General features: G+C 39.3%; 2 protein-coding genes across 3 annotated transcripts; both read left to right on the top strand.

Moving 5' to 3' along the window:
• Positions 1–1,307: 1,307 nt before the first annotated feature.
• Positions 1,308–17,365, top strand: TMEM244 (transmembrane protein 244). Its single transcript, XM_074896292.1, has 6 exons — positions 1,308–1,484; positions 6,397–6,482; positions 7,047–7,120; positions 9,899–10,024; positions 11,682–11,726; positions 12,478–17,365. Exons 1-6 carry the CDS (start codon positions 1,452–1,454, stop codon positions 12,570–12,572), a joined length of 459 nt encoding a protein of 152 aa, XP_074752393.1. The 5' UTR covers positions 1,308–1,451; the 3' UTR covers positions 12,573–17,365.
• Positions 17,366–22,640: 5,275 nt separating this feature from the next.
• On the top strand, positions 22,641–120,537 carry ARHGAP18 (Rho GTPase activating protein 18). 2 transcript variants are annotated; one of them, XM_074896291.1, is made up of 15 exons: positions 22,641–22,882; positions 81,587–81,786; positions 84,067–84,302; positions 87,133–87,205; positions 92,783–92,934; positions 95,137–95,302; positions 98,097–98,188; positions 100,814–100,891; positions 103,623–103,782; positions 106,308–106,390; positions 107,609–107,815; positions 108,623–108,769; positions 114,488–114,612; positions 115,746–115,807; positions 118,155–120,537. In XM_074896291.1, exons 1-15 carry the CDS (start codon positions 22,839–22,841, stop codon positions 118,244–118,246), a joined length of 1,917 nt encoding a protein of 638 aa, XP_074752392.1. In that variant the 5' UTR covers positions 22,641–22,838; the 3' UTR covers positions 118,247–120,537. The 2 variants fall into 2 exon arrangements, with proteins under 2 accessions (XP_074752392.1, XP_074752391.1); XM_074896290.1 differs by lacking the exon at positions 22,641–22,882 and adding an exon at positions 52,731–52,912.
• The last annotated feature ends 23,642 nt before the right edge of the window (positions 120,538–144,179 follow it).

Genomic DNA, 144,179 nt, shown 5'->3' with positions numbered 1-144,179 from the left:
GGAATGGGAGGAACCTCTTAGTCTCCCCAACAAATCCATGACTACAGCTTCCATTACATTTCAGTCAGACTCAGTGACTTTGGTTCTACCTTCAGTCTTTGTCTGGTTAAATGGACTCTTTCTGAAGAAGTAAGTCAGTGAATATGAACTCTTGCTATGTTTAATAACGGTCTTAGATTAATGCAATCCATTATTCCTTCAGTTATTTTGCTAGAGTTACCGAAAAAAGTTGTGCAAATTCATTTTAGGTCATGGCTGTTTTCAGCTGATACTTTGGGGTAGATAGGATGCTTTTTGAAACCTTTTGTTTCTTTTGAAATATATTTAATTACTAAAGCCAATATTTCTTCATTAATTCCCTACTTGTGACGATTGCAACTTTTTAAGCAAATCAATTTGTTTTTAAAATTTTGTTTCAGTCTATTCCTTAGACATCACTTCGGCCCTCAAAATAGAACTTGACTGATGCACAGATTTTTGTGCTAGCATTTTGCACAGGAAGGAATTTCATACAATACTACCAGTAATTTCCCTGACAGTATTCACAATCTGGAGCTATCAAATCGATGAGTGAAAGCTCTTGTTTACTGAGTGCAGACTATGTTTTTAAGCAGATAACACTTATTTTGTATGATTAAAAAGGCATAAAAACCCTAATGAAACTTGCACATATTATATTAGTGCTAGCAAAAAAAGACAAAATCTTCATTCGCTTGCAGAAGCGTTCCCTTTTATGATCTCCGTTTTCCAAATAACAAAGCATACTGAATCATAATGCATCTGTAAAAAGTCAAATCCAAATCCATTAAGGAACTGCTCAGTAGAAGTTGGATCTACTCTAAAGCACACTAAATTTCACTCTGCTGAAGGAACAAAATATGGTTCAGGAAAAGGAGAAGAGTCATAACATAAGTCTGGTATTTCTTAACCTAATTATACCTAATTTAATGTGAATTATACTTGATGTAGTAGAGTGATAGTCAGAACAAAAATGTTTGCAAAGAACTTTGTGAAGAATGTACCACACCACATCTGTATTCAATAGAATTAATGTTAGAAATTTTAGAACTAATTAAAAGTAGGAAGGTATAATAACCCCAAGGAACTGTGATCAAATGAATGCTGAAAAAAGCAAATAGAAGGTAGAAAATAATATTAATAATGTCTCTAAATAGACAAGTTATACCTATAATGGTATGCTTTGGCTGACTGTAGCTATGGAAGTATGAACTTTAAATGAGCCAGTAGGATATTCTCTTTGCTCTTCAGCAGCTTACAGATAGCTCACAGATGGCTTCTGTCTCAATTCAGTTTAATCCAATCAACTCACCTCACTCTGTCCTATATTCACCCATGAGAATGTTTTTTTGGGTGAAAAACAGCTGCTTCTTCCTGCTGATATTGGCATATGGAATATAGCAACAGCACTTCCTTTCACTCATCATGTGTCCATGGCTCTCAAGGTCAAAACTGCTGAAACCAAGGTAAAGGAAATTGAGATTGTATAGTATTGTATGTCACCGGGTAGTATTTAGAGAATTAGACAGCTACTGCGGATCTTGAAAAAGCAGTTGCTTTCATTCTTACAGTAAGAGTGTTCTTCAATGTTCTCTTACTAAATAGCTAAATGAAAAGGACACCTTGTACTATACTGCTGATAGTAAGTACTGCAAAATACATCTTACAAAAAGGATTTCAAAATATGTGACGTAGTTCCATTTATGAGATATACTTCTTGGAAGTGTCTAATAAAATCCTACAGTTAATGACATCATTGTATTCCTAAAATCCTTTAAGTTGTTTTAACATATAATAAATGACCCTGTGTTTTTCAACTTGTGGTTTTCGCTTGGAAATATTTGAGGGGTTAGAAAGGGAAAAAAATAGTTTGAAAATAAAATGTATTCTGAGATTTAAAAAATATTTAAGTTTAAATTTCAGTGGAAAGTCCAAATAAAAAATGAAGCAGAAAATGATAAAACTGAAAAATTTTCAAAGGGTTTTTGTTTTCATGTTATTCTTCTAAGAATATATTCTTAGCACTGAGCTGCATTTATTTTCTTAGCTTACTCAACTGAGTAAAGCATGCTATACCTAATACATTGCTACATCCCTAAGAGAGAAACTAAGAATATTCTGGGTACAAAGAGAAAAATTCAAGGCCTTTGATGCCAAGAGAAGTTTGTCACTGACTTCAAGAGAGGCTAGGAATTCACCTACTGTAATTAGAGGTCAACAGGTCATCGGCTCACAGCCGTCCTTCAGCTCTGTGATTTTCACTTCATTCCTGTCTCACCATTTTTATTACAGTATGGATCTACATATAGAGCAGATACAGCTTCAAGGAGGCAGCAGATAAAGGACAGTTACAGGAAACGTGTGTCTGCTCAGAGCAATGGAATGAAAATTATTCTCACCAATAATGTGTCAAAGATTAAACTGCTTAGAAATACTTTCAGGGGGGTGGTTGGTAGCATGGCTGCCAAACTTGCATAGGACATTGTAGTCAATTAACATTACAGTGACCATGGGGTACACTGTGGAAAAGAATGGATCAAATGAGTTATTTGGCCAATTTTCATTTAGAGTAGGACTAAAGACAGTGGAAATGGGAAACCTGTATTTACCCTCAGATCAACCTGGCTGAAGAGATTAATCATTCTCAGTTTTTGCTTGGCTTTGTTTTGATGTGGTGGAAAAAGGAAAGGAGTAAGAGTGTCCTGGACGTTTACTTATTCACATATATCAGTTTGTACAGGCATGATGTATTTCTCTCCTATTGCATTAGAAACTAAAGCTCCTTGATCTCTCTCCTTGCAAGAGATAGATGTGCTATTCAATATTTAGCACTTTACAATATTTATCAATATAAAAATAAGTAGTCTGATAAATTCACAGTATCCACACTTCTGTCAATGTGGGATGGTTCTGTAAATACATTATCTACCACGCAACCAGTCAAAGAACCAAGACCAGAAGTAAACTAACGTTAGAGATGTTTGAGTGAAGCTTCATCCAAAAGGCATCTGGTTTTGCCTTGAAAGATCTATTATTTTCAAACGCAGTTTGTTCCTTTGGCTAATTGCCTTTATAGTTAAAAATGTCCTTTACACATCTTTTGAATTTGTCTAGCTATAACTTGCAGCTGTTTACTTCTTGTGGCTTTTCTGATAGATTAAAGAGCCCTTAAGTACCTGGTATTTTCTGCCTGGGAAGGTACTTATCCATCATAATCAAATCAGCCCTCAGAGCTAAACAGATTGACCTCTTTAGAGCTGTAGTCCTAATGAAAAAAAAAAAACACAAAAAACAAAAAACCCAACCAAAACATTTCTAGCCATCAGCTCCCTTTTGTTCCTCTTCTCTGCACCTTCTTAATTGCTTAACTTACTTTAAAAATTACTGGCACCAAATTGTATGCCACTTTGTCTTCCCAGTGCTGTGTTTAGAGGTAATACTTCTTCCTTATTTCGATTCATATTCTTCCACCTTAAAACCCCAAGCCTTAAGGGCTTGTTTTGTTTCACAATATTGCAAGAGAAGCTCATAAAAATGAGCTAGTATGAGCTAATGCTCATCCACAGCCCTTTTCAGAGTCTTCCTTGAATAAGGGCTCCTTTTACCAGATTATAACAAACTAAATCAAAATGGAAATTTTACTTTAGACCTGACTTGTTTTACATTTTTCACTGCAATTATACCTGCCAACTGACTTTAATTTAAAAATGGGGACTTAAAAAATATTCTACATATTTTCTTTTCTTTTTTTTTTTCTTTATTAATTCGAATCACTTGTCAAAAACATTGTCCAACTTTATCCTCAAAATCCACAGGAGTGATAAGGGCACTCAATAACCAGTTTTGATAAAAATTCTTGAATTAAACCAAATAAATAAAATGAGCAAGTCTCTTTCAAACTTTGCAAAATGGGTAAGATTTTTGAAACTTTGCAGTATCTTATGCATTTGCGTTTTGGTTTCATTCCTTTAGTCTAAGTTGTTCTCCAGGTCTCATTCATTTAGCCTTAGTTGTTCTCCAAATAAATCCTCTTCCCTTTTCATATGAATATGCAATTATTATTTCCCCTGCCTCAGTCCTTGTAACCAACACACACACACACGTGATTCTTTTTACCTTTCTTCAGAATTTACTCCTATTCCTCTATTAGTTATTACCTATTTTTTCTAAAATTAATTCCCATTGTAAATATGGTGTCACCTTTCAAAGAGATAAGCACTAGCTTCTTTTGCATTGATATAATGCTTCACTATATGCAGTCCATACTCTTTGCTTCCCATTCTGATACACTGAAAAATTGAATCCAGTCCTCTATTTTTTACTACTTTATTTATGCAGGGCCACTTTTCATGGATTTACTTCTGAATGAATACCTGTATTTGAAATATTTCATCATCTTAGTCTTCATTTTTTTTCCATTTTAAATTTATTTTTGATCAACATAGACAAGAAGTCTTGTAAAACGTCAAAACTTCCAAACTCACCTGCTGTTAGCTCAATTCCATTGATGTCAGGGGAAATTCAACATGGGATCTTGCAGGGCACACAAAAACATGCAGGCTTAGGGCCCATATTTACATGTCCAAGTGTATTTACTTAATAATGCAATCACTATAGTAATTATGTGCCTCTTGGATCATTATTGCATAGTGGATCATAGACTGGAGATCTATAGAGGTCTTACCACGGAAGTCAGGTAAACACACATTGCTAGTCTCAAATATTTGATAGACAGACTGGAGGAAGGGCAAAAAATTCTTAACTCATTACATGTGTAGTAATGGACTAAGAATTTATACAACAGTCTACTCCTAAAACAGAAACTGTAATGCTTTAATAGCAAAAAGCAGAATGTAGCCACAGATTCTTCCATTCTAAAGCACCATTCAGCACAAAATTAAAGATGGGCAGTACGAAACTGGTGACAATTCTCTCTACAGTCCTGTCTTTCTCATGACCTTTTTCTATCTACATTGTTTTGGAGGAAAGTAAAAAGCAGAAGATGTGGAGTGGAGAGGATAGACAAAGAAAAGTAAATAATTGAGTTGGGAGTTTAGAAAATGGTCATGAAAGAGGAAAGCTACAAAAAAGTTAAGAAGAGGAAAGGAGAAATATGACTTGATAAAGCACTAGCTAGAGTGAGAAAATCTAAGACATTCTGGGGTCTACAGAAAAGAAAAACTGACTTTACTGACCACTCTACCAACTGTAGTAAACATTTCCAGTTTCATGTTCTTCAGCAAGCACACAATATTGCCAAAGCAGTTGCTCAAGTTCAATGCATAGAGATGTCTATTCCTGTGTCCCACATTTCCCTTTAAAAAAAATAAAACCCCAAATAAACATCTGGAATGTCATTACATCACCACAGAAAAACAGAAATTAAAGCTTTCTGCTTAAGCAAGACTATTATTATTACCGAAATGTATTAACCTTCAAAACATAATTTTACATTATACCTGTACGAGTGACTACAAGTCCTAGGGCCTGCACAATTCAGGATGCCAGTTTAGAAGATCAGAGTTATGTGATCAGACATATGTTCACTTGAAAGGCTCTCAAGGCATTCTATGAACTTTATCAGGTGAAAGTTAGCAGGTTTTTCTCTGGCTGCGTTGCTTCTGAAACTTTAGTTTAGAAATGAAGACACTGAAATGAAATGAAAGAAATAAGGATAACAAGGTATCTTAGATAACATACCTTCTTTGTGTAATTCTGTATATAGTGCTCCTCTTTTCTTAAAGACACAGTATTTGATCATAAGATAGTGTTTGCTTTATGAAACTGGGATTTTTAGGGGTATTTTTTTCAGTTTGGAGGTGGAATTAATTTAGAATTAATTCACAAACAATTGAATTTTTGAAAATATTTCAAGTTGTCTACACCCTTACCTTTGGAAGTAAGCACTAGGGTGACAAGTTTTCTAGAGGCTGGGAAACTTAACAGATACTGCTTTACAGTTTTCTACAGTTTATTTGTATAGAGTTTCAACATACTTACAAGGATGGCATTTCTTTTAAGTTAAAAACTAGGCTAACAACTAGTTAAGCACCTGGATGATCTTAAACTCTCAAGGTGTCCTTAATAACTGTCAAGAAATATGCTTCTCATTTTCCGAGCACTTAAAATTCAATAAATAGTTGGTATACAATAATATATGATAAAAAACCCCCCATGCATTATAACCACACATTAGTAGCAACTTTAGCAACTTCTATGTAATTTGCAACAGGAAAAATTCTGTCTAAATATTTTATTTTCTAAGGTTGTTTTTTTTTTTTCACATTGTGGGTGATAGAAATCTGGAATTATTTTCTACCAATTATGTACCTAATGTAGACATAGCATTAGGTTTTATTTTCTTTTTCCCTTTTGCAGGTTGTTCTGGTGAACCTGTTGATATGCATGGTAGTTTTCTACACTGTGTACTATGTGGTCCTATCTGTATGCTTTGCAGTATTCAAGTAAGATTTCCTTGTCTTTATTCTAATATGATAGCATACTATAACTGGATATAATGGGTAAAGCTATGACCCTGTAGAGGAGTCATCCAGACTGGAGGCATTCAGTTCCAGTTATCCTCTGAACATATTTTTCAAATTCAGTTGAATTGTTGCACCTGAACCTTTGTTCAAGTACACAAATTTGGAAATGGAGACTAAAAACTAATATAAAATATTAGTTCTAATCTACTTCCTTGCACTTGCGCCATGTAAATAAATGAATGTAAGAGCAAAGATGATATTAAAAAAGGAAAAGAAAGATTTTATAGTCCATAAAAAAGACAAATTATATTCTCTTAGGAAGTTGATTAGCATGTATAGTGCCAGACTTGTCTTAAATAAAAATGGAGATCATGGACACTGTTGCAAGGGCAAGACCACAACATGCAATGGGATGTAGAGAGCTTGTAAAAGCCCAGAGTATTCCATTTGAAATGATATTTAAAAGCACCCATAATGTGCCATATATATCACGAAGGCATTACTGGAAATGTCTGGTTAAATTTATTAATTCTATTTCCACAGGATTAAAATGTTGGATGGTTGGGCACCTTTTGATTTTAAGACAAATCCCTCATGGATTAACCCACATTATTTAGGTAACTGAAGTCTGTTTCTCTTTTATTTCTCAGTCAAGAAAATAGATTGTATCTGTATGTAAACTTGTCTTCCTTATGGACAGTATTTTAAAGCTGTTTTAGTAATATTAGTGATTTCTGTATTTTAACTACACCCAATTTTAAACACTTATTCATCTTGCCAGCACTTCTCATTTCTGTATTGCTACTTACCATTCAAGTGTTAGGTTGTTCCTCGAGTTGTTCTTCTGATTTTGTATCATCTGAAGAAAATGTGCTGCTTTGCCAGGATGCTTCATTTTCATTGTGGAACAATTATCTGCTCTCTGTAAAGTTGTTAAATTTAATTTTCATACTGCAGCAAATTTCTTATGAATCATTGGATCCAGATCTGAATAATGGGTCACATTCAACTTATAGACATTCTGCTTTGGTAACGTCTGAATACAGAGGTCATTAAAATTTCAGGGTTTGATTGTAGCTCAATCCCTAAACATATCTGTATATACCCTAATACAAATTTCTGCACTTTTGTCTGAAGCTCTCAAAATACATTCTTTATCCTAAACTGTCATTCCCCAAAAATTACATGCAAAAAATTACATTTCATTACATGAAATTTTACCATATTTGTAACCTATTTTACAAAGGCAAACCATGTCATCTGTCAGTAGAGTAAGTAAAGCTCAAAATTAAATTGGTTAATTCATCAGGTTAAAAAGAGTAATAAAAATGCATGGATATTTGTACAGTGTCAATACTGATTTCAGATTAAAAAAGAACATTTCAGTTGTAGCAGTGGAAAAAAAAAATCATATTCCATTAGAATTACTTTTCAGGGCCCTAATGTCTTAATATGATTTTTTTTCCCCAAAAAAATTATCATTTACTTTGATGCAATATGTTTATATGCCAAAGACAGCAACTATGCCTTGCAACTGGTTAGTATTCCACCCTCCTTTCTGTTCACCCTATGAAATAACATGGAGTAGCAAAATATAACAAGATCTGTTTAAAGTCTGTGGGCACAGAGACAGAACGAAGGTCTCTGAATGATGTTGCAAATGAGAATTAGTTTATTCAAGAGTCTCACCAGAGCCTGTTAAAAACAGAATTATGTCTTTAAAAGCTAACCTCAAACGAAAAATGGAGGTCAGCTCAGAACTGAGCTATCATTACTGGAACAGTCTGGTAAAAAAGTTTACAAAGCATCTGTCCACACCAAGCATACTTTCTAAATTATAATTAAATTATTGGCATAATTTAAAAGGATACTATCAACATGAAATATAATAAGCTACAAATACTAAAATGCATTGTCAAACATTAAATTTTTTGAAGTGTTATTTCCCACTTTCCTAACTACATGTGGTTTTTCCGGTTATTGTTTTCACATTTTTTTAAAAACTGCTGGGTGAAATATCCATAATATAGTAGGAACTAATTGACCCTATAAAAAAAATAATAAAATTGAAAGGCACAAAATGCTGCCAAATGTATAAATTAAATACAGTGAAAAAATAACAATGATCACTCTCAGCTACAGTAATCTTAGATATTACACTACTGCAACAGTAAAAAAAAATAAATTTAATTCCATTAAAATGTTACTTTTGTATGCCTGTGTACTTAAAAAGAACAAAATGCATCTAGATGGAAAATTATGTGAATTACAAATGCACAGTTATGGCCTGTTGTATGGGAACTCAGGACTACACCCAGAAGAGGCATCATGCATTTTCCATTCAACCCCCTGCTATCCCAGGTAGCCACCCAGCCAAAAGCCAGACTCTGTCCTAAAAGTGATTACTTTCGATCCCATTACCTGTAATAGCAAGTAAATAAGCTGAGAGCTAAGCACCACTCCGTTGCTGTGTCAGAAAATACAGCTCATCAAATGATGCTGGTGGCACGGCATGGCTTGGCACGCTCCAGAGAACGCACCAGGGGACAGAAATGCACCATTTTGTCACCAAGAGAAGGAATTTTCTTGATCACATAACTTTAATAGTCTCTTTTGGCAGCAAAATTTATTTATTATCACTTTGCTGGTAATCCCTATTTATATTTTAACAAAACACAGAGCTAGCTGCTGAACGTCAGGCGCAGTGACAGCATGGTAGTTGTGGCAGCCTTGCTATCAGCACTGAGAAAAGCCAGGCTCCTAGTAGTACGTACCATGAGATCCATATGGATGGATGGCCTCTGTCAGCTTGTAGGCTCTCTGCTCTATCTCCCCTTGTATATCTTGTCTTTAAATTGTTCTGATACATATATATATTTTGGTATATATTTCATATATATATATATATATATATATGTGATTCAATGAATTCGAGAGGGAGAAAGCTATGAAGTTTCTTAGCAAGTAAAACCTTAACCACACAATTCTGGTTTGGATGAGAAAAATTTGGTCTGTGTCAGTATCAACCAAATCTATTTGGCACCATGTGCAAAGATTTTGGATGGTGTCTAAGTAAAGTTTTCATGCCATTTCTCCTCTGGGCATATATAAACTGGTCACAATTCTGTTGCTGGTCATAATCCTGTTAATCCTCATGTTTTTGTATAAAATATACAACATTCTACAGTCCATAGGCAAATCAGGATACAACCCATGCAGATGTCTGTGACAAAATTAGAAATTAACATTATAATGAAAACATTAATTAATATTTGAACTTGTAAAAAATTTTGCACAGCTATTTCAGACATTTTAACTTTTTATTGCTATCATTTTGAATATGAGAAAAAGCCTTTCAAAACTGTTTTGCATAAATAACCTATTTTCACTTACAGTTCTTGTGATCTCATTGGAAACAACTTTCTTCATTTGTGGTCTGCTATTTGCCCTGGTTGTGGAAGAATGGGTTTGGGATTATGCTGTAACAGTTACTATTATTCATATCATCATAACTTCAGTTGGTAAGTAGGTTTACTGCTAAATACATGCATGGTATCACAAATTGAAGCACCAATCAACTATGATTCATCCACTGTATCACTGGACTAACGTAATTTTTCCTTAAAGCTAAAAAATACATATTTTCCACCCATTGACTCATGGATGTATTTAAAACTTGCCATTTAAAAGTCAATTCTGGTTTTGTCGTAGAATTTTAAAACACTATTTTCTTATAAAAAACCCAGAGTTTTGGTTCACAATCTAACGGTTCCTATGAAACAGATCCTGCCTAGATACAATTTCAGCATCTGGAAGGTGTTTTCCTCTGAAACAAATTAATAACTGTCCATGTCCTGACACTTTAAGATCTACTCATTAACAATTCAGCTCCAGTTCAGAGTAAAAATGAGGCTTGCTCCAGCAAAGCCAATTCAAAGTTCTAAAGTTAGATAATTTGAACTAAAACTCATTGAGGAAAATAAAGCATTTTACCATTGACGCATCTTTTGTCCCTGAAACTCTTCCCCTCAAAGAAAAGAAAAGGAAAATAATCAGCTGCTGTAAATGAGACTCATCAAGACTTTTTGCCAGCACCTGGTAACCTACTCCCTCTTCTCATGCTGTTTAGCAGAATACTGCTATGGCTGATTAGGAAATATATTTTAACCCCATCTTGCCAGAGCCTCCTTACTACCTAATAATTCATCTTCCATTTTCCAATGCTTTGTCCACTTGTCTGTTAGCACTTTATACACACAGGGATTCCCCAGTTCCCATGACAAATTAAGCCAGACAACAACAGACACTTCATCTTAAAAAATTAAACATAATTTCTCATCTACGGAACTTGATTTCCTGGAATTTAAATTACTGTATTCTTTATTAATAACATAAGTATTTAAATCAAGGAATTTACAAAAACTACCACAAAAACTGCTTTATATTATTTATACAGGAAGGTATCTTCTCTCATTATATTGGATGATGCATTCTGATGTTTAAACAACCCCAGATTTGTTATTGTTTCATTCAGATGGCCAACCAAAGCTCTGCTGGTTGAGTCTGAGCTGCCAGCATACGCAGCGTGCCTCTCAGCTCACTTTACTACCTCCACAGTCTCATCAGCCTTTTTTTGGGGGGGTGGCAAAATCGGGTCATATCATGGCCCTGCAGTTGATCATACAGTGGAGATGTGGGTCAGCTTGCGTGAGGCAAGAGCAAGTGCCCGACACAGGACAGAGCACCCTGTGCAATAGTGCTAACTCGCCGCGTGCAGCCCCAGCCTGTCTGTCATGCACCGCATCACCCATTAAACTGAAAATGTCAGGCAGCTTAATTTGGATTGCAGCAATATGTAGGCACTCTACCAGGGGATCGGTGTCTCTGTTGTGCTAAACCATGTCCAGGTAAGTAATAAAAAAGGCATTTCTTCCACAGAGAGCCTAAGAGCTCCATTTAGCACACACTTATTAGGTTTAAGATTTGCCTTCCAGTGGGATCGCTCACCAAGCTAAGCTTAATGGTATAGCCAAGTATCTTGAGTGATCAGGATTTAAATATGCCTTTGCAATTTCAATAAATATAACTAAGCAGACTGTTGATAACATAATGTAATGTTTGCATGTCCCCATCCTTATTGTTTAAAAATTTACATTTCTCCTTTTCTTCTCCTTGCAGTTATGTCTGAATTTCCCCTGATGTTACACTGGTGGCTGGCATTAGGTATAATTATATTCCTTAAAGTTTAAATTATTAGACTCTGTGTAGAAAATTAGTATTTATAGGGTTTTTTTTTCTATTAAAAGCCTGTTGTCTCACTAATTTGAGAACTGTTCACATCTAAAGAAGAAATATATGCTTTTCATTTATACTTTGTTTAATGACACAAGCAAGTAACACTGGGCTAACAATTACCTTGCTTTAAAGAATCCTCTGTTTTAAGACCAGAATGGACTCAGTTTATGTTAATCTTGCTAACAAACAACAGATACACTCATGTTCTTGAAATAAATCATGATTAAGTCCTGACTAATCAAACTATCTCACTGGGATAAATCCCAGTCAACACATTTCCTTAGAGTGAATGGCAAACCTACATTTGTGAATGTTTAATTTTCTGTAAAATTAAAGGTATAGCTTTGTAATAGAATGCATTAACTTGAAAAATAGTTAAGGGAAAAGGATTGGCTTCTGTTCTTTGTTCTTATATGATGGATAACAAGGATTGACAGCCGCAGTAAATTCCTAAATGATGAGGACAGGCAAATAAATTCCCTGTCCTGCAACTGGTTTTGCATCAGTAGCTGCTGGGGTTGATATCTTTGTAGGTGGTTAAAGTATTGGGCAAAATGTTTAAGCTGTCAGGCCATTTTTTAAAAATTGAAGATAAAGAGAGTATCTGCTTAAAGTTTTATCATAACATTTGTATTCCACTATAAAAATAAATATAAAACAGTCATATATTTTCTTTCAGGATCTGGAGTAATTTCAATGACTTGTGGAGGACAGATTTTGGCATACTGCTTGTTCAAAGACAACTTCATTTACCCAATTCTAGATGATTTTTGAAAAGGAAAATTAGAAATTGCCTTCATATGGCTTCTATGGATTTATTAACAACATAATTAAAATGAAGGTAGCAACTGTCTAATTGTAAGCCTAATATTTGGCTTACTAGACCTCTTGTATCTTACATTTGTTCACAATGCCAATGTAATCACTTTTAGCTGTTGTATGTAATCGCTTTTAGCTTCTGTATGTACATTTTCCATTAAGCAAATAATAGGATACACTGTCTCTTTTTTAAAAAAACTAATAAAGCATAAAAGCAATGATGCAACGCTCTTGCAAAATCCTACAAGAAAAAGGAAGAAAACAGATTTGAATTTAATGTTTTCAGGGTACTTGTTATCTCTTGTATTTTATGAAATGCTGACTCTAATTTAGCCTGGAGTCTGTCCTTTCAAAAGCGCTACAAAACTTTAAAGTCACCCCATCTAGCATAAATTGCTGTGGGTTTAAAGCAGTCTTTACTGGCAAGCCCCTGGGAAAGAGGAATCCTTGAACAATATATAGCTCTGCATCTCTTCCCATCTTAAAGCTCTCACCTAGAAGCTGCCCAAGACAACAGCAGGCAGATATACAATTTCCAATGTTTAGTTGACCCCCTTGCTTCTAGAGATGCTACAGACAAATGTTTTCTACAATAGCTTCAGGCTATTTGCTCTTTCACTAATAATCCATTTATGGTCTGGCTGTGCTGGAAGGAGGAAAGGCAAATGCTACTGGACAGCCACTATTATACATATCCCTTTCTCTCTCCCCCAGCTGCAAGTGGCCAATGCCAAAGTGTGAGGGTAGTGGTAATTAAAAACAACAAATAAATCACAGTGGCGGCTTCAAGTAAATTTAACTCTTTAACAATAATAAAGTTGTAATGCAAAAATTGCTAGAAGGCAACTTCATCTTAAATACAATACCAGTGATTAGATTTCAACTGTAGTTTGCTTAGAAGAGCAAGGCTGGATTGCTGTTTGCACGGGAGTGCTAAATGTTGCATTTGCCTTAATCTTACTCAACAGATAATGCCTCTGAAGAATCTCTCCCCTGTTGATCTAATCAAACATCCTAAAATTTTTTCAAGTTTTACAATTTTCAATTAAGTTAATACTGGAAGTACATATGCAGTGAGAAGCATGCTTCAGAAAACACTGAAAGGAGTAAGTTTCTCTCCCGTGAATGATAGATATGTAAGTCATTTTAGAGACAAACCAGGTATGTAAATCCATAGCATTGAATAGACATAGACTTTACAAGTTGTTCGGTGTAATATGCTGCGTACCAAAGTCAGCAGAGATAATTCTGGAGAGTGAACTAACTGACCCGCACTTATCACTGGTCTGAACCACGGACTGTTTACAGTTTGATGGATCTGTATCTCCAGAAACATTAGTGTGCAGATAACTGGATAGTATTATGTGTTTGAAAAACAGTTGCAGTTTTCTTCCAGATTTGTTTCAGTTCAGAACTATAAAAATGGATGGGAAGGAAGTACCATCTAATGTAAATTCATACCTCTGTCCTCACCCTCACACAGTCTGTGTGTGTAGGTAGTGTGCCATGTGCCAGAGCATGAGTGGATTAGATATAAAGCTAATCCACGGGTGGAACAAGTTTCTATTTTTAACCTGAAAGGATTTTCCTCTACATGTGCCAGCCCAGCTGCAGCTTGTAGGAGCTCTGTCGCCCAGTTCTGTCATTTTAAACTTTTGTTTTATATTTAAAACCTTAAATCACCAGCAAGAAATACCTTCATTCTAATATGAAGAGCTCTTTAGTCCTAGAATTTCTCCAAAGCATGTAGTACTAGGCCAATGCTAAAAACACAACCACAGCAAGAACTCTATTGAGGATTAAAAGCCCATGTGCAGCTATTAAAGGGTCATTAACTTTTTGCATTACTTTTAGATATGGAATGGTGAACCATTTTCAACATTATCTATTTCACCTTTTCCATCAATTCTATGTTTAGAATATATAAATATTACACATAATATAGTTTAATATATAGTTTATAGTTTGTAGACAAAGTTCATATTATACAAATGAATATTCATCATGTAAGCAATACGAGCTATATCTGTGTAGGCATTACTTGGTTAGAAGCCTTCAGAGATAATATCTAACACTGTATGATTTCTATGTGATACACCAAAACGGTGCTGTAGAATATGACAAACCTGGCTGTTTCTGGAACAATAATAAAGTGATCCACTTGAGCAATCTGTATGTGACTAATTGCTAACAGTCAAGACAGGTGGAAAAGAAGAACTGCTGGAGGAAAAGAAAGGTTGCTACAGAAAGCAAAAGGAAAACAGAGAAAACGCCATCAGGAACGTGTTTGAAAAAAGGCACAATGAAAGCAAGAAATGAGAAGGGATAAATGGACAAGATCAGTGAAAGAAGAAAAAATCTGCAGACTGTAGCACTGCAGTCTCACAACATGAGACTTGTATGCCACTTGTATGCCACCATCTGTTTTTCTGCTGATCTATACATGACTCTAGGAAAAGTGGTCTCCACTTCCCATAGTTATGACTGTAATCTGTGATGTTATACCTGTACCTCCTGATCCAGGATTTTCAGAATTCATTGTTCTCTGACAGCCAGGCACAGGAATATTGTCCAATTTAGTTGGTGTGGGCTTGGTGTTAAGGTATTTAACCCCTTGTGATACAGTCTAGGAGTCACAAGTTTGCACAGGTATCGTTGGGGGTGTAGACAGTCTAAAAAACATTACAAGCAGATTGAGACTTTATCCACTTCCAGGCAGAGTTTGCGGGGAAGGTTAGAAGTTGCAAATATCAGGTACAGAAATCTATGAAACAGTACAAAAATGGCATACCTTAATAATACCATACTTAAGTAATTCTAAGGGGTTTTTTTGAGAGACAAGAAACTCCTTTGCATTATGTCCAACCACACTACTGACAGATAATAGTTCTCCTCAATTCAGCCATCTCTCTAAATGGCTCTGCATTAATTCTTGTTCCAAATGGTGAAGTGTCTTAGTCATAAAAAAGAACATGAGTGAAATGCATTTTTTTGGAGCCTCTAAGCATATATTCCTATGTTAATAGCACTGCCTTCAATGTAATGTCAGAGTGTAAACCCATTCAAAAAGTTGTTCTGAGACCAACAAACTAACTCAAATGTGTAAAACCAGCCAAATATCAGACTATGGGGTACAGACAATGTAATAATTTTTAGCTGGCATTTTTGTAAAAATACAGGTTTAAATACTTAGCATTTCCTGGTGAAGTAAAGAGCTGGTTACTCAACCTAAGCCTGTCATTTTTCCACCTCTGTAAATTGCTTGATCAACATTTCCATCTCTTCTGTATTCTAACTTTAAAAAGCAAGCAAAACAAAACCTTACAGTATTCATTATTTCTGTATTCCTAAAAATACCAACAACTGCTACATGAATAAATACAGAAAACACAGTATGAATAATACTAGATCACTAGCAATGGGTACATGAGTCACCTGACCGCAGTCTCCTACGTTAGATATTTATGCACAGGATTCCTATGGCCCACAGTCTTTTGACTAGAAATACCCATCGTGACAGAGTGAGCTTCACAAAACTGAGAAAAGATGTGAAAGCCTTACACATTCTTCATTCCATCATCTGATAATGTACGTTGTCACACCATAAAGTTAGATCCTTGCTAATCTCCACAGGTATTTAAAGCTTTATTTATATATATTTTTTAATCTTTCAAATGTGACTGTCTTAGAATATTTATTTCTTGGCTTAAGATTCTGTGTAATGATCCATCTGCCCAGTAATGGCTAAGACTCTAATCTCTCCTTTTTGTGAGCTAATCATGGCCCCAGACAGCCTGCACTCTCTCATTAGATGTCAGGGAGGATAAAGGTCTTAGGAATGGTTATAAAATTTGATGGTGTAATTAATACCTTTATTATTGGCTTTAAACCTTTTAGTGTGAGGCTGTGATTTTAAGACGCAGACCCGTGTCCCAACCTCTCCTCTGCTCAGGAGAATGATAGGGATCCCTCTAGAGTCCCCCTTCAGAGATACCAGGATAATTATGCCTGTGTTGTAGAAAAGGCACGCTCTGTGATGGACTTACAGCCTACTCCACCCATTTTCCGGTTCAGGGCACCAAATTAATACCTTGCAGTCATCTCCCAGTTAACATACATTCAGGTTTCCTCTGCCAACAAGGGTGAAAGAAGGGAAAGACATGTGCCTGGATGTCATCCTGATGTGTAGTTGTAGCATGGCATTGCCTTGGACTGAGGATTTGGGAAGCGACACTAGGACATCAACTATGGACAACCAAAATCTGAGGAAAGGCCTTGTCCTCATCTTTTCAGGTTGCCTACTCCTAGAAACTGGAGCCTGTAAGAGATATGCAAGGTACTTTCAGTCTCTTTCTGTCATTGTCCTAAATCAAAGATAGTCACAGCCTGGTCATTACTGTTACATATTTTCCAATGAAAATAAATCTTAATAGGAGATTATTTGTTGTGGATTTGCAAATTGATTTGCAAACAAAGGGTCCACTTCTGCTTCTAACAGTAAAGAGCCTGTTGTCTCTATTGGAGCAATACTTTATCAAAGGACCACTCACACGTACCCAGCCTTTCTCTCAGAGTGATCTTGTGACCAGATTTTCAGCATCAAAATGCTCAAATACATTCAGAATTAGCAATTTCTTAGGAGCCTTCAGACACCTTTGCACTGAAATTACATCTGCATCAGCAGCTTTCAAACTACACTGAAAAAGTGCTTTGATTCACTTCATAAACCCTGATGAAGGCCCACACAAAGATGTACCATTAAAAATGACAAAAAATATCAATGTGTTTGATATCGCATATGAAAGAAACTGTAGATATTAGCCAGATTACATGAGCAAATTCAACAGCAAATTATAGTTATATTAATTTGAATTTAGTATTTTAAATTAATCTGAATTCTAAGGGATTGTTTTAACACTACTTCACTGGAAAATTATAGCGAATCCTACAAAAGTGGGGAGTATTCCTTAGTACATTCCCAGGAGAGAGAAGGGCAGGCAGTGAGTGGCAAAGGCAGAGGGATGAGGGTGTTTCATGCATGTAGCTGCTTCAATACCCAGAAAAAATGAAAAAGAACTTACTGGTTATGAACCAACTTACCTAGCTGGGAGCAAGTTTCCATACTAATGGGAGATGTGCTGGTAACTCAGTCCTGGCAAAATTTTTCAGTAAATCATCAATATACAAAAATTTGTTTTAAGAGAGCCAAAACCATCTGTGAACACAGTTAATCAAGTTTTGCTTGAAAAAGAAAAAAGGTGAACAGTGTCAATACGTGATCAGTCCTGCTAGATCTCAGATGCTCAGGTTAGACTCACAAGGGTACAAACAAGAAGAGAACGAGAGGGCTACAATGACAGTGGATACGTTCAAATCTAAAGCATTAAACTCTCTAGATTTAATTAATCAGTCAGTTATTTGGTGTGCCATACTTTCCGGAAGCTTTTTAAGAATGCTTCAGATATAAATTTTAATTCCTTAACATTTGCCATTGAATTGTTTAAGGAAAAATACAACTTGTAATTGAAAAGCAACTACTGTTTTCCATTGTCAGGCAATGAAACAACATCACATCTTCAGGCTTTGAGTTAATAAAATCAGTTTTGATGAAAAACAAAGTTACATTAAACTGAAATTTTCTCAAAAAAATCTGCTTAGACCAGAAGGTATTTTTATTGAAAAAAATGTTTTTTCCCAAATGATAATGTTTCATACCTTATTTGTTGTATGTATTTTTAGAATGTGTTATGTATCACTACATAACATTTGCAGACTGTTCCAGTTGCCGAGGTAACTATGTTATTTTAATGATCAGCAGAGAGGATCATTATGTAAAACATTATGTTAATTTCAAACACAGAAAATTGATGTCTTGCTGTTACCTTGAAGCTGCACCTTTTTTTTTTTTTTTTTTTTTTTTTTCCCCACAAAGTGCCTTTTTCCATGAAGATTAATGTTATGGCTAAGTGCTAGGGTATCCTTTTCATACTGATTCAGGTTGGCTTTGGAGGCAGATAAGGCAAAAATGATACCTGACAACCAGCTAATGGCAGATCAACAAATTTCAAACCACCATAGATTGTACAGAACTAGAATAGGAAAAGTTGTTTCATAAATTCTTAACTAATATACAAGGTCAGTTGGTTGGAATCTTAGGAAGGCATGTATCTTAGTTTCATTTTTAACTTTGAAATGTATTATTGCTTAGTTAAGGAAAGCAAATTACAAAGCACATGTAAGACTTGTTTAAGTGTGCTTAAACATTGTCCATGATACAGACCAACTGATGAAGAGATTAAAAAAATGACATTAAACTTTTGCTTTTATTAGATCATATATCTACTAGATTACTAGATTACACCAGCAGTACAAATGCTGTGCATTTATGATTTTATTGCAACCATGAATGCTCTTTCTGAGGCTACAGCGAGAACTTTGCTGATGTTATTTGTTCATGGTGCATATCTGTTCTCAAACTTGCTTTTTCCATAAAAAAAAAAAAAAAAATCTGCACATCTCAAAATTATCAAAATCATGTCTCACGAATTCTAGGGCTCAGAATGACAATTGCTGCTATAGTACACCAGCCTCACAAATGAAAATTGTCTCAGGCTACCAAATGCAACTCAATTTTGTCACCAGAATCTTCTTTTGCCTCTTTTCTGGAGTTCAGCCTACAGATCGTATTAAATTATGAACGCTTCATTCTCTAGGTGGAACTGGATGCTTTCATGTATTAGAACATGATATGCTCAAGACATCTGAGAACTCCTATATCCTCCTGACACTTCATCATAACCACCTGATCCATTTTAGAGTCGGTGAACTCTTCTGACAACACTCAAAGTGCATTTTGATGGAGACTGTATTTATATGGACTGTACATCTTCACTCTGCAGAGCTTACTCGGATCCTTTCTCAAGGATTTCCTCTGCAGGCAAAGCTCTGACTTCAAAAGGCAGTAGCTCTTTCTCAAATTCTTTACCCATAATTACACCTATTACATTGTCTTCTATTTCAACCTTGCTCCTCCAACATGCTTTTCTGACACACTGAGGTTTGCCGATTTGTATACATCCCAGTGAGGACTGCAAGCCAAAAATGTAAGAATGTGAAAAAAACAGAATTGTATTACATCAACTAGATACTGTAAAGAGAACACACGATGATATACCTGGGAATAAGTCATCCATTAACTAAGAGGATTAGGAATTAATTTCCTCCTTCCAACAGCTTGTCCACTATGTGTGACCAAATCCTGAAAAGCTTTGCTTTCATCCTTAGCATGATGAAAATAGTGGGCTAAGTTTTCAGTCCTTAGAATGATTTAAAACTTTCTGATGGGTAGCTTTCTGCTAGAAAATGCTGATTATACAAAATCTAAAAGTTTCAAGGAAAAATATTTTTTTTTAGAAATTTCTTGACAGAATATAGCCAAAACACATATGTTATCATTTTGACTACTGAATTATGCCAGAGCATGAAAATTAAAGTAAAAAAATGGAATAAAGTGAAGCAATAATGAAACAAACCTCCTAAAGTGTATGTTTTATTTCAAACATTTTGATAGGTCCTTTTAGAAACTGTAAAACAGACTTTTCAGAAATTTTGTTTCATAGAAAGTATACATTCTTGCAGAGAAAAAAGAAAAAGAAGAATATGTCAGATCAATTTTTAGTCTAGTAAAAGACGATTCATATGTTTTTGGGAACAAGCACTTTGAATTATAGCAGCGTTAGATCACAGCTACATCCTTTTTTAATCTTTTTGCTAACAATTTTGTTGTATGAATAAATACAAGCATAGAATTAGCAAGTAAAGATTAGTTAGGGAATGCTAGTGAGAAATAACAAATTTTAAGAAGACATATGAAAAGGGAGATCATTAAGAACAAAAAGGAAGCCAGCTGTGTTAAACCTGGTAGAGATAAAACACTCTACCTCTGCTCTGCTGATGGAGCAGAGCTGTAAATGGTGTAGAGAGCAGCCCAGAGCACGAGAACAGGTTAGTAAGTGAAGGGCATGTACTTAGGAGCTCTAATTGGCATGAGCTGAGAAGTACAGGAAGTATAGAAAGAATTTATAGAGTAAAATAATGACATTAATGAAAACTAGCTCGAGGATATGGGATATAAAACCATATGTAGAATGGGCCAAAAACATTCACATCGCATCCATCTTAACTACTTACATAATCTCCTATATGTTTACAGCACCTCTGTATTCTGATTCAACAAAAACTAAACACGCTTTTCTTACAAGACTGATACTGTCAAGAACGTGCAGATAGAAGGGATAAGAGACCACAGCAAACCACAGACTGAGTGAAAATTCTTACTGTCTATGGGGATTTCCAGTCAGTTTTTTCTAGAAACACTGAAATAAAATTTACAGTAGCCAGCTTACTTCAAGAGGGTACAGTAACAGAATAGAAACTTGCAGCTACAACCTTCTAATTTATACCAAGTATTTAAGATGTATCTTTGTGGCACTACTTACTTTTAAGCTATCCATAGTCCCCAAATACTTCTTGGTGAACTGGAAACGCTTCATGTACTGTGACTTCTTTTTGCTTCTAAATTTCAGTAATTTGAATGTTATCAACACAATAAGACGCTTCATTAGCCATTAATCAAGCATTTTGAGTCAGAAAATACAGAATACATTTTTGTTTGCAACCTTTCCTCATACAAGTTAATGTGTGCATTATGATCATTTCTGAATTACATTTAGTACATACTACTTTTTCGAGAGTCTTGCCTGGTCCACCCTGTCCAGGGTGGATGCAAAAAGGCTGAAGGGATATTCTCAATTTGGAGTGCACCAGAAATTAAGTAATTATTATTCACAGATTTGAAAACCTGGAGTTACTGTTCTGATCATCTGCTCTGTGATACCTAGGCTGATCTCCACAGTAAAAACGACCACAGGATTTTCTTTGTAACCCCAATCAATCAGAGATTATTTTATATGTGGTTTGTAGGAGGAAATCATCCACTGTAGAGCTAAAATTTCAGGAGATCCAAGATCCAGTAGTGCTTTTTATATATTGTTTCACTGTTTCAGTACCCTTACAGTAACACCAAAGGTGTTTCATTGTTTCCAGCCTGAATTTGTCTACCTTCTGCCTCAGTCCTTTGGTTCTTCTCATGTCTTTGGTAGATTAAAGAAGAGCTCTCTGCTATGACAAATCCTCCTGCGTGGGTGCTTACGCGCAGCGTCAAATCACCTCTTCTTGCCCTGTCCTCTGCTGAGCCGAACGGGTGAAGACATCAGTTTCGTCGGGCGAGGCAGGTTGTCCCCACCTGCAGTCCTTCCCCTTGCTCCTCGCTGAGCTCGCCCCGCTGAGCGGCCTTTGGAAGAGCGCACAGGCCCCGCGCGGGTCTCGGCCGTCCCAGGCGCAGGGATGGGACCGTGTTCCTGCTCCCGTGGTGCTCCTGCTCCCGTGGTGCTCCTGCTCCCGTGGGGCTCCTGCTCCCGTGGGGCTCCTGCTCCCTCACACCCGGGCTCTCCCGCGCCGCGCACCCTGCGCGCACCCCCCAGCCCCTGCCCAGCTCTCGGGAGAGAGCCGCGCCCACCTCGGAAGAAAGCCGCGACCCTGCCGGCCTGCCCGGGCCTCCGCCTCGTCCCGAGGCGCGGTCGTGGCGGGGAGGCCGCCCCAGGGCCGCCCTGCCGAAGCGGGTCCCCTCGGGGAGGCCGCAGGGCCCGACCCCATCCCGTGACACGATGGCACCGCCGCAGGCCAGAGCGGAGCGGAGGGAAGCGGGCGGGCGGGGCGCGCCCCGACGGCGCCAGGCGGAGCGGGGCTCGGCGCCCCCCGGCCGGGCTCCCCGCGGTCTTCCCCTCAGGACGGGGCGGCGGGAAGGCGGCCCAGCCGCCTTCGGCCCCGCAGTGACTCAGCGGCCGCCCCGGGCCGCCGCCGGGCGCTGCCTCTCCGGAGCGGGCGGCGGGGCGGGAGGGGGGGGGGGTCGAGGTCGGGCGGCCCCGCGGGAGGGCGCCGGCCCCGCCCTCTGCCCGGGCGGGCCTCTCGGCGGCGGGGCCGGGTCCCCGCCGGCAGGTGAGCGTCCGAGAGGCGAAGCCGCTGACGCCCTGAGGGGACCGCGGACGGCGAAGCAGCGGGCAAGAGCCGCGGCGGGAGGAGAGAGGCCCCGGGCAGCGTCGCCCTCCCCGCCGTGTGTCCCTGCCGCCCCGCAGGCAGCGGCGGGGAAGGTGACCCGGGAAGATGGTGACGGTGGTGACGAAGCTGGTGCACTACCTGCACCTGAGGTAAGGGCGGGCGGGCGGGCGGGCGCAGTCACCGTCCCGCTCCTCCCGGCGGGCCGCCACACCCGGCCGCCCGCCGCCCCGCGCCGTCCCGCCGGGCCCACGCTGCCCGCACACGCCTGCGCCGCGACGCCGCCTCCGCCGCCCGCCGCGCCGGGCTGCGCCCGAACCGCCGGCAGCGACCGCCAGGGGAACGGCGGCGGCCGCCGGGTGCGTTGCGGTGTGGCACGGCCACGCGTGGCCGCGACGGGCAGCCGGCGCCGCGGCCGGTACCGCGCCCGTGTGCGCTGCCGCGGCGTCGGGCCTCCTCCAGCCCTTCCCCGGAGCGCGTCTGGCAGCGCAGCAGGAGAGCAAAGGCGCTTTGTGGAAAATGCCGGGTATTAGTTACAGCCTAAAAAGTTGTTGTCCCTGCAGTACCCGTGTACTCTAACAGCATGGATCAGACAATTTGTGTATTTCTTCTTTTTTTTTTTTTTTTTATATGACTTCTGGCAGGGTACATTACTAAGCCGTTTTCCCCAGTATCATCTCTTAGAATTTAGCAGATTAAGTACAAATATCTTTGCATTGAGCGGAGAGAAAGCAAAAAACCGCGCAGTCCTGGTGATGTTCCACATGTATGTTGCAGAATCACAGTTTTTCTCCCGTGTATAAACACTTAACGTGCATCAAAAAGATTTGATCGAAAACATAAATAGAATGTATCAGGAGGGAGCATACATTGAGCCAGAAATTTGAGAAAGCAGTGGTATATAAGTGCATCATTTTCACGTAAGGCACGCCAACTCTGGGAACTGATTTCATTAGCTACATTTTGCCAAGTTAGCCATAGCAGTGAGTGGAAAAAAGGACACTCAGTTGTACTGCAACTTTTTATTGGTGTGGTTTAAGCCTTGGTTCCTAGGATATCTGCAGTCTGAAGATATTCTTTTAACCGTTACTAAAATAATAATATTTTGGCATGAATGATATGAGAGAAACATGTCACCAGTTTTTAACTTGCTTTTTACAATAGGATGTTTGTAACTGCTAGAACTGTTTAATCTATTCCACACACCTAATCAGAATCGCAGCTCTAATTTTATAAATTTGTGTGGTTTTATGCTGCTGTTCCTTTGCTGGGCAAATAAAGAAGGCAATCAAGAAGGAAAAATCGCTGCCAGTTCCTTACGCCTGCCTCTCTTGTCCTCCTCTGAACAGTGGTTATTTGTTTGCTGCATATTACTGCTGGTTTTGAACCAGAGCTTCATGGCTCTATTTGTTTTATAAACATCAGACAAAAAAAATAAATCTCAGCCTCAAGGATTTTATAGTATAAAGGGAATTAGGAAATAGCAAATAATGCAGACAAATGGGGGAATTCAGCAAAGTGATGACATTATGTTCTTAAAACAGCAGCAGCCTGATCACTGTCAAGTGTTTTAAGTTTACTAAACTTAAAGAAAGCTCTTATGCTGGATTACCACCAAAGTATCAAAAAGTGTGATGAGTGTATCTGAAAATTTAATAAATGCGTGACCAGTGACCTGGCTGAAGGCAGAATTTGATAATTCTAGTACCGAGTGAAAAGTCAGTAAAATTAGGGGAGATGTTAAAAAGTGCAGCAATTTTGCTTTTGTGGGAGGAGAGCTATTGGAGATGTGGCTGCAAGGGGACTCAGTACATGCAACAGGCAAAGAACTGAATGTTATTAGTCCTGAATGAACATGAGTTAAGATAGGTTTCTGTTTGTCAAAGCTAAATAAGAGGATATGCGGCGGGCGGAGGAAGCAAGCAGCCGATTCAATGTGAATGATAGAGCAAGCTTCAACTTTATTGAAAGAAATCACACCTTATATAAGCACTCTACAATAATCATGCATACTACTCACAGATCTATTGGATACATGTAAAAGGCTACATTATAATGTCCCAGCCCCCTGTGGCATCTCAGACATGTCACAACATCTTCCCTCTTCTGGCCTGCCTCCTTTCCCAAGGTTGTTTTTACCATCAAGGCCATTGTGTACCTCAGTTTCTCTCTTTGTTAACATAACAGTCTGTTGTTTGGCATAACTGTACCCTGGGTTTTTTCCTTTGTTTACCTCAGATGGCTGCAATCAGCTTCTGCAGGGACCCATGGCCTTGCTCTCTGCAAGCCGTTCTCCAACAAGGATAGATACTTCACTGAGTATTGCTGGAGTAGTAAATAGTGGCAGTATCTGTCAGGACATAAATGAACAAGAGGTGTTCCCTGAACCAGTACACATCAGCGACACAGAGCATATTTGTATGCAGAAGAGATCAGGGAAAGGTACTCGGTCATCTTTAGTGAGTCTGCAGGCTTAAAGTGCAGCTTGATTTTAGCAAAATCACATAATACTTTTGTCCATTCACATCACAAAATCATGATAGATAGGTGATCTTTAATCCATGCCAGTCGGGCATGAACAGCTACTATTAGGCATTACCGTGTGCTTATTCTGTGCTTCCATTAGCAAGTGACCAGCAATATAACAATGCATCCAGAAAACAGTAAAGTAGGAAAGAGAGTGCATACACTGAAATTATCTGACATATCCTTGAAATGCTGTTATTTCTGACTAAAACATTTTAGTAGGCTCTGGCTAGTCATGCAATATTTTCTTCTATATGTGAGGGTGGAAACACTTAAAAACCAGTTAACAGCAAGAAAACTGAAAAATAATCTGTATGACTGGTTAAGAATAGTTAGGTAGCTGGTGTGCTGGGAAAAATATTATCAGCACTGTCCCTTTTTCTTCTCTGAATGCAGCATCCGCAGAAATGCCAAGTGTCAGCTGTCATCTTCGTATTCCCTGTAAGTTCTTTACCAGCGAGGAGGCCTTGTTCATGAATAGGATTTTAAAGTTCAGCCACAGTTAATAAATGAATAAATATTATGTTAATATGTCATAAGAAAAAGATACCTGAACATGAAAAACTGTACTTAATAAGTTTGTAAGAATACAGTTTGTGACAAGATGAGACTATGCCAGTAAAATAGTACACTGGGAAGCCCAAGCAGTTACTATAATCAGATCCTTAGAGAATCATAATTATGCCCTTAATTCAGTACTTACTGAGAAACAGATAATTAATTCAAATCACTGCAGTACTTGCACAGTTAGCGGAAATATGGACATCAGAGGAATCTTTCTTACCTTTGAATTTGACACCTTGCAAAACATAGGATCCCGAAGCGACAGGAATAATATTACAATCTTGGGCACTATAAAACTATTCTAAGAAATGCCCTTTCTGAAAATCAGAAGTAAATACATTGAAATACAGTACTCATACTTGCTAGAAGAAATCATGTAGCAGTGCTTGTTCTCTTACACTTACCTCAACTAATTAGCCCTTATAGAGGATGGTTCTGTACCCATTTAAGTCCCATTCAGCTCACTCCTAAACTTCTGATTAGTCTGTAAGACAAAAGCAGTCTCACCGAATGGGAATAGATCAGCCAAGAAAATAATTGTAAAAACACTAAATTATGTTCTCAGCAAGGTGAGATGCTTTCATATTAATATACTTTATGCAATTATCTCTATGTAAACAAAAGATTTCACACCAAGTGAAAGCAGAGCATCATACAAAAAATGAGATGACCAGTGATTCTTGAGAACAAAAGACAAAGGAGATGGCGGCAGATGGAGCAGCTCCAAAGGACACCACCAGGCAACACAAGCAAACTGAAGACAAAGATGTAGAATTATGAATGTAAGACATTCATGGGAGGAGTGAGTGTTCAATGGGACCAAGAAGATTTCCGCAGTAAATTGTATTGCAGAAATTTGAACTGAAGCATGGCTGTGGTAATTCCTCATTTTAGGAAATTAAAATGATTAAACTACATAGGTGGAAAAGAGCAGTCCCAGGCTTGAAGTGGTTTTCTGGAAGTTCAGTATTTGTTATGAATTATCTGTTTCTATAACCCGCCTCTGAAAGTGGTCAAATGAAACGCAGCAAGATTGTTTATTGAAGCAGCAACTAATAAAGCCATTTTGGAGCGGTCATGAGATCCCTGCTTTTATATGTGAAACTTTTATACCTTTAAAAAGTTGGCCAGCAAATAAAAAGACTTCTGCTAATACTGTCAGTCACATCTTCCTTCACCCTTCTGATTCCAACATCTTTACACTCACCAAGAGGTTTTTAGGTTGTGCAGGCTTTGGTATAAGCATGGACTAAAGAATCTGCTTCTTATAAATCCATGATCTGGCTCTGTGTGGTTCAGGGTGTGGCCAATGAACTGAATCCTGCCTGAGGAATCTTTCTAGCTGCCCTGGCACATTTTTCTCAAAGGAGCTCAGGACCAAGAAGTTTGGACAAGACACTGTACTGCTATTCCAACACCTCAGCATGTGGCTGTGCATGGGTAGCTTGAGGAAGGGGCAGAGAGGAGAGGGAGAATGAGGAAGCAGAGGAAGGAACATGACTTCCTCCTGCTTAGAGGTCCAGCAGAGGTTGAAGCTGCTGAGGTTGCTGTTACAAAAACACAGACTGGACCTGTAGATTCAGCATCCCTGGCTACATACTTGGACAAAGTATTTCCCTGGGAAACTTCTTTTTCAGAAGTTTCGTGTCCCTCTTAGAGCACTGCCGGGAACTGTCATGATTCCCGAGTCCCACTGGGTGTCCTTGCCTCTGCTCGTCTGGGGGCTTGGTACCAGCGTGGCGGTCTCCAATGGACAAGTAAAGAATACAGGGTTCTGCTGAGTGCTGTAGGTGAGGTTATGCATCACAGGTATTATTTTGTCGTTCCTTATGCTCTTGCACTAACATACAAATTGTCTGCATGGACCACTGCCTGGTCTTTGATTCTTACCAACCCCTCCTCCCCCTTCAAAGTCAAAGGTATACTTGTACATAATTTTGTTTCATTTGTAAAATTATAGATTAAAGCAATTAACATACTGATACACATTAGACCTGAAGCGATGTTGACTTCTGAAGTTCTTGAGTTAATTTTCTTTTAGAAGCTTAATCTATCTTTAACATAAGTTTTTCTAAATATTTAATGGAGCTACTTTCTGTTGCTTCTGCCCTAGTGTAGGAACATAGTACAGGAGGGTGCCAGGTTGAAAAGAACTTCCTAGCTCACTGAGTGTTACCTTGCAGCTTATAAAAATGCTACCATCTCTAATCCATTTCATAAACATACTTGGCTTTTTTTAAAGATTAGGTTGTTTGTCCTTCTTGATGGGTGTACTGGAACCTTGCTCCTCTTGATTTTTACAAATGGATTTCTAATTTTCAGCCTACGGTTGCAATGTAAAATTTCTACACATTTCTTTTGTATTAGCATTGTCAATTAACTATGTGTTGGGTTTGTGTGTGTGTGTGTGGTGGGGATTTGGTAGCAGGGGAGGGGGTTACAGCGGTGGCCCCTGTGAGAAGCTTCTTGAAGCTCCCCCAGCTCCAAGTGGGACCTGCCTCTGTGCCGAGGTCAAGCCAGTTAGTGATGGTGGCTGCACCTCTGAGCTAATATATTTAAGAAGGAGAACCTGGAAGAAGGAGTTGGAGTTGTGAAGAGGAGTTGTGAGGGAGACACCTCTGCAAATGCAAAGGTCAGCTTAAGAAAGGAGGAGGAAGGAGGGGAGGTGCACTGCAGCAGAGACTCCCCTGCAGCCCATGGTGAGAGGGAAGGCTGTGCCCCTGCAGCCCATGGAGGTCCATGGTGGATCAGATACCCATTTGTAGCCCATGGAGCACCCCATGCCAGAGCAGCTGGCTGCGCTCAGAGAAGGCTGGGACTTGTAGGAAGGCCACGCTAGAGCAATTCCTCTCTGGGAGGGCTGAGACCTGTGTGAGGGACCCACGCTGGAGCAGTTCATGAAGAGCTGCAGCCCACGGGAAGGACGCATGTTGGAGAACATTCGTGGAGAACTGTCTGCCATGAGAGGACCCCATGCTGGGGCAGGGGAGGAGTGTGAGGAGTCCTCCCCCTGAGGAGGAAGGAGCAGCAGAAACAATGGGTGATAGACTGACTGCAACCCCCATCCCCCATCTTCCCTGTGCTGCTGGAGGGGAGGAGGTAGAGAAATCGAGATCAAAGTTGAGCGTGGGAAGAAGGCAGGGGTCAGGGGGAAGATATTTTTAAGATGTGGTTATACTTCTTGCTGTCCTACTCTGTTTGATTGTTAAATTAAGTGGTAGTGGTTGAATTAGATTGATGTTCTTTTTCTTCCCCTAACGAGACTGTCTTTTTCCCATGACCTTAATGGGTGAGTCATCCCTCCCTGCCCTTATCTTGATTCCCAAATCTTTTATTTTTCTTCCCATTCCTGAGGGGGAAGAAATGAGCAAGCAGCTGCAAGGTGCTCAGTTTCCCTGTGGGCTCAAACTACTACAAACTTAAATGGATTTTCCCAGCCAAGATATCTATGTTTATGAGTACTTGCAAATAGCAGTTTTAGTGTCACTTCTTAGTCGCTCATGCCGAGTAGATTCTGCTCTTTCCCATGTGATTGTCCATGTCTGAATACATCTTTCTTGATTATAAGTGATCACATGTGACACTCTAATTTTAAATAATGTCTGATCAATGTCTGTGATGATATTCAAACTCTGCTATTTAGGCTGATATAGCTAGATATATGCAGGACTGCATATGCCTTTTTTATTGCTGTACCACACTGTGTCTGATGGTTGCCTTATGGCCAATTAATATCTGTCATTTCAAACTGATGAGTCTGCTGGCACTTGTGTCTCATTTTTATTTTTCCAGTTCTTTTATTAATCCATTTTTCCTGTATAACATCCTGGACTTTCTCTAAATTGATATCCCTAATTTTATACTATCAATAAATTTCACGTTTTTCTTTCTGTGTCAAAGTTATGAATGAAAAGATTAAATAATAAGATCATTAGTAAGAGGGAACCTTGAGAAATTTTAGTAGGAAGACTCCCTTTCCCCCAATTCATCAATTTACTTCTCGTTGTAATGTATTGCTGTCTCTTCTCAGCTAAGTCTACCTCCAGTTTACAGGCTTGCACTGTTCACAATCTCCTGTTTGTGTAATTGTGTTATGTAGTTATGCTCCTTATGTAGTGCAGTATCGAATACTGAAGGTCATGTAGGTTAGATCTTCTTCAGCCCCCTCATCTTTAATGCAGGTTATTTTATTACCAAAATCTGTATTTACATTGGTAAAGCCATGTTGTATTTTGTCCCAGGTTTCCACTTACCTCTGTGTCTCAAAATATCCTTGCCTTTGAAGTTCTTAAAAAGATTTGCACACCATCGAGCTCAGAGTAATAGGTGTAAAGTTGCCACTTTTTCTGGTTTTATCTTTCTGAATTATATTTGTTCTGCTGACATCTTCTGATAATGTGGCATCACTTGAGCTGATAGATTTTTTTAGTTACTTACTATTGAATTCATGGGTGAATTGTTTCAGTATTCTGGGCAGGAGGTAATTTAATTTGCCTTGCTTAATTTTACTAAACCTTAAAAACTTTGCTTCTATCTTGAATGCTATTTAATGTTATACAAACGTTTTCAGTAGACAGCTTTTGCTGTCATTCTTTTTACAGAAGATTGAGTTTTGAGGTGGCCATACCAACATTATCTTTGATCTCAACTCCATTCTTATGGTGTAACAACTTCACTGCTTGCAGAGTTTCATTTCTCTTTTTCTCTATACTGTCAAAGAATAGTATATATTTATTTTAATTTATATTTCTAGGTCTCAGGACCTGTCAACTGTCAGGACTCAGCTTGACTTTTGGCAATTCTCATTTTATCCATACACTTTCTGACTTCTAAGAGAGAGCTTTCTTGTCATCCTCTGCTGCTCACCCACCCCCCGTCCTTTCTTGTAGGCTTTTTGCTCATACCATGCATAGTGTTTAGATAAATCCATTTATTTTTTTCAACCAAAGATGATGCAGACTTGTCAGTTATCTTTATGAAGCTGCCAACTCTTCTTCTTCAGAGGATAGTGAACATCCAGGAAGCCCATGGCAAGGCTGCAGAACAGAGAATTCAAGGTCTTAGACTTGAGAATCATCTGTGTGTAAGCCTGAACTCTTATTTTTGTTTAAAAGTGACATAGGATGGAAATAAAGGCATGCACTCTGCAAAATGCTGTTGGTAACAACATACTACGTAAAGTCGTCAATGCAGCTCATTTTGATTAAAAAGGATTACTGAATGATTGTTTATCAGCTCTGCAAAGATGTCATCCTCTTCCATCAACACATTTGGCTTGAAAAGAGGATATTTGTTCATCGCTGCTTTGAAACAGCTTAGACCACTTTCTGACCAATCTATGATAAATGACGAAAAAATTCTCAGAGTGAATTAAGAGTGCCCATCCAGCAGTTTTTACTCAATTAAGCTTGGCTATCTCTTTGACTACAGAAGGCCATCACGGATGTTTTGTTAGCATTTCCTTTCTCACCATTCTGCTCTATGTGATACTTCCCGGAAGCCACACAAAGGTAGAAGCCTAGGAAACATGACACGAGACACTCACCATTTCAGCTTTTCACCGGGTGCAATAGAAAGGAAAAGACACATTTTACCATTTGGAGGTGGAGGGTGACCCTTGCCACCAAGGAGAAGGCCAGCTGGCAGACGTTCTAGACTGCGTCCTCTCTGATATTACCTGTCAAGCCAGATGCAGCCCCAGCTTGGTGGTCCATGTGGTTGCTTTTCAAGCATTTGAAAGGAGATGACTGCAATAGCTGTGCAGTCATTGACCCTGTTCGGTTAGGGAATACAACAATAATAACGCTGCGGCGTACACTTACACCTTCATTCCCTCACTCTTCTTGCTCAGATGCTTATTTCTTCCACTCCTTCCTGATGTATCCTCTCAACTGCAGTAAGTAATTGAGAAGCTTAATATTCCCATTTATTTTTTTGCTGCAGTAGTGGTCAGTAGAATCATTGGATACTTGATTCCTATCATGTAGTAAGTATAAATGTTTATCAGCCTATTCTTCCTTCTTACTTTCAAAACTGCCTTCATAATCTCTGGCCAAAAAATGAAGCCAGTGTGACCATCACAGTCCATCAGCTTGAAGGGAAGGGTTACATCACTTTAGTAATTTTTCTCTCTGCAGCACAAAGATCAAAATGAGAAACAGCGCTGCATAAGGTAAGCTTTGAGAGATCAGAAATTTAAAGCAGGAACTTGAAGTACAGTGAAAATTATTAGAAAATGCGCTCAAGAAAATAATACAGGCAAGCACATTTTGCTTACTAGAAGTCAGCAACCCAGAAAAGTTCTTAGCCACTGTGTGTCCCATTGAGCTGTGGGAATTTGAACAGTTATCAGATGGAGTAATTAGAAACTGAGTAATTTTGTGAAATTATTGATACGTAAGTCAAAAGCTGTGTAGTTGCAGTTGTAAAAAATATTCTTCCCAGTGAGTGTAGTAATGAATAGTGAGAGAAGAGAAATGCATGCTAATTAAAAATGTCCACATGTCCACCCAGGCCTAAGCATAGAATATGAGAAGAAAACACGTGGCAAGAATGACATTTGGAGGCAAGCTCAACACAAAGATATCCAGCAAAAATGAAGTAGTCATAGGTGTTCAATAAATTTAGCAGTTTTAAGAAGAGATGCCCTCATACTTCATGTCCTCCCATAAATAAGCTTAAAGTGGAAGCAAATCTTATTTATGGAATTAAAAATTCTGTTTGTTTCTTCCTTACAGCCAATCAAGCCTGGACAAAGATAATTTATCTCATTTAGTTTGATTCTGCTTTGTTTATATACTGTTTTCAAAGTTGGAATGTCTGTAGGTGGTGGAGTGGCAAATCTCCTCATGCTCAGGTCAGGGGCATGCACTGACATCATGGACTTTGCTATAATTCCTGAGGCAAAACCAAATGGCCTAGGGATTTACACAGAGTAATGATAATCAGACCTACTTACCCTTGCTTACATGTATTTTTCCTTCATTCTGGTTCTGCAGAAATTTCCTCTAGACATTTGCTCTAGACATATCTTCTAGCAGAAATGAGAGGACAGTTCCTCCCCCTCTTCACCGGTGCAAACCAACCCCTATAGTCCGTTCTGTAACGCTATCTAATTAATTTTTCTCCAAAACTCGAATTTCTGGAGATGGTTGATATGTGATTGAACCTGAGTGTGAGGAACTGCAAATAAACATTAAAGAAGCCAGGGACATATCTTCAGCATTGTCTGTATGTAATTTGCATTGCAGCTGTACAGAGCAACTCAGTGAAGGAGATGGATGTGGAAATGCTGAATCTAAGAACCATAGTAATATCTTGGTGGATGGCACTGCATCAGATACTTATAAAGGCAGGCATCCAAAAAACTCAGAAATTCCAATAAAAGCTTAATTTTGTAATGTAAGCAAGGAACATCTAGATAAAAATATTGTTCTTTTATCTCTCAGGTAGATTTTACATTGATGCTAAGAAGTGGTAGTCATATTCAACTTTAAACAAATACCGATTGCTAAAAATACAGCATAGCTGAATGAATCTGGCAAAAGAAGCATTTGTGGAAAAATGTCAGCTTCTGTGAAGGAACTCAGATTACTAGAACAATGGGGGTTTTTGGCACAGGAATTATGAATGCCAGAAATCAACGTTCAGCTGTGTGTCTGTGAGAATCAAGTATGAAGTTAAAAATACCCACCCCAGTCTGTACTCACTATTAAATAAAGCAGAAAACAATAATTCCGTTAAATGGTACAACTGACAGAGGGATTATGGAATCAGAACTCTGATTCTTGACAGATATTTTGCCAAATATCTGGCCAAATATCTGCCAAATTAGTAGGTGGAGTGATTTTATAGTCCTTGGATATCAGAAAACCACCATTTACTAATAAATTTATCGGAAGTTATTGATGTTCTTACTGTTTGAAATAAAACTATGAAACTCCTATGTACAATTTATTATGTTGGACCTAATGTGAAAAAAGCCTCAAGTATTTATGAAAAGTTGTGATAGGTGGATTCATTAGTTTCAGTCAAAATTTTTGATAAGAGACAATCTTCACATGCAGGAAAGTGAATTAGTGGTTCAGTTCATGCTTTGCAGAAGTGTCACACTGAACTAGTTAAATGCCTGGGATGATAACTCACCTGAAAGGGAATTGCTTCAGTTGAGAATTGGGATCCCTGCTGGAAGATTACCCTTATTCAAATGGTGACAAGGAAAGGTGGCACTCAGCCATCATAAGAGCATAGTGCTTCAATAATACCTCTGTAATACTTCTGTTTGGACACAAAAGTGAACAAATATTGGAAGTACTGAAATGCTGGGGTTTCAACCCGAAGCCCCAAATTAAGGTTGACATATGGGTGATTCCCACAGCCCTTCACAAAGGGGGGGTGAGTTTACCTTTAGGCTTCCCTCCAGGGTGCGGCTGGCCTTGCAGGGAGAGCCACTGGGCAAATGAGCCCAAGGGTGTCCTGCATTAAGTAAACAAAGGTCAGGTGTCCCACTGAGGGATAAAAGCTGGGACCACTTGCAGGGAGGGGCAGTGTCTGTCTGTGAGGTGGATGCACTTTGCAGAGTTTCCTGTTGGGGAAGGACCTCCCACATCCCTGGAACTGGGCTCCAGTCAGGTCGGGCTTTTGTAAATGTGGCCTGTGTAGAGATTCAGTATGTGTCTTCCTTGGTCTTATGTACTTGGCTTGTTGACTCAGATGTCTCCTGTCCCTTCTATGGGAAACTGCATTTCACCATTTATTCCACCCATTATTGGTTGCGTGGTGTCGTTGTTGGGGTCAGTGGGACTGATGTCAATTATGTATAAACTCACTGACTTGTTTGTACCCCCAGTGCTCACCCATGTGCTGACCCTTTTGTGTCAAATACGATTTGGTTATTGGTTTGTTTTTATGCTGGCTGTGTCCTTTATGCTAGGCCTGATAATTGGCAAAACAAGTATAAATAGTATCCAGTGGGAGGAAGGCTAGACCTCTTCTAAATAAGAATTGTAAACCAAATTATACCTGTTACGGTAGTATACTGTATGTCCTCTTTGCCTTGGACCTGGTGGATCAATATTTATTCTGAATGCTGTTATGTGATAGACATTTAACAGCAGTTAAGGAATAATAGAAGTGCAGCAGTCTTTAGTGTTTCTGATTGCTGTGAATAAGAAGTTAACTGTCTAAAGAGCAAATAATGTGCGCTGTTTTGTACTTCATGAGCCTTACTCTTTCTTCTGTGAAGAAAGGACTCTCTCTGAGCGTCTCACTCATAGAAGGGCCATTGACTCCTCTGGGTGGAGGCATCTGTTGCAGTCTATGCTGCTCAGATGTGCAGATGACCATGCATGCATAGAAAGACAATTACAGTTGTAACATCAGATAGATAGGAGAGGAATGTCCTTTAGAACCAGTTTTGGTCTATCTCAGATGATCAAATTGAGTCTTTGCCACAGAGGTGAGCTGTGGGACCTTCACCTCTGCACATTACTGGCATGGAATCACTACAATGAAGGGTGGATGCAAGAGGAGAACTGGTCTCCCATGTATTTTTCCTGTAGGAAATTTTAGTTTTGTTAAAACACTTTTGGTTCTCTGTGCTCTTCAAAGTAGAGAAGCATATGGTCCTTCATTTGGTGACAAGACCAGCAGCAGATGAACATCTTAGATAAATGCTACATTTTGCTATTATGACAATAAATGCAATTAAACTTGGGCATAATGAGACAAAAGATTCCATATCCATATAAAAGCACATGTTCTCTATGAATTAGAGACCCAGTATTGATTTGTAATTATATATATGAGATAGAATGGTTTAGATCTCCAATAATCTAAAGACTACCATCTGCCTCTAGATAAATTTAAGAAGGAAACTTAATTTGGATAAAAACCTGCTGTGGATAGTTAATTCAGTTAAAGGATCAATTTCTAATAAAATTTAAGGATTGGGCTGTGTGATAATCCTTTGAACTATCTGCAGCAGCAGATTTGTCCTTAGCTTTTGTTCTCCACAGTGGCACTCGACTTTATGTTAAGTGATATACCCAGTATGGTCAATAAAAACTGAGTGAAACAAAACTGAAAGAATTTTAAAATGACTGCTATCATAATAATAGTAGTAAAACTCCTCAAAATAAAGATGATAATATGAAAAGTACATTAAAATATATATTTGTTAAATGTAATAATGATATGAGGTAAGTAGACTTTTTAAGATTAATTTAAAAATAAGAATTATGAATGCATGCCCCTGTACATACACTTGCTACAAATAGGATCAACAAAGACCTTCAGTATTATGGAATAAGACGGATGTGAAATGAGGACAGAACAGAAATGTTTGAGTAAATGTCAGTTTGAAGTGTCTTCTCAGTCTTTCAGGACTTCATGTCTGCTCCTAAGTAAGAGCAGTTTGCATTCAATGAACAGCCTGGTATATGCTGACTCCCCCTGCACATTGTGTCCTTAGCAATTTCCTTTGAACTCTCTCACCCAGCAGAGTATAAGGTCCATTTCAATTTGATAAAGAGGAAATCATGGTGGCCTGTGTATAATAGATTTAAGTGCAGTACATGGTGTTATGTTTTCTTTCAAGATGTCTTTAGAGCTACTGCAGAGATACCATTTTAACGTTTTGGGCTTTGTGTTCCTATCCATTTAATGCTTTACATCAGACTTATAAATCCTTCATGACGTTTTTGCTAAAGGAAGTATTACTTCATCTGTTATACTGCTAACAGCAGCATATAGTTTTCTTAGGTAAGTCAGAAGTTCAGGCCTGTGTCAGAGGTTAGCTACATTAGTCATTTGTGATGAAATAAAAGTCTTTATTAATGCTTATGCACTAGGATTAAGATGACTTGAATGCTGTAATCCTTCCCATTTGACTGGTGGCATCATGCTGCCTTCTGACAGCAGCTGTTTCCTCCTTAATCTAACCGAAAAAAATTGTGGTAGGTTATTGCTTGCACCATTACAAACTCAGTTGTTCCAGTTTATGTTTTAGTAAATAAGTATATTTATCACAATAAAAACCTCTTAAATGTATACATGTATTATGTATAGTATAGTCTTGTTTATCTTTGGCATCTGGTTTCGTAAGTACCCAAAGAACAACCGACATTGTTCTTCACCAGCACTTCAGTGCTGTAGTTAAGAGTATGCTATGTGGGACACGTGATCCAAAACTTGTTATGAGGAAAAAACAGGCATTTGGGGCACATCAAAAAATGAATAAGAATTGTATGTCATGACACTCTGTAACTGCCACTCTTGGCAGAAGACCAGGCGTGAAGTTCGCAGAGTCTTTTGAAGCTACTGTCACTGGAGGATCCTCCCTTGGAACTGGACATCAGGTTGACATCTCTGTATTTCCTGCCAGCTGCTACTTTCAGGACATCAAATTACATTTGCCTCAAGTATTCCCTGAGCTTCAAATTGCTGGGGTAGTTAGGTGGAGCTTGGAGATCCAAAACTCATCCATGAGAACCTGATTTTGAACACTGCTGGTTCGTGGTCCCATCATAGGCACTGGTTTGGCAGACAGCTGCTGGTATGTTCACATATATTGAATACATTTGGTATTGGAGATGAAATAAAGGCTTGCTAAATGACTAAGTATTCCTTGAAAGCAGAAGACCGGACATTTGTAATTTTTTTTTAATCTTTTGAGCTGGTAATGCACAGAAGAGTGACCACTGTTGGTTGTGAGGTTTAGAGATTTAGACATGTTGGTTGAGAATTTAGCCTTAAGATCCTGTCCCTCTTTATGGATGTTTTCTGAGTTTAGCTTGGGAACACAATGAAATGTAGACATGGATAGAGGGGAGGGAAAAAAAGCATCATATTGAAAGTCAGGCACATGATTCTGTACCTTTCAAGAGTAGAAACTCAGAACTGAAGGATCCCATGAAACACTTTATTATAATTTCTGGTGAAGTCATCTGAACTGAAAATAGAGACATTCATATTTACAAGAACAGTGAAGGCTATAGAAGGCAAGTGGTTTGCACCCACTGTTACCCAGCACTGGGTGTGTGTTACAGATCATGCGAAGGAGACAGCTCTCTCTAATAAACAGGAAAGATATGTGTCAGTTAGAGAACTGTTCTGCTCTGATCCACACAATTATTATAAACAATCCTAATTATTGACAGCAGAAATACTCAAAGCCAGGTCTTAATGTCCAGCAGCAGAACTCCCAACTTACTCTGGTGGACATGGGCTCATGGTCAAGGTCTCCCAAAATCCACTACACCAGCCCGGTAACTGTTGAGGGAAGTGAAAACTGTTCTCTGTTTGCAAAACACAAAATATTCTTCATAGTAGGATAGAAAGGACAAATGGTCCTCCTCTGCTGTCTAATCTTCCTAGCAGATACTTACTATGGGAAACAGAATTCTTTACTTCATGTTTGAGGATGATAGTTTCAGAGGGTAGAACACACCATGGACTGGCTGCACAGAGACTCAGCTACTCATTCATTTCCAGAATCATGCTCTGGAGTTTGTGCAACCACTAATTTGTCATTAGTATAGAGGATCTTTGGACATACTCTTGTATTAGCGAAGATTCATGCTAAGATTGTTAGCTTATCACATCACTGTATTCTGCAATGCTCTTCTGTATTAGCTATTTCCAGTAATGAGAACTTGCATGCAAATATGAATAGTTGGGGCAAAATAAAAATATTGCAAGCCCTAATAGATAGAATGAAATATTGCAGGTATTTTTATGACACTGCAGAATGTATGAATAGCGATCAAATGTTTAGGGAATAAATGTAAGGAAACTAAATATGGAATACTCTGCTTATATTAAAGGCCTGTTGTGTAAACTGTATTTAATACCATCTTTAAACAGATGAGTTTGAGTATTCCTAAGGGATTTTCTTTTATTTGCACCATCTACCTTGATTTGGTCTGAAGTAAATACTGGGTATTTGAAATGCATTCTTAGGTTTCAGCTGTACTGCCTCAAACATACCACCACCAATCAATCAGTGGAATAGCCTGTGGACATCAGTATGAGCTGGATTATGAGCTCTGGGGATGCATGTGAATGTAATTTTTCATAGGACATAGGAGCTGATAATGTATACTGACATTTTATAGTGAGAACATATCTTTTTTTTTTAGGAAGTCTTCAATCCAGAGTTATTCTTAATATCTGTACTTTTTGCTACAGCAAAATGTATTTGACAGTTGTAATTCTTTAACTCAAAATATCCCTCAGAAATTTGGAGTGATGCAGAGAATGTCTTTCTGTTTGTCCATTGACATTTTTGATATTTACATTTCCAATCAGGGCATAAACGCAACAGTTTCGCCTGACTAAAATGCACCATTAAAATTTAAATTCATGTTTATTTTGCTAATACATAATTCACTGAATTAAGATAACACTAAACATCCACTATGAGCTAAAAACTTGGCTTGCAATTTAGAAAGGGGCCTGTGTTCTGCAGATAAGTACACTGTCAGTGTTATTCTGTGTTTAAAATGTTTCAGCTACAGGGGTTAGAATTGAAGAATTGCTTCTTTTCTGCAAAGCAAGAACAGGCCAATCTGTGCATCACAAGATCCAGGTTTAGGACTGAGTTCCTGAGAGCTGTTTGCAACCATGGCATGTTAAATGTGATCCAGATTTCCTCCAATGATGATGCTTTTAAATCTAATCAGAAAATTGTATCCTCGGAAAGTTCAAGAAATTCAATCATAAAGTTAACTGAAGTGTTACTTTTAAAAAATGTTATTTTTTAAAATAATGCAATATAATAAAAGTTTTTTGCTACTGTCCTATATACTGAATTATAATTTGTATTTTTTGTCATTCATGCACATTTACACTACTTTCACTGTTGTAAGGAACCAAAAGTATTTTAAATTATGGCCTATTTGAACATAAAAGTAGCTCTACTGGATTGGAACAAAAGTCCATCTATCTGGTATCCTACCCATATTTAAGATATCTGTATGAGAGTTTTAAAGCAGGGCTGACATTCCCAATGCTTTTGGCAGCTTGCAGCCATATGCTGCCAGGCAATTCCTGAGCCAGATGTTCTTTCTATATATTTAGTAATAGTAAATGGGTTTCTTCTTCATGAACATGTCCAGTCTTGCTGAGAATCTGTGTAAGCTTTCGGCTTCCCCAGCATCCTATGGCAAGCCATTCCACTGCATAATGACACATAATGATGTGAAATGCAACCACTTTCTGTTTATTTTGAATCAGTTTTTCATTGTAGTTCTGGTACTGGAAGAGACAGCAGTATAACTTTTTTTTCACCTTCGAGGTTTGTATCTTAGTAATCTAGGTCCTAGTCTTCACCCGCAGACCACCTTCTCTCCCCTCTTTGTTTTTTTTTTTTTTGTGATTACTTTTTCAATTGATCCTATAATTATAGCAGCTGGCAGTAAAATCGCTAGGGTTACTTGTATGAACAAGGTATACCCAGCTAAGCCCTGAATTAGAAATGGTACTTAAGATAGTTTAAATCTGATTATTATTTAATCATAAACACATCTTCCATTGTATTTTGTTTGGATGCTGGTGGCCATCATCCTCTTAACAGAAAACCTGATCTGACTGTACAATTTAGGCCAATACTTATCTTGTTATTGATGTGCATTGTTTACTGCAGTAGGAGGATGTTATGCCAGAAGAGCTTGCCGTGTACTTTTATGGCTTAAAAGGCTTTCTGACATACACCAAGTATAATACAGAAAATACTATTGGTAGGTTTGTAAGTATATTCCCAGTGTTCCTCTGTATTTTGCTATATGCCTATAATTTAGGAAAGGTACATAATCATCTATTCCAACACTTCTGTGCTTTCTGTCCCTACATGTGAATAATACAAAATGCAATACACATACTGGGTCCTTAAGCTTTGAAATTTGGGTCCTTGCAAAGCAACTGTGTTGAAGCTTTATTTTAAAATATTAGCCTTGCTTTTAATTAAAATACTTATCTGCAGTCAAAAGAATGAGAAATTACTAATTGACTAAAATAGTTATAATATTCTACTTAAACCTATGGAATCGTGACTAAAGCAGGATACTTGAAGCCCTTGGAGACTGGCATTCATGGTGGTGGTATATGGCAACATTCTTAAAGTTATTACTATTTCACAGCTTGTTGGCAGCTAAAAAATGATGTACTTGCTTCATGGGGAAAAACAACATTCCAGTTTTCTCCATGTAACAAGTACTTTAGGCAGCACTTAAGACATTTAAAACTATTTTGGTTACATATTGTAATATATATTTCTGCGTAACATTACAGCACACATTATACATTGTGCTGATTCCTTGTGAAAATATCTTCCTGTGATTACTGTAATGAAAAGCACTTTGCATAGATAATGTTGTAGAACCTGATGCTTCCAATAATAGATAACTCTCAAACTGAGGCTAGGAAAAAGAAAAATGTTCATCCTGAAATCTGCTCCTTTGAGCATCTGCCCTTATTGTAACAATAATATTTTATAGCAATTTTATCTTACTTTCTAGTGATGCCCCGAAGTGACTTAAGGGAAGAAACTAACAGGCTAAGAAGAGAAGAAAGAATTATTTTGGGAGGCATGCAGCTTTTCCCCCTTAACTGTTTATTCATGGCCAGGAGTCCCAGAAACAGCATACAGACACATGGTCTCTTTGCTGCTGCTTTGATAAAATAAAACTAATAGATATCTGAAGGTTCAATGGCTGAAGATTACCTAGTTTTTGTGAGTGGTTGGTGGGCTTCTGTACTCTTGAAAACCAGCCTATGTCAGTGAGTTTTTTTAAAAACAACAGCTGTACTAGTAAAAGCCTTACTGCAGCTGCAGTAGAAAAGCACTTCATACTGCTATAGCCACTTAAATACCTGAACAGGTATTAAATGTTATAAGTACTCTTGTATTGTTAACATTTGTCACTAGGACACTAGGATCTTTTTTCTTTACCCGTTCTGGAAGAGAACAGCTGACAAAGTGTAAAAGGCCCTAGTGAGAAAGCCCCCTTTTGATAATTCTTCTAATTCTTTTGGGAAGTGCTCCAGAATTGGGTACTGTTGACAAGTGCCCAGCCTGAACTGGGCTTAGTCTTACTTAAGAATGTTTTACTGAACGAGAAGGGGAGAGGGAGCTGACACCAAGTAAGCCCATCATTTCAGTGGAAGCACTGAGGGGAAGAATAGTACGTGAGTCCTTGTGGAGTTTCACATTGCTGTTCCCTTCTCCTGTCTATTTTGTTTTTACCCTATTGCTATTTCATAAAAGACCTGTGTAGTACAAAGTGATGTTGAAATAAATGAAATGGTGATATAAGCAAAAATCGCAAACAGAAAGCATAATAAGAAAATATTTGGTTGTCCTATAATTATCCCTAATGAAAAAAACCCACCACCCCACAAGATAAAACAATTTAAATATTACAGGTATTTTATGAATCCAAAACCCAGGGAGCAAACAATTCACGCATTTATTTATTTATTTATTCATCAGAAGATAATTTAGAAGCCCAAACAGGCTGGTGGACTGTGCAGCTCCAGCTGCACCAGGACAGCAGCAGAGCAAGAGGACTGAAGTGCTGGTGGGAGCCATGCTGGTGCCCGCCTCTCCCGCATTCCCTCAAGAGATGAGTGTAACAGAGCCCAAATGTGGCAGCTGATGCTGAGTTCACAGGACAGGAACTTGGCACTGAAACTGTAGTTCCAGGAAAATCAGCAGAGGCTTAGTCTCTGACTCCAGTGGGGTCAACATTTTACTTCATGTGCTCTGGCTGTAAAAAAGCTGCTGTGTTCTGTCCTGTCATTTATAACCCCATTTCCCAAAACTTTTTCATCCTTTGATGAAGTAAGGCTGCCTTCTTCACAAGCACTGATGATCCCAGCTATTGGAATCTGATAATTTCTTTCTTCTCCAATGTGGGCATTTACCATATCATTTAGCCTTTTATCTACTTACCAATATTTATCATCTCTGTCTCCATAAGAACAGAATTTAACACAATCTATGGTAATGTTAAATAGACAATTAAAAAATTTGGAGAAAAATGCTGGTCATTATATGTCTGCATGTGCAGGCAATGAGGGAGAAAAAAACATTTGGATAATATTCGAGGCTTGTGTGTTTGTTTGTGGCCTGTGTGCTGGTTTTGCCATGCATCCGATTTGTCCTTCAGATTGTAGTTTGTCCTCTTAAATCCAGATTACATGTGATAGCACAGAGAGAAGCAAAACACAAACAATATGATTTTCATATGACTACTACTTGATCGCCCCTAACCAGTGAAGCAAACAGAAATGTAATGTTATGTTATTTGTTAATATCATTGTTACAATTTTGGGAAAAACTGTAGGCTCTCCCAGAGCAGAGGTACTTGTGTTTAGCTGAAGATTTTGTACATCAGCCAGCAGGTGATGAAAGCTCCTACAGATGATTATCCCCACATGTACTTCTGTAACACTTTCCAAAACAAAGTTAAATTAAATAGGTGCTAAATTCCCTCAAGAGCAGCAGAGCTCATGGAATCAGAAGTATCTACTTTGTAATATTTTCTGCCAAATTTGTCATGCACTCTCACATACAAGATGAGTCTCTTTTCAGTGAGAAATTGTGAAATACTCAAATTACTGAAAGTGCTTACTTCTTATATTTCAGTTTTAAAGATGAGTTTGGAAAAAGAGGTAAAAACAGAAGTTTATCCAGCCTATTTACTACAGAGGGATTGTTAAAATGCATGATTACTGATAAAGAGATGATACTCTGGGTAGAAACGATGTGCCCCTTCAAAAATGTTACCTTTCATTAGTGCAAAATGTGGTCCTCATCTCTGTGCCTCTGTATCTCTCTTACATGAAAGTTCACAGTATGTAAAGTAATATAACGCTTTCTTTTGCGGTCAAGGAAGAGTAGAAAAGAGAAGCTGCTGATTCCTTCATATTTTAGATAATTTGTCACATGATAAGAAACGGTGGACTCACATAAATTCTGAGATGGAAACATTAGTGCCCAGATTGTAGTGCCTTCTGGCAATTTGATTTTGTATTTAGTAAAAATACATGAAAATATAGAAGGGGTGGTGTTCCCCAATCCTGGGAATTTCTTTCTGTCCCTGAGGAAAAGGCATGCTTCCACTGATGCAAGTTAGTAACACCATTTCCACTGACGAAATTTCAAGTGCCAAGATGTAACCCCTCTGGTTTGAGAGCACTAGCCAAGTGCTGCATATGACTCCTCATCAAAGACCAGACCCTGACACAACTGCACGGCATGACTGGTTGCTTGGAGCCCTGCTTTCCTGTGGCAGCCGTATGGCTTGGAGCCATTCTCTGAGTGCTCTTCCCTCTTGCTGGGTACATGTGTGCATCCTCCTCTGCAAACCACCACACTTCCCTCCTTGTTTTGTGCCATGCACTCTTGTTCTGATTTTGTTCATCATCATATTAATTTCTCCCAGTGAAGCTACAATTGCATTTCATAGATTGAAATTTCAGAAGACTTGATCATAGATACCCTCATAATATTTGTTATGTATATGTTTATATTTACATACATTTACATTGCTTTTCCCCGTATTATTTAAAAGATACTTCAGCTTTTCTTTTTTTTTTTTCCTCTGGACATACAGTGAACAATACTGTACATATCGTGAGTTATTAAATAGTAAGATACTATATTAAATCAAAGTAAATCTAACCACTATAACATAAATACCATTTTTTTTGGTGAACATTTTCCAAGCAAGCTGCAAAAGTTACGTTTTTCCTGCAGAAACAACACAGGTGATAGCCTGGTGTAGGCAAGTTTCAAGTTTAGCCTTCTGGAACACCAGCAATTGCTTCCAAAATACACAGCAGTGGTAGTATATTCTTGCCTTGTATTTCTGCAGCTCTGCCAGAACTTTGCTCTACAAACCTGTCTATCACAGTTTCTCTGCAGTCAGAGATGAGCAAATTAGCTGCAACAAGTGATTTGTAAATCTAGTCATTTGTGACTGTCAGAAATGTACCGTTCGAGGACTGAGGCCTTAGAGGCTACAGATTTGATGGTTTCTTTGAAATTATTTGGTGTGTGAAGCTATTAGTGTGTGTGGCTATGCATCAGTCCAGAAATACTTGTGAACTTTGTATTTATTGCTAGGTAGATGGTACTATAGTACAGCTATAATAGTGCTTTGAGTTTTTATTATTTGTGCTGTATGACTGGTATTTTGTATGACTGGTATTTTTTCATCTTTCTCACTGTTGCTTTCAATCACAAACAAAGAAAAGCTCAAATATTTATTTCTTGTACAGGTACTCATGTTAATTTTCCATGTAGCTGTGGCTCGCGAGAGTTACTTTTGAATAGCTATGAAAAGCAAATAAAAAGCATCAGAAGTACTACCAGAAACAAACATTTTGTTTTCCTGCAGTATGTGTTTGTGAATTTCTTTGTTCAAAATTTGGCCAATCCTTGTTGCCATAATGCTATTGGAAATTAGCTTCCAGTTCTAAATATCATACCACTTACATTCAAATTTAATTCAAAGTTAGAAGTGCTAAGTGTTGCTGTCAAAGCTAATTTATGCAAAAGATGTAGAAAAAAAATTGGTTGTGTTAATTGATGATTTTTTACAGAATGCAAGCTTAACAGAAACAAGCCTGATAAGCAGTTGAAAAAGGCAAGACAAGCAAGAATGTGGCGACTTCTATTCCTCCTTTATGATTTTTCTCTGATACTTATAGACACAGTTTTAAGCAATATCATCCCATTAATATATTTCTCAAACTGTAGTCAGGATTTCACATGTGATTAAAGTATGGTGTCCTTCTGGATTTTAGTTAAATTTCTGGGAAATGCAGTTCTGAGTTGATACGAACCATTTTTTTAGTTCATGTTGAATTCACAAGATTGTTTCAATTCAAAATAGAAAAAATATTGACAGCTTGAGATATTTCATATTAAGGGTGGCTGAATTTGAATGCATTGTGTAAGATGTGAGAGAAGGAAACATTTTTCTAAGATTTGTTTGGGATGAAAAAGAATGATGCAAAATGAATATTTTTGTCAATAAGAAAGAACTGAGGGTATTTTGCTTTGTGTTAACTTGAAGTTTTACTGGGTAATCTTCAGTTTCAAAGCACTTACAGAGAAGTGGTTTTCTTTCTTGCAGCCCATGACTCATGCAATTGTTCCTTTCTTTGTTCTGAAACATTTCTTCTCAGCTCATAGAGACATTTCTGGATAGCTCTGGCTTGCTCAGTTTAGGATTGTGTCACAATTTTCATGAGCTTTTCTGAGTTACTGAACTCAGAAGGAACTCTTCTCCTTTGTGGCTGCTGTATGTTTTACTTCACCAGATGTTTCTGTGCTGCAGATTCAGCTGTGATCAAATCTGCAGGCAACAACAAACTCAGAAAGATAATGAAGCTCCCAGTCAATGTGCAGACAGACTTAGTGAACATGTGTGAGAGAGGGCATGGTTTCAACTTCCTAGCCAGATGTAGACTGAAAAAACTATCCCAGCCCTGACTCAAACCTGATCTAAAGTCAGAGGTGGGGGTGGGGGGAAGTTGCTGACACAGACCATGAACCTGAGTTATGGATACAGCCTGTCTTTTAAAGCAGCAAATCATACATTTATTTTCAAGTATGTTCTCCACACTTGCTAGCACCATCTCCATCTCTGGTCAGTTCGTCCATGCAGTTACAGTGCAAATGCTGGATATAGCAAAGGATGACTCAAAGGAGAAGAGAGGTGGAGTTGTGAGTTACAGGAATCTTCTCCACTCCTTCCTCACCAGTGGGTTTGATGTTGGTTGCAATGTCCAAGAGAAGAGACAAACCAAGGATTTCTGGCATTCAACTGATAGCACCTTCACAACAACAAAGGGAATGCCCCCTACAACTCTGTCCTTATACCTCATAAGAAATTTCAGAATGAGCTATAACTGCATTATTTGCTGAATTTGCATAATTATTATGTTAACATGCAAACTTTATGCAGAAAATGTTAGCCTGCTTACTAGTAGCATGTCCTAAGAGACACATCACAGAACATCACAGCTGCCTTGTGCAAATGTAAACCAAGATTGAACAGGACCATGAAATATCATGTTCCAGAGTTTTACATTTTTCTTTATTTCATTTTCATACGCTAGTATGCATCTACCTACGCAGTGAATGCATTCAGTGTGCACCACATCTAGGTGACACCTTGGGAAAATTAAGAAGCACCAAGGCCATTATATTCTGCAAATACACCGTCTTTTCATAATTCATGGTGTATGCGAAGTCATGGTTTATAAAACCAAAATTGTATCAAAACTAGCTCAAGAGAAAGGGAGCATCCAGAGTCACCAGTGAAAATCCCTTAATCCCCAACATTCATGCTGATTTTCCACTTTCCAAAAGTGGCATAAAACATCAGTTGTGGTATTAAGTTTTCCCCAGAAGTTCTGTGCCTCATGGGGAGATATTGCAAAGTGTACTAGATTTATCACCTGTTGTGGATACCTGTCTTGTGCATACAGAAATCCATGCCATTTTATCCCTATTAAATCATGCACCAAAAGAAAGTAAACATAGTGATGTAACGGGAAGTAATAATGTGCTGCATTTTTTGGTACCTTTCAATATAATGGAACATATGGTGAATAATCCTCATAAATAGCTAGATATTATTGGCCCTGTTATATGGATAGGGAAAGTGAAACAGGAATTGATATGAGGGTTTGTGCAAGGTCACACCACAAATAAACATGGATAAATTGCTGCTACTGAAACTGATATACCTCTGGGTAAAATCCAGCAGCTGTCTGACCCTGAGCAAAACCATAAAGCAGATGAGATGAGAACCTCAACTACCCAACCCCCACTATGATTTATGTAAAGTAAGCAGATGGGCTGCAATGGGTGAGATCTGAATTTCTCCAGGGGGTGCATTCAAGAAAAATCAAACTGAATAAACTAGAATAAATCCATGTGCTCATTAGTCTTCGTATGGATAATCTCAAAACCAGCATCAGTAGTTATTGTTTCACCTTTTGCAAAGTCATCAAATTAAGAATTACCGAAGCAACCACCAGAGTGCACCAGATACATTGCAGAGCAACTCGCAAGAAAAGAGAGGAACGTAAGAAGTGTCCCTCCCTTTTCTTCTTCTTTTCTTTTTGGTGTGGGAAGCAAATCAGCTGCTTAAACATGTATATGGAGGGCAGTGAGGGAGAAGGAGAAGGGAAAGCCGCGAGGGTGTCAGTTCTCTTACCTGTGGCTATGTCCTTGCCGCTGCTTCTGTGCTAATGTGTCTTGCTTGCTAAATTACCCCGTGTATTGAGCTGCCTCCTTGTAGTATTGGACATTTTTTCCCCTAAAAAAATACAATGAAAATTTGAATACAGGATACACATTAGCTTGCAGGACCAGACCGTAAGAAATGTTCACCATGTGCTGGCTAGTTAACATGATACCAACTTTCTGCGTACAAGTCTGCTTTCTGTGTACACGTGTGTGACCGCATCCCCATCCTTGATATTCAGGGATATGTAAACTGATCTGAAACACCTCCTACATACTAGTACTGTACATTTCAGAGTACTGAGTACTCCACATTGTGCATGCCATATGGTGCACATTGTAACTGAATGTTGCATCTTCCATATTTATCTGACAGATGTGGACATCTGCATGTGACCTACTCATGTAGTCAGCCTTTCTAGTCGGTTGAAACAAATAGACAGTTCTAGAGCATGTTTCATCTTTGTGTCCTAAAGTGGATGTCTAACACAGGGCAGGGGATTTTACCCTCTAAAACTGCATTTCTTTCATGGACTTTCAGTGGAGCATAAAATCACTTGCATGGGTTTAGACATCAAGAGTTAAGTAACAGAAATCATACCCTGAGTATGTAACCTGTAATATTTTTTTTTTAGATTATTCCTAGTATTGGTTGTTAAGAGCTGCAGAACACTATTCACGTATGTAGTTCACTATATAGTAAAGTGCAGCAATATATGAAGTGTGAAACTTAATAAGGGTTAGATTTCATCTTACAATACACAAACAACTTTCCATTTCGTGCCTTTTCTGGCTCCTAGCTGGAACCCTGGAAACACAATTTGGACAGTGGAAATGCTGCCATTTTATTTGAATGTGAATTAGGTGAGTGATCTGATGAGACATTTTCTGCTCAGTTTAAAACCCATCTGAACAAAATTTATGGTAGATAATGCTAGGGAAAGGGTGAACCTCTCCTGCATTAAAAATATACTTTTAAAGTGCTGAAGTGCAATTGTACTTTCACTGCAGCACCGCACTAGTTGTCTAAACATTCCAGCATTGGTTTCAGAGGCATCTCTGGACCTCAGCAGTAATGAAATCTATCTGCTGCCACTGAAGTCAGCCTGTGAATTTGAATTTGTAAGCTTACCTGTTACTCTTTCCTCAAACCAGTGCTTCTTGGTGGATTGCATTTTTACTTGCCAATAATCGATACATCATGAGGAACACGGAATAGGAAAAATCAACCGTCACCTATATAAAATATATAACCATATATTTATACAAAATAAGAAAATTGGTGTGATTTATTTTATTTGGAAAAACTTTAAAAAGGAAAAAAAAATCACTCTGCAGTGAAGAGTCAAAAGCATATGTTGAACACATGCATACTCAAACCCTGTAAAGCAGTGCTGAAGGATGGTACTGCTGAGAAGTTCTCTTTTTATTATAGCAACTGCTTTGTAAAGAGAGCACTAAGCACGACAATGCTGCGTGATCTGCTTGGCTGTGGTGACTGATTATATTAAGTGTAAAGGCACTGTATGACATCTTAATCTGAATATTTAAACTCTTTGAAGGAGTTTTGGATTCTGTTAGCAAGACAGACCGATTTATAATCTCCTTTCTCAATGATATCTCCTTTTATCACATAAACCTATATGCCTCAAATGGTTCATTCTTATCTAGTTGATTATGAACAACCTGACTTTCCAAATAAGCGTGCCAGTACCTTGTTAAGAACATGAATATCAACTGCAAACTCAGCAGTTACTGACTTAAGTTGGTTTAGGCAGAAGATACACCAGTGAAAGAGAGTGGTGGTATTCATGTCAGTTTACAGCAATAATACATCTGTAGGTCAAAACTCTCTAGTTGGCTCCACTGTAAACCTGGAATAATTTAATCAAAGAAAACTATGCTGGTGTTGTGCTGTTGTAACAGGACAGTTTGATTCTATCAAGTTGTCAAACAGTAAAGAAAAAAGTGTGCCAAGAGTTAAGCTCCTAAATCCACTTCCATGTTTGAAGTGCGTGGTATTAAAGATGGCTTTAAGGAGGGAAACACTGCCTCTGGTGGTTTTATCAGTAATTTAATCCTTAATCTCATTTATTAATAGAACTGATTTCTTCCTATCTCCTTTTCTCACCCTCCATGTGATGTACTTACAGAAGCTTTTTCACTCTCCAGTTGACTGGTACAAACTCATTCCGGGTTTTGCCATTCTTAATCTGCCCCCCCCCCCCCCCCAAGAACAAGGCAGGTTCTTGCCCTTCTCCATTTGCGGTAAAATTTTCCTTGAACAGTCCTTGGTGATGCCACATTGACCGCATCTTGTTTCTGAATTCTTTTTACAGTGGCAGTGCAGCATGTTATGGTGTGCCTGAATTATAATGTGTTTTAAGATGCTTATCAAAGAAAAAGCAGTTTATATTTTTGTTCTTATAGCACCTGATACATGTTTAGTTTGGGCAAAGGGCTTTGCACAACACTCGTTAAGCATGGAGTGCTTTACATGTTTTTCTTTTTCTTTCTGTTACTTTTTAGCTATTCTTTAAAGGAAGTTTTATAATTAAGTGGGGTATTTTGCGTGCAACCAGTTAGCTGAAGTTTTAGAAATAGCCAGGTCCTAAGACCCCTGGTATTTCCATGTTTATTTTTTCTTGATTTAGTTTAAAAGGAAAAGATTGAGTCCTTCAAAATAATTTTGCATTCTGCATAGGCTGTTTGACAGTTAACCGCATGTGCATTTAAAGGAGGAGCCAAAGGCACCAGTGGATAGGTGTACTGATATACATTGACATTTCTCACCTCACACACTTTTGAAAACAGATGAGTCTTGTCTGTGTATTTATGTGAGACATTAGGCCAATTTTTGCCTTTTGGACACAGCCTGAAATGTGGAGAGAGTGCTGTACCTTTGCAGTGGGAGTACAAGGAAATCTTTTCACAGCCCTAAGTTTTGCAGTGGTTTCATGTCCTTGTTTCTGTGTGTATGCCTGTGAGTAGGTACACACAGATAATTTGTCCCAGTGTACTGCTCTTGGTGCATACTGCTAGTTAAGATGTTGTAGCAGTGCTACTAAGCTGCTGCTTAAGCAGAACTGCAGCTGTGCCTTCCCTGTTACCTATTCCCTTTGGAGACAGAGAACATCTGGAGAGGTGGGGCAGCACCAGCCTCTTTTCTGTGCACTGTAAATCTTAAAAAGTTAAAAAGTCCGCATAGTTCAAAATAAACCTGTTCTTTTTTTCTAATTTATATGCAAAGCTTAGCTGTTCGTACTTATGTCTAGTTTTTAATAATTTATATTTTAAAAAATTTAATATGGAAGTTTTGATTAAAAATTAACAAGACAAAAAATATTTTAGCCAAAATACCTTGGACAGCTGTCTACAGATAAAATATCTTACAGAAGCCATGGAAGAGGCAGACTTGCTTTATTAAAACCCGTCCCTACCCTCAATTTTTTATATGAACAAGTTCAATAGATTAACCATTACAGAGGTGTCTTTTCCCTTCTTACACCACAGAAAGTCAACTGCTGCCTTAAGGAAGTTCTTCAGACAAATCACATGTTTATGTGAATGAAGACACAAATTACAAACCTAAATAGTGTATGTTACTGTTGCCATGGGAAAAAAAAAAAAAAAAAAAAATCAACCACAACAAAACAGGTTTGAGTGTTGTGTTACAGATCCCACCTACCAACTCAAAACTAACACCAAGGCAGTGAGCCCATCTCCTCTGAGTTTGTGCGGCGGCACAGAGGAGGCTGCCTCTACCGAAAAGGCCACCCCATCGCTGCCCTGCTCCGGCTGTCACTGGTTGGCAGAGTGTGACCTTGGAGCTAATGGCAGCTGGTTTAAGGCCCAGCAGCTCTGAGGCAGCTTGGTCACCTTGTGTCCTCGCCTGGCGCTATCACCTGCTGTGATCTTTATAATGATAGCTTGTAATTTAAAAATAAACCATTATTGTGTGTGAAAAGTTAAACCAAGCACAGAATAACGTGGTGAAACGGGCGATGTGCAAAGCAAACACTGAACACGTTCCTTCTTTCCCGCATCGCCGTGCCGCATGTGTGATGCCACGGCCTCGCGAGCCACCTCTACGGGAGCAGCGATGCGCGTGTGGCACCGCTGACCCGCAGCTCTTCCATAACTGACCGATTCCTTCGCAGTGCCTTAAACCAAACCCCAGCCTGGCCCAAGAACGCTGTTCTTTAACGCGACGTACGTGGCGCACGGAAGCGCGCCGAAGGCTGGCGCGGGTGGGGTGGCTGCCGGTGCCCGGGGTGAGCTTCTTGTGCCCGGTGCTGGTGCCCGGGGCGAGCCGCCGACGCCTGGGCCGGTGACCGGGGCGAGACACGGGTGCCCGGGGCCGGTGCAAGGGGTGAGCCGCCCGTGCTTGGGGCCGGTGCCTGGGCCTGTCCCGGGGCGAGACACGGGTGCCCGGCGCGAGTGCCCAGGGCGAACCGCCGGTGCCCGGTGCCGGTCCCGGGCCGTCAGGCGCACGCCGCGGGTACCCGCGCCCGGAGAGCGCTCGGTGCCGTCGCGCCGCCGCCGGGTGCCCGAGCCGGGAGGAGGGAGGCGAGGGGAGGGGAGGGGCACGGCCCGGCGGAGGGCGGCGGCGGCCCCGTCGGGCCGCAGGAAGCGCTGCAGTCACCCGGCCCTCCGGGGGAGGCTGGGCCGCGCCGGGCCGGGGCCGGGCCCGGGCCGCCCCGCTCCGCCTCGGCGTCCCCAGAAGGGATGCGGCGGCGCACGCCATGAGCTGGCGGTCCGGCTCCCGCGGCGTGGTCCTCACCGCCTACCACCCCAGCGGCGGCGGCGGCGACGCCCCCGGAGGGTGAGTGGCGACGGGGCCAGGCCGGCGCGGCGCGGTGCGGGCGGCAGGTGTGCCCGGGGGCCGCGGGCCGAGCGGCGGCGGCGGCGGAGGAGCGGGGCCGGCTCAGCGGGAAGCCGTTGCGCGGGGCGAAGGTGCTTCCTCCGGCCCCCGGGGGCTGGCAGGCTTTCCCCATCTCTGCGCTTTGTCCCGCATCCTCCCGAACGGGTTTTCCTTTGTTGTTCTTCTTGGGTTTTTTGTTTGGTTTTGTTTTGGCTTTTTTTTTTTTTTTTCTCACACCTTTCTCTAATAACTCCTGCACGCCGTGGGAACCTCGGGCGTTTTGCTGGGCTGCTGAGAGCCGGGTGCCAAGAGCAGACGCCGGCTGTTGTCAAGGTGTTTGTAGCTGAAAACAGCCCCGTGGCCGCCCGGGTGCGTTGTCGGTGTTGAGAGCATGTCGTTTGTGGTCGGTGCGGTTTTAGGCCGGGCTCGTGGAGGGTTTGTAGGGTGCAGTGGTGGGTGCTGCCCCCCGGCTGCGGGCGGAGCTGGACCCCAGGGTCTTTGGTGTCAGCCTGTTTGTGGGATGAAACGCGTAGATTTTCATACAACCTCTTTGCTGCTTTGTATTTTCCATTATTATTATTATTATTTATTTTTTACTGTGGTAAACGTAAGGAAGGTGCAGGGTAAGGACGAGACAAACTTTTTAAAGCATTTGTCATTTTGCTTAAAAGGTGCAACTGATAACGAGCAAAGAAGCCAGCTGGGCTCCTATGAAGGCTGAGGACTTCCTAGTGCCTCACGGCATGTGTTTGATGCAGGCAGAAGCACTGCTGGCTTTTCCATGGCAATGACCAGAGAGACTGCTGTGCGGAAAGGAGAGTTTTGTCTTTATGGCCCGTTCAGTCTTGCCTTTTCCTTGCTGAAACTGTCAACAAAGATCCCATTGATAAAGATGGGACTTTCATTAATGCTGAGAAACCAGCTGCAACTGGGAAGGTATTGAAAATGTCACACTGTTTCCATACGTCCCTAGGAAGAGCACGTCTGATTAAAACAAGATAAAAGGACGTACAGTGTGTCACCCTGGACAAAAACAAAATAACTGATGCACCACGAGTCCATGGCAAAGGCAAGAACTGAGCTAGGAAATACAGACTATCCTGTGTTTGAACTGTAAAGCCATGCTTCTTTTTTTATTGAGGTACTTCCTTCTCCAGAAGTCATGTTAGTTATCAACCTCGCTATAAGACCTTAGCTACATATATAAGGGCACTGCAGATCTAGTTGATCACCATGGAGTGAAAAGTATGTGTGTTCCTGCAAGAAAATCACAAAATCTGCCACCTTCTGTACTTTTGCTTGTAGTGTTTTTACCCCTTCTCAAACTTCTCATGCAGGAGGGACAAGGAAAAAAAAAAAAAGTTTCCCTGCTCCTTGGGATAACTTCTGAATAAGGATCTGTATATCTGCAAACTGTCAAGATCGGTCCCCCCTTTTTAAATGTGGGGCTGCCTGGATACATGCCTCTAAGCTACAGTTACTCTTAGTCCCCAGAGGCACTGGACGCATAAGCACAGTCCTGGGGGGACCCTTCTGTATCCTAGACACTTGTCTCCTGTGCTGAAGCCACACTGTTAGGAGCAGCGATCTCATCAGATTCCCAATCCTCTGCAGCTGCTTCTGGGCACAGCCTCCAGTGTAAACTGAGACATTGCCATGCAAGTAATGGTGATCCTTCACAAACTGTTCTGATGTGGGATTAAGGGAGTGCAGGGGTGAATAAATGTGAAAAGCAGTCTCATTTCCTTAATTATAGCATATAAATGTGTGTGCTAAAGCTATGCAGAACAGGGGATTCCCACAGTTAGTTTGCTTGAGTTCCTCCCCTGATAGTGTTATGGCTTTCCAGGCCATGCTTGGATGCCATTTAACTCATTAAACTGAGATCCTAAAGAATACCTCTCTGCCTTTTCTGCTGTGCCACTCCCGTTTTCATTAACCAGGATTTCAACTCCATGGTCCCGATTCCTCTGCTCCCTCCTGCCCTGGATCCCCAGTGTCCTCCTACTTCTGAAGTGAGAGGTTGCGAATATTATTTTCATGGGGGCAGGGAGGGAGGGGAATGACCACTTGTTACTTTTTGGTCTTTTTAAAAACAAACAAAACTTCTCTGAAACATTGTGACATTTCTGAGGGATTTGTTTCCATTTCTCTACCTACTTTCCTTCTTCATCAATATTCCCAAGATGTGAAGAGCTGCATGATAATAATGCCCAAACCGGTACCATTCTGAAATATTTTGTTCCATTATGCTCTGCACAGTGTGTAAGTGCACCAGTTCTGCAGTCCAGAGTCTGCGTTTTATTACTGGTGTGAAGTTGAGCTTATTTTGCCTTTTAAAAAAACCCCCAAAATTACAACATTCAGTATCTAGGTTAGCTTCTTGCTGCTAATTGGAAAACTCTGTAATTTTTAACAGGGATCAGAATATTAGGAAACCAAAATAATACAGTGCCAGCTGTAATGAAGCAGCCCTTTTGGAGAGATGAATAAACTGTGTTGAATTGGTTTTTTCATAGTCATTCAAAATAGTGCCTGTTAGAGGTTGCTTTGTCTTTGGAGGGTTGGGGAAGCATGGCACTGGTACATACTGGAAAAAAATGATACACTGGCTGTGCTCCAAACAAAGGGGTGTCCTAGGAAAGGGCTATACTTCCTCACCATTTATTTTTTCCTTCAGGCATACAAGAAGTCTTGCTTCATAAACTTAAGAATTTTACTGATCTACTAGGTTATTGAACTACTTTTCTGTTTTTTTGGTTTTTTTGTTTTTTTTTTTTTGCCCTTTGAAGACACAATGAACCTGTGAAATATTCCTTTAGGAAAGGCTTACCTAACCATTGGTTCACTAGACTAAAGTCTAGAACAGTTTCGGTGTGATTACTTCCAAGTTTGACAATTTAGGAATATTGCCTTGACAGTGGTGATGCACAGAATAGCATCAGAGCTGTCATCTGTGCCATAGAGAAGTTTATTTTACATTTTACTTTAAAGTAACTGTTAAAAGAATATCTCCTTATAGTGTAGATATTGATTGTGGGTGACTTCTGTGGTATACCTAAGTATTTGTTTTAAGAACTTCCTTAGAGAAATCACAAAGGCAGATTACCAGTATCAAATTTGGTTTTAATAGCACTTTTTTTTTCCCAAATTGCTCCAGTTTTCTCACTTCCCAGTTTTAACCCTTTTAACCCATAGCTTTACTGGTTGTCATGCTACTTGCATTTTGGTGTCATCTCCTTTTCTTTATGATGTCTGCGCACAAGCTTTTAAATAATATCTTCTTTTTTTTTGCCATGAAACCATTTGTTGTTACACGGACTGTGGAAAGTAAGAGTGAATCAAATAGGTTCCAGTCCAAGACCCTGTTTCAATGACTGCTTGTAGGCATGTCGCCCTCATGCACATGAAATCTACACCCTTAAGCATAGACTTCCAGTGCCATTTAGGTTCCTTGCTGGGGATTTTTAACCCATCTGCTGTGGCAGAAAGGACGGCAGGTCCTGTGTCTTATTTGCCAGCCACATGTAGGTGTTTCAGATAACAAGAGTCTTCTCATGTGGCTGTGTGGGTTTACCCTCAGGCAATCAAATGCCATCCAGAGTCCTCTGCGGGCTGTTTCTGTCCTGTAGAGTGAGTGAATGTGTGTGTGTGTATGCATATATATGTGTATGTATGTATGTTAAATTGTTTTTTAAATGTGATTATAAGGCTAAGACCAAGTCTGTGGTATTCGATGGATGGGGAACAGGATACAGTAAAACTACAAGTGAATTCATGCAGAGTGCATGCAGAACTAAATGCGTACGTACCAGTGCATGGGGCAAATAAATTTCTGCTGCAGAGTGTTTTCAAGAGCCAAGTCTAAAATGCAACTGAGTGATAGATAAATAATTTTAACTGTGGTGGCTGCTGGAGGTTGGCTTTACCTGTGTCCTCTCTGGAAGGCTGCTGTTCTGTGGTGTCTCCCATGCTGCACCGGATTGTCACTCAAGTCTCAGCCTCCCTGTACCTGTTTCCAGGGAGTTGCTGCACTTGCTCACCAGCAGCCAGCACATGCACTTTTGCTGCCACTTCACATGCACTTCTTTAACTTACATCGAAAGACCCACTGGAGTTTTGAAGCTTGGCAAGCCATTGCCTGTTTAACATCATATGCTCCTGAAGGACTTATGAATCTTCATATTGCTAATGACTTGTTAAGGACTCCCAACATTTCATAGAGCCTAGAACACAGCTTCTCCCTGCTCAGAGGCCATGGAGTCACATGCACCCTCCCTTATTTGCCCTATTTAAATCTTGCAGTTGGTTTGCCAGCACTTACCTGCAAAATGAGAGTGATGTGTTGTTTCCCTGAGATGGAACTAAACTGCAGACCAGTTCTGGAAAGAGTGCTGTAACTCTCTCCGACTGTAAGAAGATTGCCGCCACCTCAGGTCTCCTCTTTTGAGTGACACCTGCTAGAGAGGGCCTGTGGTCTCCTCGATTCACTGTCCGGCTTCATTATTGAATCTGCGTGACTTTGGGAGATGCCAGCTGAAGCTTGGATCTGTGCGGCAGTGCAGCCAGGGGGTCTCCGTTGGATTTTGTTGTAGAGAAGTGCCATTTTTGTGGTTTACTGTATAAGTCTGAATAAAACAAAATATTTATTTTTATATGGTTTTGTAAATATGGGCTTTACTAACTTAGTAGTGGTAGCATCTGTGTTCACTGTGGTGATGGGTGACAAGTGAGGGGTATAAAATACTTGGTGTTTTCTACAGACAGCTGTGGTCTAAATTACTCACTGTTTGATCTCCCTGAGAAAGAAACCAGATGACAGATGTCCTGTGAGCTTGGAAAAATGGCAAAGACTTCTATGAATTTCCCACAATATATGATGTTTTCAAATGTTGACCATAATAGATATTAAAAATCACACGTACAAGAGGAGTTTATTCTTTCCTTACCAGAATAATCTGCCTCATTCATTGTTCAAATATTTGCTCAGTTTAATCTGAAGTCTTAATAGTTTGGATATTAAGCCAAGAAGAAATCTAGTAGTAAGCATGAATTCATGCTTTTTTTCAAGGGCAGTTTCCATCTCTATTCTTTCAGAGAGAAAAGCTCTCATTCCTTTCCCTCACTTTTCCCACCAGTGACTCACTCTTGGAATTGTAATCCAGTGAAATCCAGTATGAAGGACTGAAGTGCTGTGAGGAACGCATATAATGCTCAGTGTACAAGCAACAAACTCACAAGCTGATTACTCACTACTGATTTAAGTTAGTGGAGCCTTTTACAATTTCATTTACAATAGGCTAGTACAGCACAGATTTCAGATTCTCCATGTCATCACAGCATTTGTTGTTCCTAACCCCTGTAACCTGTCTTTCATGATGCCAGTATGGATGGCTCAGCACAGTATCTTTATTCTGCAAAGCAAAGATCTATCACACTACAGCTGACCTTCTGAAATCATACCAGTCTTTTTATCTGTTAACAGGCTCTACATGAGCACAGTCTTAATCTAAATGCATTAGAAACATCTTTCCTGCCTGGATTTGGATTTGCCTGCTCATTTGAACCGTGTTTATTGTCTGATGCTTACCAACATCTTCAGATAGATCCAACAGGCAACAGTACATTAACTTGCTTTATTTAGAATTGCTTTTGTGTCTTTGTACTCCACACATGTATAAATATGTACTGCAGACCCTTAATGTGTTGCTTAGTTACTGGTGTATTAATCTCAGTAACTTGATCTACTGACAACAAGACATGGTATCTCAACATTTCCTGCTTCCTTGATTCTGGATTCCTGCTTCATGGGGTTCCCCCTCCCCCTAGTTTCCCCCTTATTTCTTCTTTGAATTTATCTTGCTCCTGCCTTTGGTTGTTTCAATGTCTTTCCAATTGATTAAAAAGCCCTCCTAGTGCCTGTTACCTGTTATCAGGTTGCCCCTCTATTTTATCTTGGTAGATGGAGCAAATAATTCTCTTTGAGTCTCTTTATTTCTTCAGTCTGAAAATCCTTTTTGTGACACTTCTTCAGCATTTTCAGTATCCTTTTTTATGCTTGCCCTTCTACTTTGCTCCTCCTTCACCCCCTAGCCTGAATTACCTGCAGTACTTCAGTGTCAGTCTCATGAATGTCACCTACACAGGTAGAATCGCTTCCTCGCTGCTAATTACCACCTCAGCCAATTGTATATGATGCAGTCACACCATCTTATTTTTCTAAGCATCCTGGTTGAACTCACTTTGAGTTGCATGTCCTTTCTGAGCCATAGATGTGCTCAAACTCTTCTTTTTCAGTGCAGTCCTCATTGTGTAGACATTGTCAGTGTTTCTCATCCTTCCACTTAGCATCTGTCAGTATGATAAAACAACATTATTTCAATAAGTCCAGTTCACTAGGTGACCGAAATTATTCTGTGTCGTGGATGTAGGTTTGATTTAATGCCCTTCACTATCAGTGCAAACAGACTATTTGGTTCTACTCTGGGTCAAGCCCTTAAATAGACGTAAAATGAGAGTAACTGCTGAATCAGTGGAGCTACATAGCAGAAAAGAGGAAAATCAGGGCCTTCTGTACATAGGCTTTTTTATTTTAATGATATGAAGAGAATGAGATGTCATGCTTGTCTAGCTATAAGGAATGTGAAGCATAATGGCCTTTTGAACATTTTAATTACAGGCTTTCACTTTTTTGCTCGATTGTGTACAAATCTAGATGATACAGAGCATAATACAATGTATTACTAAATGTGCTGTTGTAAGCGTGTAGACTTTATGCAAAACTGGAATCGAACCTCTGATGAACGAAGTGCCAAAGGAGCTGTGTAAATCTCAACTCCAATGTTCGCTCTCTTGTTGTGGTATCAAATGAATGTTTTAAAATTGTTTCTCTAAGTTCTTTTTCTTTGAAGAACAGAATTGTTGAACATGTTTTTGAGTAAGACTAATGGCATTTTCAGTCTGCTGGTACTGACACTGAATTGAAAAGTTTTAATCTATCGTTATTGCAAATATTTTACTGTTGTTTCGTAACTGTTACTAGTAAGGCTGGAGCTGAAAGCTGCAAGGTCTTAAAAGGCTACTCGTACATGTTTTGGTAAAGTTTGCAATGCCAGCACCCTTCTCTATTTTTAGTACTTTTTTACTGGAGTTATTGAGTGCGCACCTTCATTTTTTTCCCCCTATGAATCAAAATACTATGGCTGAATGGAGGCCATAATTACAGTAAGTGATACAGTGAGGATCCTGCTGTGAGTGACATTGCAAATTTATGTTACACATGAGTTGCTGACTGTCACTCCAGACTCCTCAGTAAATCTGCTTGGCCAGGGGAAGAAAAATTCGCCACTTATAAGTTTTGAGTACTTACAATGTGACAGTGGGCTGTTAGTTTTGCATTGAACCTGCCTGTTGAACCTGCCTGTTGATCTCAAAATAATCATGTTCAGGCAGGGAATTTAAATATTTATAACCAAATAAATAGGGGAAAAAATAGGGGGTTTAGTTTTTAGTATTTGGATGTGTAAAAAGTAAATTGGCTTGATTTATTTCATAAGTACAGTTTTAGCCATCATTTTCTGAGGTATATTTTTGGTGATACCCCAAGCACCTTATGGGATGAGCCCCTAAGCAATTTACCCCTCTGCACTCCTGAAAAAGCTGAGGTTATGAACTTATTCTTTGATCACTGTTTTGTGCCAACTCTCTTGTATTACAGCAGAATAAAATTGTGCACAGAAACAGTTACTTACCTGGTCATACCTTCCCATGAGGATAAGCTGCTCGATATTCCCCCTTGTTCTGTGACTCTCTGTTCCCTGCCCTTCTTGCTACAGCATCCCAATCCTGTTAGCCCAGAAATGTTTTCATGAGAATTTCAGAGATTTTATCTGTCATGTTTCTACAACATTCTTCTTTCCTAGTGAGGCTTCTTAGGTCAAAAGGTGACAATAAAAATGTGTTAGAATGTTTCCTTTGCAAGGCCCCCAGTAATGTTGGAGAACTCAAAATGGTTTGGGGTGAAGTATGTGATTAGGAGCAAATGTGAATGTTTTTAGCATGATTGGAAATGTAGTTGAAGGTACACCACACATGAGAAAGCAACAAAGTAAGAATAATGTTGTCTTCAGCAAATAGATATCTTGCATACTTAGTGCCAAACTGCAGCAGAACAGTTGGCATGTTTTGCTTGATTTAGCATCAGTACAAATCTTCAATTTACCGCTCCTCAGACTACCTCTTCTTCCTGTCCAGCAGTCCCTAAACCACCCAGACAGCTTTCACTCTGGCTTTGGGAATTCAGATATTTTGTTTTCACTTCCCTATTTGAAAACCAGGAAAACACATAAGAGGATGTGTGAGAATTGTTTGGTCAATGTTTAGTGATAATGTGCTCAGTAAAGTACATAGTTTATTTTTTATTATTTTTAATCAGTTGATTGTTTTTAGCTGATTTCTGTGTAACTGTCAGAACAACAGTTGGCAGGACTCAAGGTCACTGATGAAATATTGTCTCCATCAGAAATTCTCTGCCTTTAATAAAATAAAACAGTAAGATCCAGGACCATACTATACCCAGAGATAAAGGAGAGCTTTGCCCCTGGTCTAAGAGAATGCGAGGTTAGATTTTTTTAACTGTACAAATAAAGCAGAAAGTGCTTGTAGGCTTGTAGTGGCCCAAGGAGTCATATTAGTAATCGTGGTTGTAGCTGTGGTTATGAGTGTGATCCCAGATACAAAGCAAGGGGCTTGGAGCAGTAACCAGAAGCCTCAGCTACGGAACAGTGAGGAAGCCCTGGTAAATGCTGTCACACACAGAGCCGTGACTCGCTGGCCCGGCGCAGCAGGAGACCAGAGCTGTGGTTACCATGGGCTGGCGGAAGGTGCTTTCTCTGGGCAGTTGCTCAGAGAATGATAGATCTAACAGCTTCATAGGGTAGCTGCTAGAGCCTCACAACATGGTTCCCTTTGCCACAACCGGATAAGGGAACACTGGTAACAGTGTTATCACTGTGAGAATAGTCCCCTCCATCATTACAACCCATTGAGAGGGCTTTTGTGTCCTGCTAAGCTTGTTCTGATGGCTTGCCTGTGTCATCTTCTCCCGAGAAGCCTGTATTTCAGGTAGACTTGAGAAATATCTTCTTGTTCTATTGAGAGTATTATCTTGGGTGAAACATGCTGCACTATTTCCTGAAACTTTTTCTATCTTGGAGTGCCTCCTGAGTCTTGTCCTGAACCAGTAGAAGTTTTGATGTGCAGTGACAGTAGCTGCAGGTCATGGCCATATTAAGCTGAGGTAAGTAGAGGCTGAAGAGAGTGGGGACATCACTGAAACTGGAGTTTCCTTACACATTTCACCTATTCCTTCCTCACGTTTTTCTTCCTCTGGCATTGGCATTTCTAAGCTGACTGAAGTAGGTTGAGATAGATTAAAAAACAAATCCAACTGAAAGCAATATTTTTTGCAAGTTTTGTATTCAGACAGATTGTTTTCTTAACCTGGCTCAACAAGTGACTGCATCAGTAACAGTGCTGGCACAAGGGCAGTGATGGAAACCCTCAAGGAAAGAGGAATTTGACAGAATGCTCCGGCAGCAGCCTACATCTGTGCCAGCTTAGTGTGACCATTATGGAGCTGTGATTTGACAAGATAAGTAATTTTTATGAGTCCTAGTACTGGCTATGTCCACATCCTGTAAGAAGCTCATCTGATAAACTTTAACTCCATTGGTTCAGGTTTGTTAAAAAGATAATTTATACCTTAACTTTGTACTGACAGTTTTTTAGGTAATTCAGGTACAGCTTGTCCTTTAGCAGCCACTTTAAAGCTAGCATAAGCTTCATCTCCGGCTCATTTAGTCCTGACTCACACCGTCCAGTGATTCAGTCATGTGCATGTCCACCTGCAAAAGGCAGGCTGTGATGTGAGAAGAGATCCTTAGGATCCAGGTGTGTTGAGCAGTGGGGAAAACTGCGCTGCTTTTACAGAGCTGCTGACAATCTGCCTTCCCCTCGTCACCTGCACATGGCATCATGCAGCCTGCCTCACAGAAAAAAACGAAAGTCCAGCTTGGATTCCCACACTGTAATGAGGTAAATTAAAGTGCAGTTTCTAAATTATGGTTGGTTGTTAGCTGATAAGCTCTTGAAAGCTTGCTGATTTGTGCCTTGTTTAAACACACCTTTCTTTGCTCTGAACTTTGAACCAGAGATTGCTTTGGTTTCATAGTGCCCAAGGCAGTACCTCAAAGCAGTATCAGGAATGAGAAGTATAAACAGAATGGCTCATATGATTTTTCTATAGGAAACACAGTGCAACTTTTCCCTACAGTATTTCTGTTTTAAGGGTAAAGAAAACTAACATTAAATATCTAAGACATACAAATATAAATAATTGAAAATATTATGTACTAATTAAAATGTCCCAAGCATCTGTCTAGTACCCAAATTCTGCCTGCCTTCTCCTTTCAGAGAAGGATATTTACACTGTGGTACTTGTTCTTCTTTGAGGTGAAAGCTAAGAAAAAGACTATTTGCTTTAACTTGTTACTGTGGATGGTCATACAAGACCAAACTAAAATGTGATTTTTTTTTTTTTTCTCCTAGTTAGTAGGAGCTGCTTATGAAATTTTATGGGAAACTTTGAGCTTCGTGCTGCGAAAGCTGGTATTTGGTACTTTGTACTTTGAATCAAAAAACAGCTTATGAAGATGTATGGTATTAAAATCTGTGTGATGTGGCACAGTGTTTTGGTTTTGGGGCCTTGCTTCAGCTTTTTAAGTGATTGTTTAAGAAAGTTTTGTTATCCTTTAATAGGGAGTATAAGGGAGACATTTGCTTATGTGTTTTTGCTCGCTGTCCATTTGCTGAATTATTTGATAGAGATTTCACTAAGTAGAGACGTCAGTATAGGTTGTTAAAATTTTTCTTAATTTAAAATATATATATATTTAATCTCTGATATTCGGATTAGATGTAAATTCAGTTTTTATTGTATACTTTTGAAGAGGTTGCTGAGTGAGATCCAGTTAGTTAGCACATGAGAATTAGCAGTTAGCTGAGGTGAAAAATGCATCTGTAGCCTGACTGGTGGTCAGTATGTCTGCAGAGGGCCATGCCAGCGAGAAGCGGGGCAGGAAATGGGATGGGACAGAATGTCAGAGCACTCAGCATAAGCAACCTTGTATGATAGACTTCAAACCTTTCAAATTGTTTATTATAATATAAGCTTGTATGTAAAATTTTGTAGGGGCCTGGATCCAGGCTCTTGGCTATCTTTTAGCAATGATGTTTCCTCTCCTATGGATGCTGGGATTCATTCCTCCTGGAAAAGATTACTGGGCTGTGCTGAATGGTAGCTTCCTTGGGGCACATCTCCACTGCAGTGTGCTCAGACCTTAGCCCAGCACTGACATGGCCCTGTTGGATATCTGTGTAGCCATATTCATGTGGGTTTAAGGCGAGGCTGTGAAACCTTTCCTTCAGTCTGGCTTGGTCTTTTGTTTATTGTTTCTTTTTTTCCCCGTGTGTGGTGTGGTGTTGATACAGGTGCACAACCTCTGATTCTGGACCAGTTTTGGTGCCTTTTGTACAATGCTCTGTTATGTTAGTCTCCTAGAGGTTTCTGAATCTCTATTTCCTTCTCACTGTCTAAGTCTTCTCACATGGGTATTTTTATATAAAAATGTAATTCAACTTTGATCCAAAGGAGCTTCAATTGGATAAAGAATATTCTACTATGACAGTAGGTTATCTTGCACAAATCACTAGCAGGAGATACTGTTCTTATTAAATAGAAGAATCAAGGTCACATCTGCCTATGCTGTTTCTTTTTTTTTTTTTTTTTTTTTTTCTCACTTGATTTGCAACCTTCTTATCTACAGAAAATCTTTGTACATGCAAACATTTTTTCTACGTGGGTGTATTGGTAAATGCCTTTATTTGTTCCTATGATGTATACTGACTTGTGTAATTTTGTGTGCAGCTATAGCTATAATTCAGTTTGCTGGCTAGGAACACTCTAAGTTTTTGGCTAGCAGTGTTGCTGTAGGCAACAATTTTTGCTATAAAATCCCTTTTATTCTGCTACTATAAATTACTTTCTACAGTTTTGATTTCCTTTAATTAAGACTAGAAGTTCTTCTCTGTCTGGATGGATTTATTTTCTTCCATTCTATAATACATGTAGTACATAAGTATATATGGTTGTATATGAATAGATGATCTGGAATTCTATGGATGGGTTTTCTGATTTCTGTGGAGTGATGGTTTAATTTCATCTGAGCACACAGGTCATTTTCTAGATATGCATATTAACTTCTTAAGATTTGTTTAATTTTCATTTAATTTTGTTTTATTCAACTTGCAAATCAGGATTGGGAGGTAAAAGCATTTTGTTACAATATGCAACATCATCTATTAGTGAATATCTCTGAAATAATAGGGGACTCTTACACTCAGTGTAAAACTGCTTAAAACCTATTAAAATTGATAAAGTTCTCCCACAATATTGTGTGATCTCTGCAAAAAAACCCGCCACCTGTTCTTAAGACTATTTGTGAAGTTGAAAGTCTAGAAGTGAAAAGTAACTGGATGATTTCTCATTTTATACATCATTGTTCCAATAATTATAAAAGCTGTTCACCTCTCACTTTGATGCAAAACTTCAAAGGTGACTTATTCAAGTAAGTTGTTCCATTATACCACTACACTGTTAACATGAGAAACTAATCTCTGTTTCTATTTAAGTTGACATTATTTTACATGAGTTGCTGAATGTTTTGTACTTATTCTTAATTTTTTTTTTTTAGATGCATTCTCCTTTTTTTAATTGAAAGATACATTTATGCCAATATGTTCTTTATATCATTACTGAATTATTTTTTGTCTGGTTTTAGGAACTTTTAGTCACCTGTAGTAAGTTATAGCAAGATTCTTCTGAAGACTGATGAAATTTATCTGAGTTGGAATATTAGCATGCAGTTAGATTTTTTGACTTAAAGTGGAAAATTAAAACTGTTCAGGGAAACATACCCTGAAAGGGTACCCAAGATGCTTTTGCTAGTAGGAGCAACACTTTAGCAACTTATAGTAACCAGTGAGGGAACTGTAGTATTTTAAGTCTTTGATTTTTCTTGGTAACCATTACTTTGTTTTTGTGGCTTGTTCTGAGCTAGCCAGAGATGATCTCTTGTCCCAGTTCAAGCTGTTGCTGTCACGAGAAGCCATTGATAGTACTTTAAACAAGGAAATTATTTGCAGTAACTCCCAAATTCATCTTCAAAAGAAGAACACAACAGTATGTAAGCTGCCTTGTGGCTGGCCTCAATAGTGCTAACGGTACAGAGCACATGTTTCCCAGGCCTTTGTCCTGAACCCAGAGTAATGTATTCTTCACTGATAGTTGTCCACCAGTGTGATCTGTCAAACCCTAGCTTGGCAATGTTATCTCAGGAAGTCCACCGTCACCTTTTCAATATCTGTGAGTCCAAGTGGTAGCCAGTCTTCTTGCAACTGGTTGCCATCTGGGAAGGGTGGGAGAGTACTGCTGCAGTGAGGGGTCATGGGACAATCAGCTGTGTGAGGCTACTAAAAGGACATCCATATTGATTTAGTTTCTTAAGGAGGAGGCTTGTGACCCTTACAAGCAGAAGAGGGTATTGCTTTGTCTTTTTCCATTACGAAGGATCCCTCATGTCACAAGTTTTGCTTTCTCAGAAGCACCTGCTTCGCATGGTTGTCACCAGGTTGCTGCTGCTTGGCACATGGCAGTTCACCTGCTCATTGTCTGCCTCAGTGAGCTCTCCATAATATGAGGAAATTGTTAAAGTTAAGGGTATATGAGCAAAACATCTTGCATGTTGCTTTTGCTAGATACCCCAAGGTTTGCTTGCCTCTGCTTGTCTGTCTTGACAGTTTGGAAGAAAGGCAAGGTGGCTGGCATATCCAGCTGTGGCAGTTTCGTGTGTAGATAATTACCAGACCGATGCAACTCTGTACACTCTGGTTCCCTTAAAGGATGCCTTGCAGCTGCTTTTATAATGACCTATAGGATTAAATGGGATTAAGGGAAAACTAATGACAAGGGCCATTCCAAGTCCTTTGTACAGTTCTGGGAATCCAGGTCTTCTGTGCCAAGTTGAATGAGCAATACAAAGGAAGAAGCAGTGGCACTGTTTTTGTTTTTTTTTTTTTTTTGTGGGAAGTGGCTGAACTGCTTAAAGGATGACTGTGTTACTTTGGATGCCTGCTGGTGACCTCCAGTGGAAGAAAGCCTAGTGGTTGGCTGGAGGCTCAGGGCTGAGGTGATGCTGATGGCCTTTCCATGGATGTTGACCCATCACTATTTCTGAATAAAGAATTACTCTCTGCTGTGGCCGCAGAGAGTGGTGATTCACACTGGGCTCATGGCATGCTTCAGCTGTGTATCTAGTTGGCTCTGATCAGTGTTATGGTGCAGTCCTCTGGCAGTCCTGGCAGCTGGAATTTTCCCATGTAGTGTCTGCTGGTAAACAGAGGTACCTTTCCCTTTCCTCCAAATTGGAATGCGTGTACGATGGGCTGGCTGCCTTACTGCTTGCGCTGTCTTTGGAGGGGTCTGCTTGTAAGGGTGGGGAGATGCCAACATGTGGCACATGGTTGTTTTGAGGTGTGAATTTAGGCTGCTCCCAGAAAGGTGCTCAAAGGGAGCTGTCTGCATCTGGTGAGTTACTGTAGAGGGTGAGGTGGCCTTGAGGTGTTGCCCTTGCGGACATCCCCCTGGGGTGTGCCCAGGTTGCACTGGTGTGAAGCCTGTGTGAACAGAGAAGGAATTGGAGCCAAAGAGCATTACTTTGTCACTTTTGGGGAAGAGGCAACTTCGGTGTATTACTTCATTGTTTAAAACAATAGGGTCTGTACTTGGTAATAAAAAGTCATATTTATTCTGAGAGGGCATTCTACAAGTCATTCTAGCTGATTTACTTCCAAGTGAGCTGTCATGAAATGGTGAAAAGGGAAAATGAGGTCAGTTGCCTAGAGGACAGAGTCAATGAAAATATCCCTAAATTCCTCACTGCACCTTCCTGACTTTCAAAGAGAAAGGAGATCTGAGCACCTGAAGGATAAAAACACCCAACAAGGGTAGCAGAAGTGGTAAAGTACACACACCGGTTTTGCATTTAGAGAATTGAGAAAATAGTATAATTTTGGTATATGGGCATTTGTCTGTCTTTGAAAGTCTCCTTTTTATCTTTATGTTAGAAATTCCAACAGCAAATTTACAGCACATTTTACTTCCCTTGCCATTGCTCTGATGACTTACATTGTAGGTTTTAAACCCTTTTGATGCTGACAAGTGTATGATCACATTTGTGTCAATCTGTCAGTGCTTGTATAGTCTTTATAAATGTAAGGCTTTGTCCAGGTGCCTTGTTTTGGTGAGGGAATTATTCTTTATCCTCTGAGATAGAATTGGCTACTTATACAATCAAGTATTTTTTGTATCCTAAGATTTCAAGTGTGTGCATTCACTGCAGAAAATAGTAAGAAGGCATTTACTTTAATACCTCTGGTAGGAAGGGGCTCAACTGTGTCACCCTGCCTGAGCCTGAAGGATGTATTTCTCACCCAGCTCATGCCCAGAGATGTTTGGTCCCTTCATCATCTCTCCACCACTGTTGGTATGTCACCCTAAGTTTTAGTATGTGTCAGGGAGCGCTTCAGAGCTGGAAAGCCAGCAGTGTCCTGCCCGTCATGGTGAGGTGACATGAGAGCTGGGGATGGGACTGAGTGGTCAGGCAGTGCAGTTTGGGAGCTGGAAGTGAAGGACTCGTGGGGCACCCTACAGATTCTGCTCTGGTTTGTCTCACACCTTGTTCCCTCTGAGGTCTGGAAGTGTCTCTGCTCTGTGCACCCACCCAGGTCAGGCCTGATCATGCTGCCTTTCCTTCCCCCTCTCCCTCCCTTTCCCCCCAACCCTCCCCACAAGTTGCAGGCTTAGGTAACCATCATAATATGATGATTTCAAATTAATTAAAATGGAGTTTTGATATGTGACTTAATATTGCATGCAGCAAATGTTGGGGTTTTTTTTCCTGTGTACATATGATACTGTATAAAAACATACGGTATCCATTTTTAGAAGATGTGTCTCATAATGGGAAGTACAGATGTCTCTCACGAGGAGCTTGGTCCTGTAACTAAAAATCACAGATAGTAATACTCAAGAGTACATGACATTGCTCTTGCTCTTCTGTACACAGTGTGTGTGCTTTCAGCAAAAGAAAATACGAATTTTTTATTTATAGAAGCATCTGCATATGGATTGTGCCTTATTTCAGGTTTAATGTGTTATATGCAAAACACTGTATTTCATTTTGCTTGATTATTACTGGGGTCTGTAATCACAGCTACTTAGTGTTAAAAGTAAGTGCTATTTTTACCCTGTTGACACAAAGGAGTATGTCTGTAGTTGAAGTCAGGGATTTAACCTCTAGATACGTAGGGAAAGTTAAAAGAGTACAATGTCAATTTTGCTTGCATTTTTTGCTGGCAATTAAGCCTCCACTGAAGTGTTTTGTTTGAGAATGTAGGGTAAAAGTTATGGCTAATATTAGTGATGCAGTAATTTAAAAAAGACAGATTGATGTTGCTTTATATAACTGATTTACATCTTCCAAAATAGGCTCATACCTTTTTAGAACAATAATCATGAAGAACCTTACCAGCTGAAAAACCATAGGTGGCACCTGTATGTTGATTTAGAAACTGGTATCTCTCATGTTTGTAAGTTTCCTGGTAAAGAAAGAGGAAGCAAATCAAATAACTTCCCTAAATAACTGCTATTAAGAATTGTCATCTAAATAATTTATAAATCTAAAAAATGACAGGTTTGGGGTTTTTTAGCTTATTACCAGTACTTAAATCCCAGAATTCTAACAGTCCCTGCCTGCATCCTCTTTTTGATGAGTGTAATTTAAACTAAATTTGGTAAGAGTTCTTTTGGTTTTCTAGTTCCATAACTTTGGAAACAATTTTTTCTTATTTTCCTAGGAGCACATTTTTTTTTTTTCAGCTGCAGAGCAAGCACTGACTGTCAGCCTTCCCCTTCTGACCAGTCATGAATATTTCCTCTTGCTGCCTTAAAATATTACGACAGGCTTCCATGACCTTGTTATGTTTTAATGAACTTGTTGCCCATGTACCCATACGGAAAGGAGACTGCTTTTGCCAAGAAAGAATCAGATCTAAGAGTAAAGAACAAAAAATGTTATGCTGTTAGTGGAAATGAGAAACGAGGATTACATGTGTGAAATCTTTATCAACTACTAATAAAATACATATGGGATTTTGTTTTAGGGTTTTTCATTTTGAACAGTTGATCCTATTAAATGATTGGTATTTAATTAGCATGTTTTGTTTAATTTTTCTTAATTTCCAGTGTTTGTTTCTTTTCTGTTTTTTGCCCTCTTGTTTGGGTTGTATTATGTTCTCTTTGTTTTTTTCCTTTCCTGGAACTAAACAAAACCTTTTAGATCCTTACTGTTGAAGTTTTGTTTTTGTATTCATCTTGATGCTTGGACGTTGTGGACAGGTAGCATGGTAGTGAATTCTGTGGTAGGCGTGTTTCCAAACTCGCAAATGGATGCAGCTGTCTATTCAGATTGATAGTTGTATATCTGTATACTTAATCTGTAAGTAAAGGGACATACCTACACATACAAGTACCAGTAAAGCTTTGCAGGGAGTTTGGTTGAAAAAGTACAAGTTTTTATGTCTTTTCTGCCAATGTTCAGAAAGCAGAGGCGGTAGCAAAGAGGGAGAGGGAAGGAGAGAATCTGTGGTCCCAAGTTGCTTGCAGCTTGCTTAGTTGTCTACTGACATTTAAAAACTACCAGAAATGTGAGAAGCGAGGGTATATATTAATGTAATTTTATTTAGTGGGGTTCCTGCTGAGTCATAGGACACCAAGCCTTTGGAAGTGCTTGTTAGTGCAGAGAGGGTGAAGAGAAGTTGTTACAGCCCAGGAACAGGTATTTCCCAGGAATATTTGCTCAGATGGATGAATTTGGTAGGAAATAAGATGTTGCAAAGGCTCATGGCTTTAGTAGTTGCCCTTGAAGATAAAAAATAAGAATTGTGACTGACTGGGTGCCCTGTTCAATCTCTTTGCTTTTGCTGAGGTGACAGTGGATCTTGCAGCTGCCCTCTTTGTGCAGTGGCTCTGTGGGGAAGGGGTGTGAAGGAAACAACTGGATGATGGCAGACCTGCATTGCCCTCCACCTCTGCCATGGCATGTTCTGCCTGGCTCCTACTAGAGGGGTTCCTCAAAGCAGGTTTGCCCCATGCGTAGGGATATCTGCAGCATTATTGTTAGCTCCTCTGAGAGCAGGTGAAATCCCAGCGACCACTTTTGAAGCTGGTTGCAAACACCTCCTTCCTCATCCTAAGCTTGAACCTAAATCCAAATGGTCCATCCCTTGCAGCCTTGAGGCCTTCCTCTCTCCTCTCCCCTTGCTTTTAAGGATGCTTCTTAACATTGCCCTCTCTGACAGTTTTGCTTGTGAACTGTATCCCTCAGGATATTGGAGTTCCGGCTCACCTTGTGCATGCTGCTCTTCTCAGCCCTTTCTGCTTCCTTCTCTCCCTCTCTCATCCAGCTTCTTTGAGAGCACCTTTATCTATTTGTCTTACTGAGTCTTTCTTGGTGGTTTATTTGGACAATGAAAACAGTTTCTTTACAAAACGTCTTTAGACTCCTGCATAGATTTCCTTGCCTGCTGTTTGGGAATGCTCACACAAATTCATTTACAATTTCTTCTGAATGTAAGGATTATATTGTAATAAATTGATTGCGAAAGCGTGACAATTTCCTCCAAGCATAAACAAAACTACTGAATTGTGCTGTAGGCCTTATATTTGCAAGTAACAGGGTTATAGGTCTAAGTAATAGGTCCTTTAACATGGTAAGAAAGCTAATTGCTTTTAGAGGCAAAAAAGTGACTCCAGTATAATTTCATGGCTGTAACTGTACTTTACAAGGTGGTCCTGGTATTTGCCAGGATAGCTTCAATCAGGTTTTGTTGCCATGCTTTTTTTTTTTTTTCCACTGTGAAAAGAAAAATAAATTATTTAAATCTTTCCTCTCTGTGGCTCTCAATAATGGAATTACAAATACTGTATCTATTTCACTTCCCGGTTATTCTCTTTGATATTTGTGGAGCTTGAAATAATCTCACACATGCTTTATTCTCTTCTTTGGGAGAAGATTAGTTCCAGTGGTTCTCTTAGAAGATTACAGAGAAAGTACTTTCAAAATGTGTATGATGTGTTCAAATATTTTCCTAATAAGCAGCATGAGAGTTGTTACAGAGAACATATTTGCATACATATTTGTAGTTGATATGAATTGGAGAATGAAAAGTATCAAAACTGCAAAGTTTTGCCTCCATATGAAGCCAAGTGATGTAGAAGGCATTTGGAAGGAATGAGAAACTGACCAAGGAATGGAGCCAAAAATGTGACAAAGGAGGTTGGAGTGAGGCCATTCGTTTCCTTATTTTCCACTTGTGTGATTGTACCTATACAGGTCACCCAGGTTCCCTTGTCCCCTTGTTTTTCCCTCTGATGGATTTTGCACTCACAGGAATATCTGTTTCTCTTTCTAAAATGTGTGGGTTTGACCCAGAAATTTCTATGGAATGACAAAAAATAGGAATATGTTTTCAAAGCCTTTGAGAGTTTATTCAAGTGGCATAAGAATTAAAAGGATCAGAACGGCGGGACCCGAGACAATATGGTCTACTTCATTTTGTCAATACAGAAGTAAAACCAAAACTGATTTCTTCTGATACTACTTCTCAGTTCAGTAATTGTGATAATTTTATTGCAAGTCTGATAATACATGGTGTTCTATTTAAAGCTCCAAATCTGAGTTCGTGAGACTTGCCTTTCACTAAAAGAAATAAGCAGGATTCTGTATTTTATGGTTGGAGAATAAAGCTAAAAGCATGCACTGAGGTGAACAGCTCAGTGGAATGCAGCAGTCCCCCCAAAAATGAGGAAACACAACTGGTACAGTCATTTTGTGGGGGATAGGCTTCATGGCTGCTGTTGCCAATCCTGAATTGTTTCTCACTTTATGTGTAGTGGAACAAGACCACATTTATTCTGAAACAATCTGGGATGGCATATTAAATAACTCTTTTTGCAAATATATGTTCTAGTTTTAACACTTTTTTGAATAGTAAATCATTTCACATCATCAATCATACACAGGGGCCATTAATCTGTACCATCATTTTAGATACGGTGTGTATGTGTATCGGTTTACAGTAATTATAATTTATCTAATTTGAAGTGGAAAACAGGTAGAGTCTAAATGGCTGTGTAGAAACATGAAGTCCTATTAAAGGAAAAGTCATGAAATATTTTAATCTTCTTGGAAGTGCTGCGTATAGTTCAGGCAGATTAAGTTTTGGCATCTGGAATCTACCCTTTCTGGTGCAGTGGATTAGAATATTAAGTGTAATAGTCTGTGTCATTGCCAGAATTTCCTTCCTGTTTCTACAGTGACAGGTTGGGGTTGGGAAAGGAGGAAGGTCATGTTCACCAAGGTAAAAAAAAATTACATAAATAATAATGAGGATGTTGCTGGAAGCAGTACAGTGTATACTTTTTAGACTTACACTCTGGCAGCCCTAACTTTGGCCCATTTTGCATTTATTAGTCATGGAAGGGTTTAAAATGCCAATTTGTGGGGTTTTCTGGGTTTGGGGGTTTGGTTAGGGTTTTTTGTTTGTGTTTTGTTGGGTTTTTTTGTTAATCTCCAGAGCAGATTTGAGCAGGTATTAACAGCAGCTGATGGTATTACAAAAAAATCCTGAGACCTTATTCTCTTTTCTCAGCCTTTTTTATGCTCATTTAGAAAGTGAGTACTGTTAAATACCCTCTCTGCAATCACTCTGTGCTCTGTCTTTGGAAGGAGAACAGAGCTTTGCCTCAGTTCCTACTACTGTGGCTTTTCTTTGGAGCTTAGGGGGAATTTGGGCAAGTTTTATTGCAATTGACATTCCAAATGTCCCATAAGGTCACAGAACAGCCAAAATAAAATTCTTTAAGTTGGGAGAGAAGGAGCGCTAAGTGTCAGTCAGTTCACCGAGAACACTGGAAATTATGGTGATTTGTTACTGTTGTCTTTGTGTGTTCCATATGACTCTCTTGAAAGGATGGAGTAGGATGGAGTTGCAGGAGAGTTTTCAGTCAGTCACAAAAAGAGTAAATGATAGAAAAGGTAGAAAGGAGAGAATGCAGTTGTTGCAACAAGTGACAGGATTTAGGAGCTAGAAGGAAAAGCACAAGTACAAGCCCAGACTAAAGTTTCTCTAATGCCTTCCAAAAGTTATGAAGCACTTTAAATGGGGTGAGAAATATTTTTGCACTCTTCTGGGCACCAAATGTCCAGACCTGGGTCTTGGTAAGTATTGCTCAAAGTTTATCTGCTGCTTGTGAAAGATAGTAATACTGGCTTTTGTTTGACAGGAGGTTTTAGCCATCAGTGAAATAGAATCTTTTTAATATGTTAAACCATATAAAAAGATGAAGACATTTACATTTAAAAAAAATAATTTAATTTCAGTTAGGTAGAGTCATTACTCTGTGGCTTTATGCAAAATCCAGTTACTTTAGGAGAACCTGCTTTGATGGGCACATCAATTACAATTTCATCTTTTTTTTTAACAGGAGACTGAAAGATTCTCAATGCTGCACTGCAAAATACTGGATACTGTGCAAAGGGGTGGTGTGACAGAAATTTCTTAAAGTTGAAACCATTAGAATAAATGATTTGATAATAAAAATTCTTGATTTAACACATCCTTGGAATCAAGGCCTTGCATTATCTTCATGTCTGATCTTTGGGATGCCACTTTGTCTAGAAACTGTGAAAGACCGGTATGCCCTTCTGGTAGGCACTGTGGCTATAGAAGGGTCTGGCAATCACCTCCCAGACCAGTGTCCCAGGGAGCTCAAGCCAGGCAACTGCTGTAGCCGTTAGATTAGAGCTTTCTTGGTTAATTCAGTTAAGAAGTCTTTGCACCTTGTGGTGCTATGTGCCTTTTTGAAAGGAGGGGAGGGATGGGGGGAGTTTCGGGCTTAGGAGCTTTACTTATTCCCACACTTCTGTAGCTCAGCCTTCAGGATGAGAAGCTGAACAGGAGACCACTTTATTTTCCTCTTGTTATCTTCTTAGTTGTTTAGATTTGAACGGACTTGGGAAGTCCTGTATTTATATTTAAGAGCACAATATCTCATGGATGTGATTGCTCAGTAAATAGTTTTCAAAATGGGCCACAGTACCCATCGGCATTTTTTTGTTGTTTAAATCTAGTTAGCCTTTGTACAAACTTAAGACTACTTACGCGAATTACTGCTTAACTTTGTAACTCCTGTGTCAACAAGATAATTCTGTTTTGAGAGTGCTACTCTATTTATAGCCACAGGGCTGGAGTCTATCACAAACTCACAACAGCAGAGCTTCCTTTTTTCTGCCTTGCAGTTCACTGTGGGTCAGATCTTGATCTTTAATGCTCAGTGGTCCCGTGGTGAAAGACTCCAGAGATCTGAGAATTATTCTTGTTTCTGTCACTGATGTGCATGATGAATTTGAACAGCATGCTTCACCTCTCTGGGCCAAACAGCCACACTTTTATTTTCCCCTCTCACAGCCTTTGTGTATCTTGTGTCATCTAACCACATGTTGGTATGATGCTTAGAATCAGTGAGCCCCAGTATTAGCTGAGATATGGCTGCAATAATACTACTAATAGCTTTTACGTAAAGGGCCAAACGTCCACTGGCATTGGGAGTGATGACTCCTTTTGCACGGGCTGTAATGTAGCTGTAGTCAGATAAGTTTTTGTTGTTTTACGTAACTTTAGAAGTAAAGTCCTGGTTTATTGGGGTGCCAGAGAGTATATCTGAAGGGGCTGCAGTTCTCAAGACATTGTCTGTACAAGAACCCCAGCAACAATGGTTAATGGCCAGGATTACTTAAAGAAGCTTTTAAGGCCTAACATACAAGGATTGTATTTTCAGTGTAGAGCTTAAGAAGGTGTAATTACTTGTCCAGTTTGACAAGTAATTATGTCACTTGATAATACGGTCCTTTTTTTGCACTGTTCTCAATGTTGGAAACTGGCTGATACAAACAAATATTTGTGAAACTTTTAAGTCTTGTAGAACATTAATTTGGTCTTCAATTCGGAACCTGTTTAAAAACAGTGTTTGAGACTCCCATAGGCTTTGCTAGGCAGGTGTGGAAAAGGGCCATCTTTGTTTAACCCCAAGGAGTCGAATCCCAGTTGAGGTTAAACCCAGTAATTAATCAGATGGCCTCTTCCCTTTTTTCACTTGTGACGCTTTATAGTTGTGACAGTTTTTATTCAGGAAAGATTCGGGCCTGAATTTTGAATTCCAAAATTTGGGAAAAGCAGGTGGAAGAAAGGACCCTGAAAAGAGATTGCTAATTTGTAGGCAGAAAAGGTGTTTCATCCGTTGCATTGTTGCAGTTTTTTTCAGGAAGAAAGTAACAGATTATAGAGACTGGTATCTTTTTGTTTTATGTTCATACTGTACTTAGTAACTGGACTTTATCCTTTTGTGGAGTTGGTGAACAGTCCTGCAATAATTCTGTTAGAGGAACTCCACTTCTCTTTCTGATGTGTTAATCTATTATGTTTGGTTCAACAGTGTATTTATATTTCAATTTTTTATGACCATAAATATCCTTGTATTAATTACACATCTAATACATGCGTACCCATATATATAGTATATAAGGATACCGTATGATTATGATGTTTGCATAGTGATGTAGAAAGATCATATTCAGATCCAAAATTAGTGGCTATCACTATAGAAATGACCAAAATTATCTTTTTCTCATCACTTGATGTTTTAAAACATAACAAGTCCTAAATTCTTGAGAGATAAAAGTGGAAGTAATGGCAGAATTACTTTTTGTGAACTGAAATTATCTGAAATGCTAGTGAAAGTGCACTTTACTAATTGTTTAATCTCTAGCTGCTGTAGTTTACATGACAGGTGTCAGTTGTGAACTGCAAAAAAGGCGCTGGAACAGACAGATTTAGATTTCACAGGAAAGAAAATAAGGAGTAAAGACAACTGCACTAGTATAAAGTGACTGTTGATGAAACCAAAATCAGGCTGACAGAACCTGAAGAAAACCACATTTATATTATGGTGTAAAACAGTGATTTATGTGACAAGTCATATTTTCTTACAGGCTGAGAAAGGACATGGTCACAAAAGGGAAGGCTGAAAGCAAATGCTTGCACACAGTTCTCCCTTAAGTACTTGCCACAACTTGAAACTCATCAGTGCAGAGTGAAATAACCCAAATCTGGTTTCTTTCCTTGTAAATGTAAAGAATGGTGTTCATTACAAGAATTATTTTTAATGGCTCCTGTCTGGAGAGCTGGAGTGCTTCGTCTCACATCCTTGGTGTTTCTAATAAATAAATGCATCTCCGGTGAGTGGGACAAGAAGATTAACTGCAGTAAGAGACTGCAGTAACTGAGATAAATAGGCAAAAATCTCATCGGCTTCAAAGGGCACGTGTCTGAGTATCAGAGGTCAGAACTGACTGTGTAATTTGGAAGTGAGAGTATTGCACTGCTCCCTGTAAAGCTATTTGAAGAGTAAACTATTTACTAATTATTGGAAATAGCTGTTAATAAGATTATAATAGAGTTTGAGAATTATGTTAGTGAAGACTTTAATGGAAATACGAGGGTTTTTTTGGGAAAAAACCTGCTGGAGAGTAAATTTACCATTAAGTAATTGGAAATGCTAAATGAGTAGAGTTTGAAAATTACATTAAGTGTCTGTGTTTGTTAGCAGTAGCTTACATTTTCAGGGGGAAGAAAAAAGATCTCCTTGAAGATGCTTGTGAAAAGCAGTTGCCTTTTTTCAAATTTTAAATACAAAAACTGAACATCTAAAAACTTAATAATGTGCTGGAGAAGTAACCTATTTTCTGCAACCACAGTAATAGCTTTTTTTGTAATGAACTGTGCTTATTTCCTACTGATAGTTTTTTTTGGAAAGCAGTCTTCCACAAAATTTTCTTTGCAGCATGGGGTATTTGAAATACTTTTAATTTTTTTTTTTAATGAGTCTTTCTGTCAACGTGGAATTAAACATTTTTAAAAACGTTTCTCTTCCAGATTCCTTGTAATATTAATACTAAGAATTACTTGTCCTCTTCTCTATTTTTTTTCTTGGCCTTAACTTGTTCCCACCTGTGTGCTTTTATTGTGTGATATGCAAATGGTGCTTACTAAGCATATGTTTGGAGAAGGATTGAATTTAGTGAAAGGTCACAGCAGGAATCCCATGTTCTTGGTCTTGTCAACAGATACCTCAAAATAAAAATCTTAATTGGCAACCTGTTTTTCCCAATGCTGTGAATTTTAAAAATTATTTTTCTTATCTACACCAACTCTATGGTATCAAGACTGGTCCTTATTATCCTCAAAGAGTCTTTTTTTTTTCTTTTCTTTTGTGCCTCTTTGTGCACAGGGGTTCATAGAAGGGACAGAGATGAGAATGCCTGGAGCTGCTGCTGTGCAGATTATGCACCGAATACTGCTTCACTGGTGTCTTTCTCTGGTGGGGTATGCAAAGCAAGAAACATTGAACCCCAAGTGAAGTAAAAACAAGATCTGACCTGCCCTGTCAGCTAACGTTCTAGCAGTTGTTGTGTCCCAGCCTGAGCCTCTCTCTGTCCTAGCCCATAGAAACGTTGATTGTGGATGTGGACAAATGCAGATGGCTTTGAAAGGGTTTGCAGTCCAAACAGAAACTGGTGATAAGAGTGTTGATCGAGTCCAACAAGGGAAGTCAATTAATTGGTGAGTGGAGCGGGAGCGGTGTGGCCGCAGCCTGTGCCCTCAGCTCCTGAAGAGCCTGCGTGGTGCTGGGGCTGCCCCCTGTGATATGGATTTTGAAGGAGAGATCTGCAGCACAGCAGTGAGGTCTCTGTGTGAATAGTTCTTGGCAGGTTCCTCTGGTTGTTCATGTCCTTCTCTAAGGGCTTTCATGAGAAGTGATGTTACTACCTGCTCAGAGTTGGGAGCTGCTATATTATACATTAATGAGAGATGGAAAGGTCAGGCCAGGAAGAGCCTTACAAGAAAAGCAGCTTACGTTTGGTCGAGTAGAGCAGGCCTGTGAGTGGTGATTGAAGGGTAGGGCACAGCCTCTGAGAGTTAATGGAATGTTTTTAATGTACAGCAAATGCTCGTAGGACCCTGAAAACAGCCTTGGGTGCTTTGTGCTGAGTATCAGCTGTGCATTTCGGGACACAGACTTCTCTGAGACGGGACTTAGTCTGGGGAAGGTAACGAGCTGGCTTTTTTGGAAGGACAGGAGGAGCATTGCCCTGGAAGCGTGGCACAGAGCCACAGCCTGCTGCTGCATATCCTGCCTCAGCCTGCCAGAGCCCCCGTATTAGACTTTGTATTATCTTTTGCATGGTGTGCCATGGTGGTTTAATTTCAGCTGAGGTGGGTCAGCGAGAGCAGGTTGTTCCAAAGGTGAAAGGCCACCAAAGAGCTGCCAAGTAGCTCTACAGTGTTAAAGCCAGGGATGATAAGCTGAAATCTGACCTCACTCAGGCTGCAGTTCAAGTGTACAGTCTGTCTGTGAGGTGTACGCAGTCTGGTCCAAGCACCTTCAGCCTCAGGAGGAGGGGAGCCTGGGCAAGGGAAGCCTGACCTGCTTTGGCCACACTTGGCTCCTACGTTGGCTGCTGGGGACACCTCTGATGTGACTCCAAGAATGTCCTTCTGCAGTAATTAGTGTAGGTTTCACAAGCAGCTCAGGTCACACACAGGACATGCCTGTCAGGAGAAGTTTAAGAACTGAGGTAGCTATGTGGAGAAACTGTATTTATTGTGTAACATGCACTACCAGAAAGATGTTATTGCCATTGATGCAGAAGATCTATACTCCTTTATATATATATATATATATATATATATATATATATTTTTTTTTTTTTTTTCCCTGGGCTTTCAAATAAGGACAGGTTAAGAAATGGTGTTGGGGTACATATTAGCTCAGTAATTCATTGTAATTTATTAACTTGTACCTGGAGCAGAAAGGCAGGGTGGGTGGAAACTCATATTCCTTCCATAAGGCTCTTTACCTTTAAAGGCAAAGTCCATATAGTTAGTATTTCTTATCAGAGAATCAAGCACGTATGGTGTGAAAGGATTTGTGACTTGGACACACAAGGGACTTATCTTCAGAGAGAAAGGTATAGCTTTTTTACTTAAGGGCAGCTAATAAGCGTCAGTTGTCCCAAGATAAAATGTAAGGACGGGGTGCTTTTCTTTTAATTCTATTTAGATAAACTTGCAAAGTCAGCCAAATGGGAAGGTAGAACTTAATTTACTGCGTTTACATTGTGATAAATCCACAATGCTTGATCTTTGATATGTTTTTCTCTTGGAATAAGTGATATTTATTACTTAACCCCAAATCATGCCTTCCTTTTTAGAATATGGATTCAAGTTTAGACATAAGACATCTGAAGCTCTTTCTGAAATGTTAAGAACTTAGTATTTTTTAATACAAGGAAAAAATTTTATATACTGTTATAATAGTAGAGTAACTCAGTTTAGAAAGGATGACTGGAGATCATCTTGACCAATCTGCCCCCCACTCACAACAGAACCAACTCTGAAGTTAGACCAGGTTGCTACTCATGTAATCCACTGATACTCTGAATCAGTTTGTGGCTTTTGATTTGGTGTATTCGACTGCAAGGATGACCTGTAACTTCCATGACATCATTATAAACTTTGCACTTTTTAAGAGGAATTTTTTGCTAGGTCTGTGGTAATTTTTGCCAATGACTTGAGGTCAAGATGAGACCTAGATGTTTCAGCTTGTTGGTTTCTTTTTTCTAGTTGCAGTTATACTTTAAGATGAAAGATCCCTTTTGAAAGCTTTAGCAACATACATTTGGCAGGGTGAACCAAAAGCTAATAACATCAAACTATAAAAATGGTAAGCTTTCAGTCAAAAAAAAGAAGCAAGATAGAAACAAATACTGGCCTTTGTTAAATGTTTGGATTCACAAGTTTACTTCACAATCTGTAACTTCAGTAATTCTACTTTGTCCTCTCCCAGCTGTAATTAAGATCATAGATACCAGACTAAACATTAATAAAAAATAAAAGCAGAATGGCAAATGAAAAAAGTCAGGGTACTGTCAAGCTAAAAGAATTTACTCAGGCAGAAAGGCACTTCTGAAAAATTCTTTATGAATGGTGATGCTAGGAAAATATGTACCATGAATTTTGTAGAACTGACTGTTGTGAGTTGAATTAGAGCTTTGGTATAACTAGGTTTACTAGAATTTGGATTCATTATTTCCATTCCAGATTGGGAGATATGTATAGCAGAAATGTTGAATTAAAAATATATTTTTTTGTTTGCTTGTTGATACTAGTTTGCTTTGATACTAGACACAATTCTTCACTAACTGCCTTCACGGAACATTAATATATCCTGTATCTTAAAATGCTAACCAAGAATTGCTTTTTGATTTATGTTTATAGCCGTCGGTCTGGCCAGTATACAATGAACCATGACCATTCTAAGAAGACATCTGATGGAGCATCATTTGACCGTTCAGGATCCCAGGACTCCTTGGATGAACTGTTTTTGGATGACTACTGGAAAGAACTCGAAAACATCCATGAAACCAGAGGAAATAATCATGAGGAACGAGTAGCACTTGTAGTGAAAGAGCCAGATGGTAATGAAATCTGTTCTTGTGAATGATCATCAGTTTGCTGATTTAGGGATTTTTCTTTAAGTCTTATTTCAAGAGATGGCACCCACCAAACACAAATCAAAAAAGAGGTCACTCTGCTGAACATTCACTTTGAAAATTCTGTGGCCTCTGATGCATATCACCAGAAACCGGCAGTGCCTTGAAAGAGAACTGTATCAGAGATAAGTAAAAGGCTGGTTTTCCTTTAAATGGTATTTGCAGAACATCAGAAAGGTGCCTGTACTTGCAAATCACAACAATTGAAGCTTTATTTGCAGTTTACTGTTAAACTAACCCTTTCACTCTTTGTGTGTATTGTTCCTTATTGTAGCTATTGTGGATAGAAACCTCACACTTTAGAAGACAAGCCAATGATTAACTGGTTGAAGTTTAGTGAGTAACTTTCTAATCTTGTAACTGTTGTGACTGTTAAGTTGCAATATTTTTGTTTCTCAGAGGCATTAATTATGGGCCATGCATGAGGGCATGATCTTAGAAGAAGTTGAGCAATTTTTTCTTCTCCTATCAGACAAAAGAGGACTAACATCCTTAATTTCACTCTTCTCTCAAATATTATTTTTTAACAGTGCAGTATCTGCCTCTCTCCCATTCTTGCAAGAGGTGCACAGTGTCAGTAAATTAAAGTGAGGAGTTTTGCATTTTGGTATGGCCTCTACATGAGTGAGAAGAATGTGTTCCATTAGCTTTCAAAGGGTTTTGCACTTCTGCCTCCCTAGGCATTTTAAAACATCACTGCTATTAACAAGTGCTCTGAAGAGGGTAGCAGCTTGGCCTCTGGAGAAAGCATCAAGGCTCCGAGCCTGTGTGCCTGGGGAGCAGGGCATCTGACAGAGCTGCAAGGCTTTCTCCAGAGCAGCAGAGCCCACCGTTCTGCAGTGCATGAGCCTCTTCTCTTACCCCAGCTCACTGATGCTGCTATGCCTTCAGGCTCTGCATGCCAAAACTCACTATTTCCTTTTTTATTTATATATAGCCTTCTTCCCCCTAGTTACCGCTCCACCTCGAGCCTCTGACTCTGGCATGAAGGCCAAGTGAGTCAGCACAGTTGAGTTGATCAGCTTGAACAGATGGAGCTCTGCCCCACACTTTGCCTAATGTGCAGCACCTCGCTTGGGTACAAATACTCCTGATCGTGTGGGACACTGTTCCTGGATGATGGGCCTGCCTGGGCTGGGGCTTGCTTGAGACACAGCTATGCAAAGGCAAGGCAGGGAGAGATGAGATATGTTCACATCTGCTCTGGAGAATTGGTGCAGCCCATCTTTCCAGCCCTAATAACAAAATCTGAGAGAGTTTTGTCAGAGGCTCAGGGTTTCGCTGCACAGCCATAGCAAAATTCATACTTTTCATTTTGTGTTTGTTTTCTGAACTCTCTTAATATTCGGGTGCCCTTGGATGTGCACTGGGCACTGTGGGAAACTGCAGTCAACAGTGAAGTTGATGTGCCATCTTTGGAGTACTTCTGATAAATGGAAGTGTTGCTTGAATGTTTGAGAGGGTTGTTGGCATTCAACACAATCTCAGCTTCTACAGACAGAAATTAATGTTTTAAAGAAAGTATCTTTAGAGACATACTGATTTCAGAAGCAGAAGTTTTGCCATTGGTGACAGTATTTAATAGCTTTCTCCTGTCTTATGTGCAGTGATCTGTCAATAAAGGATACCTTATCAGCTATAAGACTAAATCAACAATTGTTTTGTGGGCTGTCAGCAGGCTGGAGACTGTGTCATAAGAACTGATTAAAAAATAGTATTAAGGTGACACCTGTATCCTGGTTTGTCCTTCATTAAATTGAGCTAGTGGAGGGCTGTAATGTATCAAGAAAAGTGGGCTGAACCATGTCAATAAGGGAGCTAAAAAGATTGAAGATTGAACTCACTGCAGTGAGGCAGCAATGATCAGAGGCTTTCAGACTTCCCCATACATGTTCATATCTAGGTATGTTTATAAAATGGTATATGATTTAATGGAAGTTCTGTAGATTATTATAAAGATTGCACCACAGCAATCTGTATTGGATTAACTATTTTAAAGGGTTTGATGATTTATGTTAACCCTTTTGAAGCTCTTTAGAAACAATAGCTTTTTTCCAAGTCATGATAGTGTAATTGTTCTTAATTTGGATTCCCTTAGTACTTTCCCTGTGAACTGCATTAACCATATCATGTCATTAACATCCAGTGTGCTTAACAGTACTTGAAAGCTAACGTTTATGCTTTTTTCGTCTTTGCCTTGCTCAGAGGGTGAACTGGAAGAAGAATGGCTGAAGGAGGCAGGTCTGTCAGATCTGTTTGGTGAGAGCTCTGGCAACTCCCAGGAAAGTGTGGTGTTTCTGTCCACACTGACCCGAACCCAGAAGGCGGCAGTAGAAAAGCGAGTAGAAACTGTCACACAGACCATGAGGAAAAAGAACAAACAGCACCAGATTCCTGATGTCAGAGATATCTTCAGGCTGCAGTATGACTCAAAGGGAAAAGTAAGTTCCTGTCTGTCGTTTTGTTTGATTCTGGCAGAGAGAAGAGAGGAACATGTAGGGGTGGGGGGAGGGGAGAGAGATGCACAGCCACAAAAGGGATCTTTCCAGAAGATTTGTGTCTAACTTTTCACTGATTTCCAAGGGAATTTTTTACTGAATTTATGGGAATAGCTTTGGTCTAGACTTGACATTGCATTAGGCAATTTTAGTATGTAGAAAGATGTATAATGGCCTTGTATTACCTAAAAATGATGAATAAAACGACCACTCCATGGCAAAGATGTTAATCTGAATTATTTTTAATGTAGATGCAAAACTCATGACAACAATCACCAAAAGAGCTACCAAAACCCTACTTATATATTTGTGCGGTAGTGCCCTGCAGCCATCTGGTAGGGTCTGCCAGACCCTCGTATCTCTTGGTGCGCTTTGCTTTTCTGTTTGTGGGGTTGGGGTTTTTTTTTGTTTGTTTGTTTTAAAAAAAGAGGAAAAAAAGGAACATCAACCTAACCTGCTTTATTTTGCTTAGGTCTTTATGCCTGCCAGCTGGGGGCTTAGACCCTGTACTAACTCCCAGGGCTTGTGTGTGTCATTAAACTGTGTGCAGGATGTTGCTCTGACAGATTCTGAAGGGTCCCAGTTTCCTTTCATGGGGTATTGACCAGGAGAGTTCCTCTTCCATACACAGGAAAGGAGAAGGAGGGAAATGGAGACTATGATTAGAATTCCTTTTCTGTGGAGAAGCGTATGTGCCCTGTCTGCTCTCCCAAAAGCAACAAGCTCTTCAGCCTTAAGAAGACTCTGACCTGATGGAAGTGCACAGCTAGCTGACCTGAATTTAGCCCCATCCCTCGTTCTCGCTGCTGCCGCTGCCATTCGGCTCAGTGGTAGTGGTGGTGGAAAGCATGGTGAATCTTGAGGGGGCGTAACTTCCTCCTTCCCCCAACAGCTTCCTCTCCTTCAGCAATTCCTTTCAAATTCAGTAGAGGTGAAATGTAGTGGGGGGAGTTTGTTAGTTCAAATGTATGTCTCGAGGCACAACTTCCCTTTCACGGTTCTGCTTTGCATGTGGTTGCAGAAGGGATATTAGCTCCAAAAAAGCTTTACAGGATCTGACTTGGAATTGACTATACCTAAAAATTACAAGATCTCATAGCAGAGCAATTTAGGTAAAATATCATGTAGTTTAAAGCAGTATAATTTCCCTTTCAAGTGTGTTATTTCAGTAAAGCACAAGAAATACTCATGTTCCTGTATTTAAGCTACACATTGTAATGTTTGACAATGATATGTCACAGTGGTCAGTAGACTTCCGTGTCTCTTAAACTACATGTTTTGATATTTCTGATGTCAGTGAGAAGCAATGCAAACAGACAAATGATTGTACTCATTTAAGATGTATAAAACAGAAGGTTAGAATATTTATTAAATATAGAAATAACTGAAAAAAAAAAGAGAATCCTTCTGAACCTGTCTCCTCGACTGAAATAAAATAATGCAAGTGCAGGCCCTCAAACCTATACTGCATTCCTTTCTCCAAATCAAGATAATTATTCAGAAATCATTGCTTGTGGTTATTCATCTAATCTGTCACAGAAAGCCTGTGGTGAAGTAGCTTCTACAACCTCCCTAGGTAACTTTCTTAGTGCTTTGTTATTCTCCCGTCATTAGAAAGCTTTTTATGTAACAAAAGAGGACTGAAGCCATCTGCAGCTGTATGAAGCCATTCCAGTTTAATAATAGTCTCCAAAAATCCTGTAATCTCCCTTCACCTGGAGGAAAGCAGGAGGAAAGGTAAAACAATAGTGTTGATGTTTCGCATCAACGCAACAATTGTGTTGATGTTTCTACTAAATTTCCTGCCATATTTCCAAAGAGAAACTGTATTTTTGGTACCTTGACAGCTTCCCAGTCTCCTTCTACTGCTCTGTGAAAAAGTAATAATCTTCTGGGCAGTCATGCTATCTTCTTCCACCTTTCAAGATCCCTGATTTTAAAAGAAGGTAAATATACAGATTTGTGTGGTAGGAGAAATCTTTAAAACTTGATTTTTTTTCCTTAGTAAGTATGGAGTTATACAGTGCTTGAGTAAAATACAATTAAAAATCCAGACTGCTAAACATTCATTATTGATTTGAGTTGTCAAAAAGATAATAATATGTGTATAAAAACGTATATAGGTATATATATAATTATATATATGGGTGTAGATTTTCTACATGTTCTGAAATATTTTGTTCTGTAGTAGGAGTCAGCCAGCTCATAGAATGTGACGAATCTTGAGATTGGGTAGTGCAGCACTGTAGAAAGGAGAAGATGGTTCAAATCCTTTCCTGTTTTGTGGTCCCTTTGAAGTATCCTAATTTTGCTGTTGGAAATCTAAGATGTAAGCACAGATATTAATGTCAGGCCACCCTGCAAAAGGGAAGGGATTGTTCTGTAGGGGGGGCAACCATTTAAGATTTTGCAAGAGGAAGGAATTTGGACTGAGTCAGTCAAAATGTCTCCTCCAGATTCCCTTTCTATATCTTCCCATGCAAAATATGGCTTCAGATCAAAAACTACATTTTCTTATTCTTTGCAACTCTGGAAAATGAAGTCTTATACCCACTTAGTCTTTTAGGAAGAAGGGAATGGACTTCTTTTTTAATTACATAGATTTCAGATCCCCTTATCCTTTGGCAAAGGGTTTTCTACTGAAACACAGGTGTGCTTCTGCATACCCCTGAATTGCAGGAGTATCTGTTGTAATCCTCCACAGAGCAGATGGATTTTCTACTACCATGCATTTGGTTTTTATAGGCATACGTATTTATTGTTCCTTTCTTAGGTCTGTGATGGAAGTGAACCCTCAACTGTGAGAACAAATGAAAACAAAAATGAAACACAAGATGGAACAAAAGGTAAGGCCAAACAACTCCCTTTTTTTGTTTGTTTGTTTTCCTTTTGGTTTGTAGGCTTTCAACTACACAAGCTACTACATAGGTGCATATCTCAAGTAACTTTTCAGCAAAAGAAAATGAAATTCTTATGAGAAACCTGTTATGGCCTGCGTTGTTGTGGTGTGAAATTTTTAAGTGTGGCTGTAGATTGTGTCCTTTGAGCCACCTGGGAAACCTTGTTTGTTACCAGTGATCATCTTATAATCAAGTCATCTGGGAGAAGTCTCCTCTCATTGCTTATGCTTAGGTCTTTCCTGATCCTTAATTCGTCCCTTCTGGTTTATCTCTGCTGTACAGTACAGGAAATGAAGCACTATACATAAGCTCATCAATGCGTATGAGAGAACAAAAACAAATGGACTGTAAACATCCAAACCCAGTGAGAACTGGCTATATACCTGCAGCTCAAAATGAAAGAAAAACAGGGATGGAAGAAAAAAGTTGTTTACCTTTTAAAGGAAAATGGAAAGAGATAGAATTCTGTGTGCGTAGGTCTGGGTTGTGTTCAACAGCGTGTGACTACACAAGATTACAGTACCCGTGGAAGACCCTTTTCTCTCACTGCCATGTGGGACAGAGCATCACAGAAGTTCTTGGCTGAATGCATAGTTTCTGTTTAGAGAGTATGAATGTTGATGAAGGACTTTGACAAAGCTTTCTGCTCTTCTTCAGGTCCAGTAATAAAAGAGTGGTTGCCCACATCATCTTAGATTTCTTCAAAGCAGGGGTTGCACCATGTCTGTTATACCACCATAGCCATCACCGTAGAGATCAGAATATTAACTGTCCAGTTAACAGCCATTTAAACTTTAATATATTACACTGCTATTCTGCATTGTTTGTATGTTGGAATTTTTTTCTTTTTCCAGGGGACTGGATAGCACATAGGTGTTACACTGGACCCTATAGACACTTAAATAGTCAAGCAGGTAGATCAAGTTCCCTACTGCAAGTTAATTACCTGTAATTAAGCCACCAAAGAAAATTCTGCTCCAGTTCTAGAATACAATTTTTCCAGTCTGCTACTGGTCAGTTACTTTAGGATTAGACTTAGAAAATGGCAACAGACAATACAGGATGTACATGGAAGTGAGAGAGATGAATATAAACCAGCCCTGAATATCACCAAATCTGTGTTTCCAGAAGTGCTGTTAATCCTTCCCTCCCTCCCTCTCAGCAGATCTCACTCCAATAAGAACAGTAAAAAATTGGGAGGGCTGCCAGACTGCTGGTTCAGCACAAGGGAAGGAAGGGATGCCTGGTGCTTGTGTCAATAAACTGCACTGTAGGATTCAGAGTTGGAAAATTACCAAGCAATTATTACAGAGTTTTTATCACATCTGGTTCTTTTTTTCCAGTGGCCCTGATGAACCCTTCAGAAATGGGAAGTTCTGAAAGGCAAATCCCATATGCTAGCTCTCCTCAGCACAGATTGTGATGTGGATGGCAAATGCAGCCTGCTTACATCCCGATACACTTCTGTTCTTGTCAACATTCTAAAGTGGGCTCTGCTCCCAAGATTGGACCAGGAAATAAAAATCATTTCAGTTTACAGTCAAACCGTGCAAGTTCAGTGGTGTTTTAAAAGCACTGCACCTGCTTCAATGTTGTGCTGTGATCTTTCCTCCAGAATGATGAACAAATTAGTGTTATACAAACAGTGAATAAATTTAAGGCAAAAAAGTAAACAATGCCTGATATTTGAGAGATACTTAACATTTATGAAATCCAAATCCAAAGACTTTTTTTTAAAATGGAAGACCCCTTTGACAGAGAAGTAGTACCAGTTTTACCTGAAAAAATATGAATATAATCTCGACAATCTAAAAAAAAAATTCCAAAGCTTAAATTGAGATGTCTTAAAACTGTTAGAGTGAATGACTCTGGCCCTTCTCCAAAGTTTATGTCTCTGTACCTAATAGGGTATTTGAATTCTGCATTCCTGAATGCTTCTGCCAGACTGAAGATGATAATGGTTTGCCATTGCATGTAGAGCATACATGCGTTGTGTGAACCTGTGCTCACTCCTCCTTTCTTGCCAGTCTGACACACCTTGTTTCTTGCCTAAACAATGTAAGCAAACTCAGGGAACAATATGAAACCATTATGTATTTAGTATTTTCTGCCTGATCCTGGTCAAACAGAACAGTTTAATGAGTTCTTAATCTTTTTACTGGTAGATGCATATTTGAGGTTTTTTGGAAGGACCCTCACTGGCTTTAAGTGCCTCTTTGTTACACAACTGAAAAGAAAATTGAGAATTATGTCTTAAGCTGTCAAAAGACATTATCATTTTAGTGATCCATAACACTCACTAAAGACCTGCAAAGCTAGCAGTATTCAACTGTTCAACAGTTAGGAAAGAAAAAAAAGTAATTATCTTTGGATGTATGTGAAAAGGAGTAAATAACCATGTTGGCTGAGACATCTCAAGAAATAAAAAGGAAAAATAAAGCAGATGAAAAGCTAAATACTCATTAGCTTAAATAGGGGAGCAGCAAAAGTCAGTTTATTGTGGGACTGCAGTTATCCTGAGCACACTGGATTAGCTACAAGGGAAGAATGTTAAATAAAACCTCTGTATAAGGGTAACCTCAAAGCATAATGATCTGACAAATGAATGAAAAAATTTCATCTGTTATATGTAAGATGAGGGAAAGAGCTGTAATGCTTGCTTCTTGATAGGGAAAAAGACTGAAATGTGGTTGTATTTTTTAATTAAAGAGTTTGTTTCTGCTTTTCATTTTACATGATGAGGAATCTATGGCTGGAGTGATAGTGTTAGTGAAACGATTAAAAGTTTTTTGTTTTCTATTTTAAATTGTCTATGGATTAGCCCTTTAGAGAAATGCTTTGTCAGTCAAAAAAAAAAAAAAAAATCAGCCATTCTACCTTTCCAGTTATAAATTGAGATCTATCAGCCTAGCTCCATTGGGGTATTGTCTAAATTCTCTAGCAAAACTAGAAAATGGTAAGGTTGTCACTCCCGATATTTCCATGTCGTATTAAAAAGAAATCCAAAATGTAACCCCACCCCCCTCCTGAGGAATTTGCATCATTTTATGTGATCTTTAAATAGCACTGTGAACCAAGGAAAGGGTACAGGACTGATGTGAAATCCGGTTTCCACTTCCTTATAGACAATATTTACATTTTTCTGTATCGCACTTGCATTTCTCTCATGAAATACTGCATGCAGTTGGCACAACACCAAAGCTGCTTCCTGGTGCAGCTGCTTCCTAGTTAATGAATGCACGACAATAGGAGCAAGTCTCTACGACCAAGAAGAAAATCCCCACAACAGCAACGTTTCCAGACCTTTAAAATGTGCACGGCGTTACCAAGACATCTGCTTTACACAGCACCTTCCTATAACCAGAGGACTGAAATAAGAGCTACTGCTTTATTGTTTGTTAACATCGATCCCTCCCAGGCTGGTAGGAAGTATGTAGGTCACGTATAGGCCACATTAGCATGACAAAAGTCTAGGGGGAACAGGGGACTGTTTTCCTTTAGTTCAGATGCATTGAGCAGTTTACATGATATATACAGATATACAGACAAGGAGGCCAAAGATCGAGGCCAGGGACGAATTTGACCTTGGATATGTTTGGTTACTGAGGTCTCGTATATCTCTTAAACGAAAGGATCAGCTCCAGTTTCAGGATCAGCTTAATCTTTAGCGTACGCCCCAGGCGTCTTTTGGGGTCTGTGGAAAGTTAGCAGAAGATACTCTGGAAAGAGCAAGTGGCAAGTAACATACACGACAGGCAAAATTTGGAAATGTTTTATTCTGTTTCTTACAGCGTTGCTTGGTTGTAAGTAGAGTCAAAGCGTTAACTCGAATCCACCTTCTCTCTCTGGAAGAGGCTCAGCTCTAGATGAATTACGTTGACATGGGAGTGGTTGTGTGAAGCACCGTGTCCTACCAGAGAGTGGCTGCGGCGGCTCGCCTGGCTGTCAGGGCCCCTGAGTTTGGCCCTGGCAGGCTGAGGTCGTTTTCAGGACTCCTTCTAAAGAATATCAGAGACTAGTCTTGGGTTTGTGTCTTTCAATTAAACACAGGTGCAATTCAGAAAAATTTTTGAGTTGGTGTAATTTTTGTTTTTAAACTTGATGCTTCATATGTTGTTTATGTTGCATGCTTGCAGCTCAGCTCTTTTGCAGACCATTGAAAGTATCAGTGTAGAGCAGCACTTCCTTGAGGACTTCGCTCTTAATCTGCCTATCTACAGCCTTCCCCTGCTTCAAGGTCAAATGTTTCTGTACCTGTGACTCTTTTCTGGGAAACTTTTGCTGGCTTAGTTTAGGGTAGTTATTCCAGGCCATGCAAAAATTTCCCACAGCGGTGTAAAGCAATTAATCTATAATGTTACACGATATTATTATACCAATGCATATATACTGCTCATGGTTCTTCTTCTCAACTCATGTCCGTTTCCATCCCATTTTTCCTGCTCTTGTGGTATGTTAGCTTTGAACAGGCTCTAGTGTCCTGTGAGTAGGAGCCAGTGGCAGAATCACGGTCTGGCTGAAAGGAGCAGCATTGATTTGTTTATGTTTGACCTGGTTTTAAATCTAAATTTCAGACTTTGCAAGTATTTGTAATGTCTTGTACAAGGAACCTAATCCTGGATGTACTTTAAGAAGTATCACATCACAAGAGAGATGGTGGAGAGATCAGAATCTTTCTTTGATTAAATTGTCTTTGATGCTTTATATTAGTGTTATTTGCAATATAATTTTCATCTTTCTTCTTTCATGATATATTTTAACTTCAGACTGAAAAACAACGGTTGATTTACTGTGAAATTAGACTTCTTTTTCTAAAAGCAGAAGTGCCTCCCTTTTTTTTCCTTTTTTTAAAAAAAAAAACCAAAAAATGTTCTACATTTGTCTAGTATTTGATTCATTCAAAGGAACAAAGAAAGAGAAGTAAGGCCATTGTTTTGTATTTTGCCCTTCCCTGTGTCATGGAAACATGTGCAAACAGTTTTGAGCAATCTAGACTCTTCAGACTGAGGTGAGGACAAGAATGTTGGGACAAAGACATGATCTGTGTACTCCCTGTTATCCCCAGATGTTAATGCTTTGGATCATGCAGGAAGCATTCCCTTTTGCTTTTGTAATTTTTTCAGCAGAAAGAATTGCTGATTTGGTTGCAGTATGTTACAGTCTTTGAGGCTGTTAAGTGTTTGATGGGGAGTAACTTCTGATGCCAAAGCTGTTAGGCTCTGGAAGATTATGTGAGTCTGCTGTTTGATGGAGGTGAATTGCTTTATCTTTTCATAATAGATAAAGAGGAGAAAACCCTATGCCTTGGCCGAATTATTCAAGAAAAAATACAAAAGATGGACCCTTGTAAGAAGCTAAATTTTCAATTGACATAAAAAAATGCAGAAATCAGTGAATCTGCAACCTTAAAGTCCATCCCTTGCACAGAATTAATTTCTACTTGGTTTTAAACTTACTCTTATGCACTGAGCGGTGCTCAGTTGTGCTGCTGTTGATTATTAGGTTTTTTTACTCTGTTTTCAGATCCAAAGTTCAGACTTGGAACGGATGAAGACAAGCCGTTTCTGGACACTGACATCAATTTGGAGATATCATTTGCAGAACAGGCAGCTAATCTCAAAGACAGTTCAGTAGGCAAAATGTGGAAGGGTGGAGGGGGTGACACTCTTCTCCCGGTAGGTGTTTTCTATTTATTGCGCACATTCTTTGTTTTTACTAGTGGTACTGTTTGGATGATATTTATATGATAGTGGGTAAATTAGATTTGGAAGAAGGTTGTTGCTGGATCCAGCTTTATGAAGATAGACATTCTCATTTTTGGTAACAGTATTCTCAATAACATGGAAATAACTACTTCTGTGCCTAATTATGTCATTGTCTGTCTGGCAAAAATGTACTTTATGTGTAAACAATAATGAATGGGTAATATTAAGCTGGAATAGTGGCTTAGTGGGAGTTGTATGCAAACTGTGTCCTTCCTTCATCTGTTGACAGCCCCTTTTCCTGTTTTCTAAGGTGAGATGCTTTACCTCTGTAATAAAAGCCCTGTTGTCATTTAAAAAGGCTTGGTGGATGCCTGTAGAAACCTTGTGCAGTTATTCGATGCAGATAGGTGAGGAATGAGAATGAGAACAGAATGACCTACAGAAGTCTAAAGTCAAATGGCAGGAAATTAAGGATTAGTTTGGGCTTAGTTTTTCTTTCCAACTCTAAGGCTAGTTCTGAATGTACCAAATAAGTACACAATAGTACCAAATAAGTACAAAAGAAGACCCTCTGAGGAATTTTATTATTGATCCTCAGGCGTCTCTTTGAGGATGTCTCTCTACCTAACAGTTCATGAACATGCAGTTATGTATGACCTGTAAACTAATGACTTGTGTGAAAAATGTCTTCTTTTTTTCTAATGGTGTATGCAAACATATCTGAGTAAACGTAGTGTCTGAAGTAATAATGTTTCACAATTCTTCAAACACTTAATTTAGATAAGGACATGTGCAGTTCTTCAAATAGTAATTACCCCATGTATCCTAGTTTAAACATTATAAACCAGACACTAATGGATATTTAAAAATGGATTCTAAAGTGTTTGAATCGTGTTTCTCTAATGCAGCCTATAACAAGGAAAGAATAGCTATACTCTAACTTTTTTATATATGCATATATATATATATATGCATGATACGTACATTATCTATACTTTTAGATAGACTTATGAAGGATTCGTCAAAGAAGGCTATGGGATTTCTCCTTCAGTGATGAATGGAGTGGCAAAAAGATAGGAAAAGGGAGTTACCTATTTAAATCTACAATTTGTTACACCTTCGTCATTGGCAGCTATATTTAAACATACATGTTTTTGCAAGTCAATGAAACTTCAAGGCAGGAAACTTACTATATATCTATGATTTGTAAATTATGTTTGTGTTTTGGTATGTGCCCTTGTAGTCATGTACCATACCCACCAATTCATCTGTGCTATCACTTTGTACAGGATGAGAAAAAAATGCTGGAATATAATACATGTTTCCAAATGGAAGAAAGTCATGTCAACCTTCCTGCTTTGAGTCACGCACACTGCTAACGTCAGGCACAGGCAGGAGTCTTACTTAGAAGCCTGCTGGTGAGAGATGGAGTTGTAAACCTCTATGAGCTGGGATGGCCCTTGCCTACTCGGCTCAGTTCCTTATATTAGTCTCTGACTGTGGCTTCTGAGCATTTAGTGCAGTAGAAAAGAGCCATAATTAAGGATCCCCCTTCCTCAAGAAGGGAACCCCTTTATTATTATTTATATAGCAACCAAATATGATATTTTGTGTGCATAAATGCAGAGGGATTTCTATCCCAATTGTACATGGACAGACGTTTCCACCACTATAAATTGCAAAAGAATACAGAAGGTGGTGGTGTGTGGGGATGAGAGATGGTTACAAGCAGGACCAAGCCAAACTCTTCTTGGAGGTGCACAGCGAAAGGACAAGAGGTAACGGACACAAGTGACTACAGGGGAAATTCTGTTTTGCAAAGTAAAAAAACTCTCCTTGAGAGCATTAAGCACTGGAACAGGTACCCAAAAAGGTTACTGGGAGTTCTCAAAATTCAGTTGGACAATGCAACAAACAACCCAATCAGACTGAATTTAGCCTTGCTTTGAGCAGGCAGTTGAATTAGGTGACCTCCAGAAGTTACTATGAACCTAAATCTTCCTATGATTTTAAGATCATCTGCTTTTCAACCTATCTGGAGGAGTCTTCTGTGGTTTAGTCAGTAACAGCAGGCTTCATGATGAAATGTTGTGCCCAGAAGGAAGCACAGCCTTTGAACTAAGTAATTTGTTATGACGTGGATTATTCACTGCTGCAAATCTCTGCTTTTAGAATTTCAGGCTGCCAAAGGACAAAACAGGAACCACAAAGATTGGTGACCTGGCCCCTCAGGACATGAAGAAAGTCTATTCTTTAGCACTGATTGAATTAACTGCTCTCTATGACATACTTGGGACAGAATTCAAACAGCAAAAAGCTGTAAAAATCAAAACCAAAGGTGAGTTGGTGTTTCATGTTCTGAACCAAATGTGGCTACTTTAACCCAATAAAACAAAGGTGTTTGGTTCTTTATGATTTTTCCAGCAGAAAATTTATATTAATAGTAACATGGATCCTGAGAAGCATTTAATTATATGCCTTAACTCAAGGCACACTTTAAGCAAGTTCATGCACACAGTCACTCCAGCTATGGGACCATGCTTTTTGTCTAAAGTTAAAACTCAGGTCAGTCACTGAGCAGATAAACCAAAGAGTGAAGCAAGGGTACTATCTTAGTAATGTGCTGTGCAAGAATTGCTTCACAGAAGTGTGTATGTGCTGATAGATTCCCTGAGAGTGTACGTATATAAGCTCTTTGTGGGTATCCTTTTTCTGCTTTCCTGAAGGTGGGTACTATGCTACTTTTACGGTTGGACTCAATGTTCTTAAAGGTTTTTTCCAACCTAAATAATTTTATGATTCTGTGATTCTACCTGACTTTTTTGATTTCGTTGCCCTTGGCTGGAGATGCTGGGATTCTTTGTCACCTGCTTTCCTTTGTCTGTCTGGTACAAACTTTCCTGTGTCACATAGGCCTTGCCCATCCAGTATTTCCTCAGGCCATAGTGCGGTTTTTATGCTGAATGGTGTAATATTAAGTGGAAGATTTAGGGTTGTTGCAGAGGATGTTGAGACAGCCACAATGCATTGTTTTGCTCTGTAATCTGTTGGAGCATATGTATAATCACAGTTCTGTTCTTGGGAGCATAGGACACATGGAAACCAATTTCAAGATGCTAGAGGTGTTCAGTGCTTTGTTTGTTTTCTGTATTTCTGGCTTCTGGTAAATGCTTTACAAGAGCTTGAAATGTGTTACCAGTTAATCACAAGCCTGCCTTGGCCAAAACACTGTTGTCAAGGTTCAGTGAATGTGACAGTGCAATAGCTCACTTTAAATAATTGAAAGCAATGGAGAGGGTTGAGAGATACACAGCAAGGTACAATAGATTCTTCAGAATATGCTCTTCACTTTACAGTAGTAGAAAATAACTTTTTAAATGCAAAAGGTGTAGACAGAAACGTCTATGAAACCTTCATCCCTTAAATGCATTTTCTTCTTGCAGAAGCGCTTCTGCCAAGAAAGGTTGGACCTTGAGGTCCCTTTCAACCTGTTATTCTATGATTCTATGAAGTGCTTCTGCTTTCACTAATGAACAGAGACAAACCACTTTTTTCTGTTGTATTTTGGGTCTTAATTTGTCTTACCAAATTTATTGTTAATTGAATTTCATTCATAGCATTATTAGCTGAATGACAGGCAGTCATGAAAAGCATCGAATTGATTAAAAGCTATTTTTAAAGTTAAAAAAATGGGCTAGATTCATGGAAATGTGTAGAAAATAGACAATGACATATCACCCTTTCTGCCAAACAAATCTGCTTTTGCAACGTAATGCCTTCAGTGCCTTGTTGCTCTACCTGACCCTAACCTCTTTATTCCTGAAGTATTGTTTGGCCGATTGATTCACACAATGGTGAATCTATTGGCTGTTCCCCTTTGTGCCTGAGTATGTAAAGATGATGAAAACTTACTCCTTCTGGAGAATGCTGTGCTGTGCCCAGCCCTGCCTTTCTATTGACCTCCTTCAGTTTGTTTCTCCAACTTCATCTCAGTAGAAACTTATATTATTGACAAGATCTTCAAGATGATAAAACTATGGGGTATGGATATTGACTGCATGTATGAGTCCCTGCATATTTTATAGGTAGACTTTTTATGCTGATAGAGATACAAAAACTCCCTGTTTTGGCATTGAAACTGATGTTTCTTTGACATATATCACATTCCCTCAAGGGCTGACATCTTTTCAGTAATTACAACTGTTCTGTGCTCAATATTGGCATGGCATCATACCAAGCAGGAGTTTTTAGCTACGTATAGTGTTATATGCTGTTTCAGAAAAATTGCACATACAGCAATTATCAGTACTTCTGACAGAGAAGTTCTATGTCAGCAAACTTTGGGTTAGTTGTTACTAGTACAGCTCTCTTTTAATGGTCATTCACTTCTATTCAGCTGGGCCATAAACAACTGGCAGTCCATTTACTGGAAAACTAAGGCTAGTTTTGCATCAGGGCTAGATTAACGAGACTATATTCCATTTTTTTTCATTTACGTTGCATTAGTACTATTGTAAAGGCTATTTTCTAACAAAGACTTGACCGTACTTCTGCTTTTATTAAAAATAAAAACCCCCCACCTTTGGCGAGATGGTGATCTTGCTATCCTGATGGTGTATAATGTAAAAGCACAGGGGTTGAAAAGTTCTTCTTTCAAAACCCTCATAGAGAGAAGTGTTCAGAGTAACTGGGTGATAATTACATCTGTCTCATTTTAGTAGCCAAATTTCTGGATATTTTACTCATGCCATTTGCATCTTAACTATAATAGCTTGCATTGAGTGATGAAGATCTGCATTGCAGGGTCATCATCACACCCACTCTGCAAACCAGAACCACGCAGATGGTTCATTTATGCAGTTTGCTTCACTGTACTGCAGAATATGTGGATGGCAATTTGAAGTGAAAACAGAAGACTCCTGATTTATGGTTGAAGGAAGAGATGAATGAATCCTTTTAGCTGGAATGCTTTGTGTAATAACTTGATTGACGAAGACATTCAAACACTTTGAACAAAAGGTCAATAGCTCTGAATGTATTGAATAGGCTTATCACTTCAAAAATGTGGTTTTATGCCATTATCACATGACAGATGTGGATAATATCTCAGTTTCTTTTGCTTTATTCTTCAGACTCTGGCCTGTTTGGTGTCCCGCTGTCAATTTTACTGGAACAGGATCAGAAGAAGGTGCCAGGAACCAAGATCCCACTGATTTTTCAAAAGGTAAATAGGCATGAACAAGTCAGCTTGTTACATACTTGCAAATGACAAACAAATAACATTTTGTCTTAGATTTATTTGCTCCCTGTAGCACAGTTTTCAGTCTATTACTCTAATCAATCAAAGTTATTGTAAATTTTATTTGCAGCTTTATTTATTAATTCAGTAAATGTGATACTTTGCTTTGTATCAGACATATTTTGAGTTAAAGGAATAAAGTTCATTTTTTGTCAGAACTGGTCTCCGTGATTTAGGCAAGTTTACTAACAAGCCTGTGAAAACTGACAATCAGCATAAGAACCCACTGCAGCCAAATTCCATTTCATAACAGGGGTGTAACTTCCATCATCAGTAGGGCTGCCCTTTATTTTTTTCAGGGCAAATACTTGAAGTTCCATAGAAATTCTCAATCCCTGGCCCACAGGTAGAACTGACCTTTCTAGGAAGTGGTTTTCTCCTTTCAGAAGTGATTTGGGCCAGAAGGGAGGTGGCTAGGGGGTGGCAATCTGGCTAGATAACTGCCTCTGATGGTGACAACACCCCTTTTCCAGAAGATGCATTGCTTTAGTACATGGGAGGATGCTTTGGTCCGTATCATGTCATGGTAATAGGGAGGATAATGGGAAGGATGACAGAGACCCTGGATTTACTGCCCATGCATAGCAGGTCTCATTGCTTGAGAAGGGAGAGACCGCAGTGTGTGGACCTGTCCTAACACTGACAAAAACTCAGCACTGTGTCATCACCGTTTCAGTAGACTTGAGGACCTGCTTGTTATTTTTCAAGAAATAGAAATCTCAAAGTAGTTCTGCATCACTCTCTCAAAACTACTTCTGTGTCATTCATGCCAGAAATTGCTTCCTCAGGATCATAAAAATACAGCTCTGGGAAAGATGATATCTAGAAAAAAAGAAATCAAATGACAAAAAGGGATTGATCGCTGTGCTATCCTAGCAACATAGTAAGCATAGTTCTTCATGGAGAAAATTCTACTTAAACATTTCTAACATATAGATGTGATTTGTTTTGCAAGGTGGAGACATCATTTGGAATACAGTTTTTCTTTAAATGAGAATATGAAAATAAAAAGTTTCCCATTTCTTCTGCCTGTTCTCTACAACATATGCTTTCCAGGAATAGGGGATATATATATATAAAGTGCAAGAAAGAATATTTTTGTGCATACTGCTTTAAAAATGTACCTTGGCTATCACTGAAATGAAACAAACCAAGCTAATAGGAAGGCTGCTTAATTAAAAAAAAATAATCCTGTAATAAAAACTACACCTAGCTTTTATTTTATTGAGGAATTAGGGTTAAAAAGGTTGACTAATTTAGCCTAGGGGTTTTCTGACTGGAAAACCTGAGGGTAATACCAATCCATGTAACTCCACCAGAAGTTTCTGTTGATAGTGATTTAGGTCTCTGGCCTGCTAATGAAGCCATGCCAAACAGCCCTGATGGACATGAAGTGGGGGTTTCCCATAGGCAGGAGGCTGGTGCTGGCCAGTGGCCACCTCTTGCTGCCTGCCAAGGGGGCACTTGTGAGTGAGTGTGTGTGAAGCAGTCATGGCTACCGGCAGTGCCATCAGATCTTGCCTCCCCCTAGACGTGGTGAATCACACAAAATGCCCACAGCGTCTTTGTGTCCGACAGATGAGAGTGGCAGCCACTGCTCTGGTGTTAAGCTAGGTACAGTGAGAGTTGGATGCGGCCAGTTAGCACTTTTTTTTTTAACCAAGGAAAATATACCAGCACCTTTAGTGCTGTTTTCTAACTTTGTGGCTTTTTCTCCCTCATCTTTTTTATGTATTTATCAGTTACATAAATACAGTGGTAGGTAAACCCCCTTTAATTTCTGTAGCTGGAGAAAGCACAACTGTGTTGCGTAATTTTTTTTACTCAAGAGATGGCACAGCTCTTGCATGTATGTAACAAAGGCACTGCCCTAGTTAAACGTTGTGAGAAGCATTTGTGCTAAAATGATGTCATTAGCTTTTGATGTTTACAAATTTCTTTTGAATACTCTTAGATCCATCCTTCAGTGAATGGATCTAGACATAACTTTTAGAGAAATAACATTTATGATACACGTTTTAAGTACTTTTACAGAACTTCTAATTTATCTAAGCCATGTGTAGGATTGCAAACTGTTGAGTTTGTTAGGAGAATGCCGGTATGTGTAAAACTGAGCCTTCTTTAAAGCCTAAACGTACTTAGTTCTTCTCTGGTAAAGTCATAAAAAGGAGTATTTGTGAAAAAGTTAGTGCTGTATCTCTAACATTACCTTTATTGTTTTAATTCGGAGACATTTTAACAAGGGAATTTTTGAAGCCAGAGTAATTTTGAAAAAAAACCTGCTTCAGTCTTTGTAGGATACTTGAAGGAGGTCTAAAGAATCGTTTTCTTTTTTAATAAAATAGACAAACTGTTCTTTAATAGCATTCATAAAACTGTGATCCATTTGTAAACTGTCTGTGTGTCTACTTGTAACATACGTGTGTGCACAAATTCATTCGTACACATACACACAGAGATACATACATAAAAGTTCCACTAAATTAGAACTATCTACCAGTAATTTTTAATTGGCATCTTTGTTCATGCAATTTGTTTTGTGTTTGACAGCTGATTGCCCAGATAGAGGAGGCAACTCTGGGAACAGAAGGACTTCTTAGAATACCAGGAGTTGCAACAAGAGTAAAGGTAAAACATTGCACAGATTCTCAACATCCCTCAAAACTTATCTGTGTTTGCTGATTTTATTTTGTCATACAAATATATTTTAACACCAGGTTGTTATGAAAGTCTTCAAACACAGAAAGCAAAATCTCTTTACAAAGAAAACTGAGTTATATTAGCCAGAAAGCCGATGGTTTCATCCAGTGTAGTGTTGCGGAGCAGACTGGAGTTCAAGTTTGAAGGAGAATCAAGGCTATGTTTCAAGTTCAGTTGTGCCAAAATCTCATTAATTCTTGGCATGAGCTTTCCAGTCTTTTGCTTTTTCCCTGAACCAGCTTAATCATCTGAACAGTTCATACACAGTCTTTCTACCCCAGGAGGAAGCTTTTCTCTGGCATTGTGAGCCTATTTTAATAGCTAGACTTAACCTGTGTTACAGGGCAAGGCAGCCAGCATGCACTGAAGAACCTCTCACATTTATTTTTATGAACAGCGATATAACTACTCAGCTCACTAAGCACAATCTTGTTAGGCACGTCTATGCACACTGACACTTTGCAGAATGAGTGCCAATTACATGCTGACTCTTCCCCAGTATTTGCCTTAATGCAGGAAACTAAATACACAGTATGATTCACGCCAAGAGTCAATGTGTTAAAAAGACGATCTGAACTGGCCTTAAATTCTAAACAGAAAGGACCATTTAAGTGGATTCAGCTGTCCGAAGACATCTGCCAGCCTCTGTCATGTAGATCTTGGTCCAGCAGATGGTTCATTAGAAACAACTGAAAGAAGAGAATATTATGGAAATTGGCTTTGTTTATTTACCAGTAACTAAGATACTATTATTTTTATAATTTTGCTCCATTCTTTATTTTCCACTTTTCATCAGTTCTGAAAACTGGAATGATTTTAGAGTGATTTTGTTTATTCTTTGATTTTATAAGTTTAATGCAATTTCCCAGGCAGGGGATCATTCACTATTTGACTTTCATTAATTCTTTATCTATTTATTTGCAGGAGCTGCTTCCTTGAATTAAGCAATTGTTTTGTTAGCAAAGATGCTAAGTTCCTTTACTTATTCAAATAGAAAAAATTTATAGAAAACCAAAGAATTCAGCATACTAAAGGACTGATGCCTTCTCTTAATTTTCTTAAACTTTTTTTCTCCTATAGAAAAAGACAATATAGGCACAGATAATCTCGAGAAAAAATATTTTGCGATCTTATTCTATACAATTTAGAGTTATTATTAAAAAAAATGCATTGCATATACCCTATAGTTAAATACATTTACTTTAAAATCTAAGCGTTGGTGCATTAGGATGCATAGTTGACATTTCTGCCCTTGCCTCTCAGCTAAAATAATTCATTTTATCTAGATGTTTAATACTGCATTTGCCACAGTGACTTGGTCTGAATGTGGATGGAGGAGCTGATGAGACTCAGAGGGAGAATCTTCATCTTTATTTCTAAAGATTGCTTTTGTTGATGAGCAGGAAATCATACCCACTTGACTTCAGACATCTGAGTTAGGATCTTTGCACCTTTGAACTCACTATGTAATCAGTAGAGACAGAAGATCTCTCTGGAGCACAATTTGGAACATCCAACTTTTATATAAACCTAAGTGTGTTTTCTCTGGAAATAGATCCATTTTCCATTTGGACAAAGTTAAATTTAATGAGAACATTATCTTAAAAATGTATCTGGTATCTTCTATCCAATGTGCCCTTCTTGTCCAGATAAATAATTAAGGCCATATTTTTCCATAGCCCTTTCCCTCACTCCATCTCACATACTTTGCAAAACAAGCCATCGTCTCTGTCCTCCTTTTCTGTCTGGAAGAACTGAGACAAGAAAAAGGGAGGGACTTGTGAGAGGTGCCTCAGGGCAACTGGCCCTATACTGAGGCCACTTCCCTCTCTGCTAGACTGGCAAAGAAATGAAGTGGATGCAAGGCTGGGACTGATGCTTAATGAGAGATTAAGAGGGACTCAGTCTTTGCAGCATGTTCCCATTCGTACACCTCTGGAAGCCCAGTAATAGCACTTGCATGGCAGCAAGGCAGGTATGTGGTAATGTCCACTGCCAACAGTACCCTGCCGTTCCCCAACCCTGGAGTTACGAGTTGTCACTGCCACTTGCAGTGCTGTTCATTCTGCTGCATAACCTCATGTTTTGCAGTATGGTCCCCTTTCATGGAGGGCATATTTGACATCCAGTGATGTCTGGATGGCAAGACATCCAGCTATCCAGTCTCAAAAATTTTTTCCTGTGTTTTAAAGAAAACCAGTCTCACCTTAGTGTAGGATTTGATAGGAAACTGTGTGTCAATACGTGTAATTGCTGTATTTGTTTATGAAAATGGCAATGCATGCATTACAGGAACACCCTTTGGTAGCAGTTTCAGAACTGTCTTGATACGTTGGGTGAGGGGAAGTCAATAACCCTTATGTGAATGAGTATGATACCTGGTTCTTATAGTATATTCCATATGGTCCTGAGGCAGGCCCATGGGATGTCTTCCTATATGATTTGTCTGTCTGCTGCCTATTACTGTGTGTTTGCTTGCAGTGTGTCTGATCACCAATTTATCTTTTTGTAGCAAAAGATCAGTGGCAGTTGGAGTTAAGTGATATTTCAGCTGTCCTTTTTTTCCCCCCTTTCAAAGTATGGAAAGTATTGCTGTGTGTCTAATGCGTGACTTCCAGCAGCCAAGTGTTACTGGTTCTCTGTATCTACTGCCTTTCAGAGTCTTTGCCAAGAACTGGAAGCAAAATTTTATGAAGGGACTTTCAACTGGGAAAATGTAAAGCAACATGATGCAGCAAGTCTTTTAAAACTCTTCATCCGTGAACTGCCTCAGCCACTCCTCACAGTAGAATATCTCAAAGCTTTCCAAAATGTACAGAGTGAGTAGTGTCCTTTCTTTCTCAGCTGCAAAGAACTGATACCAGTGCAGAGAAGTCCCTCTTTGCGGTAGCAGTATTTTCATTATTAATATGTGAAACTGAGAAACAAATTGAATAACAACAGTATGACTTCTCCTGAATGGGCGTATTTTTACTAATGTACAAGTAACACTTTTCATGTAACATCTATTTTAATAGTTTACACATAAAATGAAAGCACACTTCCGCTTTCTGATGTTTCTGATAGTTGTTAGGAGGTATAGATAGGTTATAAGGAAAATATTTATAAACTGATACCATTATATACAATATTTGCTTAAAAAAAAAACCCAACAGCAACGGTATAGTAGTTCCGAAGAAAAGCTAACAAACAACAATTTATACTGTTTAGGATATTTTATCCATTCACAACAGGAAAAATTAGAGCAGAATAGTCATAACTGCCGATCATCCCTGGTCCCTTGAGATCAGCAGTTCCTGTGAAAATGTTCTCCTTGCCAGCTGGTCACCAAGACAGCAAACACACTAGCTGTAATTTAAAGAGACCAGCTTGGTGATATGAATCAGGAGTGAGAACCCACATACATGAACTCCCCAGCCAACATAGGAGGGCAAGTTTCAGAAAAACCTATTCCCCTTGTCTGCAGTCAGAGCAATGGCTCATTTCTAAGGGCCATTTTCAGAGAATTCCCATGGACAGGCAGACAGACAAACATTCTTAAAAACTGTGGGCTGTGTCAGTCTCCAGGTTGTGAGCTGCCTTTCAAGGCCCTTAAGTTGGTGGGAGTAGGAGGCTGGTGCTTAGGCCTGCTACATAGTGTTGTTGATTTTGCAGTACTGAGTGGCAAGTTAAAGCTGTCCAGAATGCTTTCAACTGATGCTGGCAGCAAACAGCTCCTCAAGGTTGTTCCACTTACCAGATACTGATTGGAGCCAAGAGGGTTTCTGCTTGGTCTGAAGGCTTATGTGGTTTTACTTACCCAGAAAATTCTCAGGTGCCAGGATCCAAAACACTTTCTACATTGAGGACAAAGATTTGATGCAAAACAGACAAAGCACTTCATAGCCTCCCATTGTTTAAATTGTCTGCCCATCTTGTTAATTACATGTAATAAGACTAGGTGGTAGAGAAAAAGGGCCATCTTTGTGACAGTAATCAGTGTTTTTCATGATACTGTGACTAAGTAGTGTGGTTAGAAATAAGTATTTAAACAACTTGATTTAAACAATTTGATTTTATAATTTAAGGAACAACTAAAATTCAGTTGTTATTTAGGTGAACAGACAGAAAACCTTGATTTAAGTAACAAATTTTAATTGTTTTGCAATTGTATTTTTGCTTGCTTTCCTAGGAAAAGATTGATTCTTGTTGGTTTTTAAACATTGTGACATGGGGTTTTGGAACTAAATTTAAGCCTTACTTTCTAGAACAGGTAGATACACTGTTAGCACTACTCACATGTTTTGGATAGCTGTATAATTTGTCATTTATTCAGGTACATAATTTTTATTATGGTAGAAAGTAGTCAGTAAGGATTTTTTTTTTTTTATCTATGAACTTTTTTTTTGGTGGTACCTCCCAAAGTGATGTGAATTAAATGTATTTGAGATAGCAATTCAGTTGGAATCCCAGCAGAATGCATGAGAAACGCCCAGTTGAATTTTGAAATAGTGTGATAAAACCATGTCAAGTGCAGGTACCTCCTTCTTCACTTGTTTTAGATATGGCTTGATTCATTGGGAATCTGCTGAGAATACTTGCCAGAGCATGTCCTCTAAAACATAACAGGAGGAAGTTTATCGCAAGTGACAAACATGAGAGAGCTGGGGCTTTCTGCTGCTCAACACTGCCAGAATGTAGGAGCTCTTCAGGGAGGTGGAGGAGTGTAGGGATGCGCTCATCCTGCACCTTGGGTGGATGAATCACCGCTGAGCAATTGGGTAAAAGGCAAAACCAACGTCACTTTTCTTTAATTATACTTTGCCACGTTTGGTATGGCACTCACTGCTGTGAGTATGTGCAAAGCTTCTCTGCTCTTGGCCTTATCCCTGCTGGTTTGCCATTGCAGCTGCTGCTGCTTATGTTGCTGGAGACCTGCCTTATTCAGCAACACGTGGTATCCATTCTGCGTGGGTGACTTGGGAGACCATGCAACTGTTAAGGCAATCAGAGAAACTGTGAAAGCAGTTTTGAATGTACCCTTTCATATGTTGGGGCACAGGCTCAAAAAGGGAGGAATCGTTAACCGACTATTTCTTCTTCTAACATTGCAAAATAAAGAATCACAAGGCATCTAGAAAATATTGCCAGAAGACTGCTGAGTCATACAGCAACTGAATCCTAAAAGAACATTTGGAAATGAGTATCAGAAAACAGAGATTTGCCAGTCCTTTGTCATACTATGACAATTAGCCATGTGTATGCATTCAGCATTTTGCAAGAGGTTTCCACTCTGAAATCCATGCTTTTTGAAGAGGACAAATGACAATTTTAAAATACTGAGGTTCATGTGCTTCACTGGCAGATCTTCCAACGAAGAAACAGCAACTACAAGCTTTGAATCTTTTGGTTCTCCTTCTACCTGAAGCAAACAGAGACACTCTGAAGGTTAGAATTGCTAATGCTTTTTTCCTGCACAAATATTTTGTCTGTTTCTGTGAATCCACTACAAAGAATGCTGTTGTCTTTTAACATTCTTTTTTTCAGTTCAAACTTAATGCTGAAACTAGTGATTCCTTCTTTTTTTCATATTTCACAGAACTTCAGAAAAAAACCAACCTTAGGACCCCAATTCCTCCCAAATGACTTTTAAGAATGTGACTTGAAACTTTTCCAGGAGATTGCAATAATAATCTCCCAGTGAACGACCTCTTCTCTTACAAGTTTTGTTCCTTTTTTGCAGCAGCAGCAGTCATTATTTCCAATGCAAAAAATAAACAGTCTTAGAATACTGTGGAAGAGAGTTTGCTTGTATGAAATGCATTTAGCTCTTCATTTTTATTCCCTACTTTGTTCTCTTTGTTTCTGCTCTCAATAAGCTAGAAATTTATACTTCCTATTGGTATTTTCAGCACGTTACATAGTCTTCCAATTTGGGCTTGTCCTTTTGTAGCAAAGCTATTCATCTTTTTCAGAATATGCTTACTATTAAAATTGCTACAATCAAAAATGAATTTGCAGGATTTGTGTAGGATGCAGAACATCTTCTATTACAGGCAAAAAATCCTCTTAGGTCTTATTGTTTAAACATGACTTTCTTTTTGAAAGCCTTACTTTGTAGAAAGCAGTTAGGAGGCTCCTGAGCTGAGTTACCAATATCTGGAACTGAATGAATTGAAGATTGTCCGTTTCTAACTGGCTACCTGTCATTCACAATGCAGTGGTTTACTCATGAATTGCTTACCTTACAGAACTAGCCACTCCATGTGTGCATAACCATGACAGCTGGCACTATTGTGTTCACTTTCAATTTAAGAAAAGGCAACAATAATGTTTTCACAGGCATATGTGGGATGCTACTTATGTACCTACATAACAAGAGTTTTGAAAAAAAAAAACCTTGCTGTGCGGGGCTTCAAAGTCACTTGAATGCTTTTGAAAATGTTATCCATGAAAATAACAAGAATTATTTACTTCATTGATTAAAGGAAACAAAACTTGCATTACAGTCCTGTGAACAAACGTATCCACGCTTCCTATTATTGATTGCTTTTAATGTGGTTTTATTAGGAATGAAGAGCTTTTTCCAAAAAATATGTAGCATCATGTTTCGCTGGTAATGTTTTCATGCGCAGAGTTGAGCTGTAAGTTTTGCTGTTATTTCAGGCACTTCTTGAATTCCTCCAAAGGGTAATTGATCATCGAGACAAAAATAAAATGACGTTAAACAATGTTGCGATGGTGATGGCCCCAAACCTTTTCACGTTTCATGGGTTTGGCTCAAAGGCTATTGAACAAAGCGAGTTTGTTATGGCAGCTGGAACAGCGAATGTCATGCGCTTTATGATTCGGTACCAAAAAATTCTCTGGACAGTAAGTGTATTCTTGACTGGGGGTGGGGGAAATCATAGATTTTGCAAACAAAACATCTGAACAAAGAAATAATATGAACTTATTTCTATGATTTAGAGAAAGATCAGCCCCATCCAGCTGGGTTCTTGCTCATAGGTAACTTATGGGAGTGAAACAGAGTCATTACATCCTATGCTAGAGTTAAGCTCCGATGGTCAGAGTTTTAATATTGTATGTACCATATGTGAACTCAAAAATAAGTCCTCGGGGGATCTTTGTATTTGCCTATCAGTATACATTGTTATGAGGAATTTATTAATTTCTGCTTAGAGATATTAGCAGGAAACACAGTGTTTTAGCCCATTTCCCTTTTGGGCCAAACTTCATGTTATATAAATCATGTTTTGATAAAACATGAAATTGTGCCATGGTCTCAAACAAAGCTCTAACTTAGACTAGAGAAGTACAGGCTTTGTTGTCCATCAACAACTTTAAACAGTTTTGACCTTTGCTGCATGTGAGGAAAAGTTGTTATCACTGTTGTGCAGACTAAGCGTTGAGTGAATCTTTTTGGCTGAGGAAAGTAAAAACACTGCATGATTCCACCTCTCTTCCCCCGAAAGCTTACTGAATAGAATATCACATCACAAAATGAGTAGTTTTTCAATTGTTTCACAGCGTTTATATTATTCGAGTCTTTAATTATTACTGAAAATAAAGACTTTTTTTGCATTCTACCTGACAATCTGTCAGTTTTCAAAGTTTTGATAAGTTAGCTGCTTAAGGAAAGTATATAGATATTCATACTTACTATCTATATTCATCTAGATTCCTAAGTTTATTGTTAACCAAGTGAGAAAACAAAACACTGAAAGCCAGAAGAAGGAAAAAAAGGACAAAGCTATGAAGAAACTTCTGAAAAAGATGGCGTATGACCGGGAAAAGCATGAGAAACAGGAGAAGACCCCCAATGATGTAAGGAATCATACATCTGAAATACTTTATTAATAAGACTCATCACTCTTAAAAAAGTCAATATAGTGGAGGGGATGTCTACATTTAATTTAACTAAGAATTTTGATAGATAGCAGGTTAATATTGTTTTCATAGTTTATGGGTTACCAGCATGACACATTTAGCGGGTTGAGCTGTTTCTTTTCCCAGATTTTTCAAGACATTTCTATTCTGAAAAATTATGTTCCACATGTTTCAGTTTGGACATCTGAAACAAAACTACATTAGGTCTGTATCTGTAGAGGGAGCAAGTGTTGTGACAAAAGTATTACTGTACCCATGTTTAGATGCATTGCTACCCAATGGAAGTCACAGCAGACCATGTGTTTACTTCAAAACAAAAAGATCTAGATTTCACTATTTGATATTTAATAGCGTTTGGAAACAAAGATAGCATTTAATCCTTCTTCCTCCTACAGGAGTTCCCAAGCCACTGAACTCTTTGCCTCGATAAATCTTTAACTATTCCTTGTAAAGCGGAGCATGCTAGAGCATGCACAGCGTGCTTACTCCAAGAAAACCCAAAGGATGAAACAAATGTAAAAAACCCGATAAACTGTTTCTTAGGCAGCTATTGTCCAAGCGTCTACTCCCAATTTACCCCCGTGTATATAATCTACAGTTCAGCATCTCTCCATTAGGTAATTGACTTCTGCCAGACCGATCAGCAATGTCAAGGCATGAGTTTCAGCATAACACTCTTCACACATTCTTCACAATGAAAAAAAAAACCTCCAAAACTGTGACATTATAGTGTTAATTTTTCCTGTCTTTAGAAATATTTTAATTGAACTGTTTTCACTGTCATCAAAACTTTTCAAAAATATATCTCATGTACCATAAATTGCTTATTATTTATGATATCAAGGAAGTTAGTAATTACAGTTTTTTGAAGCTCATTAGTCTATACAGTATGGTATGTTAATTATAATGCATTTGAAATAATGTTTCAAAAGTTATTTTAAATATGTTAACAGGTAACACCAAGTATGTGTATCCTGATAACATAATGAATACATACAGATTTAGGTAGCATGAAAATACCACCTTGTGGGTTGAAGTCATATTGAAGATTCTGGTGAATTAGAGACATCTTGTGGTAGCTTGTAAAAATGCACCGGTCTGAATGGTGTTTTTTCTTCTCAAGTATGTGTATGGCAAACTGTTACAGAAAAAGGTTGTCATATGCTAATAAAGGCATTTTTTTTAAACTACTAAGGTAAAAAATAGAATACAGCAAAAGAATGATTTATAATATCCCTCAAATCTGCCTGGTTTGATCTTGCAAGTATGCCTTTTTTTTTTTTTTTTTTTTTATGTGCATATATCTGAATCCTTTGGACAACTGCATCCAATATCTGCTGGAGACTAATATTTCAGTGTTCTTACCTCATTTTGTATGCGGTATTTGACACATCTCTTAATGTCCAAAATTAATTAATTCCCCAGGTATCACTTTGCCTTACTTTCATTTCTATCTATATGAAGGAATCTATTCACAGAATGAGGGCTTAAAATTTCAAAATAAAACTAATTAAACACTGACATTTGTTTTACACTGTCTAATAAGAAAATAATTCTTTGAATACAATTCAGTTATGATGAGATGATACTTAATGCTGCCATCCGCTGTTCAACATCGAAATAACAGCAAATACACTGAAATAGGCAAATTCTGTTGCAAATTCAGGTACTGGAATTCTTTTGTAATTCAGTGCTGTTGGTCTTTTAGAGTAAAATATGCCTTTTTAATCCACTGGAGGGTTAGAACTGAAGTCTCATGTAATACATTCTTACTCAAATGTAAATGTAAAGTTACTATTCAGTAATTTTCTTTAAGCCCTAGAATTCTGTGGTTTTTTGTTTTTGTTTTTGTTTTTTTTTTTTTTTTTAAATTAAATGGTACAGTTTTTCACAAATCCTTCATGCTTATTTGAAGCATTCAGTCATTTGTGTGCCTGAGAACACATTACTCTTAAAATCATATTCACAAATTGGTAAGGCTTCATTGTGAATGACAATTTTATGTATTTTTCCAAGTAAAAAATAGTCTCATTCTTTAAGGAAAATTTGTTGTGACCCCCTCCCCCCCCAAGTTTCAGTTTATACTGCCTTAATTTGAAATTGAGGTGACTTTCCCGTGCAGTTCCTGAACTGCATTTCACTATTCAGTGGCGAGTGAGGCACCCAGATTTGTGGTGAATCCCCAATCCAGTGAAAACCATTTGAAACTTTTGAGAGCTAATTATCTTGCATGCAGCTGAATACAAACTAAGTAAAAGTTGCTGTTTTCTACCACATGCACCCCATGTGATAGATGGACAGAGCTTGAGTCACTTCCATGCTCTCCAGAAATACTTCACTATCTGCATTCTTAATAGCAGTCAGCCCATTTGGATAAAATTTCATCTTATCTCTGATGAGGCCTCTCTATCAATCACATTTCCCCTTTTAAGACAGAGGTTAAATAGCATTTACTGCAAAATTTGGGCAAGATCTCTGTACAGGGCTGAGAGTGGTTAATATTAGAGGGCTCACGAGGGTTAATTGAAAGTGGTTAATGTTAAAGGGTTAGTGAGGGTTAATTGCTTTTTGAGATACCTCTGCATACCTATGGCCCCAAGTCAGTGTTAGGGATTAAGTCTTTATGTTGCTGTTGGGGCCATAGTGCTCTAGCCAGGCAAAGAAAGATGCCCTCAAGACTGGAAATTTACCTACTAGCATTAGCCAGATTTATACCATCTGTCATTGTATTCCTCTGTATGTTGCAATTGTTCCAAAAAAAAAGGATCAGTTGTGTTAGCAGCACAATGCAATGCTACTGGGCTTATCAGGTTAGAATAACCATTGTATCCCATAGCTGTGGTGTTTGCATAACCTGTTTGAATTTTCATAGTATAAGTTACTGACTCTTGCTGAACTTGTTATTCGCTGCAGTGCCAGATTTTTTACTAAAAAAATTTCTACCTGCTAAATCATTTCTCTATATATAGTTTTGCAGTTGTTTGTCCTAAACTAGGTGCATCACTTCACCGTTCAGAGAACAACTGGATCTCATTTCTCTCAGACTTTGTCTCCCATGTAGCAAGATCTTTTTGAATTCCAGTTTTGTTCTTCATAAGGCTCATGCCCTATTCCTGCTTGGTATCATTCACACATTTAATATTATGTTATATATAGTCTATAATATATTGTGTCATCTGAGTTGTTAGTGAAAATATTGCACAGTCACTTCATTCCTATCTTCAATTAGCCTGATGAATATTTAAGTGTGTTATGCAAAATGGAACAGGAGAATCTGGAAGAGACCCACCCCATATCCTGTAACCAAGCAGCTGTGGTTCTTTTGGGATATAAAGGTTCAAGTCCCTCTGAAAAGAAAGGATTTGAAAGAAGATAGGTACTTCACAGGTGACGTGCTGTGCTGTGCTGCTACAGACTAAATATTGTAGGCCAGTGTGTTTTCCATCAACTAAAGATGTATCTCTCTTCAGGTTTTTGAAGTGTGCAGGTACCTAACTCAGCCAGAGGTTTCAGTGTTGTGAACTTCATCCTGAGAGAGCCTGTGAGGCAGGAGAGGGGACTCGCAAACTAGTCAGCATAGGTGACCCACCTTTCAGCTTATTGTCAATCTCCTTATAGGTACTTGACTTATATGTTGTGATGTAGAGCTCTAACTGGATGTTTTGAACTGTGCTGTGTAGAGAACGTGTCCTTCTGTGACTCTGATCCTTGAGGTTTTACGGCCGCACTTTCTTTCCCACCAACTTGCACAGTAAATGGGCTAGGGGATGCTCAGTAGCTCTTCACTCTGTAGCTGGGCTCCATGAACATACTGTGCAGCTGAGCATGAGTTCTTCTGTAAGTGCAGGTGGTGAAAGTGGCAAAATATATTCATTAGCTGAGCTAATAATGATTCTGTCTGAATAAACAAAGTAATTATTCTGTTTAATCTGTGACCATAGCGTTACAGCTCTGTGGATATTTCTTGTTCTTTTTCTCATATACTCAAAGCAGGCAGGTTTTTAAATCATTTGTCATATGCCTGCTGTATAGAGAAAAAAAAACGTTATCCAGCCAAAGGTTGGAAAAACGCCATTAAAATCAACTGCGACAAAATTATACAGAATGGTATACAAAGATGAAAACCAATTTAAATTTACCATGCTGAATTTGATGAAAGACCAGTTAGGGACACCTGTAAATGAACATTTCATCCTTAAAAGCTTCCTTTCCTTTTCACTGAATCACTTTTGCCAGATTCCCAACAGTTGGGAAAGAGGCAAAAAATTTCTAAGCAGGAGTTAACTTCCTAGCAGATGGCTAAAGCCACTATTTCCAGAGGTGGAGGCCGTAAAGAACAGATTTCACAAATTTAGGGATAAATGCAGGGAGTTGCTCTTTGAGAACACATCAATCTTACAAATCTTTGATTCCATGATACTATGAAGCAAATTCTCCTTTTGGTGATTCTTAATGCTTTAGACATAAATAGTTATTACGTCTAGTATTTTTAAATCCATAAATAATAAGGCTGGATATAGATAGATTATTTGGTTAAAATTACTTGCCATAGCTCATCATCTGTATAGTAACGAGCCTTTAGCTTTCTCAGGAAGCTGTGCTTCTGATTCTGCTCACGTTCATACTTGTTCTATATTCGTTTAACTCCGATGGTTTCAGAGAAGCTATTCTAGATTCACAGGTGCCCAGATTTGTTCATTGATTATGGAAGAAGAAATGTTCAGCCTTACAATTGCAGTAAATAGGGGGGGAAAAAAGAGAATGAACTGTCATAATCAACCTTGACTACTGAGACTCTCACATTTCTTTTCCTATCAAAATGAGTACATTTGGGTAAATGGTAATGTAATACGAATAGAAAAATTACCTCAAGATTTCCAGGAACAGAAATTAGGACCTTATTCACAAATAAATTATGCCTTTTGTAACTTTGAATGTCATGTACTGCAAGATGAACAAAAAACCTGTCCTTTGGAGCCCTCCTTCTCTGTAACTAATATGATTGATATTCATCATCAAGGATTTTGGGGTTGAAATAAAATACAAATCCATTATTTAGTCAGACCTGCAGGTTGACTAGCTGAATATATTCTGGAGAATAAAAAATAGGGAGAAAAAACTACAGTAGTATCTGTTTTAAGAGGAAATAATACTTGAAAAGAGGAATCACTTAAAGTAGACTGACCTGTGAATACTTTGTGATTTCTTTTTTGGCACAAAATTCAGATTAAATGAAATTGGAAAGGTTTCTTCTGGAAATTTTAGCGAGGGGACAGTACAGGGGGGTTACCTGGCTTTCATGCCTGCAGCAAGTCCTTTCCATATCAATCTCATATGTTTCTTATCTTACCGAAGTGTGGCTTTAATATAGCAGTAATTATTATTGTTGTTCTTGACATCTTTGAGAAATAATTAAACACTACTGTTCGTTTGTTCTAAAGTTCTCCCTGCTGTTAAAAAGAGATTTGGTCTGAAATAATTTACTGAATTACCATTAATATGACAATGTAGTTATCATATTTCTGCAGCAAAGTGTAGTAGATAGTAGTTAAGTACAGAGCACTGTACTAAGTTACTTATTCCATACCGTATTTTGAGAAGCTCATCATAGCTAGCTGCTAGAAGCTTTGTTCCAACACCGTTATTGCTTTGCAGGCTGATGTTCCTCAGGGAGTGATACGGGTGCAAGCACTTCATCTTTCGAAAGTTTCCATGGCAATACAGCTGACAGAAGAACTGAAAGCTGGTGATATAGTAGCCAGGTTTCTCAGCCAGAAAAGGTACAAACGCATTTTTATTTTGTTATAATTTCGGGAGAAGTGGCTTTACATATATCAAGAAAAAAGTTTTCAAATACTTTAAGTCCAGTTCATGAACTTTTCAGATTAATTTAGCCATTAGAATACATGCTTGAGGAATTAACTTACCACTCCTAATGTCAATAAAGCTCACAAAGCCTTCAGGAATAAATGAGTGCCATTAGTAAAAAATTAATTGGTGTTTAATATGATGGCTCTGGAATAGTTTTGTAACTTTCTGGGAACAAGACAGAAGGAAACTCCAAGAAAATAAGTCTAGGAGATAAAGGAATGAGGAAAAGAGAAAGAAAATATTTTGTAAAAAAAATGTTTTTTGGGGAGATAAGTATGTGTAAATGTCATGCATGTGCAGTGATTTAAAAGGAAAGCTGCATTTGTGTCATCCAAATCCATTTATATTTATATATATCTCTATCTCAGACTTAGCAAAAAAAAAATTTAACACATGTGCATCATATATAACTATTCATGCTAAAGTAATAATATGATACACTAGTTGAGATTAAGAAGCTGCTTTTTTCTAAATGCTGTTTTTAGAGGTTTACACTTTCGACAGAAAGTTATTTTCTGGCTGTGCCTTATTACTACAATTAAGCAGAGAGAATAATGGAATCCCTTTATAATACAGGGACTTTATTCTTCCACTGTCTTTTTTTTACTTCTCTTAGTTGCAGCAAAATTAAAACCAGCAAGAATGTGGTTTCTCCCACCCAACCATAAGTCTTGTTCAGAACTATGAAGTGTTTGAGGGGAATACTTATTTTTACAGCAGCAGTGAAAGAATAACCGGAGGGTAAATATCAGGCTATTTGCTAATAACAGTGGAATTCTTTTCTAACCCCCACAGTTTCTTCATATCTATCTTATTTTACCTTTTCTATAGTGTATTGCTCGCTTGCAGGACTATTCATTTGCACTAGTATGCAGGGGTATTCTTGTTCACTTACTGTATCAGTAAATGAGCATAATCATGAAGGGTTTATGACAGCTACACTGCTGATCTTAATTAGCATACTTTCTCCCAGACACATCTAAGTGGCTGATGTACAAGCTTTTTTGCAATATAGTTATTTACTGTGTTTTGTTCCTGACAGTGGAAATCTCCAAACACTCAAGAGAGAAGAGGTCTTTCTTTACGAAATAGGAGGAAATATTGGTAAGAATGGCTTCTGAGCAACTTCTTTTGCTACAATAGGATTCTGTGGTACATTGTCCAAGGGCTTCACTGTGGTTGCATTTTTATTCATGTCCCTAGTTCTCCCTGACACTAAGGCAGACAGTTAACCTTGGGGAGAAGGAAGCAGAGATGTTGGTGTGATCGTTGTATTAGTAGTATTTTATTATCTTTCCCAGAGGAAGACGGCAACTGTAACAGATGTTTCTGATATGTATGTACAGTGAAGAAGCACAGAAAGGTTGGGTAGGAAGGTGCCTGAAGTTCATCTTATTCATCTCTTTGTATTGAGGCATAATAAGTGAACGTACAGTCCTTCACGCTCTGCATTTGAGCGTTGCTTGCAGGTTCCTTTGGGGAAAAAAAACACTCAACCAGAAAGATGACCTAATGATAAAATTTTCCAATGGTTAGTCTTTCATGCTCTGTGTCTTCCAGACCTTCTTGATTAAAGCAAATAGCAGATCAGCAAGGTTAACGCCAAAGGATAATTTTAAACACAGTTCTGAAATTTTTCTTGTTGAATGCAAAAGTATTTTTGGGAATCAGTTTCTAATCACAGTATTCTTATATATCAGAAGAAAAAAAAAAGAGAGAGAACTAGAAAACAGTATTGGATTGGACTTACATTTACTTTTTTCTTATTAACTGTGATCTGTTAAACTTTATTTAAAGTTATAAAATTCCATGCCCAGTATTTCTGTACTCTGCAAGTTTAAATCCTGTATGTAAACTGCTATTTCTAGATTTTTTTTCCTTTTTACCTAATCACTGTTTTAAATAATTTTTTGTGTGTATGTGTCTAAACCAAAAGACTTACACTAAATTAAAAATAACACTTTCCTATGTTCCTTACAACGGATATATTTTAGTGTTTTTACTAAGTTTGATGGCAAAAATTGAGTTACTAAAATAGCTGGATGCCAGGTTAACATATTATATGTTCTCTTGCATATCCAGTAAGTACACACATATGCTATGCCTGTTAAAACAGGTTGTGATTCCAGATGTAAAACATTTTTTTAAGGAGAGAAGTGTCTTGTTTATTGTACAGAGGTGTAATCATTGTAGAAAAAAGTTTTTGTAACGGAATTCCAGTGAAACTGGAACAACCTAGTATCACTTTAAACATGTGACAGAAATAGTATGTGTTTTAGAGAAAATACATGGCTAGTTGCTGATTTGGTTTGTTTTGTTATGAAATAGGATAGGAAGCTTAGATGTTTCCTCTGTCTGAATGGTTTACTTCCAGACAATTTCAACTTTAGTCAGCCCTTGTAAATACTAGTCTTTATTAATACTCTCAGTTGAGATAAGAGAAGCTCCCTGATTTTAATCTGCTGTACGGGTTTAAGTAAACCAGCTGTCCTGGTCTTTGCCATTTCTCTTTCTCTGCCCAATGTTACTGACTCAGGTTGAGGGAGCCCAAAAGTGAGAACACTTGACAGGCTCATGATATACTCATGTGCTTACACTTATGCGCATAATTGTTACATGTACAGTGCTGCAGTCCTGTCCCCTAGCAGATGGAGCTGCTGAAGTCTACGGACATTTTCTAAGTACTTGGTACTCTATAGGGCTCCAGGGCACTGAACGGGACTTCTGTCATTTCTTCATGACCAGGACTGGATAGGGACATGGCAAACCACTGTCTCTGTGCTCTCACTGCCTGACTATGCTGCCCTGTGTTGGGAAAAGGGCCAAGTTCAGCAGTGTGGGCAGTACAGGTTGTGTAGATTGGGACAAAAATCCTCTAGGGAAGACAGTCTGCCACCTGGCAAGGAGAGCAGATGGAGAGGGAGCAGATAGAGACCGATCCTGGTTGAGCCAGGAGTTTTGCTTTCTCGCCTGGTCTGCACCAGAAGTCCAAAGAGCTGGCAGACAAACCCAGCTGCAATGTTGCACCTCTGCTTGCCTCCCGCTTCAGGAGCACAGGTGCTGGAAACTTCTGGCTGGCACACGAGCCATCTACCCCAATCACTTGCAGAGATGGGTAGGAGAGGGGCTGTGATGTAGAGCTGCAAATGCATGAAATAGTGCTTTGCCTGGAGGGGAATGGGAGTAGGCAGATCTTGATGGATCAGCATATGCTATTTTCATCATAGCTACTAGATGTAAATTAATTTCTTGTAACGCACCAAGAACACTGCACTACTTTTCCCTCCTACGACAGTAACCATTACAAGTGCTTCAGCTGCATTGTCCTTTGTTAAATAACACACAAAGAGGGCTTGAAAACCTGAATGGAATAAAACAGTGACAGGAACTTTGAAAGTTGTTTCCTTTCTTTTTTGGTACCAATGTAACCACGTATCTCTTCTATTTCTAGGAGAACGCTGCCTTGATGATGATACCTATATGAAGGACCTATACCAGCTCAACCCAAATGCTGAGTGGGTTATAAAATCTAAGCAGAGCTAAGCTCACCACTAATGGCAAAAGAACCACCTGTGGACTTACTTTGTAAGGATGAATGTTTCAAAGGGACAGTGCATCCTTTCACCATTGAATTGAGTTATATGTATTAATAGACTCCTATCCAGTTTAAAAAAAAAAAAAAAAAAAGTGATGGAAACCCAACAGTGACTACCAGTAAATTTTCAGTTTTACTTGCAGCAAAATTTTCGAGTGCGCCGTTTTCCCACTCATATTTGAAATAAGAATAAGTACCTTAAATATTTTAATGGCACTAATCTACCTCCCATCTGGTAGGTCTTGTTTCAGAAGAATTTATTCTTCAAACAGATGTTTAACCTCTTCAATATTAGAGATCTACAATCTGTTTGTGTAGAATTGTGTGTTCATATAGGTCTTTACAGTGCTTATACACTGGAGAACCAAATACTGATCAGCACTCCTGAATGGTACAGTATTAAAAATACCTAAAACCAGTCATATGAATTTCCCAAGTAAGTGTGAAATTCACAGGAAAAAACTGCAATGCAATATACTTTGTCTTTGGAAGTCCTAGTTTTGTTCACTTTGTAGGTAAAGTTGGATGAAAACTGTTTAAAAACAACTGTGAAAATGCTTTCTATGCAGATTTTTTGCTAGATCTTTTAAATATTTTTTATTCTTATTCCAGTTGATTGTATTCTTTAGATTATTAAAAAAAAAAAAAAAAAAAGAAAAAGAAAAAAAGGAGCGTGTGACAAGGTGAGTAATTTCTAAAGCTCACCACTCTTGGCAGTGTCCTTTCTGGAATATTGTCATGCACTAGAAAGACCTTTAGGTTTTTCATCAATGATATGCAGCCATGTTTCATACACTTGTTTCAGTTTTTGTGGACATCTGATAGATTGCATTTTGTGAACTGCCAAAACCTGCCAATTACTAGCATGATAAAAACTTCCAGGAAGAAGAAAGTAACTGTGGAAAGAAACTGTGGTCTAAATTTCATTGGTAGCAAACCACCAAACCTTTCAATCAAAATAAGTGTAAAGATCTACTGTGGAGCTCATACAGCCTTTTTGGATATTCTCTGCCATCAGCTTTATGTCTGGTCTATCCTGCACGAGGCTAGAAATCAAATTCTGATTTCCCTTATGCTGATAGACGGTGTCTAAACCACTTCAAAAATTAATAGTCCAATGGTGAACTATGGCAAATCCTTCTCTTTGCAGGGTAGTACTGAAAGCTCCCTGTGGAATTCACTGATAATGAATTATAGACAGATGTGGCTTGTTGCAGCACAAAGAGCTGTGGACTGTAGCTCCAGAGCCCCAGTCCCACAGCAACACTTTGGGCTCACTATCTTGTGTACCACTTTACAGTTTATTTGTAAACTAGCCCAGCCATGCTTAAGTGCTCACACCTATGTGCTGACTATCTGAAGTAACTACTGTGAAATTATATTCTTGGAATGAAATATTTTCTTTCAATGCACACACAGAATTATATTGACCTCACAGGGAATATTCTACATACAATCAACGACTGAATTATATATTTTTTTTATGTGATCAAAGCTGATTAAAGGAATAAAGGGTCTTTCTGCTGAGCTTTAGATACAGGCCTTGGTGTTCTCAAAGTAACCACTGGAACTCTCCCTTTTATATATAAGCAGTGAAACAGAACTCTGAAAGGTCATAGAAAAATTAAACAGCTACTGATTAGTAATCCACAGCGTATGAACAATTTTGGGGACCTAAGTATTTATTCTTTTTTAACGTCAAATCTGTCTTCATATGGAGAGGAAGCACTGAAGGGTTCTCCGAAGCAGGATGAATAAAATAGGAAATTGTTCTAATGTTACTGTACTGTCCACGATACTCCATCTACTTGGGTACCCCTGCATGGTACAGCGCCGTGCCACTGTGGGCAAACCCTGTAAGACAAACCACTTTTGTCAGTAGAACAAACCACACTCCCTGTTCTTTAAATGTAAGGAGTAGAGTAGAAAACCAGTTCAATGCTTAGGTAAATATTTATTAATCTAATGTAATAAATATAAGGGGTTTTTTCATGTGATACAAAAATTATGTGTGTTTTCACAATACATTATAGTTCTGTGTAAGATTACTTGTTACTGGAACTCTAGATGTTATTTTAATCAGGAGTAAAGTGCAGATGATAGGAACAGCTGTACAGTTTCAGTATAAAATTACAACCACCCTGTGGCTATGATCTCTTAAATAACATTGTTTCTGGTTTAGTGCCATTATCTTTTTTAATTTAAAAGCTCTTTTATAATTAAATGTTGTTTTTTCTGACTTCTTTTCTCATTTGAATTCTTCCATTTGTATGCAAAGCATACACAATTGACATGAAGTGGTGATTATTTTCTAATTTCACACTTTATATCTTTGTAAGTAGGTTGTAGTTTTGTGTATGAAAACAGACATAAGATAGAGTCTTGCAACATGAATGACTGATGGAAAAGGGAATACTGGCTAGAAGTTAAAAATTTCACTGCAGTCACAGCCCACCTTAGCTAAATCCGTAATATAACACAGTGAGGGAACAGCAACCCTCTCAGCATTTATTGAAAATACTGGCTCTTAATTCTTCATAATTAAAGAATTAAATTAGGACACAAGGGGGAAGTCCAAAGGCTTTCAGGTAAGCTGATAAGAATCTTTTATAATTAAGAAGACAACGCTGCTTGGGTTGCTTATTCAGGGCAGTTTGGGAGCCAATCTTTGTTCGACTGAGGACTTGGGAAATGCATCCATAGTTTATTTTTTTTTCACCCAGCTGACAGATGAATTGATTTAACACTTAGTGTGCAACCCCATGCAGGCAGAGTGGCGGGGATGTGTCCAGCACAGCCTTTGACATCCCTGCTGCTTTGCCTGTGCTGCAGGCCTGGGAGGAGGGGACAGAAGGAGTGGGGAAGCAGACAGTGGCCCCTATACTGCTGCCTGGATGCTGTAGAGCATGTAGATGTAGTTTTGTGCTCAAAAATCATCCTCCAATGTACATTAGCAGGGGAGGGTGAGAGGGTCCACAGTGCTTGTGTGGCGTGTTAACACCTCTCTCACACTGCCTGTCCTCTTCAAAGACCAGAGTTTGCACTCATTTTCCATAGCCTCCTCTACTTCCCCACATTGCATGAAGCTCATGTGCCATCCCCAGATATCCACGGGTGCTAAGAAGAAAGCTGCCATCCCAACCACCTGCCCTCCACCTGAGCAGCAGTGAGGCAGGCAGCCGCATGGCAGGTTTTTCTCACATTGCAGGTCAACAAGCAGCATGTGTGTGTGTGCTGGTGATGTTTCAGGAAGGCGGTAGGGAGCAGGAAGATGGATGAGTTGGAAGCCTTGGCTGAGTTTCCGTCAGGCCTTTCAGTATGCGGTGGCATGACTGAAAGGAATTCAGGGGGAAAGGAGACTCATTTTTATCCATCGAGCACTGACAATGAAGGAAATATTTGAGAAAAGCCTGCTTGAAACTTCTTCCAGCCCATTATTTCTTTGTCATATATTCTAAAAGTAATGGAACTCTCCAATAAGTATTGAGTTAAATTGCAGCAGAAAGGTAACTTGGTGAAAGGTTTGCTAAATGAATGATTTCCTCTGTGTCACACTTAAGTATATCTGAGGATTAGACCTCTATTGTACTTCTATTTTTAAAAGGTTGCAGCCATTCAAAATAAAATGTGTATACACTAATCTTGCAGCAATATTTATAATAATTATTTTTTATTTAGACCAATGCTTTAAAGATCTTCAAACCACTGTTTGTGTTTGCACACAGACCACATCTGAGGCAGGTAAGTACTTATCATCCCCATTTAACAGATGGGAAAAGTGTTCATAAATGGCTGGCCTGCGGCTAGAATGGGTGAAATCAATCTGATTTGTAGAAACCAAACATAATCCTCCAAAAATTGTTTTAAAAATCTGTCATATTGCCAATAACAGAAGTACAGCAATCATGAATCTGACTTCAGGGGACTGTTCTAATAAATACAATACTGTGGTTTCTAGCCTGGTTTCCAAAGGAAAGGTGTCTGGGGTAATCTCACTGCCTGTGTGTGTCTTCCCCTAATTACTTTTGAATCTGCTGGCAGACTTCAGTCATTTTTGGCAAATGGAGTGGGGGGAGGGAATGTCTCAAAAATAATTAAGTTTCTATGAGCTTCATAAAACTAGGCAACTGAAAGGGAGACAGAGGCAGTACGAGCCCTTTGTTCAGAGGGAAGATGACAACATAAGCTCAACCTTTATTGAGGCACCAGAACAGATGCGGGAGAGAGGCCGTACACACACTCTGACTGCGGAGGGAGGCTGTGCTTATAGCTCAGAGCCAGCCATCAGGAATTGGCATCAGGCATTTAGATGCTTTGTGAAAGCACTTGCTTGTGTTGCCTTCTGAGTTCTGAATCTTTGCTGATGTGATGTGGGTGATTGTTTCTGAAGCTGCAATTGCTCTTCTGGGCTGGCTTTTGTGGTGCAGCTTCTCTGCAACTCCTGGTTAGTACGGCTTATCCCCACCTCTTCCCTATGTACTGAGCACCTTCCTGGCCTGAGCTGTCCCTGCAGTTCATGGTGTTCACACAGACAAGGAGGTGGGTGGTGGTACATCTGCTCTCTCTGCTTGTAGGGCCGTTGGAAATTACCTTTGTCCTGGACAACGATCAGATCTAAATTTCGTCAGTATCAAAGGACAGGGTTCACATGCAGGTTTTAAACTGTAGTGGGAATATAACTGGCCATTCAGATCCTCTGTTCTGAATTGTACAGAGGTGGTGGTAGGTCACAATCCCTGCAGATGTTGCCACTCCTTGATTAGTCCCATCTGGTATAAGTGAAAGGATCCTTCATTCTTCCTGTAGCCCTGTAAAACCAATAAGTAACACTAATGTACATGAAGAGCGTAAGAGTATTTTACCTGCCGAATGAGCTTTGCCCTCTGTGTTACCATTACGCCTCTGTAGTGCGTTACTCTTGAGAACACCTGGGTTTTGGTTTAATTGTCTCAGTTCCCATGAGCAGTCTGGTCACATGCTATGTCACTAGATCAGGTCTTGCGGGTCAGTCAATTCTGTGCTGCTTTCCCATGGGGTTTCTTGTGCCTTCAGAGCTGTGAAACTGCCACCTGGTTATGACATGAATGTGTGCTTGCTGTCTGGTGTAATTCATCTCCCACTGGGAAGAAGCAGAGGATCGGTCCTACAGCATGCACATCTTTATCTCCTTGTCTGAAAGTTGCCTTCTTTGTGTGAAATCCCAGTAAGCTGCCACGGACAGACAGACTCTAGTTTCCTGACTTGACCCTGACTTGCCACAGCACAGCAATGATTTCTCATATCTCTGTTTCTCATGCGGTGCCCATGGGGCAGCAGCAGGTGCCCATGCTCTCCAGTGCCATGCCACACTGCGCCATGCCGTGCTGGTATATATGCTAGTGGTCATTTGTGTGTTCCTGTCTGCTTTCATGCCATCCTGTCAGCTGCACAGAGATCTCTGACTTCCTGAAGTCATGTATTTAATGCATTTTTCTCACACCTGAGGTTAGTCACACAGTACATAACTCATTTACCTGAGATGGTGCATCAGGCAAGTACAACTTCAGCGACCAGTTGTCTGGACACAGTGAAACTGTGAGGATAGAAAGCTTTGCAGTGCAGAAAATTGCAAGCTTGAATGAGTTACTGGAATATCCCTTGTGGGTTATCAACATGCAGATGTATGACTTGCTCCAAATCACCCAGAATAAATGAGGGAACACGTAATTGCTTGGAAATGTCAGAGGTTCCAAACCCTGGGCTGCCTTGGATTAACAGCTGGAAACAGGTTTCTCACTTATTCACTTTTTCCCCTAATCTGAGGAGAGTTTGATTAAAATCTTGCCTTCTGATTTTGGATTAGTTTATAGTGTGTCTAGCCTAATTTAGTTGTCTTGATTATATTCTAGCATGTTTCCACACTGTGCTCTGTCAGTTTTAAAGCAAATGAACTCCCAAGCCCTTATTCTGGATGCTCCTCCTCTGCCATAGTCTGCCAGAAGATGTCTTTATTCATAAATCTCATTCAGCCTGCACGAAGGGAGTTTCAGCAGGAACAAGAGCCTGAGTAGGTGAAATGTCGCTGAGGCTCATTTTGGGGTTTTGCATATCTGTGAAAGACAGAGCTCAGAGGTGCCTGTCTCAGCATCCCAGCCTGCCTCCTGTTCTTCTGCGCTTCGGTCTCAGTACAGCATTTTGCTTCTGTGACTGTAAAATCTTGGGATGCAGCCAGGTGACATCCATCTGGGATGCTAGTTTTGTTTAAAACACTTGATCTTGAAATAAGCAGTATTTTGTGGGGTATGATAAGGGTGAAACTTTATCATGCAGTCTTGGAGTTCTGGCAAGAATATCTGATGGTGCTTTTAATGTGCCACTGTGAACCAAAAAAAAACCCCCAACTTTCTTCTCATTGGATTTAGCAATGAGAAAACAGACAATTCTGATATAGTTAGGAGTTCAGATATGTTTTTGCAAAAAGTAGATCAGAAAACACTATGCAAAAACCTATTTGCTTGTTCAACTTTTTCTACCAAGATGGTGAATTTTTATTTTTGTAGGTCTCTGCTGAGAGGTTATTCTGATTTTTGTTACATTTTTGCCTTGGCTAGATGTGAGAGAATTATTCTGGGTTTTGTTGTTGTTATTGTTGTTTGTTTTGTTTTGTTTTAAAATCTTACTGTTAAAAGTATTGTTAAGATAACAGTGATGGGCCAATGTATGAACATAAAATGGAGTACTTCGGAAGAGGATTCTTATTTATTCCAGTTCCTTCCAAGATGAGAAAATGGGACAGCCAAGTCTGTAGACCAAATGTTTCTGTCATGAACTGTTTCACCAGAGGTCTTCTAGGAGGAGTCAAAAGACAAGAATACCCACTTTCCCAGTCACTCTAGAATGAGAAGATGTTCTGCAGGTGGTGTTGCCAGCACTCAAAGGCAGTCATGACAATAGTGTGGGGTTGGAGTTTTAATTTTTTTTTTTTCTTTTGGAATTGGCTAATTTTCCTCTTTGAATGCATTGTTGTTCAGAATAATGAAAATTATTATGAAAGCATAATAGAAGGATTTTTTTCTGTAAAGCCACAATGTAGGTGTTTTGGGTGTATATATAGAATACACTGGATTACAATACTCTGCCCTTCATTTTTCCTGGAGAATTTCTTAGTTGCTGATATTAAATCTGCTTAAATCATTATATCTGCGCTAGTACAGAAGTACTTGCTAATCTAGAGATACACCATTGGTAAAGCTAGGAAAGAACTATTTTTTTCTGCCAAAAAACCTCTGGCTGTGGCACAGTAAATTCTGAAAACACTTATTTGGTTCTAGGAAAAAGTAATTAGCACATAAACAGTACAAGTAAACAGTATTATTAGATATGCTGATGGTGACAGGTATCCCAGATCCATCTATTAGGTGCCGTATCACAAGTCTTTACTGGTGAAATGTCCTTAAGGTTACAAAATAATTTCCTAAAGACTCCGTTAAGAAATGCTGAGTGTGGACAGTACTGATGAGAGTGGCTATCCTTCATCTGTCTCTACCTTTACTTTCAAGTTATTTTGGCCCTCCCACTCTTTTAAAAAGCCCTTTAGCAATATTCAAGCAGTTAATAAGACAGAGACATAAAGGTCTATCCTGTATGATGTTTGTGCTGGTGTGTTTCGTCTACGTTATGTACAGAGGAAAAGGCCAGAAATAATATTTTTCTAATGTAACCCCAGAAGGCTGTTGTTCCCAACAAATATATTTTAAAGAGGAGCTGGTGTTGCCAAGGGGTGCTCCAAAGGACATTCCTGAGCATGGGGAGTCTCTCGGTACAGATGTGTAGGAGTGGCTGCTGCTAGAAGTGTGTATATATGCTGTGTTGAAGGATGATCCACTGCTTCTCCAGCATTATTGAGTGAGTGTGAAGTGACCACATATTTTTGAAGTGAAATGACCTCATCCATGCCACTATCAGAATTGGCAGAGTAATTAGCACTGGCTGCTTCAGCACTATAGGAGTAAGTTTTATAGTGTAACTGTGTATTGTCCCTTTGGAAGGGACTTCTTTACTCAGTGAGCCTGTTTATCTTTGCCATGATGCTAATGGTTTCATAGACCTTTCTGGTTGTTATCTCCTCCGGTCAAAGAGTTGCAGCTCTTTTTGTTGTCCCGTGTGTGGAAGCCAGTCCAGAAGTTTGGTTGTCTATGTTGCATTTCTTGAACCTTTTCTTGTTATGGTCTGTCTTCTCAGATTAGGGGAAATCTGAAACGTACCTTGCATTCACATCTTATCAAGAGGTGAATGTTCACAAACTGTATGGTGGGGCGGTCATTTTTTTGTTCTCTGTACATCAATGACTTCTGATACTTGTTTGGGTCTTTTGGCTATTTTTAATCCCTGGGCTGACAATAGTTATTAATGCAATGATCTTTCAAGTCCAGCGGTAGACAGTTCAGATTCAATCACCGTGAATGCAGTATGGGATGACTTCTTATTTTCATTGCTTTATACTGAATTTCATCTGCCATTTTTTCACCAGTCATGAGGTCGCCAGTATCACAAAGTCCTTCTGGAGCTCTCTGCAGTTTGTTTCTTTAAAAACTTCAGTAATTCAGTATCAGCAACCAATCTTACCACTTTATTTATTTACCCCCACTTCAAGATCAGGTGTATGTTGAACAGCTTGGGCACAAGTGCCACACTGGTGGCCTGCCTGCAATGAGACTGTGGATTCCTATCTTTTCTTTCTCATCTTTTAAACTTGTTTATTCATGTGAGAACCCTCATCCCTACACACCACAGCCCCCAACAATTTAATTGCTTAATTGAGACTTTTGATGTCTCTTTTCAGTCTTGGGTCTTCCTTATTCACGTGGTTATCAACTTTCTCAAAAACTCCAAAAGGTTCATGAGTCCTGACTTTATAAAAGAACAGTATTATCGTCAGAAATGGGATAGTACAGTTAACAATTCAGCTGTGTCATATTTGCGTTCTGTTTAATTTGTGGGTGAAGACCATCTGGTGCTTGTAACTATTTTCTCAATTTGTGTTACAAATTTTTAACTAAATTCAATTTGAGATCTTTCTGCCAAAGTTGCTGCTGTAAATTCTTAAGAGATAATATAGATGAAAAAGATTAATTTAGTATTTTTATTGTGGTCTCTTCTTTGGTTACTCCATTTACACATTAATTATTGGTCCTATAAATTTCTGGCAGAATTCCTACTCCTGAGAAAATAATAGCTGGTTTAATACCCTTTTAACAAGTTGTTCCTCAAAACCCCTTTTTGTCCTGCTCGCTATAATCTTACATAACACATGACAGTGTGTGTGTGGTTTTGGTTTGTTTTTTAAAAAAAAAATTCCCTACATGGACATGGCTTTAAATTGTCAAATAATTCATTCCTTTGGTAGAATGATTAAATAACAAAAAGGTTAAACATTAATTCAGTGAGCTTCCACTATAGTGTTTTTGCCACTTGCAAACACTTCAACACACTTCAACTTGTTGGCTTGTATCTTTTTTTTTTTTTTTTTTTTAAATAGCTGCTTCTTTTTTTTTTTTTTTTTTTTTAAATTTAGTCACACTTAGAGAAAATGCAGTTGTATGAGATGGGGGAAGGTACTGTTGCTGCTCCTGCAGTTTAGTATATCTGGAGTGTGACTGAATGAATCTCTGCAGTGTTTGGAACCAGATCCTGCATGTTACTCAGAACCCAGTCAGGAGTTGTTTTGCCTCTTGTGCATTTTTTTATGTGTTTAAATGTGTAGCTTCATATCTTACACAGCACATACATATAGGGATAGTTGGCATCTTTCATTTTTCAGTTTGCAGCCTCTCCGACCTCTGAGCCTCTTTCAGCATATGAACCTCACTGTTGTGCTCATGTTTGGTCCCTGGAACCACATTCTTCTTCTCTCTGCCTAGAATTTGAGTCCATTGGGAATCTGTGTTTCTCATAGGGAATCTGTTATTTCTCTGCGCATGCATGTCTCACTCTCTTGTGTATGGACTTTGTATCTGTTATAGTTCTGCAGCCTATTAGTCCCTACGCCAAGGTGTTTGATATGCCCGTCACAGTAATATTCTTAATCAAATCTGTGTGTGTGTATATATATATATTAAGACTTCTTGTTGTCTTTATTTTAATTTTTTTTCCCCTCTCCTGTTAAATGGCACTCTTCTGCTTCACTCTTTCACTTACATTTATTTGGAGTTACAGAGCCTTTCTGAAGGTGACATGTATTTCTGAACAGTGTGCTCTTCTGTGTCTGCCTTTGATTTTAAATTCCCCTATAACTGTAGAAGCAACTTGGTTCTGCATTGACTTAGAGAAAGAATATCTTTCTTGTACAAATTTCCTCTCTTCTCTCTGTTCCAGAAGTTTTCTCACATGCCACTGGATCCACACCTGCTGTACGTCTTCTGTACCGTTGCAACAGTGGGAGCATTTCAGAGAACACTACTGCTGATATTGTGGCCTTTAAATTTCTACCTAGTCTTCTGCCCTCTTGTGTAGGTAGACCATAAAAACAGATCCACACCCCTCATATCTTTCTTCACAGCTTATGAGGTCAGCTATTTTTAACCCTTTAGGCCAGTCGGTACCTACGGATCCCTAACATCACAGATATGAGAGGTTTCAGTGATAGTTCACACTATGGCCTACCCCTCTCCTAACAACTAGGATCACTCTCCTGACCTCATTTAGGGAATCGCTCTTGTTTTCATTAACTTGGCGATCTCCCATGAGATTTCTTGCAACATCAACTCCAGTGTGGAGGAAGGAAAGCACAAGGGTTATTAACAGTGTCATCAGTGCATCTCTATCCCAGGGTGGTTCTCATCTTGGTCAAGGAGATGTTTTTTTTCTCTGTGTGCACTGATCACTTGGCCACAGGGCAGAGTCATATGTGTGACAGCCATGCAGATATTTGGGAAATCTCTTACCGCTGGATCAACTCTCATCAGCATTTTGGTTTATGTGATGTCCAGCTGATCTCTACCAGCAGATCAGTTTCTTCCTTTCCTCCACCATGCTGTGTCTGTGGCTTATTTGTGATTGGAGGGGCTGCAGTAGTTGTGATCATGTATTGCTGGTATTGTTCAGATGAAGGATAGTTTCTGAGCACCTCAGGTGGACTCTATTGGTTTCTAGCACCTGGATAGTCACAGAGCTATTGTGGCACACAAGCTGCTGATGATCTGAATTTTTGGGTCTTAGAGAAGATGAGCCAGAGAAATTGCTGGTGCTGACACTGTCGGATTGCCCTGGAGCCAGGCTTCATGTCTAGCCCAGCCCTGGTGGAGTCCTGGGGACCTTGATGAATCACTGTTATTTCTCACCTCTAAGCTGTGCCTTACAGGGCATGTAAGGGTGTGTGTACAGGGTATGTGTTTGGGGGATTCTGCCATGACTAACATTTTGAATACTGTTTGTAGAGTCAGCAGTGTTGGCCTGGTCCTTTGCGGTATTACGGTATATAGCACATAGTTAAGGTAGTTAAAGGGTGTCCAAATCCCTGTAGAGTTTGCCTTGAATGCTCCACTACTAAATTTAAAAAAAAAAAAAAAAAAAAAGAAGTAAATTTTGCTTCAGCCACATCAGTGCAGCTTTTAGACCTTTCTATTCTCTTCTAATACCTTCCCTATACTGTGCTACTCAAAGGATATGATCGCCACCTGTAGTCAGCTCCCCTTTTCCTTGACTTTAAATATTTTCCTTTAAGCTTTGCAGCCAGTCTTTGTCAGACAAGTGCTGGAGTAGGTCCCCCTTCACAAAAGCACAGCAATTCCCTCATGGGATTCAGGTAAAGAAAAAGCATCTGGGGCTCTGACACCATAGCAACCTGACAGTTTATGTCAAGGTGTGCTTTGGTAAACCAAGACAGGAGGTACTATGCTCTCTAGATAGTGTTTTTTCAATTCCTGTGCTTAATGGTTAGCAGAATACTTTCTTTGTTCCTTCCCCCCCCCAGTTGTGCAAGCAGTTACAGTGCCTCTGAGATGAAGGTTTTTCTGTCCTTACAGGCTGTATTGGAAGAGCCAGTGCAAGTTTTGAACCACAGACTCCTTTCACTTCCAGGGCCCACCTCTCCTCTACCAGCTCACGTTCAGGGCTCCAGGTCACATCTGAAACCTCAGGAAACCTTGCTGCCATCCTTCCCCTTAACAAAAGCTTGCCCCAGGGGCTCCTGCTTAAGAACTAAATAAACAAGAGTGAAGTGACTGCTTGTTTTCTGGCTGTTTTTTAAGAAGAGGGAGTGTCTCTGGAGGGTCAGTACCGTGTCCATCTTGTCCCTGTGGGGTGTGCATGTTTTGATTTGGTACCTCAGGGTAACATTTCAGAAGCTGAGTCCATTGGACTGTTGGCTTTCTTGTCAAGGTTTTGCTATGACACCAGTCTTCTGCTTCATGATAATTTGATTATTAATTATTACTAAAAACCCCTCACCAACAATCTTGATGGAATACAACATTTTCCCTTCTTGGACTGTTTGAATCCTAATGCAGTCCCTCCTGTTCAGAAGCAGTTTATTTTCTTTTTCAATTGTTTCTGTTTCCTCTCTTTCTTCTCCTTCTGCCCTTTTTGTTGTCTTCCAGTCCATCCATGCTGTTCCAGACTCCCAGTGACCTGGAAGGCAGACACCTGTGTGGAAGCGAGGAAGGAAAGTTGTGCGCAGGTCTTCATTGTAGCTCCGTAGCTAAGCTTCTGCAGGCACTCAGTATTTTCAGGCTTACAGAGACTGCAAATTACTAGCAGTCCTGTGCCTTTAGTTTTGCTTCTTCATTCTCTTAAATGATCATCAAAAGACCTGCTTAGAAGTGTTCAACAACTGCTGTAATTACCCAGTCTTTCCTAAATCCTTTTTCCTCTGTGTCACACTTCTTGCAAATGTCATTCATTTTGGAATGAAACTGCATAGGTACAAATGGTCTTTTCTTGAGCTATTAATTTATTTCTCCTCTGACCTTTTGTATCACTTTTAAGTATTTATGGTGTCAGGAATGACTTGGCTCACTGCGTTTCAGTGTGGCTTTTATCTGCTTTTGGCTTAATTTAGTTTAATTGGTCCCCTATCAATGCACCTCCTGTCTATGCTCTGGCAAGGGAGTGTGAGAACAAGAAAATAGTAGTTTTCAGTGTTGAGTACAGATATTAATCTCACAAGTTATGGTAATGGCCAGGTCTTCAATACGGAGCCCTAATTTTACCCTTATGTTTAGTGTAGAAATCTGGTTTAGCTGGGAGATGTTCAGCAATTTCAGAAGACCAAGGTCAGTTTGATACAAAGTTCAGAGAAAACTATTAAATCTATTTCTAAAGTAGAGGTCTCTGCAAACTTGCCCTAATAGAGCAATTCCTTGTTTCCCTTCCCCCAGGAATAACTTATTGTTATTCCTCTTCAGACTGTCCTCAGAGTGTAGCTAGATGCCTTTGAAAAAAAAAAAAAAAACCACAACAAAAAACAAAACCAAAAAACGACCAAAACCCCAAACATAAAAAGTTAAATAGTCTTATATCAGAAGAAGAGAAACTGTGAAGTAAGCAGAACTATTCAACCTAATTGTCCCTGGTGTCTCATTGAAGTTTATTAAGGAACAGAAGGGCTAGTTCTAACGCTTATGGGCCAGATTTTTCTTAACTTAGTATATTATGTTCTGCCTTCCTTATACTGGATGTGTTACACGGGAAACTTGATTTGGGGTGTGTGTTTTGTCCCCATAATCCCCTATAACAGCATGATCCCATATGATGCCTAAACAGTGAGAGACTGGTTGGCAAGTAGTCAATTAATTATTCTTTATAGCAATGAACAAATAGCACTTTTTTTTCCTTCTTGCATTTAGCCAATTGTTTGGCATAATTTGCTAAAAATTTTCACAAAGTTTAAACTTTTTATTTATTTGATTTTATAGTTGGCACATGGAAAATACTTTTTTGTATCATACTGGAGTGTCTTTGGGAGCTGGAGGCAGCTAACTGGTCAAGCAATTTCCATAGACACCTGAGAACATCCTTAAATGGTTACTTTTTCTAAAAGGTCTGTGCCCTTATCTCTAAATTTACCAGTCTGATCTTTGGATTTTGCATTCTAACAAAATATATCAAAAGCAAACAAAAGCGAAATCACCCACCTGTATTGATCAAATATCAATACTACCCTGCAGTCCAGAAGCATGCACTTTGAATAGACTGCATGGCAGAGTGAGTTTCTAGTTTTCTTTGCTCAGCATTGTTGCAAATGAGATTAGGCCTCAGTTCTGTAGGGCAGCAAAAGATTCAGACAAAGATTTATGCTCTGAAATTTAGTCCAAAATAAAACATCCCCATTCCTCGTTTTAGAACACAGGGAAAAAGGAACATTCAGTGAAACTGAACAGTGTCAAATCAAGATCTGTTAACATCTGAAGTTGAATATTTATACAAATAACAAGACACTGATGATGTAGCTAATGAAGTGAAATTCAAACTGGCTTGGTAAATGGTTTAGATTGAATGTTACCTTGTTCAGCTGGAAGAGACAGCAGCCTGATGTTGGAGCTTGTTTGCTGCAAGCTGAACAAGGTCACCTCTTCAGAGAGACGTGTAGAAGCTGGAGGCTGGTGTAGTTTGTCTCTTGAGAGGGGGTCCTCCTTGCTCCCTCTGAGCCTCACAGCCATGTAGGGAGCATCAGGCTGGCAGAACCCAGAAAGAAGTGTTTTGGGACAAAAGATTTGAGAGTAATGAAAACAGCTGAGAAATGTGGGTAAAGGTTTTCTTCTGATTTCATAAACTCTCTTGGGTTATGTGTATGCCCCAATGGGAATAATTCTTTTTCTGGGAGACAGAGACCTTCTATACAAAACTTCCATAGCTTTGGAAAAAGTGGAGGTGAGGCTAGTCTGTGGGAGAGTCTGCTGTATGTGCTATGTGGAGCTTCAGAAGGGAGCTCCTTCTGCTTGTGCAGTTGGTATGAACTGTTCTGCAGCTGTCAGAGGCACAGCTGAGTTGAGTCATCCATGAAGGCCCACCAGTCCCTTGTAAGGCTTTTGCAGTGTCCTTAAACCTATCATGTTGCTGGTAAGTGTGTGACTGCTCTCTGAACACTGTTATAGTAGATGGAGCCTGACTGTTCTGCGTTCTAAAGGACTGCTGAAGACTCACAGCCCAACAAGTGAGGGCGTTGGTAGAAATGAACTATATGGGCAATGGTATCAGGGGAAATATGAGAGCCAAGCTGAGTTCATAGACCCTTTGGAGCAACATGACCTAGGTACAGTCACAGTCGTCGTAGAGCTCCTGAGCTGTGTGCCTCAGAGGAGTTGCAGAGGGCCAGTGGAGGCATTGAGAACTAGCAAACTCTCAAGGTTATGGTAGAGATTGGAACAGCATCTGTTACTCAGCACGTTGTAGGACTGACTTGCAGTTTAGGGCAAAACATTATTCTCCCCTCATCCCAGCATAGGAGCAGTTTTATATATCAGAATGTCTCAGACAATCATTCATGCTCTCCAATGATAAAAATATCTTGTAACAACATAATCAGTCTGTTCTTGCTTCTGCATTTATATGCATGCAAGGAGGGAGATTTATAAAATTCACACTGTATAGTGCTTTGTTGCATATTAGTAACACTTTCCAGATCTTTGTCATTAGACTGGATCAGGCAGTCGTAACACAGAGGATGCCATCAATAACCCTTTCCACCAGTAATGTGGTCTTGCTGCAATTGCACTTCAGGGTGGCTTGAGTTACAGCTTTTTGTTCATGAAAAAGAGCTGAGATGTAGGTTGAGGCCAAAAACTTCCTTCTGCAGATACCCAGACATCAGCTTGCTTAGAAACAAAAGAGTTACATTTATTCAGGCTTTTAAAATTTTCCCCATGAATACAGTATTTGCCAATGTCTGCCAACTCTGCACCTTTCATGGTCCTTTCAGCTTCTCAAGGAAAAGAATGTGGGGAGGTAAAAAAAAAATTCTGTTCAAGTATCTGGAACTCATTCACATAAGGATTCGCCATTTCTTTAAAGACATGAAGCCTGTGCTAGCCTTTAATTTTGCATCTGAGATGCCCTGACTTGCAGCAGGGAGTAGAGCAGATGTGTAGTTTCTTTTTTTTTTGTTGTTGTTGTTAATATGGAGGTTCTCACCTGGTGCCACTGAGCACCAGGCTGAAAATCAACCATAAAACATCTTAAAGAAGGAGTGTTAGTAAAGGAGGGTTTTGATATGATATTAAGTGGAATTCCTTAGATTTAAAAGTATACTGTAAACCAAAGCCATTGAGGAGATTTTACAGCATTCAGATTGCTTTTCTTTTCTTCTCGATGTAGTTGATGCTATCCTGCTAGTCTCTGTGGGTGTGGATCCATAGAGAACTTTGTGATAACTTCCACTTCCAGCTGACAGTCTGCTGTGTTTGTGCTACAACATTGAAGTATGGCAGATAACTATTTGCTGCTCTAGGTGTTAACTGTATTTTAGTGATGAAATATGTAATGTACAAATATATTAAGAGTTCCGGTAGTGTCTGACAGTTTCCAAAAAGTCAGTAGGGAGACAGCTGGACAAGAGTATAATCAAATTACTTATACATCTGAAGCATTTAATCTTTTTTGCTCCACAAGTGTTCCTGTCCTTCACCTGTCAAATAGCTATTTATAGAGCTAGAAATGTGAAGTATACTGAACTGAGTTTTATTTTGGTAATGTCCGACCCACTATGATTTTTCTTAGGTAGTGTTTGTCTTCCTGTTATGACATAGCAGTCACTTATGATGCAATTCTCTTTACAGTAAGTTTACACACTTTCAGTGTAAGATGAAGTTTTGTATACTGGCCACCATTCAAATGAAGTTTTCAATGTGTTAACAAGAAAATTATTTTCATTTGCTCAAAGTAATTTATGGAACAAAAAATATTAACATATTCAAGTGAAGCATTGAGAAGATATTGCTCACAGACTTATTTGCATGTTTGTTTTCTGCCATGGAAAGATGGATATTACTTTTTATTTGAAAATGCGTTTATATTTCTTCTAGTTGCAGCAGCAGCAGCATTAAAAAAGCCACTACTCATTACTACCTATTACAGCAGAACAACTTTCTTCCTCTTTAGAAAATAATTTAATTCTTTTTAAACTAAAATAACTGCATGTGAGGACTAATATATTGTTCCAAACTTTCACTTCTGCACACGTTTCATCCAGAAAATAACTTATTGTTTTCCATGATTATTTACTTTGTTCTAAGTAGCCCTTCCACTGGGCTCATGAGTATATTTTGGTAGTCTGTTTGCAGAAATATTATAGAAAGATAGCTAATATAATGATATTAATGCAAACTGACATACAGAGAAATTTATGTCAGAAAAATAAAGCAGGGAAGTTTACTGTAAGATTATGGCAAGCAAATCCATCTTTCACACTCTGGCTGAATTTGCAAAATGTGAGTGGTGATTACAGTTGACTGACTTGTTTCCCTGAACAGAGCATCTCAGAGAGACTTAGATTTTCAGGAGAGCAGGGCTCAAAAGAGTGTGCATGGCTCATTTGTTCATTTTTTGTTAATCAGCATTTGTTGCTGTGCCCCAAGCTGGGCATCTAGAGACAATCACAGTCATCAGTTGTTTATGAAAACCTTTACCTAGTCTTGGATCTGTAAATTAAACCCGTGTACCTAGGCTTCATTGTGTTTCTTGAGTGGCAGAGAAGATGGAAATAGCAGAAATGTCAATCATTTTGATTCTGAAAGCTGAATCTTCTCCATATTATGAGGAAATAAAGAGCATTAGTATACTCAGAACATCTCATTATCTCCCCACACTTCCCAACCAAGGAGAACTGCTTTCCAGGTGAGCGGCCCAGGAGACTTACCTGGGGTCCCAGGATGTGGGGAAGGACAGGAGTGTGCCAGTGGTGGCATCAATAGAGGCTCTCCAGAGGGCAGGTTAACGGAAGGACCCATTGCCCTTCTTCCCTTCTCACTGGTACCACCACCAAGTTATGAACTAGATTAAATAGCCCTGTTCTGAGCATCTGTGTAAGGGAGGGAAGGGAGGAAAGGAAGTTCCAGGTATGTCTTTTGTGTTATGGCCTCAGCACTTGTAGAAGTGCCAGCATTTTGCTTACTCCCTTGCTCCAGCCTCAAGAATGTTCAGGGAGACGGATTGATAATGCTTATATTCTGTATATCAGACACAAGATAGATTACTTCCTCATTCCAAAAGGGCTAAACAGCATTTGACTTTCCTTTTTAATCATTAAGAAGGGGAGAATGGCCTAGCAATGGCTGTCAGGGGAGGAAGAAACCAGGCAGCACTTCTTGCAGGTAGGCAAGATGCTCCCCAATGCAGTGCCCAGCTGCACAGTTCAGTTCTAATCTTGCTTCTGATGCTTCCTGAGAAAGAAGCACTGTGACAAGCTTAACCTGTGCTGTACGTACAATAATTATGCCTTTGTCAGCTGGCATTACTTTAAACAAGCTCTTAGAACAAAATAGAGGGATTGAATAGTGTCTGATGGCGAACTGCAAGAAGGCAATTTAGAAATGCAGAAATAAAATGGTTGCTACTGACTGGAGTCTTGTTCACAGTGAATTACCTCAAATATATTTGCCTCTTCTGCTTCTACAGGCTTTCCTCTAATTACATTGTTGCCTTGGAGGGACAGTAGTTCTTCATCAGCTTGTTCAAATTGGGTCTGGAGACAAGATGACAAGATGTTGTCTCCCTTGCAGTGAAAGAAGCCGACTAGAAAAAAACACTGGTTCCTTAATGCAGTTGCTCATTACCCATGAAGAGAATGATTTTAGCTATATTGTTGCAACAGTTGACTCTTCCATGCCCTCATCTCTCCAGTCACATTAAACGGGCTTCAAGGCAAGGGAGTGAGTGATGAATATTTATTCTGTTTTTTAGTTTGAAACAGCACTAACTATAAGCAGATCAGCAAGAGACAGACTGTCAATATGTGTATGTCCGACTGCTGTGAAAAATGAAGAACATGCACCTCTGCTAAATAAATTCTTGTTCCTTGCTGTAGACAAGAATATCTGGGTTTGAGGGAAGCTGCATGAGGAAAGAGGGGTTGACTTGGATTTAATTCATATTGATTTTTAAGTGATCATCACTCTGTACTGTGCAAACATAAGAGGGTTTGCAGTGTATGGAGACTTTCTTTAGAGACACTTGGTTGGCAGCTGTCTTCCCACAATTGGAGAGGGGAATGTGAGATTATATTTAATTTCTATGTAATATAAGCTTAGATTGTTATGAGATGTCTTTGTGCTTGAAGAGCCCGTGCTGCTGACAACTGTGCTAATTGGTGTTGGCAGCAGTCCAGAAGGAATACAGCATCTCCTGCTATTAACAACCCCCTGAAAATCTCTGACTATATCATCTCTTCGATGAGAGTGCGATTTTTGGAGATGTACCTGGGCCATATCTTATCTAGTAGATGCATCACAGCTACAGCATATGCACCATTAGCAATTCTCAACTTCACAGTGTAGTCGTAGATCGCACAGTACTTTCCTTAGCATCTAATAGGGAAGGTAATGCCTGTGGAATATACTTGAGGAGAAAAGAAAGTAATGAGACCATTACAGCTTATTTTTGTTTTCTAGATGTATGGCACCACTTGCGCTCCAGGTGAGTTGGTTTTGGACAGGGGACTTCTGTGAGTGATAACTGGTTTTCCATAAAGGATAGAACAAGTGCTGATGGGTTTTGATAAACCTCTGCCTGCACTGGAATTAAAGCAGTAACACCACTGTAGCTTTCTTAATGGCTTTGCTGGTCTTTTGCATCACTTATTTCCTCAGGATACAGCACATAAATATATGAATGTCCCTTAGTGCCCAAGCTATCCTAATTGTAACTGGAATAAACCCAGAATTGAAAATCTTTTAGACTGGGGGCTGTGAAAGATGTGATTAATCCTGGACCTATTCCAGTAAGTATATTCTAATATCCTATTTACTGGACTATAATTTCTATATAAAGACAATGAAAAATAAGGGGAATGCTCAGTATAGAAAGTGGTACACTTTCTAAAAAGTCTTAAAAAAATAAAAATACAGGACCCAGATCCATTGCAGGTTTTGGAAATCCTGTTCTCCCTTGTTTACAAGGGAAGAACCTTGCTGAGTAGCCTGTGCTGTTGCATCTGGATTTATGTGCCATTTTTAAGCAGGGAAGACATAGCAAATCTTAACTGCAAACTTAGCAAGCAAATTAAATGAAAAGATGTGTTCAAAGGTCCTAATTTTAGTGGTTTGGATATCTATAGTTTCAGTCCAGCAGACAGAATTCCCTTGGTGGTTGCTGTTTGAAGAAACACATTCATAAAGCTTTCTCTGCTGTCACTCTGTGTTGCCTCCTGCCTTACCTTCTTTCTGTGCTCTCACCTGGCTGCCTTTTAGGTGTCCCTTTTCTCTTTCTTTTAACTCAGTGGTTGAGTGAGGCACCTGTCACACAAAACATTGACTATATACACAAATCTTTATAAGAGGTGATGCATTTTGGCAACTTTTTCTACTAACAAGAAAGAGTGTGCGCTGGATTGCTGATGCTACTGCTAAGAGTGTGCCATACCATGTTCTCAGCTGCAGTCATCCTACAAGCCCACGCTTCCCCACGTTTAGCACCAACCACCACTAATTCTTAACACAAATATTAAAAAAGTAATAGTCATTGCAAAGCACCAGTAGTAATTCCTAGACCCTTCGTGTTCTTGACACCTGCAGTAGGGCAAGTCAAGACCCCATGTCATACAGAATCATTTCTCAATCACAAGATGCCCTTCCTTTGTGATTCCTATCCCTGTTCAGGACCAACCTATATGAAGCTGCACCAGAGCTACTGAGGCATGCCTGAGGAAAATCTGTCCGTGGTAGATCTGTACATAATTCTTTAACATTTTATCTTGGAAACCATAACTGAGTCTGTCCTACTGATTTTTGACGGAATTTAGCATACAGAGAACTGAAGGCAGAAATTTCAAAGGAGAAACAGATGAAATAGAATGGTGTAGTTATTGCGTTGGATAGCCTCATTTCCTGGGTTTTATGGGTTTGCCATAGGCATGCTGTTTGTAGTAAGAACAAACTATGACTTTTGATTGTTAATAAAAAAATGGATGTGTTAATATTCCTAAAGCATCTTAAAGATAAATATTTAATAAATTCTACATATTATTAATAGTTTGTATTAAAAACTTGGCAGTTGTTCCCAAAATTATTCTGCTAGTTTAAAACTTTCAGTTCTGGTCATATATTTATTTTATACATATCAGCAAAAAATGTATGTATTGTCTTACTAATTTTAGTAATGCTTTTTTTTCTTCATGGCAACTAGATACTTTAAGTTTCAACTGTGACTCGGAATGAGCTTCGCTGCTTAACCCCTGTTGCATCATAGCTTGCAGGTGCACCCATGGTACTCACTTCCAGTAAGAACACTTAGTGTAGAGGTACTGCCCTGCAGTAATATCCTGGACATCCAAAGGGCTGACTTTGTCCTGTTTGGGCACCTACTTGACAGGATCCCTTGGGAGATGATCCTGAAGGGTACCGGGGTCCGGGAAGGCTGGACACTCTTTAAGAAGGAAGTCTTAATGTCACAGGAGCAGGCGGTGCCCAGGTGCTGTAAGAGAAGCCGGCGACAGAGAAGGCCACCCTGGCTGAACAGGGAGCTTTGGCTGCAACTCAGGGAGAAAAGGAGAGTTTACAGCCTTTGGAAGAAGGGGCTAGCCACTCACAGTGATTACAAAGAAGCTGTGAGGCTATGCAGGGTGGAAATCAGGAGGTCTAAAGCTCAGCTGGAAATTAATCTGGCTTCAGCAATCAAGGACAGCAAGAAATGTTTCTGTAAGTATGTGAGCAGCAAAAGAAAGACCAGAGAAAGCCTCCATCCCCTGCTAGATGCAGGAGGAAACATGGTAATGAGCGATGAGGAAAAGGCTGAGGTGCTTAATGCCTTCTTTGCCTCAGTCTTTAATAACAAAACTAGTTGTACTGAGAGAATCCAGCCTCCACAGCCAGAAGACAGAGACTGGCAAAACGACTCCCCCAACATTCCAGGAGGAGACCGTCAGTGACCTACTGCATCACACAGACAAACACAGGTCTATGGGACTGGATGGGATACACCCGAGGGTGCTGAAGGAGCTGGCTGGGGTGCTCACCAAGCCGCTTTCCATGATTTACCAGCAGTCCTGGCTGACTGGGGAGGTCCCGACTGATTGGAAATTGGCCAATGTGACGCCCATCTATAAGAAGGTTTGAAAGGATGATCCGGGAAATTACAGGCCTGTCAGCTTGACTTCGGTGTGCGGGAAGCTGATGGAGCAGCTCATCCTGAGTACCATCATACAATACATGTGGGACAACCAGTCGATCAGGCCCAGTCAGCATGGGGTTACGAAAGGCAGGTCCTGCCTGACAAACCTGATCTCCTTCTACGACAGGGCGACCTGCTTAGTGGATGAGGGAAAGGCTGTGGATGTTGCCTCCCTTGACTTTAGCAAGGTCTTTGACACCATTTCCCACATCATTCTCCTGGCAAAGCTGGCTGCTCATGGCTTGGATGGTCACACACTTCGCTGGGTAAAAAACTGTCTGGATGGCCGGGCCCAGAGAGTTGTGGTGAACGGAGTTAAATCCAGTTGGGGGCCGGTCACGAGTGGTGTCCCCCAGGGCTCGGTTTTGGGGCCACTCCTGTTTAACACCTTTACTGATGATCTAGATGAGGGGATCGAGTGCACCCTCAGTCAGTTTGCAGATGACACCCAGTTGGGTGGGAGTGTTGATCTGCTCGAGGGCAGGGAGGCTCTGCAGAGAGACCTGGACAGGCTGGAGCCATGGGCTGAGGCCAACTGGAGGAGTTTCAATAAGGCCAAATGCCAGGGGCTGCCCTTGGGCCACAACAACCCCCAGCAGCGCTACAGGCTTGGGGAGGAGTGGCTGGAGAGCTGCCAGTCAGAGAGGGACCTGGGGGTGTTGATTGACAGCCGGCTGAACAGGAGCCAGCAGTGTGCCCAGGGGGCCAAGAAGGCCAATGGCATCCTGGCTTGTGTCAGCAATAGCGTGGCCAGCAAGGACAGGGAAGGGATCTGACCCCTGTACTTGGCACTGGTGAGGCCGCCCCTCGATTCCTGTGTTCAGTTTTGGGCCCCTCACTCCAAAAAGGACATTGAATGACTCGAGTGTGTCCAGAGAAGGGCAACGAAGCTGGTGCAGGGTCTGGAGCACAGGTCGTACGGGGAGCGGCTGAGGGAACTGGGGGTGTTTAGTCTGGAGAAGAGGAGGCTGAGGGGAGACCTCATCGCCCTCTACAGCTACCTGAAAGGAGGTTGCAGAGAGCTGGGGATGAGTCTCTTTAACCAAGTAACAAGTGACAGGACAAGAGGGAATGGCCTCAAATTGTGCCAGGGAAGGTTTAGACTGGATATTAGGAAGCATTTCTTTCCAGAAGGGGTTGTTAGGTGTTGGAATGGGCTGCCCAGGGAAGTGGTGGGAGTCCCCATCCCTGGAGGTGTTTAAGAGTTGGGTTGACAGAGCACTTAGGGATATGGTGTAGTTGGGAACTGTCAGTGTTAGGTTAATGGTTGGACTGGATGATCTTCAAGGTCTTTTCCAACCTTGATGATTCTGTGATTCTGTAATAGCTCTCCATATTAAAACAACTGTTGGTATGTGTGGTGTGCCATGTGCCATTCAGATATTATTTACAATAAGTATGAGGCTTTAAATACTTGGTATTTTCTTAAGCTGGTGTACACTTGGCTTCCATTTTTATTGCCACCATTACATTTAAATTACAAAGCCACTGAAATAAATTTACACTAGGGAAATACTGGGAGTAGGCTGGGGTGCAGCTGAGTCTTCCCCCCCTTTTGGGAGGATCCTGGTTTGGGCATCCTTCATTAAGAGGCTAGACGTTTTCTTGACTGCTGGCAGTGTGTCAGTTTTTAAATGATTACTTTGAAATTGCAAATCAATGTCCCTTTCTAAACCCAGAGTTGGAGGCAGATCAGTATGACTCAACCGTATTTGCACTGCTGTATAAAACATGTACTGACACAGTGCTCCAATAATTTTATGACCTTCTCCACAAATGGATACAGTGTGCTAGGTGCTTGAGATCTTTAAGGATGGCTGTGGCTTAGCTAATGTATGCATTAACAGGGGTATTCAAATGTATCTTTTTCCACCGGTTCCTTTTCATTACACTGGAAAATGAGCTTTAGTTGCTTTGGTTGCAGCACTTGATAAAGCTAGGTATGCTTCTTGCACTTCCGTTTGGATGGGAAAAAAAAATAAATTAGAGTCCTCAGACTGGCTAATGAAATCGAAGGAGAAATATGGTCATTAGGTGGAGTGGTGGTTGGCTCCTGCCAAATCCTCCCCTGTAAGGAAGCATTTGATACTCTTAGGAGACTTGCTTACTTCAGTGGGTAATGGTTCTGTTTATTGAGTTTGCGCAAATGCATTTGATTTAGTCAATTTAGGCTCTGCATTTAAGCAAATTACAAGTTAGGACTCGATCAGTGAGAGGTAAATTAGTTTGAATGCATATAAAAGGATCTTGCTGAGTGTAAATTTACAGGCAAGCCATTACATGGAAATCATAATGTGCAGTACATGTCAGGTTTGATAAATGAAGCAGGACTGTAAAATTGCCCTTATCTTGAAGTGTACTTTGCGTTTGGCCAGCTACAGAGCTGAAGTGCTGTTATGTCTGCTCTTTTGAACTGGCTCAGGAGAGAGAAATCTCTCCAAAGTTGGAATTACTACATTTAAAAAGGATGAACTGAAGAATCCTTGCAAGTATATAAGCTACACAGCTCATTTCCTCTTCTCCTTGGTCTTTCCTCAACTGGGACACTTGTCAAGTATAGGCACAGAGTGTTGATGCCTGTTAAGGAAAGGCATTATTACAGGAGAAACCTTGTGCACAAACACAAATGGGGATTTACTGGCTAGGCCATTGCCCTGCAGACAGGAGAGGATGAACTAGGTGGCCTCTTCAAGCCCTTTCTAGCATGTGGTGAGGGTTTTTGCTTGCTTGGGCTTTTCTTTGCTTCGAGACTGTTTCCTCTATAGCTAGGCCTAGCCACATCTCTTGAAAGAGTATTCCTCATGGTACAGGACAAGATCTATTTTGCTTTCTTGATTGCCCCTAAGTGAAGAAAGAAACCTGTTGTTGTTACTAAGGTGACAAATTATAGATTATCAGAGCAAAAACTATCAGTCAAAACTGGCCTTATATGCCACAAATATTACAATATTACAAAGATGTCACACCATAAAGTGGAAAAAAGAAATGTCAGTAAAACAATAAAAGTTTTTAATTTCAGAAACATTTGGCAGGGGAACAGAAAATGGTCCATGAACTAGGCAGCTAAATGGTAAACTTAATTCTCCATCTGTTCTAGTACTTTCAACAGTTCATAAGTAGCAGCAACATCCAATGTCTTTTATGGAATCACATTTTAGGGACTTCACAACCCAGTGATGTACCACCGGTGCCAAACTAGTGTTTGAGAGCACAGTGCTATATACTGCAAGTATATAAAACTGCTTAAAGGCTTAAAATAGCATATGCCTTATAGACAATGTATACAGTGCAAATCAGATTGTGTGCTGTGGCCATGCTTGTCTTAGTCTTGCACTGAATGTGTTAGCAGATTGCAAACTTGGCCTTAGAGCTGTGATATGGATGAACATTGAGTTTATTTTACCAGGTTTAAAGTGGCTATGTTGGATTTTGGTCAATGATGACTGCTTAATCTTTCTTTAATGTATCTGGACTGCAGCTCTGCTGTCTTTAGTTTGTATTTTCAAGGGTAATGTTTGAATATCGGGGGGTTTTTTCCTCTCTCTTGTCCCTTTATAGGATGGACACTAAAAAACTTGGCGGTGT

Source organism: Athene noctua, chromosome 1, assembly GCF_965140245.1.
Source record: "Athene noctua chromosome 1, bAthNoc1.hap1.1, whole genome shotgun sequence".
In the NCBI taxonomy this organism is placed as follows: domain Eukaryota; kingdom Metazoa; phylum Chordata; class Aves; order Strigiformes; family Strigidae; genus Athene; species Athene noctua.
Note: the sequence above shows the minus strand (reverse complement) of the source record. Positions and strands in the feature narration are given on the sequence as shown.

Excerpts from the sequence above, each read along its gene's own strand:
- TMEM244 (XM_074896292.1), top strand. The coding sequence starts at position 1,452 with ATGGCTCTCAAGGTCAAAACTGCTGAAACCAAG. Across the intron at positions 1,485-6,396 it reads TCAAAACTGCTGAAACCAAG|GTTGTTCTGGTGAACCTGTT; the intron begins GTAAAGGAAATT and ends TCCCTTTTGCAG. Across the intron at positions 11,727-12,477 it reads ACACTGGTGGCTGGCATTAG|GATCTGGAGTAATTTCAATG; the intron begins GTATAATTATAT and ends ATTTTCTTTCAG.
- ARHGAP18 (XM_074896290.1), top strand. The coding sequence starts at position 52,833 with ATGAGCTGGCGGTCCGGCTCCCGCGGCGTGGTCCTCACCGCCTACCAC. Across the intron at positions 103,783-106,307 it reads AGCTTTCCAAAATGTACAGA|ATCTTCCAACGAAGAAACAG; the intron begins GTGAGTAGTGTC and ends CTTCACTGGCAG. Across the intron at positions 115,808-118,154 it reads CGAAATAGGAGGAAATATTG|GAGAACGCTGCCTTGATGAT; the intron begins GTAAGAATGGCT and ends TTCTATTTCTAG.